Source organism: Anabrus simplex, chromosome 2, assembly GCF_040414725.1.
Source record: "Anabrus simplex isolate iqAnaSimp1 chromosome 2, ASM4041472v1, whole genome shotgun sequence".
In the NCBI taxonomy this organism is placed as follows: Eukaryota; Metazoa; Arthropoda; class Insecta; order Orthoptera; family Tettigoniidae; genus Anabrus; species Anabrus simplex.
Genome location: NC_090266.1, coordinates 804,098,928 through 804,243,106, shown reverse-complemented (window position 1 = coordinate 804,243,106; position 144,179 = coordinate 804,098,928). Strand labels below are relative to the sequence as shown.

The following is a 144,179-nucleotide window of genomic DNA, read 5'->3' as shown; positions in this document are numbered from 1 at the left end:
TGTCGGTGCGACGTAAAGCAACTAGCAAAAAAAAAAAAAAAAAAGAATAAATATGGAATTATGAAGAAGCATTTGTTTCCATTAGATTATCTCCGAAGTAAAAAAAATCGTTCGTTTTTTGCTAACAATTCATTGGTGTTGAAGAATAATGCATCCAATGAACGGGTGTTGTACTGTACACATTTAATTTTCTATGCATGTCTTTTTAATTAAATGTGTATTTTTTCTCTGGCCTATTGGTAACTGTAGCAAGCTCCAGGCTTGTTAACCTCTAAATCCGCCATTATTTTATAGCTGAGCTGAGTGTCTGGAATAGGATAAATTCAGCCTTGAGAAGCTATCTGATCCCAAGAAGGCAGTTACGCCGATCCGTTACGAGGGGAGGGCCGTCTCGCTGTTAATAAGTTATCTAGTCGTGTCGTAAGAAAAATACCCCTGCTTGGAATTCTAAATGTCTGTGAGGCTTAAACACCTAAGAAGTTTGAATGTATGAAATTAGATTTATATTTTACTGACCACTGAATCCGTCGTTAACAGATTAGGCTTTATACAATCGCAGCCGTATTTGTCATCTAGCGGCGATCAGTGGCAGTCGAAGAGAGAGCACCATTGAAGAGCTTACAGTGAGATCTCTTGACTCTACAAGTGCACGATTCTCGAATCTGCTGTTGAACGCTACAGCGAACATACGCAAGGAGTAAAGGTTTCATTTCATAACTGAACCTCTGTCAGTCTCCCATGCATTCTCATGCTTCAACAGCCTTCTCTTTACCCTTATTCTTCTTCCACCATTTTTTCACAAACACTGATGATATCGCGGGTGCGAATTATGTCGCACATGTTGATTTTGCCCTGTTTTAGGGCATTCTCTTATTCTTATTCCATTTTTTCCAAAACACTGATGATATCGCGGGTGCGAATTATGTCGCACATGTTGATTTTGCCCTGTTTTAGGGCAGAATGCTCATCTTGACGCTAACTATTCACAATTGTGTGTTTCCGTGGCGGTTGATAGTGTGGCGTGTTGTGGTGTATGAAGTGGAGTGTATTATAGTAGAAATACAATCATCCAGTCGCCGAGTCGAGGAATTAATGGGACGCAGTTAACGTCCTCAACTCAGTCGGGAACTAAAGCCGGAATCCTGACTATTCAGCAAAGGAGCCAGGCCCTCATGCTGCAATAATACAACGATGACATTCGTAGATCCTTCGTTTCGGCCCTTGTAGGTGCAGCGTCCTGGGGTGGCATAAAATGAGCAAATATCACCGGCCACCGTCACCTTGCCACGAGCGCCATGTCCTGCTGCGTGAAGAAATCCGTAGTTAGTGGGACGTAAAAACAATATTATTACTTATTTTTTCCAATAAGGGCTTTTAAGAATTCTCTGAGATTTCATGTGCAGATAAAATTCATAAATATAAGGCGTGATCAAAAGTTTCTGTTTGAGGGCGTTGCTGCAGCGGACATGCAACGTAGCGCAATCCTGGTGTGGGTATACAGCGTGATTCAACCGCCTCTTCCAATGTATTTTTATGCAACCCACAATATTCATTCCGTCATGAAAACGTCTGTCCTGCCTTTTTTTTTTTTTTTTGCTAGTTGCTTTACGTCGCACCGACACAGATAGGTCTTATGGCGACGATGGGACAGGAAAGGGCTAGGAGTGGGAAGGAAGCGGCCGTGGCCTTAATTAAGGTACAGCCCCAGCATTTGCCTGGTGTGAAAATGGGGAAACCACGGAAAAGCATTTTCAGGGCTGCCGACAGTGGGGTTCGAACCTACTATCTCCCGAATACTGGATACTGGCCGCACTTAAACGAGTGCAGCTATCGAGCTCGGTTGTCCTGCCGTTATGCTCAGACAGCACAGCCGGATATTTTGGTACTTACCGCCTCACCATGATAGGACGCTGTAATGTTATACTCGTATTTAACACTGGGAGACATGCATGTGCCTTCTAGGTCGTATGAACCTGACACGCCGGCAAAACACTAAATTGATATTGTGACCGCAATGAAACTAATACTTGCTATAAGCTTTCTTGTGCGCTGTACGGAACTGTAGTGTAGTAGGTAAAGGCGCGGTAGAGAGGGATCCCGTGTGAGTTGAGAGGTTCGAGTCCGGGGCGAAAGCTACATACTTTTGAAATATTAAATACGTACCGCACGTAATGTTAGTTCAATAGCCGCTTTCATGCAAATTGTGTGCGAATGAATGTGTTTTTGGCCCTAAGATGGTCCGATTAGTTAGTAGGCCGGACATATACAGACTGAAAATAATATGAACTCAACTGCCCTGACAATGTTTTATCGCAGCAAATGCTCGATGTGATGACCGTTTTGGTTTATGCACAATCGGGCCCGGTGTCCAATAGATCGTCTTACGCGCTGAAGCATTCCAGGTGTAATTGCTCGGCAGGCGTCCGTGATGAGTTGCCGTGGTCAGTCGGGGTTTTCCGGCGCTTGAGTGTAAACGACTTTCTTCAAATATCCCCACAAGAATAAGTCTAACGGCGTTAAATCCGGTGATCTGGCGGGCCTAGAAACAGGGCCTCCTCGTCCTCTCCATTTCCCTGGCAGTTCCTCGTTCAGATGGTTACGAAGGGCAAAGTCGAATGTGGTGGAGCTCCATCCTGTTGCAAACACATCGTCAAACGATCGTGAAAGGGCACATCCTCCAGCAGCAGTGGGAGTTCCTGTCGGAGAAAGTGTAGGTAGTGTAGGCCCGTCCAATGTCCCTCAAAGAAATAAGGTCCAGTCAGGTTATCCCCCAAGATTCCACACCAGACATTCACTCCCCATAGTACTTGATGGGCCGCCGGTCGCACCCATTGAGGATTGTCCGGACTCCAACAGTGCATGTTGTGACGATTGACGTCCCCATTATTGTGGAAACGCGATTCGTCCGAGAACAAGATATGCGATACGAATGCTGCATCATTGTCCAGCCTGCCTAATAGCCACCGACAGAACTCAATTCGAGCTTCGAAATCCCGCCCATGGAGCTCTTGGTGTAGCTCAAGATGGTATGGGTGAAATTTGTTTTCATGCAGTATTCGCCAGGCGGACGCCTGGCTGGTTTTCACCCGTCGTGCAATCGCCCTTGTAACTGATGTGTGTAATATTATACGAGCTGCCTCCAGAACGGCCTCTTTCGTTTCACCCGATGTAACGGGCCTATCGCGGACAGGTGGCTGGTTGAAAATCACGTCTGTTGTCTTTAGGCGTCTTTCAACACGGCGGAATATCGCAGCAGCCGGGTGTCACCTGTCGGGATACCGTTCCTGGTACAGACGTAGTGTCTCGGACGCGTTTTCTCTTGCTTCTCCATAAATGAGGATCATTTTAACGTATTCCTCTGTGGAAAATATAGCGAATGACAGCAGAGATTACAATACATTCAAGGCCCTAACCAGTGCAGTATGCTCAGGATACAAGATTAATAAGAGCGTCATTCTACCGTTTGAATGTGGCAAATTTGGGCCTTGTTTACGTATTCAAACATCATACTCATGCAAAAATACTTGAATAATGCAGCATTCGAACCGCCACTGGCACATTCCGTCGATTGTTAGGCGAACGTCTAACCACATCCGCTACGCTACACTGCTGCAAACATGCTCGTAAGTACGACGAGAGCAGAGTTCATACGCCATCCGGTTCGGTATTTAAGACACTAATTACTGCACTTTGGCTAGTTATACACATTGATTCCCCTCTTCGTTACACCCGGTCACGTCGCACGACACATTAATACAGTTACATGGTAAGAGGACGTTGCTACATGATTTCAAGGCGTCATGTTTTGCGAACGGATGATATAACATTTCGCTAGGGTTCAGAATCGTGTGCAAAATGTGCTCACTGAACATTGGTACCATACAGTACGCCTGCAGGGGAATAGCACCACTATAACCATGCGCACGTTTGTTGGGCTTCAGCAAACGGTACTGGAAGGGGCTGCTGAATCACACTGTATAGCACGGACATGCAGGCAAGGGGATTCACAATAAGGAATATTTAGCGTCAAGAAGTGCATTCGACCCTAAACAGGGCAAACTCAATATGTGCGACATAATTCGCACCCGCGACATCATCAGGATTTGGGAAAGAGCGGTGAGAGAAGAAGAAGAGTAAGAAGGAGGAGGAGGAGAAGAAGAAGACTGTTGCAGCATGAGAATACATGGGAGACTGACAGAGAGGTTCAGTTATGAAATGAAACGTTTACTCCTTGCGTATGTTCGCTGTAGCGTTCAACAGTAGAGGCGAGAATTGTGCGCTTGTAGTCATCAGATCTCACTGTAAGCTCTTCAATGGTGCTCTCTCTTCGAATCCCACTGATTTCCGCTAGATGGCAATTACGGCTGTAATTGTATAAATCCTAATCCGTTAACGACGGATTCAGTGGCTAGCAGAATATAAATCTAATTTAATTTGGTGTTGAAGAAAAATGTATCCAATTAACGGGTGTTTTACGGTACACTTTTTTTTCCTATGAATGCCTTTTTAATTAAATTTGTACTTTTTCTCTGGTTTACCGGTAACTGTAGCAAGCTCCAGGCTTGTAGGCCTCTAAATCCACCATTATTTTATAGCTGAGCTGAGTGTCTGGAATAGGATAAATTCAGCCTTGAGAAGCTATCTGGTCTCACGAAGGCAGTAACGGCGATCCGCTATGAGGGGAGAGCCGTCTCGCTGATCATAAGTTATCCAGTCGTGCCGTTAGAAAGATGCCCTTGCTTAGAATTCTAAATGTCTGTGCGGCCTAAACAACTAAGAAGAGCCACTCTGCTCGAGTAACAGACAGTACATTCATAAAATTTTATGCTAATTCTGTGACTCTACGAAGCCATTTCATCCCTGCCTTTTAAATATACCCCAGTAAACTCTGTTGCTATTCACTCAGCAGATTTAGAAGAGTTTCAAAATATACCTTTAATCTGCCCAGTATTTACCTAGGATCTACGAACAGTTTAACTAATTTACCCACAACACTGTTTCACTTCCCTCTCCAAGATTCTTCATTAGAGTCCACAAAGTTTTCCCTGCTAACTAACCTAACCTTTCCAAATTATTTTCAAAAACTCCAATGATTTCTTTTTGGAGATATTACTGAACCCATAATTCTACGATTAAAAATAATTCCAGATATTTACTTCAGCTACTAATAACTTTTTTGACAGTAGCCATGTTTTTATTTCAAGTGTCTCGCTATCTCGCGGGAACAGAACTTACCGTGCCAAGCGAGCCTCCGTCTCGTGAAATGCCGGGATACTCCGGTTGACATCGAGTACTGACTAATTTATCAATTTCGGAAAATCCTTCATAACGAGAGGTTTTGGCGACATGGTTAATCCAGGAATAAAGAATCTAAATTATTAATAAACATTACATGAAAGTAGAATCCCAAGGGTGAATTTAAATGAAATTAAGCCTGGAGGAAGGTTGTTGTCATACTTGCGGATTTGCTACACGTGTCGAGATCATTTCTGAAGAAAGACCGCGAAATTACATGTCAGAAATAAATTTATTACGCCCGTTGCAAGTATGGTAAAAATATAAAATTAACACCATAATGAATTTGTGGAATAAGTATCAAGAAAATTGGTCCAGTGGATGTGGAATTAGCAAATTGCACCACCAAGCTTCATGGTGTGGGTGGCGTCCTCTCAGGGGGTATAAAAGAAATCCCCTCCATCTACTTTTTTCTATCTGAAGGTCTGGATGGTGAAACCCGCGTCGCTCGTCTGCAAGAAAGTGCGGTGTTTAGTTCTCAAAATAGCTTGTTTTATATTCACGTCAATGGTTCAAGTAGAGTATTAAATGGAAGGTGATAGAAATAATCCTGTGCTTCCGCCGACGAAAACTGTGAAGGCAGAGATATCTCTTTGAAAACGTAGCTAATTTCTCTCCGTATTACAATTGTGTGTGTTTGATATTGTCAAAGGGAAGTCTGGAGGCTAGCCAATGAAGTCTGACTTTTGTTATCTATTGAAACACCTGGCCAGTTTTAGGGTGAACTAAAGCATGGTCCTGGGAAAACAGTGGCAGTCGCCAGTAGAGAAGGAAGTTCGTCCAGTGGCGGTGGGCTCTCAGGAGCACATGAGCATATGAACACCCAGTTGTAATACTTATTTACGCATTTATGGATAATTTAAAACTTTCCTTTCTTTCGACCTGATTTCGACAATCGATCGAAAGCATTCGACTTATATCGAAGCTCCGTTACACCGGCAGTTGTTCGTTTTGACTGACAGTACAGCGAGCACACTGGGTAATGCGCCATTGTGCTGAACACTATACGCATGCGCAAAGCAGATGACACCATGGATTATGCACTGATATTCTCGTTAGCGAGGAGCACGGTAAGGTACGTGCCTTGTCGTCTAGAGCTACCCTCAAACCAGTGGCAGTATTACAGTTGACCACAAAGGTCCGCCACCTCCCCCATTACAGTTAGCCCCAGCCTACCAGGAGCTACTATTTCATTACATTACCGGCAGATTTCGCTAGTAATTTTGAACGGGTATTTTCTAGCTCGTTGCGAACAGCTGTTCGTAATCGCGGGAAGAAGTTTGCTTTACCTTGTGATTGTAAAATCTTTTCAAGTAACATTCATTTGAGTGTTGTGTTTTGCTTCTCTGTTTGTATGGTTTGTAACCATGGTAAGTTATTCTTAGTGTAAGAGGAAATGAATTCAGTTCATTTTAACCAGCGAAATATTAATCGGAGGATAAGTTAGAAATTAAACGGTTTGGACCGGACAGACCAGATTTGATTATCGAAAAAGTTACAAAAACTGACAAACACGAGTATAGGCGTAAGTTTAAGAGAGAAGTGTATGAAACACCCAAGTGGCTCTGTGGATATACTGTAGATCAAGGAATACGCTTTTTTGTTTGCCCTGTTTAGGCCTGTTGTTCAACAAAGAAAGAAGGGTTTGGAATTGAGCTGGCTGCACAGACCTTGCTCGTTTGAGTGCAAAAATAAATAAACATGAAAATTCTCATGCACACAAAAACGCGAGTATTGAATTCCCTATGCTAGTGTTGTCTATAATTTCCAAGACGAGAACAATTAACATGTGATACAGTAGAACCCCGATTAACCGAGATAAAATGGGGACTATTGGGGTCAATTAGAAAACATTTATTTTAAAAATCTACCGGTAAATGCAGTACACATTATTTCCATGCTTCTCGTCATGACCAGGTGAACTTCGAGATATTCAAGAACCAAGAATAGTGCTCGCATCTTTCAATGTTCGCAGTGCAGTGAAGTTTTATGAATTTTACTTTTGTTCTACACTAACACAAACGGTCCCGTGATGTAGGAGTAGCGCGCCTGCTTCTTACCCGGATGCCCCAGGTTCGATTCCTGGCCAGGTAAGTGATTTTTATTTGGATTTGAGGGCTGGTTCGAGGTCCACGCAGCCTACGTGATTACAATTGAGGAGCTATCTGACGGTGAGATGGCCGGTCTAGAAAGCCAAGAATAATGGTCGAGAGGATTCGTCGTGCTGACCACACGACACGTCATAATCGGCAGGCCACCGGGCTGACCAGCGGTCGCTTGGTAGATCATGGGGTTTGGTTTTGTTCTACACTAACACCCAGGCGAACTTCGTGCTATTTCAAAACCAGGAATAGTACTCGCATCCTTTAATATTCGCAGTGTAGTAAAGGTATTATGAATTTTTCCTTTGTTCTACACTAACAGATTAGTCTAGTATAAAATGTATCCTCAGTTACAGGGGTTCTACCATATTATTTGTAAAAAAGGAACCGTACAAGGAACTTTTAGTGAAGTGATTTATATACCTACGTTACTTTTTTGCTGATTTGAGACACGAACAAAAATGTTGTTGTGAAACCCCTAAAAATGTTGTCACGAGCCGCCACTGAGTTCGTCGCATGTGAAACGCGAAGAAAGTACGTCATTTGCGGTGTTAATCGATAGTGAGTGTAAAATCTGCGTATTTTAAGTTATATATATAAGAAGATGATGTCTAATGTAGCCATGAACGGCTAAATAAGAGGGCAGCTGGCTAAATGTGGCCAGAATCTCCAGGATGACTACTGTTACAGGTCTGTGTCTAAATTTTGTATTAATGTTGTAGAATAGAATTTGTTTGTCCCAATCAAATTTTTCAGTGCGTGTATCGAATTAATAATTAATAGTGATCAGGCGAATGTGTTTTATTTCTGGTCGTCGTGTGAAACTCTTCAGGGCAGTAAAATTCACGTCAAGAAAATGTGAAATGCGAAGTTTAAATAATGTGTTAAAATTATTTGAGATATTGTTCAAACTGATTAAAGGTAGGAAGGTGATAACGATAATGTAGTCGTGGTGAATGCCTTAATTTCGAATATCCTATGAGTTCAGAAAGCTTTTGTCGAAATAATAATAATAATAATAATAATAATAATAATAATAATAATAATAATAATAATAATAATAATAATTATTATTACAGGATAAAAGTTTTCAATGTTAACAGATATGTTGAGTAAGATTTGCGTTCGACTCGACTCGAAATCCAGTGAAGTCTGATAAAGTCATATTCATTCGTGGGAAGGTAATTTTTGTGACATCGTGTTTGTCGGTGATATAGAAAATCACGGTGTGTTATTGTGTTCTTGAGATCCGAAAGTTGTAATAATTGAATGAAAGGAGTCCTTATAAAATTGTTCGTCACGGGAGTATTGAGGTTTGAAAGGCTTTGAAACAGGAAGAAATGGATTGTGCCGGAATGATACGTTAAGATAATAGTTGTGTAGATGTTGAAGGCATAGGAAGCATGTATTTCATGTGTAATGCCGCCGATGATAGGCGATGGTGATGAATTTATGAGACAGGCTATATTTGTCGATGGCAAAGAATTTTTGAGACAAGCTGTATATTAAAAGTGATATTTCTGAGGCAGGCTGTATTGAGATTCCGTTAGCAATCCGAAACAGCTGACCGGGTGAAGGTTGGTTCGAAGTGAGTGCTTTGTGACGCACATTATGATTTCAAGTTAAGATCTCCCAGTGAAAAACAATTTCTGTAGAAGTTTGTAGCTCTTGGCAGTTAAGTCCAAGGGACGATTTATGCAAAGTCAGCATAATGAATATTATAGTATGCGATCTCAAGGATAGAAGAGCATTCTGAGTACACGGTTGGTGTTATTTGACTGTTATAACAAATTTCCATTCAGTAAATTTCATATATTACGAGACGATAAATTATCATTAAATCGAAAACATTGTGGGATGAGATATTGGACGTTATTAAAGCGACAGTTTGGCCGTGTAGATTAATTGAATTTCGCTTCACTGGATAGTTTATGGATATGAAAGTTTGGAAGAGTGAGATGGTAGGCGATTTTGAGCCTCACACAAGAATTACAGTGTGGAATTTTGCGGTGGTGATGATTACTGATTTGGCGATATTCACGGAATCTCAGACGTGTGTTGAAATTCATTATTATTTTTCCAAACTTCATTGCGTATGTCGAGATCGTGTTTGAGTTATGGATTGTTTGCCACTCGTTATTTATTTTCATTTTCACTTTTTATTGACAAGATAGGGACTTAGTTGCATTTCCCGACTTGCGTTCGTTCTGTGGAAATATTCATTGTGTGCTATAGTTTCGACAAGGTTTCCACCAAATATCAAAGAGTGTGTTTGAAGTTACGATTTCGACTGTCATTCTAGAGGATGCATAGACATCCCAGTTTCCGCTCGACGATAGATTTAGGACGTTACGCATATCATAGGAGTATATGGAAGAGTAGACATCCCCATTTACGCACAACGATAGGTTTAGGAATGTGTGTGTGTGTACATAGATGTTTGTTGTTAGGGTGTGGAGACATTATGTAGGCCCAACGATAGGTTTGATTGATTGATGGATTGATTGATTGATTGATTGATTGATTGATTGATTGATTGATTGATTGATTGATTGATTGATTGATTGATTGATTGATTGATTGATTGATTGATTGATTGATTGATTGATTGATTGATTGATTGATTGATTGATTGATTGATTGATTGATTGATTGATTGATTGATTGATTGATTGATTGATTGATTGATTGATTGATTGATTGATTGATTGATTGATTGATTGATTGATTGATTGATTTATGTTTAAAGGGGCCTAACATCGATTTCATCGGCCCCTAATGGTACGAAATGGGACGAAATGGAATGACAAATGAAATGTCCAAAATTCTCCACTGACCAAAATTCACAACGTGAGGACGAAGAATGAATGGATGGACATCAATTTAAAGCAATCATTGGATGCGACCCGCAATGCCTTACATTCACAGAAACTGGCGTAAAACAATAGGATTACTGGCGAAGGGACTGCTGTTTTAGCATAACACTGAATCGATGATGTTTGCAGTCTAAAGGAGGTTCAAAATCCAAGTTATCGGCCGCTCATAACGGTACTTATCGCTAGGAAAGTAGAACCATGGTATTTGTCATGTTGCGGTTCTAATCAAAAGGGGCAGAGACTCGCGGTATTCCACACATTATGGTACAACTCACAGGTTACAGACCTATGGTTTTTCTCATTTTGCAGCGTCATTTACAGTCAACGCAAACCTATGGTGTTCAGCACATAAGAGTACTAACCACAGGGACCTGCACTATCCCGTGGTGTTCCTCATATGGTGGGTACTAATCATAGGCTAGGCAGAACCATGGTAGCTATCATCCCATGGTCCTGCTCATATGGTGGTACTAATCACAGGTACTGCAAAAGCCGACCGCACGCTGCTCCTGTATGCTACTAATCACAAACCTATTTGGTTCCAAATATAGTGGTACTACGCGCAAGTAAAAGTGATCCATGATGTTCTCGTCGTGGTGGTACTAATCACAAGTAGTTTCATGGTTCCAAGAAAATCATCCCTTGGTCGCCCCTTTTTGTCGCCTCTTATGACAGGCAGGGGATACCGTGGATATATTCTTCGTCTGCGTCCCCCACCCACAGAGGGCTGTGTGTTTGGTCCGCGAGAGGTATTTTATTTCCCTCAAGTCCGCCGGCAAGCCGGTTAGGACCCCGCTATCCGCCACCTGGGACGCGCCACGTGGGAGTATCAACTCTCCCCCTGCTAAGCCAGCGTAGTAGGTTCGTGGGACGATAGGTTTAAGGTGTCGTCTGTATGTATTCAAGTCTTAGGTTAGGTGTTTTTGCGAAGTGACTTGAACGATGGTAGTGTCTGCAGTAATGTATGCAATGCGAAGAATGTTAGACAAAGTAATATTGAGGCCATGTTTCGGCACAGCCCTTACCAGCTGGAAGGTGTTTACATAAGATTATGGAACCACTAGTGGCCTGAACGCGAGGGTTGTCCAATATTGGATACTTAGCTAATGGTGATTGAGTATTACTGCTGTTTACAACGCGCGTTTGAGTTTATAACTTTTTTTTTTTTTTTTTTTTTTTTTTGCATTTTGATAATTCAATAAAAGTTAGTAAGCACATATTTGCTCCTCATTTCAAGTAGTTAGGCTCTCTTCTGAACCCCATCGTTTGGTTAAGATCGTGACCGAAATATTCCCGCTACGACCCCAAGATTTAAGAGTTCGATATTGCTCTACTACAGCACCTGTGGCCGACCAACGATGGAATGGTAAGTTCAAGGGTTCACTACAAATATTTATTTGGCTCTATTTCTTTCCTCTACGCATAGTTCCCCATCTGCACCAGTCATTGTTTGGAGACATTTTGATACGCCTTCATTTTACGTTTACAATCTGACCTGATGTCATAATGTCCCATCTTTACATACAGTTGCTCTTGGACACGCCCTTGCTGTTTCTATTGCCGCATCCCTGTATACCATCCATTCATTTTCTTATCCTGAACCTGCTTGTTGTCTGTTCTTGGGAACATTTCATTAATCCTATCCACGCACAGCAGTCTAACTTCCTTGTCATGGAGATTCTTCGCCCTTACCCGTCTGGAGACGGGCTTCACTCTCTCCATATCCTGGGCCTAGTGATACTTATTTCACTGCGAATCAGATAGCGGTTTGTATAATCAAAACGTTCCTGAAACAATAATGCATCCCTAACCGATTTCCTGAATTCATGCTTAGTTGTAATATATTTTGCTGTATCAAGAAACTTAGTCCACTACCCTACCACTTATACCTTGTTAGTTAAGCTTGAAGAATTAATTCGCAATTGCTAATCCCATACCATTACATAAGACCAGCACACACACCCTGTTCCAATAAACTTCCACATCTTCTGTGCAAATACCCATTTCCTTCCCACACCCTGTAATTCTATTTCCAGTACTCGCATTGAAAACATCAATTAACACTATATTAACCTCGCCATTCACCCTAACTACGACAGTACATCACGCAGACCTACTTCATCATCTGCTCCTTCACGTGGTGAACCTTTAATCATGCAACAACAAACCTACCCATATCATTCTTTCATGTACATGCTTCACATGAAGGGTATGGGTACGTATAAGTTAAGAGGTATGTTTAGAAGGATTATATTAGTAATCAAGTAAGAATGTCATATAACTGTTAGTATTAAACTGTAGTAAAAGGAATAGTTGGAGAAAAATCGCATAATTCAACAGGAATTCGATCCGAAACGGGACTAATAACTGATGAACCAAGAGCAGGATTCAGTAGCACTTCAAACGACGAGAACAGAGCTCACCTTTTCTTTTTTGAGGAATTTTCGTTTTAGGACGAAATTACAGGTATCAGTGAAGAACTTATCAAACGTTCTTTCACAACATTACGGACCAGATCAAGTGGCTACCAAGCAAACTTAGTAACCTTCAACAAGTACCTCTGGAAACCGTAAAATTACATTTAGATATCGTACCAGGAAGGCATAGGCCCTGGCACATATGAGTTATAAATCTTTATTCATGAGCGAGCGGTTAAGCTACGATGCACGAACAACTGTGCGAGAGAATGTTCTCGTTCTCACTGGACTGCGTGAGGGAGACCGCATGAGTGGAGCAAGGTCAAGTGTCGTCAGCACTGCATGTAGCTTCCCTCGCCTCAGAATTCTCTCGAAACCATTTTTGAACTTTTTAACGCCTGGATCACTTGACACAAGACCAACATTAAATTGTAGCCCATATTCTAAAAACACAACCCTGCAAATTTGAGATTAATCCGTCCAGTGGTTTCCAAAATATAACAAGTTAAAATTTGGAAAGTATTGTCATCCCTTCATCACCTGATTCAGAGTGCTGCCCGCAGACGGGTGTAAATGGGTCAATGAACCGATGTTATAGCCAGTGTGTTCTGCGATTATGACAGAAGGACAGTATGTTCCATCGCGATCCGCGAAGACGTAGAAGTCACACTCGAACACTTTGAAATTGTGCGAAGACGTCGCAACTAAAGTTACTACCGCGTCGTGACGAAAGAAGTGTTATAAAAATTTTGTCCGACCAAATCGTCATTCTATAACATTTACGAGTGTGTTAACCGAGTGAAGTTACAATAGAAATTGTGAATTGAAGTGTAATTGGAGATTCAAGTATTTCATTTATCAGTAAACGATATTGTGGACTTTGTCATTTTCACGTATTTCTGAACTTTATCATCGACTGTGACAGTATTCTAAGACATTTCGTGTGATAAACAAAACAAATAAACAAAAGTGAGATGAAGTATCAAGCACAACATTGAATACTTGCATAGGTTCAGAAATAATCTTCTTCTTAATGTCCATTTTTCATGTTATATGACAACATATGTACGCATATACAGATAAGTATTTATTTCAGATGGAGTCAAACTTGAAAGTATCACATCGATACGGGTTTGTAATTTAATTTAGGGTCGTCGCAAGATTAAACGTTAAAGAAAAATTACAATATAAAGAAAGTTACGATGAAAAGAAAAACTAAGACGCAATGGGACATGATATGAATTATGGAAAATATACCTGCACCCAAGTGCAGGGATAGATAATGAACTAGTGGCAAATGAGAGAAAGCTAAATAGGTTTCAGACATTTATTACAACTACTGCTCTTCTCAAATTCTACAAATAATTTACAAAATCTAGGGATTTTCATATGACTTGTCTTCTTTTATGTCGTTACCAACATGGGCACTCCATCGATAAATGGAACAGCGAATGCCTGAGTCTGTAAATATAATATTTAGATTTTTAGTCGAAAATTAATTAAATGATTAATAATAATTAATTTGAGATTATCTCTTCCATTAATAATTAAATGACTTGAAATAAAATTTTCTTCCTCAATGGACTTAACTTAAATCGAGTTTGAAAATGATCATTTTCATTCCTTTCTGAAAATTAAATTAAAAAAATTCTCCCATGAAATTATGGTTGAATCGTCTTCCTTGACCTTTAAACTAGTTAATAAATTCCCTTTTATAATTATTCAGTAGTTGATCTTCACACAATAATTTGGAATTTGACATCATGTCAACCTACATTACCCATTGATTGAAAATAATTAGTTATGTCACTCATACAAACTTTTCTTTTGTGAGTTCAATCCACTGACATGGCCTATACTTATTTATATGTATTCGCTAGTTAAGACCCTATTCTTCCTTAAAAATGAATAAAATTCACTAAAGGTTTAAATTCTGTCAAATAGTGAACCACTAAAGTTGGCATAAAATTGGCCAAAAAATCCACGAAACAGCGAAGAGCATCATCACAAATATGGACTGTAAAATTACAATAAGCAAAATACAGACAAATCACACTCACTACACTCACACAAAGATACACGGAAATATTATATACATATTTACACGAATGCTAACCCTTGATTATTATTTTCATGTTTAGTCAAAGTCAGGGAAAATATTCTCATGATGACAATATCGTGGGGACTTCCTCTCATCAACTTGAGATGTGATAGAGCAATGATTATCACTTTATTGAAGAACTCAGTCATACGACGATGTTCAGGGAAAATTTACGAGCAAAAATCATCCGAAAATCATCGACAAAATTGCCTAAACACAGGTTAGAATTAACATTCCGCGCACGCGGTTCATGAGCTGCGATATTTATTTTTACCTTTCCACCATAATTGTGGCTCTCAATCAATCTGCGCTCACAACGAAGAAATTACGTCAGGTAACATATTTTCTTCTTAAATTGACTCAACAATGGATGCACAACTTATCTGCTAAATTCAATAATATCCATCTACCAGTCAACTAATTATAATAGCACAGCAAAAATATATATAAATGTATCGGTCAGATACTGCCATTTCCCAGGCCTAAATTAATATAAATGAGCGCACATCAACCTTATTCAATAATAATTAATATTATGCTCATGACCTTAGGTGTTCTTTTACGCGATAATTAGGTTAATTTATTTTTATTTTTATTATTATTATTACCCCTGGCCGCGCAAGATCATACATGCGGAAGCTACTGCACAACAATATCTCAGATGACTCTATTGCGCTCGGAATCCAACCATACGTCGTATAATCGAGGAATGAACTCTGATATAATGGAATCCACGAAATTACTGTCCCATCTGATCTCAATTCAAGTATAAAAATTATTCAAATAGTCCTAGTTTAACGTTGAGGTCGTATTACTTTTATCTCTCCTGCCACAATGAACTCGGGACAGTTGAAACATTTCTCGATGACATTCACTCAAAACAAGCTAATAGGTTCAAAATACACACACTCATTCCCAAACTACCTTCACCAAGAAAGAAGAGGCGGAAAAATCTAACTAATAGAAATTCTTCTAAGCAAATAAGTAGAGGCTATATCATTACATTTTACATTTACAAATAGGAAAAAAGAATAACAATGTTTAAATATTACTTGGTGGTGACTGTCGATCGTAGAACTCGGGCTGATGACCTAGTGCATTACCACGTTACGCACCATCGATCCTGGTCTCGCCCGTCTGAGCTGCTTTACATTCTACTCGTTCATTGAGGACATGCTGGCGCGCTGGAAACCATACCATTCATCTCGTAGGAAGACAGGCATCCTGACTTGCACTCGAACCAATGATCTCCTCTGTTGAAGTTCTTGCGAAAGCTGAAACTGAAAATTAAGTCTCTAGACAAGTCCAAAACACACACCGCTGTTTGACGAGATGGAAAAGCAACTTATCTTTTAATATCTTCAGTAAATTGTAAGTAGAATCCGTGAATGTCTGAACTGCTGTCTGCAACAAGTTGGAAGCTCTAAATAAGACGAAGTTCCCCAGTAAGCAAAGTGCGTCTTTTCACGTCCGTAGTTGAAGTCAGAGTAAATTCCCACTCGTCGCGTTCAGAGGTAGAAATTCAGAGTAGAGTGTCCTTAGGAAAATCCATAATTCACCGTCTTAAGACAGGGGTGCGTCTTTTCATTATACACGATTGGTAACTTCATTAACTTCACACCAAATTGATCACTTGATTGGCTGCCATAGTCAGACGTCATATACCTTTACTAATATCGATCGAACACTTGACACACATTTCGCCTGATCACGTGGTATTCACGGCTGATTTGAAGGTTACATGGCTAGCGGTATCTGCTCTCTCCCTCTTGCTCGCCCTTGGCTGGGATTTCCGTACACCTGGTGACTGGTTCTAGCCGACTCGACGTGCTAAAACTCCCTTCCTGGTTCACGAAATAATGTTCCAATTTACAGTAGAAATAAAATATTCTCCAGTAAATGATTTTTACCACTTTTGAAGGGGACAATATGTACGCATATACAGATAAGTATTTATTTCAGATGGAGTCAAACTTGAAAGTATCACATCGATACGGGTTTGTAATTTAATTTAGGGTCGTCGCAAGATTAAACGTTAAAGAAAAATTACAATATAAAGAAAGTTACGATGAAAAGAAAAACTAAGACGCAATGGGACATGATATGAATTATGGAAAATACTACTGGCATTTCCTACGTTATATTTACAATAAACAAAATAAGCAAAATAACATACCTATTTACATCGGATAAAGAGAAAAGTCATGCATACTACACAGATTCTACGTGAATTGCGGTTCACCACAAAGGATCTAGTGAGAACTAGACTGACCATCAATATAACTCAGCACTCGGGCTGTTCCCCATTAAAAAACAAGACAACATATTCAAACAACATGAAACATCATAAAACACCATCCTGTAAGGGAAAAGCATATAATTATCCATCAATATTCATGTGGAAAGCAATGGGCAACTTTGCCTTCTTCTGCTGCATTTGCGCACTCAACAGCGCGATCATCCGTCACGTATTTCCTGGTGTGCTGTGAGCTAAAAGGAAATGTTGGAACTCAACACTGTACTAAGGCTTGGATTCTGTCCGCCAAGATTGTGACACGGAAATACCATCTCATTCACGCCGTCTAAGAAAACACGGCCAATATATCAGCTTGCAATGAGATATCATCTTTCGTCGGCTACACTGAAACTCACGTACAGTCGTATACCTTCCTAGCATGCTTCGACAATTTAACACACATCAGACTCATTAGTCTGGAATCAATTCCGTCAATTCTGATAAGTAATATTCTCTCAGAAGACAATAGCAGGTACATATCCACTGCACATTATTCTTTCACTTATCAGGCATGCAATCGGCCTGCATAATCATTTTATAACTCCGCATGCATTATAACTTCTCATATATCTCACAAATCACATCAGCATTTTACATTATGAGACCCGGTTCGTTTCCTGTGCAAATCATTGGGCAAAAACAGATTCCATCCTAAATTCGAAGATCCTATTCTTTCAACGTTGTTACGCAGCTCCTTACGTACAGCTTCTGAAATACCATGCGTCATGCAATTAACTGTTACTGTCTCTCTCAATGACCAAAATAAAATAATGTAGCAAGTGTTTAACTTTGAAAATTGGATGAACTTGTCGGTCTAATCCTCCTAGCACTAATATACAAGGAAAAAGCGGAATAATACTAAACTAAATTATCATGCATGAATGAACAACAAAATAATCCTAACAAATTCCTCATTATCCCAACTGTCTAGTCATAAATCAAAATAAAAATAAAGAGAACATGCATTTCTCTTTTATCCGTATATACAACAATATAAAAGTGAAAAAAACACATGCCGTCAGGCTTACTTTACGTTAAATAAAATCCCTATTCTAAACTGCACTAGTATTTTAACATAACCCATATAACATTCCATAATTAACACATGCGCCTTATCTTGGACGACTCTCTGGATACATGGCAGCAGCTCTCATCTCTGCCTTGCTGGGTGTCTACTCCATGTTGATCACTGCTTCAACACGTAGAAATACACTTCCTTCTTCCATCGGCGAAGCCATCTTCTTGCTGAAAGTTATTGAACACTGCAACACAGAAGGCTTTGGATGAATATCTCTTCACCGCTTAATTCTGCACGTGCCGAACAACCCTTTTGTGGCTACAAAACTCAGCCAACACACTGACACATAAATACACTGTAAATTTTACACTTGAGGGTATATGTAGACAGTTTTTGAGAGCGGCACGCGGTACGAATCGAGAGTTCCTCGCGAAACGCGACTGACACGAAAATATGAGACAATGGAACGTCTCTCCTGCACATTCTACACTGCGGCTAATTATCACCGTCTATATATTGGTAGTGAACTTTGCGATAATATAATCTGCAATTAACTCTGCATCAGTTACTTTATTCCACTGCACGACTGAAACACTGTTTATTGGTCTTATTAACCATACTCTGTTAATGATATATTCACGTGGCAACTTTTAAGTGCAATTCTCGGAGCACGTCGAACAACGTCCACCTCACGCCAGTATCCACGATCAGAGTTACACTTCTACACTGTCCAAACTGCCCGATCAGAGTTGCACTTCTACACTCTCCAAACTACCCGATCGGAGTGACGCTCTCCAGAGCTTGGGGTGCTAAGGAAGCGTAGGTAGCGCCGTTGCAACTGTGGGATTCCCGCTTGTCTAGACAAACCACCAATCAGAATGCTTGCCATTTATAATGACACAATATCAATTAAAACATATCAATGAAACACAGTTCACATTATATCAAATCTCTTCCTATAATTTTATACCATATTCCTGATTATATTACACTTATAGACCTTTGGAAATCCGCCAAATAACAGAATTTATCTCAAGCAACTGTACACGTTGGTCAACCTGGGATTATGACTTCGCGCGATGTAGACTCCATATTTGCCATATCCTCACGACCTCATTGGCTGAATATTTCACTTGGTCAGCACTTTGTACACGTGCCGAGATGTGCCAACGCTTGGTGACGCTAAGCCATTTTCACGGTCCCGAGGAAGTATTGGGCAATATCCAGCGACTTGATGGCTCCATAAACTTCCGGTCTCAGCTATCCTGCGATTCATTACTTTACCATATATGACTGCCATTCAATATCAATAAAATTTATATATTATGTCAAATAATAATCCGAGTATCTCTTATGGGCCGGCAGGATACGGCTCAATAGTACCTATTAAACTGTATTTTGTGCTAAAGAATTCTGCCCCTCTAGAATTACACTCTAGCCCACTGTGCAACGCCATCATTTCCAGGTCTGTACACCCCAAAAACATCAACTTGCCTATTTTCTTTAGAGATAAGCCTTACACCTAGAATTTAATGTTCCCTATCCCTAACTTTTTGTAGCATACAAATTCTTGTTCTTCCAGTATGAATACTCCCCCTCCTAGCCTTCCTATCCTGTCTCTACGATAAACACTCCAGTTCCGTGAGGAAATTTCCGCATCCATAATATCACTTCTCAGCCACGATTCAACTACTATTACAATATCTGGAAAAATAAATATCTATAAAATTACTTAATTCTACTCCATTCTTTACAATATTTCTACAGATTAATTCTAATATTTTTATGTCACCCTTACTTGACTTCCAAATCCTTTACTTTTATCACCACTCGCTTGTCCATCCCCTTTCTCTGAATGCATCTACCTATGACCCTTCTAAAGGAAACCTCCTAAATTATACGGCTGCTGCGTTTTAAGTGAAGGCCATCTGAGCGCAGATCCTTATCTTCTACCCACCCATTAGTATGTATAAATATCACTTCCATTTTTCCCCATAACAACCGCACAGACTCATTTAAATCCCTGGTTACCTTCAGGTCAATATCCCTCCTACACTCTATTCCACTGATAACGATCTCCTCTACCTTAAACTTCTCCCAAGCTGCATTAACTAGATCCCACATACCACCAACTATGTTGTTACCTATACCTGTTTGCCTTACATTGTTGGTACTAACATGAAAAACCTCCTTCTACTTTCCTCAACATCTGCCTTAACCTAATTCCTGGACCCACTGTCGGCAGTCTTGAAGATGGTTTTCCGTGGTTTCCCATTTTCACACGAGGCAAATGCTGGGACTGTACCTTAAGAAAGGCCACGGCAGCTTCCTTCCCATTCCTAGGCTTTTCCTGTCCCATCGTCGCCATAAGACCTATCTCTGTCGGTGCGACGTAAAGCAAATAGCATAAAAAATCCTGATAACACTCTACCTTGGTTCCCTTTCCACCACACACTTTCCTCACATGCCTAACAATGTTTCCCCTATGACCTGAGCATCAACCCCACCCACCTCATTCGATTCTCCTCCCGTTCTGGTGTCCGCTATATTTGCCGACAGATGCAGAACCAACTTCCTCCTCCCTTTCCTCCCCCCCTCTATTACCCTGTTCCATCACCCTTTTCCTATCCTCTACTCTACATTTTCCTTTCCTACGTTTTCCTTCCCTCCTACGTCTCTCCTCCTCTGCAGAAATGTGCTGCTCCTCATTTTCCCTCTGCTCTTCTACCTGCAGTGACCTATCGACTTTTCGCCAATACCTGTCCTGAATTCTGACATTCAATAGATCCTTTGCCTTTTTCTTTCCCTTAAAGCATTAGCCCTGTGTCTTCTACAATTTCCCCCTTCACTTCCCATCCCTCTTGTACACCTACCGTATCCTGTACAATTTTCGAGGGTGACCTACCTTCCTTCCTGTCCTCCATGATGATCCTAATTATCTCCCTCAAGCTCTCCAACTCCTCCCTCATACTCCTCAATGCCCGCTCACACCCATAGTGTTCCGGGGTGTCCGTGGAAAGCAGAGGTGAAAGAAGGTGCTGGGGTGAATGGGTCTAAACTACGATGTCAATAATAGATTTAAAACTTTAAGAAAGGTTATATTTATTTTAGAACTTCAAACTTAACCATTTTTCATAACAATATTACAGGTACAAATAGCAATCATTAAACGAAATTGGGAAAATTCCACGATTCAGATGCTTAACACTTTGGGCTTTTTTTCAATTTTACAAGAGGAAGAGGTATTATTTAATGAGGGGCAGAAGTCCCCTAATTCAAGAGCACTTGCTCCCTATATCACAATATCTAGCCTCTTAGAGGCACACTTTACAGTTACAAAACTTGCGAAAGAGCTAAAAGGCTCTCCGTTTCTTTCAGCCTCCTCGAGGCAATCTCAAAAATCTTACACTCTCTGGCCTTCCGTGGCCCAACTTACAATTTGAAACAGGGGTATCTCGTACCCAGCCTATAGGGCCTTTGCAGAAAAGAACAGGTTAAGTAAACGGCCCGAAACACAAACAGAATGGAGGCGAACTGCGCTCCGAGATAATGAACATCCAAAAAACCCTCAAGGGCTCTAGGCCGATGAAACAGGGGCTATTCCCAAACTACTGAGGTGACTCGTATAAGGTTAAATTAATTCATTACGAAAAGGAAGAAAAACAGTTACAAAACGTAGTCACCTCAAATCAAGATGAAGGGGAGCTCGAGAGGGTAATTCACTCTCTATCCCCGATTTACAGTTAAAGATTTTATGAAGTTTTTATATTAGCTGGAAGAAGTTACATTTTAGAAAAGCTGGTTACATAACTAAGGAGTCGGACCTTTCCCTCGGGTTAAACTGCGGAGTTAGCAAGAAAGAAAGATGTTATATGGCCATTACCTTGTAGATGTACTATCTGCCGACGAAAGAGGCCTCCCGCCTCCTGCTAAATACACACACACTCAGATGGACGTTCATCAATTGGCCAAGAAACGTGAAAAGCCGCAGTTTATAAACTCTCAGGGAAGGTTCGAGATCATTCAAGACTACACCAGCCACACCCTCTCAATTTAATTGATCAATTCAAAAGGTAACACTCAAAATCGAACAAGAAACCTGTGATAGGTGGAAAATTAGTTACAGAAATTAGGGATTGGCTAGATTCAAAACTGGCGGAAATCAAAAGGAAATATTGCCAACCCAAAAATAAATGAACATCAATCAGTAAAAAAACCTAGAAATACAAAACTTCTTTAAATGATAATTTCTTCCACCTTGCACCAGGGTGCATGACCATAGTTTTTAGCAGTGCCATCTGTAGAAGAATGTCCAAACTTCTTGATGAATGGCAAACAAAACAAGGATAAAATCACTCAGTTTAGGCAACTGCACAATAGCAAAATTACATCATATTTCTGTGGTGACATCTTCTGAGTAAAGTTTTAAGTTGGTGTAGTTTCAGTTTCACTGGTTTACCACTAGAGGAGTTTATTTAGGCGCTAGTTTTGAATGCGCGGCGTTGAGGTGTACCTCCCGGTACACATAGTATTCCATAACCATTATTTACGGAAAAATCAACAAAAGTAAAATACGGTACGTATTCTGTGAATTAAGAGAAATCATTAGAAATAAATATTTTCTAGGATATTACATAAGGGATAAACGACATGAAGGAAGCAATATACTAACTTATAAAATTGCTACACTACAATGCTACGTAGACGTATTATTATTATTATTATTATTATTATTATTATTATTATTATTATTATTATTATTATTATTATTATTATTATTATTATTATTATTATTATTATTATTATTATTATTTCCTATGACGCGCTAACAAAAAGTAAATTGCCGTTAATTACTGAATATTGAAAGGAATACATAAAAATTACACAACAGTAATGAATGCAAGCAAGATACTACCATATATAATTCGTATCTACGCTACAATCCAAAACTCCACTTAAGAGGATCTTAATTTCAACAAGTCCACGGAAATAATAGAAATGTGTTTAAAACTAAATACAGATTGTTACAACTACAATTATTCTACTTTGGTGTGAAGTAATTTTTAAATAACTTGAATACCAGTTTAAGTGAAACTAAGAAAATGTAGTTACATCGAATACTGAAATACATTGACAAATTATATTACTAAGCGCAAACAGAAATGAAAATTGCCGTTAAATGTTGAATTATCGAACGGGCTGCACTAGGATTACATAACAAAACTAAATACGTAGACAGATTATCATTAGTTTATCCTACTTGCTCTAATAGAGAAGAAAACTGCCGTTCGGTTAATGCTGGAATATCGTAAAGATTACACACGGATAAATAAAACTGTGACCCAACAATTTTTCTCAAAACAGTGCTCGAGACTTGACCTACAAATAAATAAATTGTACGAATCAGCTCATTTACTGAACCGCATGTCAACAGAGGAATATTTGAATTCGACCAGCACCGATAATCACTAACAATGAAAGAACGTTTACTACCCTGTCAAAGAAATACTTTAACGTATATACTCTTGAAGTCTTTGTATTTTCCTTCGCTAAATTTACAATGTTACCGGTACTGTATCAATTGTTTAAAGAAATTGTTTCTTTCGAAATAGGTGCAACGGAAGTGCTATGCGAAGTGTCGTGCCTAGTACCTATACGAATGTAAATGTAGAAAGTATTGCAGGCACAAATCCGTATTATAAACTGTCAGCTGTGAAGGTAATCGAATAACAGGAAGCATGGCAAATAAATTATTCTCTGAAGATGGTTGTCCGTGGTTTCCCATTTTCACACCAGACAAATGCTGGGGATGTACCTTAATTAGGGCCACGGCCGCTTCCTTCCCATTCCTAGGCCTTTCCTATCCCATCGTCACCATAAGACCTATCTGTGTCGGTGCGAAGTAAAACAATATAGCAAAAAAAAATAATTCTGGGAAGGACAGCTGGATCAGAAAGCCATGGAACCAAATAGAGGGAAGAATATTCCGAACGTGGTGTTGGTAAAACTAAATTCGCTCTATAGAGAAACATTTTTTTTTTTTTTTTTACAAGTTGCTTTATGTCGCACCAATGCAGAAAAGTCTTATGGCAACTATAAGATAGGTAAGGACTAGGTGTAGGCAGGAAGTGTCCCTGGTCTTAATCAAGGTACAGCTCCAGCGTTTGCCTAGTGTGAACATGGGAAACCACGGAAAACCATTTTCAGGGCTACGACAGTGAAGTTCGCAACCACTACATCCAGAATGCAAGCTCACGGCTGCATGCTCCGAACCACTCGGCCAGCTCCCTCGGTTATAGAAAAACTGAAGTGATAGATACTATAAATAATCACGAAGCAGTTTTCATAACAATTAATCAGACGCAGTTGAAATCCACGACCCGGCTTGGAGTCGAAATCGAGAGCCTCTGAACCGAAGGCTTCAACTCTGACCATTCAGCCAAGGAGGTGACTAATACTAATGAAGTATTGGAATTTCCCTGTGACGATAAAGATATTTATAATAAGATACAAAAGTTGAATTAGAAAAGCAAATGGAATTGATAAGATTTCTCGGGATATACGAAAGGCTGGGATGTAGTACCACATCTGAAATAATTATTTGATTACTGATTGCATGAAGGACATAATAAATGACTGGAGAGTTGCTATAGTAACCCCTGTGTTCATGTAGATTGGGAAAGCATTCTTTCCGATTATATTAGACATGTTTACAAAATTACTAACTAGTTTGATAGAAGGCAGTTCGGGTTCAGGAAACGTTATACCACTGAGGCTCATCTTGAAGGATTCGAACAACATATAGCAGATATTTTAGTTTCAGGTGGTCAAATGGAGTGCATTGCTATTGACCTGTCTACGTCTTTTGATACGGTTAGATCATGGGAGACTACTGACAACAATGAGGCTAATCGGACTAGACAAAATAGTGACTGGGACTATGGGACTATGTGTAAATAGCGTGGCATCTCTGCTTCACAGAATTCAGCCAGCTCAGAACAGTTTCATCAAAACTCGGACATATGACAGTAACGGAGTCCCACTTCCATTTGACAGGGGAGGGGTTCCTTGGAAACAACTTGGCGAACGAAATGGAATTCGATGGGGATCTATAAATATTAATGGGGATTATCGGAAGAAAGAAAATAGAACTGGCTGTGTCAGCAAAAAGAATGCGTCTGGATGTGTTAGGAGTTAATGATATTCGGGTAAGGGGAGATAACGAGGAAGAGATACGAGATTATTCCTATCAGGAGTTAAAAATTGAAGAACAGAGTATGCGATACGTCTGTACATCAGGAATACTATTGCACGCAACGTGTGTATATATGTTGGGTATTCAGCCCGAATGCTGGTTTGATTCTCTATAGCTCAACCAACAGATGCCATGGATAGCCTAGGTGTCACTGAAGAGCCATACTAGGGAAATGAGTGAGGTAGTTTCCAGTTGCTTTCCTCACTGATCCAGAAATTGCTATTACATATCAGTCTGCCAAGGCCACTGAAATGCATGCACCAACCGACCCTACGAGCGATATTTTCACACCATTCATAACAGGGACTGGCTGCATAAGGAACGGTATTACTAAAATCGCTCATACCTCGGTCACTTTCATATTGTCAAAGCCGAGGATGAGACTGAGACAGGTCAATAAAAGTAACAAATTTATTCTAGCCCATACCAGAAGACATTGTCTACTGTAAACACTGCATTCGGCCAGCAAAGGCATAATAATAATTTCGTGTGGCTATTTCTAGCCGAGTGCAGCCCTTGTAAGGCAGTCCCTCCGATGAGAGTGGGAGGCATCTGCCATGTGTAGGTAACTGCGTCTTATTGTGGTGGAGGATAGTGTTATGGGTGGTGTGTGAGTTGCAGGGATTTTGGGGACAGCACAAATACCCAGCCCCCGGGCCATTGGAATTAACCAATGAAGGTTAAAATCCCCGACCCGGCCGGAAATCGAACCCGGGACTCTCTGAACCGAAGGCCAGTACGCTGACCATTCAGCCAACGAGTCGGACCAGCAAAGGCATGCATGCAACATATTTTCTATTATCCAGGTCCGCCTCATATTTCTTATTATCCAGGGAAACGAGGAAATGATATGGACAGAGTTAGCTGTTGGATAAATTAGAACGAGAATTGTCCCAGTCTACTTACCATGTGAGAGAGTCCGACTCGTCGGTTGCATGGTCAGCGTACTGGCCTTCAGTTCAGAGGGTCCCGGGTTCGATTCCCGGCCGGGTTGGGGATCTTAACCTTCGCTGCTTAATTCCAGTGGCTCGGCTGTCCCCAACATCCCTGCAACTCACACACCACACATAACACTATCCTCCACCATAATAACACGCAGTTACCTACGCATGGCAGATGCCGCCCTCTCACCATGTGAGGGTGCAGATGAGCATGAAGTTGGCAAGTTTTATGGAGCACTGAGTGGCATCGTAGTCAGAGTCGACAGCAAGGGTAGGAGAGCGCTAATGGACGATCTCAATGCGAGTGTGGGAAATATAACTGAAGGGCACGAGAAGGTGATTTATAAATGATTATAAATGATTTATAAAGCATATGGAAGCTAATAGAATTAGGAAGCATTTACTGGACTTCTGTGTTAGCATGGCATTAGCAGTTAAGAATGCATTCTTCAAGCATAAGGCTACTCACCGCTACACATGGGAGATTAGGGGCAGCAGATCTATAATAGAACATATTACCATAACCAAGTTTTAATACAGGAAATCTGTCAGGAATATGTGGGTATTCCGGGGATTCTTTTATAATACGGAGTACTATCTAATCTCTGGTGAACTAGATATCTGCCTGCAGACGAATAAGGGTTAAAAAATACCCCAGGACGACGAAATTAGACAGAAGTACGTTGATATGATTAGTGAAAAGATCCAAACAATAGTCAGTAATCAGGTTCAGAATATTGAGAAAGAATGGGTGACATACAGGGACGCTGTAGTAGAAAGAGCAAGGGAATGCGTTGGTAAAGATGGGTCAAAACGAAAATTTTGGTAGAATGATGAAGTGGAAACACCTTGTAAACTTCAATGAAGGCGTGTCAGAAATGGTCCCAAACAAACCCTGATGCAGACAGGGATTTGTAATGTAGACATGAAAGTAGCGAGAATGATCACTTGTACAAACAGGTGGGAACCATGGCAGGAGGGTGCTCGAAATGAGAAGCTAAAGACTAAGTTTGGAATGCACTCGAGTGATGAAGCTCTACGCATAAACTGGCTTCGGTGGTGGGTCATATAAGGCGAATGTAGAAAGGATAGGTTACCTAGGAAAATAATGGACTCAGTCATAGAGGTTAAGAGAAGTACAGGGAGACCAAAACGGCGGTGATTAGACTCAGTTTCTAACGAATTATATTTCTCCGTAGTTACCTAGACTGCCACTTTTTCTATCCGCCTGTCACAAGGCAGGATATACAGTAATATAATTGACCTACCATAGCCTTTGGTATTTACTTCGTTTGGCTCAATCAAAACGTTGGATACAAAAAATCTAGATTATTCTGCCATCTTGCTATATAAGAGATGAAAGGTTTGGCCTGGTAGTTTGATGTTGCCGCGGCGATTGTGTTTGCGTCTTGAAGGAGGATAGAGAAGAACTCCCTCAGGAGATGGGAGGCGGAGTCCGGCCTTAGGAAGACTCAACAAAACAAGGTATGGCAGAATATTTACTAAGGGAACCTTTCTGCATGTGAACTTCAGGGAAGATTTCAGCAGCTTTCGTTAGCACGTAAAAGTTAAGTAATTTTATGTAATGTAGGTTCATCCGGGCAGTCTTCCGACTTAAATAATATTCCCAAATGGGAACTAGTTTAAATGTAAGGGAGCTCGAGTGGTTACACTCGTAAAAATCCCCCTCCAAATAAAAAAACCGAAATTGAGTGACTGAGTTTTCTTATCCTAAATTTACCTCTCGTTTTTAGGCTTCAAATGTTCTCCTACTTAGTCACCAGGTAGCATGGGATATGGAATTAGCCTCTGTGTCATCGGGCAGTAAGCCCACTTAGGTGTTTTCCGTACCTTAAATTTTGGGAGTGCCTTATTTTCCGCCTTCATTCGATTTTAGATGGCGGCTTTTTGTAAGTGTGACCTTTTCTTTATTTTTCCCCTTTCATGGTCGAGTAACATGGGCCTTTTACCTCTGAAAATTATATTCTTTTGAGGGTATCATAGCTATTAACCAAACAATTTTATACGGCAGTGTAATCACTGTTTTGGTATTTTGTGTTACTAAGGTGACCGCGATGTAATTATCATATCCCATAATAGGGCAATTTTGTACAATTATATAATGTGGACTATGGGGTTGTGGTCCGTGTTTTGTAAAGCCTTCTATGAGACGAGGCTTCTTTAACTAATATGAAACTTCCGAAAATACTGAGGTTAGCCTCTCCTTGGTAAAAGACTTCAAACTCTGTAAAAACTATGTTGTTTTGAATGGGAGTTACCTCCCCCACTGATTGTATCATATATTAATGTACTTCAGGGCTTCTGAGCTTTTTTGTAACTTATTCGGAGCTGACGAGCTCCCTTGCGGTAAATGTTGTAAAGTAAGTTAACCAAATTTCTAGATTGCAAAGATTGCTGAACATTAATGTTCTTCTAGTTATTGTCTGAGCTTCCTGCTCTCCCTAAAAACTTGTTAACTTGCCGTTCTTGTGTTAAATCTGTTAATCCATGTCTTGTTGTCTTGTTAAAGTAATATATACCCTGATTTGTACCTTGTCCAGCTATTCGCCCCTCACGCCTCCTTCCCTCTGCGAACCATGGAATAATCCGTAATAATAATAATAATAATAATAATAATAATTATTATTATTATTATTATTATTATTATTATTATTATTATTATTATTATTATTATTATTATTATTATTATTAAATTCCTACCCCCTTAGTCCCGTTTCCTGATACGAGATTCGGCCAGATGCCCTTCCTGACGCCAGCCTCAGTTGAGGATCTAATGAAGATGATACGAATGATGGTGAATGAAAATTGGTAAAGTGGTGGAAGGATAGGTACTCTCCCAGCATTTCCTGGGAGTGAAAATGGTAAGCTACAGAAAACAATTGTCAGGACTGCCGACCGTGGGGTTCGAACCCACTTGTCTCCTAAATAACGAGCTTGGCTCCATAGCTGTAACACGTTAACACGCGCGGCCACTCCAATGGGTTATTATTATTATTATTATTATTATTATTATTATTATTATTATTATTATTATTATTATTATTATTATTATTATTATTATTATTATTATTTTGCTAGTGGTTTAACACGCGCCACGTTTATGATTATCTACGAATTATGTAAGAAGGGATATCTAGTTGATTGTCCTGAACGCTTTACAATTCCCAAGGAGTTGCAATTACTTTGCGATTACTGTGACGCGTCATTTTTCATTCACTACTCAAGGTTCCCTCTGAAAATGTTGTGAGCGTCTGTGACGTCCATTTTGTGAAGTGGACCATATACATTCCATAGAAGATTGTTCTCTGCACTTCCCGCACATTCATGTTCTGTCGTTCTCCTGCGCACATGGTGAGTCATTTGCAGCTAATTGTTTTGTTGTTATCATCATTAGTACCAGCGCTTGCGAATGGACCTAACTAGACATTGCGTTTGCGACCTCGTACTTGTTACTTTTAGTCTGGTTCACTTAATGGAGTAAATTTTGTCTCGAGTAACTGATTTGATTTGATTTGATTTGATTTGATTTGATTTGATTTGATTTGATTTGATTTGATTTGATTTGATTTGATTTGATTTGATTTGATTTGATTTGATTTGATTTTATTTTATTTGATTTGATTTGATTTGATTTGATTTGATTTGATTTGATTTGATTTGATTTGATTTGATTTGATTTGATTTGATTTGATTTGATTTGATTTGATTTGATTTGATTTGATTTGATTTGATTTGATTTGATTTGATTTGATTTGATTTGATTTGATTTGATTTTTGTAAAAAGTACATCCACAGAATGCTCCATGTTAGCATCCTTTAAACAACAACGTATTTATGTGAATGCACTCTATCCTTGACTTAGTCCGTGAAATCGTTACAAAGATACTGACTGACTGACTGACTGACTGACTGACTGACTGACTGACTGACTGAGTAGTGGCAATCTTCAGAAGTAATTAAAGATAATATTAACTTCTTTGAAAACTTCCTTTGGTGAGCTCGTTGCTTTACATAGTTGCCTGTAGTTCCTCGTTAATATTTTACAATTATATTCATTAATACTTAACCATTTCTTTAATCTCACGGTCTTGTTTTCTCTCTGCATATTTTTTACCTTTCATCACCGTCGTGGAATAATCCGTTATTATTAATCCAGACATATATCCTAAGAAGAGGCTAAACAAACCACTTCGTGATTTGTGGCTTTAACAACCATCACCTTTTGGCCCTCGTGAAGCCTATAACGGCGTTGGCCCAACTGGCTTGAATATATATCGGTGCCTAGATGTAACCTAATCCTACGAAGAATTCATAGCCTCACGCCAATTCTCTTTCCTATTCAAAATTAGTTGGTCTGACTAACAAACTATAAAAAGGAGTTTATTACGCGAATAAACTTCTTTCTTGCAGAATACAGCAGATTGCTGAGAGCTCACGCTTGTGATGTACTTCATGGAACTTAAAAGCTTTTCAGTCTGTCGAACACACAAGTTCAATATAGGCCTAAATAGGCCTATTACACTAGCATACCCGTAAAAAAGCACACTATTAAACAAAGAATGAAATGTTTCGTCCTTAAAAGAACATCATCAGATTTTATCAAGTCACGGTCAATATGTGGAAATATTTATGTTTATTTCCGTATAAACACCAAAGGCGAAGCCAAGGGGATCGGGGGTGGGCTTTACTGGGCGGTTAGACACCCCGTCCCATGGAAATTTTACAAAAATTAAATAAACAGAAACTGACAATATACAATAAACTCAATAAATACTGAGAGACATAATGGTAGAACCAATAGAACTGTCGAATAGATTTTCTAAGAATCCACGAAAGTAGGATTTTAGATTGTAAACTGATCATACTATTCGCTGTAAACTGTTGACCCTGGTCGTACTGCTCTTGTTCTGTATGTTAATGTAAGATTTTGCAGTGTACTGCAATCTGAGTATCAACATAATTTACGTGTATCAGTGGCCTTTTAATGATAAGTCTTGCATCCGTCACCACACACGCACAAGAGCCTTCATTGTGTTCTAACATCATTTTGTGACTATAACCACTCCACATCGGCCGATCCTGGCTACGCCACTGATAAACACCTAGGAATTTAAAATTTCGAACTTATCTTAATGAAGTCCTGCTTTGTTTACACTCCAGCATACAATACGCCTCGCACCATTTTCCCTGTTTCGGCCAGCTACTGATCCATACCATTCTGAAAATGAAAACCTACAACCTGTTTTCCAGTCATTGACGGGTCAAGGATGTAATGAATGAGACATATGTAGGCTGTTATTACAGTGGGCTTGCTGGAATGAAAGATGACAGGGAAAACCGGAGTACCCGGAGAAAAACCTGTCCCGCCTCCGCTTTGTCCAGCACAAATCTCACATGGAGTGACCGGGATTTGAACCACGGTATCCAGCGGTGAGAGGCCGACGCGCTGCCGTTTGAGCCACGGAGGCTTCCCCATACCATTCTACCTAATACAAATAGGGCTACAAACTGATGTAAAAACGTGTATCGATTTACGTATGTCAGGTCATACACATAACCATCAGGTATATAAAAATCACAACGTGACCAAGAACGCAACTTTCAACCACCCCGAGACGAGAAACAGTTACCTTACACAAGTGATAACTTTTGTTCTTGGAAATATAAAGTTCTGAAATTTATTAACAGGGTATCAAATATCCCGATGTATATTGTGTTAAAAAATGCATTCGATCGGATGGCGGTCTTTTGAGAAACAATGTCGTAAATTTGACGCATGGTTGGAACACGTTTAAAATAGGGTACTTTTTGCGTTCCACCTGCGATGAAAAGTATTAAAACATAAATTTAAAATTCCAACCTTACATGGCTAACATGATATGAGGTAAATGGTAAATGATGGTGTAATTGGATTTTCTGTAGACTTGTTGGTTATTTCATAAGCAACCTCCAAACACGCTAGTTGCTTTACGTCGCACCGACGCAGATAGGTCTTATGGCGACGATGGGACAGGGAAGGGCTAGGAGTGGGAAGGAAGCGGCCTTGGCCTTAATTAAGGTACAGCCCCAGCATTTGCCTGGTGTGAAAATGGGAAACCACGGAAAACCATTTTCAGGGCTGCGGACAGTGGGGTTCCGAACCTACTATCTCCCCAATACTGGATACTGGCCGCACTTAAGCGACAACAGCTATCGAGCTCGGTCCTCCAAACACGAGTACAGTAGTAAGCACTAGTCCCGACGTCGGGCAGCCATTCCAATATCGTACCTGAACATTATTAATATTATTCTTATTGGTTTTACGTAGCACTAACTACTTTTACAGTTTTCGAAAACACCGAAACTTTGTCCCATAGGAGTTATTTTATGTGATGATAAACCTACCGTCACGGGCTGGCGTGTTTGAGCACCTTCAAATACCACCGGACTGAGCCAGAATCATACCCACCAACTTAGGCTACGGTCCGAGCCACTCAATCCGGCCTGAGTTATTATTATTATTATTATTATTATTATTATTATTATTATTATTATTATTATTATTATTATTATTATTAATAAGCTATTGCTCTTTTCCCAATTTCTTCCCATCGGCATTTTGTATGGATTTAGCCCAGTTTTACGGCAGGTTGCCTTTCCTGACGTCAAACCTGCGTGAAGGGGTGTACTCATTATCGCGCGTTTCCGTGGTAGTTTGTAGTGTGATATATTGTATGTAAATGAATAAGTGTATTAAGGCAAACATGAATACACAGTCTCCGAGCTACTGGAAACAATCCAATTTAAAATCACTGGCTCACCTGGGAATCGAACTCGGGGGCCTCTGAACCGAAGACCAGAACGCTGACCATTCAGACATGGAGCTGGACTATTATTATTATTATTATTATTATTATTATTATTATTATTATTATTATTATTATTGTACCATGAGGTACACCTCTACGCCGCACGTTTAAATCTTGCGCCTTAAGGAACACCTCTACAGGAGAAACAGTGAACTTGAAACTGGACCAACTTATAAATTTTCTCTGAAGATGGCACCACTAAAATTTTGTTATGGTGAAGTTTCCAGTACTGTGTGGACTTCAACTCGTTTTTGTTTTCCATTTATCAAGAAGTTGGGACATTCTCTCATAGATGTCACTGTTAGAAAACTATGATCATGCACCCTGGTGCGAAGTGAAAGAATCTTTTAGAAGAAATTTTGTATTCATAAGCTATTTCTTACTAAATTTTGTTCATTCATCTTTAATTGGCAATATTTATCTTTTCTTTCCGATAGTTTTGAATTTGGCCAATCAAGAATTTCTGTAATTTATTTTCAACCAATCCAGTAGGAATCAAAATATCTAACAGCATTTGCCACGGATTGGAACTTGTTTGAGTACAAACGCGTGCCTTTCGGGCTCTGCACGGGAGCAGCTGTGCTAACGAGACTGCTAGATAGGGTCTTCTCCGACATCAAGTTTGAATACTTATACCATTATCTTGATGATGTCGTGGTATTTTCTGAGACCATTGAAGAACATCTTGATCATCTGAAAGAGGTCCTTAATCGCCTTCGTAAGGCAGGGTTAACAGTTAAGTCATCTAAGGTAGCTTTTGCTACACCTTCCATGTCATTTCTAGGGCATATAGTGACGCCCAATGGTGTTTCCATTGATCATTCCAGAACACAGGCCATCCATGATTTCAAACCTCCTAAGGACATCAAAGGTATTGCCAGATTCATAGGCATGGTGAATTTCTTCAGGAAATGTATTCCTAACTTAGCTAACAGAGCGGTGCCCTTAAACATTCTTCGTAGGAAAGGCGTCAAATTTGAGTGGGGGCCTTCTCAACAAGCCGCTTCCGAAGACCTTAAATTAGCTCTTTGTAATGCCCCTATTCTTGCTATACCTGATTTCTCGAAGAAATGCATCGTTCAAACCGACGCGTCGTCGTCGGCGGTGGCTGCTTTGCTTCTTCAAAAACTGAACTCGGAAGGCGACCCATCGCCTATGCTTCTAGAACACTATCGGCTCAAGAAGCCAAGTATTCCATCTATGAACTTGAGGGTTTGGCAGTCTTATTTGCACTAGAGAAGTTCCGCCTCTATCTGGAACATGTCAAGTTCGACTTGGAAACAGATTACCAAGCCTTAAGTTGGGTCTTAGCTAGGCCGCGTCGTACTGGTCGTATAGCCCGTTGGGCCATCAGGATTTCGGCCTTCCAATTTGATGTTAGGCATATTAGAGGATCTGAAAATGTTGTTGCGGATGGACTAAGCCGCATGTTTTCTCAAGATGTGGAGACCTCCGAATTGGAAGATAGTTCGTCTCTTCCCACGCCCATTCCTTCGGGCATTAATGCCATTCTAAGTGATTCCCCCATGTTGTTTAGGGACATCGAAAAATATCAACGTGAAGATTCAGTGCTGGCTCCTAATATGGAAACCCTTTCTTCTGGGGAACATGTCGTCCCTTATGTGTTGAGGAATGGGGTTTAGTGTAACCCGTCGATGCATGATCAAAAAATGAAAGTTGTGGTTCCAGCTGTTCTTGTACCTATGATCTTCAAGTACTACGATGAGACCCCATTGAGGGGGCATTTAGGCATCTTCAAAACTCGAGAAAAGATCCGCGAGATGTTCATCTGGAAAGGTATGGACGGTGAAATTCGAGAATTAGTAAAAGCTTGTAAATCATGTTTGCTCAGTAACTCCGCATTGTCCACTAAGGTAGGTCTTCTATCTTATCATCAAGCGTCGCGACCCATGGAACGCCTCTATATCGACTACGTAGGACCCTTCCCCCAATCAAAGGGGAATGCCAACAAATTCATTCTCGTATATGTAGATGGTTTCACTAGATTTTCCTGGTTATTTCCGATTAAGCTGGCTACCGCTCAGTCCACCATTGCTTGTTTAAATACCATCCTTGCTTCTTTTGGTCATTGTCAATATTTAGTTTCTGATAATGCTAGGGCATTTACCTCCAATCTCTTTCGTGAAATCTGTTTTGACCTGTCTATATCGCATGTAACTACATCGGCGTATTATCCTCAACCATCTCTGGCTGAGCGGGTCAATCGTAATCTGAGATCGGCGCTCATTGCATTTCATCATGATGATCATTCCAGGTGGGATACATCCCTGCATCGGTTGGCCTTCGCTTTGAATTCGGCGGTTCATGAATCTCATAAGTTCACTCCAGCTTCTTTGATGTTTACATTTGTGCCCAACACGCCGCTCTCTAACCTTTGGTCACTCAATGACATTCTAGCAGAGACAATAGATCCCGATAACATTAGAGATCTATGGAAGAAGGTTAAGGCCAATCTTAAAGCTTCTCATGACAAGGTTAGGGAAAGATAAGATCGTGGACGGAGGCCCACCAATTTAAAAGTAGGAGATCAAGTCATGGTTAAAAACTTTGTTCCCGCGGGCAAGCTTGCCCCCAGATTTTTTATGGGCCGTGCATAATTTTAGATTTCCTGCCTCCTGTTACATTTTTGGTGAGCAATCCAGCCACAGAGAGGATCTTTAGAGTCCACATCTCGCAAATAAAACCTGTGTAACGTCATTGTTAAATTAGCTATCAGCATTTTAGCAGGAGCTTGAAGGTTATATTTTTCTTTAAATCTAAGGCCTTCTGCCCTTTGGTTGTATTTTTGTGATCTATATGTATACTGGATGTACGATCTTCCCCTCTGGTTTTCCTGCTGTCAATTCCCTAGCGGCCATTACCAAGCCCCCGCCTCCTGCATATCCACACCTATGGCATGAAAAGTCTTCCACGCCGCCCGGTCCTCAGCAACACCAATTAAGATCGTACCCTCTAAATCTCAAGTCACCAACAACACTTTTCTGTCGCCGAGATCTTATTGTTTCAGTGTCCCCGCAGCCGTTCGTCACCGTACCACCACCGAGGTGGGGTAGGGGCCCACTCCACTCCCGTGATGTCTACCTGTGTACGGGGCGCCGGATTCTTTCTCCCGGCAAAGGCTGAAGTGCGGCGCCCCTACCGCCAACCCATCTGGGGACTATACATACTCCTTTGATCTGCGGCGTCCATCACCACGACTACCCCTCTCATAGTAGCGGGAGAGATGTACCTGAGGGTACTTGAGGGGTCTGGGCGACCTCAACTGGTTATCGGCAGCGGCGGCAGTACTTGCCGTCAAAAGTATCGACATGTATTCGACATTCTAAGGTAACAAAGACTCTCTAAAGCTGGAGTTAATCTACCTTCCACCTGTCTACTTCACAAAAAACTTAGAAATGTTTTCCTTTCTTCAGGTTAAATAATATGTTTTCGAAATTCTTCTGGGTCACCCTTGGAAGGACATTTGGGGGGGGAGGTCTGTACCGGGAGGTACACCTCTACGCCGCACATGTAAATCTCTGAAGATGGCACCACTAAAATTTTGTTATGGTGAAGTTTCCAGTACTGTGTGAATTTCAACTCGTTTTTGTTTTCCATTTATCAAGAAGTTGGGACATTCTCTCATAGATGTCACTGTTAGAAAACTATGATCATGCACCGTGGTGCGAAGTGAAAGAACATTTTTGAAGGAATTTTGTATTCACAAGTTTTTTTACTAAATTTTGTTCATTCATCTTTGGGTTGGCAATATTTTTATTTTATTTCCGCCAGTTTTGAATTTGGCCAATCAAGAATTTCTGTAATTTATTTTCAACCAATCCCGTATTTCTTCTTCGATATTGAGTGTAAACTTTTCATCCACCAATAAAATTGTGAGGGTGTGGCTGTTTTATTCGTGAAAGGTCTCGAACTTTCCTCGAGGGTTTATAAACTGCAGATTTTCCCGTCTCTTGGCCATTTTTCATCGTCATCTAACTAAGTGTGTGTGTCAAGCAGGGGGCGGGAGGCGCCTCTTTCATCAGGCAGCAATTCTTCAGGAAGGTAATGGCCAATTAACATCTTTATTTCTCTGCCCCGCAATTTAACCTGAGGGAAAGGTCCGAAACCTTAAATATGTAACTAACTTCTCTAAAATGTAATCTCCTGTCGGCTCACGTAAAATTTCATAAATCTTTAACTGTAAACCGGGGATAGAGAGTGATATACCCTCTCCAGTTCCCCTTCATCTTGGTTTGAGGTACCGCATTTGCTTCTGCAATGTATTGAAGTTATCTCCATTCGCGCTACCTCAGTAGTTTGGGATTAGCCACTGTTTCGTCGGCCAAGTGCCCTATAGGTTTTTAAATTTTTTGGTGGGGAGCTCAATCTTTGACTCCATTCCAGTTGTACTCGGGCCGTTTATCGAACTTATTGTTTTTCACTAAGGCCCCGTAGGTTGGGTACTAGATACCTCTGTGTAATAAGATGGCTATTTGTAAATAGTGCCTTGTAAGGCCAGTGATTATTACATTTTCATATTGTGTTGCCTGGAATAGGCTTGAGAACTAAGAGCGCGTGAGCTCTTTTTCAAGTGTTGTAAAATTGCCTCTGGGAGGCCTGATATTGCAGTTTTGGGAGCAAGTGCTCCAGGTATTAGGGGATTTCTGCCCTTTCGTTAAATGTATATTCTTTGTAAAATCGAGCTGAGAACCAAAAAATTGTAAAACTAGGGGCTTGTAGCCCAAGAATGTTCAAGTTTGGAAATCTAGAATCTTTCGAAGTGTTGTTTTTAATTTGCTATGTCATTTTTATTTCACTAATTGAAAAGTTGTTAAAGTTTTGTTATTTTTCGAAAAATATAACCTTTTGTTAAAATTTTAAATTAACTTTGACTTTGTAGTTAGACCCATTCATCCCAGCACCTTCTTTCACCTCTGCTGGTCCACGGTAAACCCGTAACAATTATTATTATTATTGCCGGTCCCGCGGTGTAGGGGTAGCGTGCCTGGCTCTTACCCGGACGCTCCGGGTTCGATTCATGGCTAGGTCGATGATTTTTACCTGCATCTGAGGGCTGATTCGAGGTCCACTCAGCCTACATGATTACAATTGAGGTGCTATCTGACGGTGAGATAGCTGCCCCGGTCAAGAAAGCCAAGAATAACGGCCGAGAGGATCCGTCGTGCTGACCACACGACACCTCGTAATCTGTAGGCCTTCGGCCTGAGCAGCGGTCGCTTGGCAGGCTATGGCATTTCGGGGCTTTTGGCACATGGGTTTTGGTTTGGTATTATTATTATTATTATTATTATTATTATTATTATTATTATTATTATTATTATTATTATTATTATTATTATTATTATTATTATTTGGAAGTAACGGACATGTAAGAAACGACAATGATTGCTGGTGCAATCAGAAGGAAATGATGGCAGATGGTTACTTGGAAATGAGGAGTGGGGTAGTTTCCCGTTGCTTTCATCAGTGAGCCAGAAGTTGCTCTTGTATATCAGTCTGCCAAGTCCACTGAAATGCACGAACCAACGAATCCTATGAGCAACATTTTCACACCATCCATAACAGGGACTGGCTGAATATTGCGTTACAAGCATCGCTCATACCTCGGTCATTTTCATGTTGTCAAAGCCAAGGATAAGACAGAAACATGTCATTTGAAGTAACAATTTGATCTAGCCCATACCAGAAGATATAGTGCACTGCAAACACTAGGTCTTGTAAAAAAAAAAAAGGCATAAGATATTCGGTACGGTATGTAAGTTATGTTATTAGTTGTTATTATCACTGATCCCACAATAGCACTGGTTATCAAATACACACAAGTATGGGAGATTAATGGAAAATAAACCTCTAATAAAGCTTCTAATATGAATAAATAACATCATAACCATAAATTTTTGAATGTACGTTGGCGCCACCAGAGAGGCACAGCTGCAGAGCCTTTTGCGGTTCAAGGTAATTTATTACAACCGTCGTTTAGTACTTTAAATACAGTACTTCAAGTTCAGTATTTCATGTACCGGTAATCATAATATGACACAGGTACTGTACAGATTTCTATGTTTCTGTCAATAATTTGACAGATGATATTAATAAGAAACACAGTAAGACCAAATGGTAAGGAAGTAAAAGAGAAGAACATGAGCTTTTCTGTTGATTCTTGTTTCTCAAAAAAGAATTCGAAGCTCTGTTAATTATCTTCCTATTCAAATAGCTGTGAATGTATTCATATCATTTAAGTGTTATACAGTTATATATACATGACCAGTAGATGCCCAATTAATTTTTTTATGAAAAACAGTTGGTATTTTGTTTTTATTTCAATGTACGGTACCGAAATCCTCTAAATTCGAATACACTTGCCTTTGGTTACGCTCGCTTAAAGACCCAATATGGTGGCTCCATAAGTAGCATTCGTGACTTGACCTCCCTAGACAGACCTTGTTGCGGTTCTGTGTGCCTCGCGACATCTCTCGTACACCTCACGTACTCCTTACTCCAAGAGCAATGTAGTATGGTGCCAACAGGCAGTAGTGATACCTAGCGGAAGTATTCGCAGAGTTCCCTTGGGACTCTCAGATACTCGCCCTCAAAAAAAAGCGCTAAGCGCAACTACAATAGCCTTCAGTCTGGAAGGTCACAGGAAGTAAATCGTTAGATAACTTATATATTTCACACACTGAGATTTCCTACCCCGGAGCCCATCGTACTTCGCGGTCGGAATAGTACAATGTTTATATCGTTAAAGGTGCCCGACAACATCTAGTTGGGATTACAAAGTTCTGAAATCTGAATGCTGACACATTACTTCCGTCAACGAACTCCGTGTACCAGCGTCGTCATTTATGTCACTTTATAGCTCCTGCATAGTTATCACGAGATTTCATTTTCCTTAACAATTCTCTGTTGCCATACAAACAGTCAAATATATATGTAGGTACAATGTCTCAAATGCAATTTCACGAAAGCGAGCCCAAGTCAGCGGTTTCGATCCCGGCTCAGTGTAGTGGTACTAGATGATGTTCTAATAAGTCAGTCTCGTCTCAGTACATTTATCGATACGTGAAAGAACTGCTAAGGGGCAAGATTATCGCAACTCGATGTCTCCGAAAACCGTAAAAGTAATTAGTGGGACGTAAAACCAAAAGGTTAGTAATAGTAGTAAGGAAGTTCACTCCTAAATCAAGAGCGAATCACTTCGGTTTGGTAAGCCATACGGGACGATCAGATGCGAACTATTTTTGAAGAACGCGTATTGTATGAGCACGTTGTCCAAATATGACGGAACGGCAATTAATGTTTTGTGTGTGTGTTTTTTTCTATTTACTTTACATAGCACCGACACAGATAGGTCTCATGGCGACGATGGGACAGGAAAGGCCTAGGAATGGGAAGGAAGCGGCCGTGGCCTTAATTAAGGTACAGCCCCAGCATTTGCCTGGTGTGAAAATGGGAAACCACGGAAAACCCTCTTCAGGGCTGCCGACAGTGGAGTTCGAACCCACTATCTCCCGGATGCGAGCAAACAGCTGCGTGCCCCTAACCTGTGATCAATATGTGCTCAACGATTACTCTGTTATAAAAGAAGTCCGGTTCCTTGTCTGAATGGTCAGCGCAGTCGCCTTCGGTTCGGAGGGCCCCGGGTTAGATTCGCGGCCGGGCCGGAGATCTTGACCTTAAATGGCTATTTCTCCTAGCTCGGGAACTGGGTATTTATACTGTCCCCAATATCCCTGCAACTTACACACAACACACCCTCCACTACAAAAACACGCAGCTTTTATACACGGCCACCTTCTATGGAGGGTTTGCCTTACAAGGACGGTACCAGGCTAGGAATAGCCACACGAAATTATTATTATTATTATTATTATTATTATTATTATTATTATTATTATTATTATTACTGTTATTATTACTGTTATTGTTATTATTATTATTATTATTATTATTATTATTATTATTATTATTATTATTATTATTATTATTATTATTATTATTATTATTATTTAAACTTTAAAAAATTATGCACCTAGCGCATTTCAGGTAAGCGGAGTAGAGAAAAGATTCTCAAGAGTTCTGACATCACAACGAAGAAAAGTTGTAGAGAGGATTTCTCAGAACAGCGCGGCCTGTTCGTAAATGGCACATTTCATCATTACCAACAGAGGAAGAGGAGGAGGAGCGAACAAAAAATACGGTAGATCAGAGTGAGTTCCAAGAGAACAAAGATTTCCTGAACGGAAATGCCTCCGTATTCACCCTAACGACTCCAGAATATCCACGCTTGGTTTTCTGTACTCTCATCACTCCTTTCATTGTTACAGAAATGACAGATGGAAGGCGAAACAGGAGAAAATCAGGTGTCTGGTTATTCTCTACGCCTGCCTAATCAAGATAAAGCAATAAGAAATAAAGGCCTCACTACTCTCTTATCAGGGCAGGGCAACCGAGTGGTAAAGGCGTCGGTTCGATTCACAGCCAGGAAATCGGAAAATTTAGAAACGATATTTTCACTTCTGGAAGGGCATAGAGACGTCAGGTTCACTCAGTCTAGGCTCCGGGAATTGAGTCGCTGTGTGACAGGGAACTTGGGTCCCTCGGTGACTTCATTCTTTTGAAAAAAGCTGTAGTAATATATCTGATATAGGAACGTTTCCTTTATTCCATGTATTCAACTGGCTCACTATTATATGTTTTATGAGGAGTCACTGATATGCGTTTCTTCTGTTTTTGTGTGTGTGATGAGTTCTTCATTCAAACTGTCCTGTATTTCATTCCATTCAGTTGTTTTGTTTAATAGCACCCACTTGAACTTCTCAGTGTGTCCTAAACTACTCTTCAACTTTTTAATAATAATGTTATTAATTTTACATCGCACTACTACTCTTACGGTTTTCGGAGACGCCAAGATACCGGAATTTTGTCCCGCAGGCGTTCTTTAACATGCAAGTAAATCTCGCGACACGAGACTGACGTATTTGAGCCCCTTCACATAATGTACCACCGGACTGAGCCAGGATCGAACCTGCCAAGTTGGCCTCAGAATTCCAGCGCTCTACCGTCCAAGCTGATGATGCTGCTGCTGATGATGATGATAATGATCCTTGTTTGTAAAGGGCTTAACATCTATGCCATCGGCCCCCACTTAATAATATATTCTATGCTGGTCTCATAGAAATTCTCAAATACCTCAAGGAATATGTCCTCATTCATTTCTTCTGGATTTATTAACACTTTCAGTTGTATTTGACATCAGTAGTTACAACAAACTTTTTTCTTGACTCTAAATTGTTGACATTTTCTCCAATATTCATTACTACTTCTGTAGCCGAAATATTATCGTTCTCAATCAGGATAACGTATGTTTTAATGTATGATCTCCAGCAAATGACAACCACAATTTCAAACAGGGAACTTCAAACAATTTTCATAACATTACAAGGCATTTTTCTTGCGAAAGAAGGTAAGATCGAAGATTATAAAAGGTGCTTCAAATTCTCTTAACGGATAGATCTAGGGACAAAAATCCTGTATTTCCATGCTCTAAAAATTGAGTATAATTGCTTCTTGCCAAGTCACAAAAGTTTTTCAGTTCTTCAACTCCGTATGAACAGTATATGAAAGTATGTATTTGTATGCCTTTACTGCAAAACATTCAATGTTTATTGGTAAATATGCAACAGATCATTGTAGAGGATTATCTACAGCCTAATATGTGCCCCACAACCAAAACTATTAATCTGTGTACTGTGTTCAGTTTCCAATTTACACGACATATTATTTTTGCCCAGTCTTCTTCATCCAGCAAAATTGGTGTTGGTATTATCCACGCACAAGGCGACAATTGTCTATTACTTCCTTAAGCATAGCACACTGTAGGTCAAATATTTCACCAGGCATCGCTATGAAGTCAATTATTCTGTCCTGAGCACTGTAATTAGGCAAAAAGTATCGCACAACGGTTGGGAAAAGCTTATAATTATGTAGGGATGGGTCGATACCAGTTTTTTTCGATACTTGATACTCGATACCGACACACTACATTTTCCACGATACCCGATACTTCGATACTCGATACCGTCATTTCTACTTCTAGTTTCAATACAAAATACAATGTTGGGAAAACTGTGTAATGCCAAGGAAATTAATTAGCTGCACATATTTAATGATACAAAATTTAAACCATCAGTGTACTTATTTTTAAACTCTACATTATACATTTAAAAGCAAAATGCGTTTTTCGAACAGTCCACTTTTATAAGTTTTTGTTCAAAATCCTAGCATTCTCACTCTTTCGGGGTCAAGTCTACTTTTTTCTGCCACATATGAGCCCTGTTGTGGTAAATGGCCTTTCAGAGAAAACTGTTGCAGGTGGAATACACAAATATTTAGCGGCTAATTTTTTTTAGTTTTGGAAATTTTGAATTTCTTTTCCATTAATCCAACGCACTAGAAAGAGGATGTGTCGAAACATCTTTGAGATATGCAGTGATTTCTTTCTTGGAACTGTTAACTGGCAGTGAATCTGACACACGATTGTTTTCTTGTATAATGTTACTGTACAGGTATCACATTCCTAGCAATTTCTCGGGCTTTGCAGTAGGTGACATCTAAAATAAAATAAGGAAAAGTTTGTGAACTGGTCGATTTTTACGAATATGTCAGTATTACACGACTATTCCTACATAGGTATCCGAAAATCTGAGGGGGGGGGGGAATGCCTGGTCATTTTTGGATGCAGGACATTCCTCTTGGTTAGCAAAGTCCACCAATCGGTCATTAGCACAACTGAGAGCACTGGGGCTGCGAAACACTCGTCCTCTTAAGCGAGGATTCAACAGCGTTGCAATGGAACATATTCCATTTTCTTCAATATATTTAAACCTCACGTTCATTTCACCCAGCAATAACTGTCGAACAGTCGCAATTCCTGATCTACTGTCTGACGGGTTTTCCAGTACACAAATAACACTGTTCACAATAGATATCACTTCGGACACTGACACTGACACTTACGGTGAGTATTGCTTGATCGAAAAGATTTAATGTGTCAATCAATATATTAACAACATCCCACTGCGATACTGTAAGATTCACTGCCAAGGAGAGATCAGAGGATGCAAAAACGATGGCCTTCTTTAGCTGCTGAAGTCTTCTTAGCATATGTAGAGTTGAATTCCATCGCGTAGGTTCATCCTGAATCAAGCAGTGTTGTGGTAAAGAAAACTGCTTCTGTGCCGCTTTGAGAATCTTAGTGGATTTTGAGGACTGTTTGAAACTCCCACCTAGTTTCCTGCATGACGAAATAAGACTTTCAATATTTATTTTTTGAAATGAAAAGTCCATGCTTCGAAACAAGTTGGAATGTTTGAGCAAAACACGACAGGTGGGTAAAGTTTCCTAACTTCATAGCATTTACAACATTGCGACCGTCATCATGAATCACGATCGTTAATTTATCAATTAAACCCCAAGTTTCCAAAGTTTTCTTTTAAAAATTGGCTATATTTTCACCAGTGTGGCTTACTTCTTCATATGGAATCATTTCAATGGATATATGTTTAAGATTATAGTCCAGGTCCACAAAATGAACGATAACACTTAATTAATAGTCGCAGGTTGTTGATGTCCACACATCCGTCGTAACAGCTACACTGTTCGTATTTTGGAGCTCTTTTTTTACTCTTCTTTCCACTTCTTATTAGATATTTGCTTACGAGAAGGCATAGCATATCTAGGTTCAAGATACTTAATCAGCTCCTTAAATCCTTCATCCTCACCAATGATGAATGGTTGGTTATCTACTAATATGGACAGGCAGTCATTTGCACGGGAACTTCGGCAGTGTCGCACAGGATGATAAGCAAATAGAGCTTCAATCGTTCGATTTTATCAAATTCACCATCACGCTTCACCATAAACAAGCTGATGTTTCTAGCTGAAGCCAGAGACTTCTCAGCATCCTCATGTTTCTGGCTATGAAGGTTGTGGTTTGATATAACGTCTGCCTCCATGAACAAGGAAAACTGGACGTTGTTAATGCTCACACACCACTTTTATTCCACACTGCTTTTCCAGTTTATTAAACAAATTATTTCTGGGAGATCGCCGTTAAAATTGCACTTTCGCCTTTAGATTGCAAAGAAGGAATTAGACAGTCTTAAAATACCGTTAAAAATATGAAATTTAGACTGCCAGCATGTACGAAGCCAACTGCTAACAAAGATCAACGCGGTAATGTTACTCACAGCAGAGCAATGGATAATACTCTATATTTTCCATGGACCAACATGAAAGTACCTATGGTCAGCCTAGTATTTGTTTTGCGCACACTCAAAGATTAGGACTTACTTCTGGAATTGGGGAATTGATATTCTTGTTTCACTGACTTTACAAATAAGCTTCGACGGAAAATATATCTCAAACGTGATTAACTTTATGAAGGATTGGTTTAATGGTTTTTCTCTTCTCTCAGCTTCAGTGGCGTGCGGTGAACACATTCGTTACCCCAGCTGCAAAAAAAATTGAAAACGTCGCTGTCTATCACCATCGTTAAGCCAGAAATTTACAGCCCTCCTCTTGTACTCCATACTGATGGTTCCTCCCACACTTGTTACGGAGCTAGGAGCATAACTAGAACTGGGCGATTTGCATGGTGACGGACTCGTAGCATCAATAGATTCCGAGAAGTCATATTCTAGATTTGAACTCGGACCCGGAGCTTCACTTGCGATCGGCAAAAGGTTTTGACAAACGGAATCACTTGAGTCACGTTCACTGTCAAACGTGGTACTCCTCAATGATTATTTTCCATCAAATGAATCAGATGTTGTCCCATTTACTTTTCTTTCGAGCTAATATTTCCGGAAAACTAAAACCCCTTTCCACGGAAATAACCCATTACAAACTCCGCTACGTTAATAGGATTCAAAACGTCACCCTCCGAGCAACTCATTTTCGCTGTCTTGCTTTCTTTAAAACAACCATCAAAACCGTTACGTTATGCTGGTTTCAGTGAAACACCCCACAGCTGACTAGCGCATGTGTCTCTGCTTATCACTGTCCGGCTCCATGGCTAAATGGTCAGCGTGCTGGCCTTTGGTCACAGGGGTCCCGGGTTCGATTCCCGGCAGGGTTGGGAATTTTAACCATCATTGGTTAATTTCCCTAGCACGGGGACTGGGTGTATGTGTTGTCTTCATCATCATTTAATCCTGATCACGACGCGCAGGTCGCCTACTGACATCAAATCAAGAGACCTGCATCTTGCGAGCAGTCCCGGCACTAAAAGCCATACGCCATTTCCATTTCATACTGGCCTTGCGTACCTGGGCCGTCACGGCTATCCGCTCCAACCAACATGTACATGTTCAATACTCGAGCCACATCCCATGTGAAGGAGATTCCATAAATTATAGAGCGAACAAATCACACAGCCATTTATTTACTTAAACAGAACAACAATATAACAGGCAATCTCAGCTAAAAGAAAAAGGCAACGAAATTATACCTAGAGTAAACAGAATGGTCTTTTTTTCCATACCTACCCTATCTATAACACCATTGATCTATATGAGAGATTCTCCACATGATTTCGGAGACTTTCAGTTACATCTGGATGTTGATTTTCTGTACGATATCCTCCTATAATGCAACGATTGTGTCAACAAGGTTTCATGATGGGTTTTGGCCTGTCTTAACTGTTACTTCCCTTGTAAGGAACATATATTTTAAAATTTATTCTTAATGTTTCCCGGAGAAGGAACTCGAAGACATCATTGAGGGATAAGAATGATCTAAACTGCTATATTCTTTCAGTTCTCTTTATCAGCTGAGTATATACAAGGGCTGTCAATAAAGTAGTGGCAACGTAGTCCAAACACTCGCAGGAGATCGGGCATGCGCAAATAGGACATGGGAGTGGTCAGGTGGCACTGTTGTCAATGTGTAATGTGCATTTGACTGGCATCCAACAGGGAGTGTTGTTGCTGTGTGGCGTTGAATTGAACAGTGTCGATTTCACCGCTCCAAAGCATGTTTTCAAAAGGTGATCAGTGTTCGTTGATTAAAACTGAGGTTGCCCGTGACAAAAATGCATCAGAATGTTATCGATGATTACGTGAAGCCTGCGGCGAGAATTCATTACCGTATAGAACTGTTGCACGATGGATCAAGGCGTTTCGTGCCGGTCGGAATGAGACTGCGGATTTACACCGCACAGGTCGGCTGTCCATTCCTCAACATCAGATTGACATCGTGAATGGTCTCGTTTCCGTAAACTATCGAGGGACTGTCCGGAAATTATCCGTAGAAATTGGTCTAAGTCATCAGATGGTGTGGCACATAGTGACGAAATGTCTTAACACGAGGAAAAAAGCGTCTTGGTGGGTTCCACATCAACGCACCGACGTACAGACGTGGTACCAGGGGCGAAGCGTCAGGGGAGACAGGGTAGACAGCGTGTACCCTTAACATTTTATGAAAGAAATATTGTCTAGTTAATTCAATTACTTTTTAGAACATTAGATATTTCCAGATTCGTGACGTTATTGTATTCCCCGCTTTACTTATTTTCTTCTCACTTCGGCTCGCGTTAGTTACACGAAGCACGTAGGCGAAAGTAGACGCTGTCCATTCTGTGTATTTTCCCTTTGATTTTCAAAGCTTTCAGGTAGAGCAACACTAACCCTATCTGTAGGTGCTGACTGTGGAACTATGACTTTCCTATAGCGAGATGTCTCCGCCCAGTAGACAGACTTGCCAGCATCTCTTCTTGCTCTCATTGGCTAGTATTTGGATCTCTCTTATAAAAGGGGCTCGTATTGGCTACCATCTTAGGCATGCTTTTAATGTTATTAATTTGAATTTACTTTATTATAAGACACGTCTAAAAATAAATTAATAATATTTAAATACGAAGTATAGTAAACTTACACCTAATCAATGAATGACAGCATCAAAACCCTTCAAGTACGTGCACTTTTTTGCCCGCCAATATTAGTTGCGGTATTATAACCCCAATAACTATTGGCTTCCAGTCTTAATAATGTACTCCAGAGTACACATACGGAAAAAATTGCTTAACTTGATGCTGAATATTCCGTTAAAGTCAGTTTCTAGTGAACGCGCTATGGGTGCATTCAAATGAATTAAAACGTATTTAAGGAATTGGATGACCAACCAGAGACTGTCTAACTTGGGAACTCTAGCTATAGAGAAGAAATTTCTGTGGAATCTTAGCAAGACGCCCGACTTCAAGACGAAAGTAATAGATATATTTACCGAAATGAAGGACAGGCGGATTAAACTCATTTACAAGAATATTGTTTAAGGTGACTTGTACGAACAACTATTTATTTCTTATTTCTCTTATTAAACCTACATAACAATAAAATATATTGCTATTTTTATTCTAAAAGTACGTTGTTATTTGACAACTCCCGCGGCCTATTTCGTCTATATTAAAAATAAAGTAAGTGCACGTAGGGTTATAGGTTGTTATAGGGTTTTTCTTATTTTCAGAGTCATTAATATACTACTGAATACAGATGTATGCATCGAAAACAAAATTCTATATAATAATATGATTAAAACAGTTAAAAAAATATAAATCTCTGTCTACCCCCTTACTTGGTTCACGCTTCGCCACTGCGTGGCACCGGTATACACTGGCTGGCATCCACCTGGACAGACACCGCTACGAAGGAGACGCATTTCTGCAGAGTATTGTCGCCATTGATGAGACGTGGGCACGAGCCTACGCGCATGAATTAAAGCGTAAATCGAATGAATGGCGTCATCCAGGTTCACCACGTCCACAGAAATGTCAACAAGAACCCAGTCGGTGAAGCTTATATTGATTGTGACATACGACTAGGAGGGTGTTATTCATACGCATGCTATGCCTGAGGGACAAACCGTCACCAGTGACTACAATTGACGATATATGGAGCGACACCTGCATCCAGCTATGTGGCGCAAACGTCCACGTTTATTACGAAATGTTCGCCCTGTCGCGTTGTAAGACAGCGCACGTTGTCATGTCACTAACATTGTTAAGCTCTTAATGCAACGGTGGCATTGGGAGGTCTCGCAACACCCTCCGTACTGATCAGACATCAGTCCTTGTGACTTCGACCTGTTTCCGAAGTTGAAGGAACCCCTCCGAGAACACCGATTTCCTCATGGTGCATCTGTACTCCGCGCAGTAAGGCGCTCCATCGCTGTCATCAACAGAAAACGTCTTGCCAACGGTGTTCAACGGCTTCCCGACATTGGCAAAAGGTAATACTGTAGATTTTGGGGCGATTACACTGAAGGAATATAATGTTCAATATATACTGCGTTCAGGTACTGCTGCTACTTTGTTTACAGCCCTCTTATTACCGTATTTTGACGATTTCTTGGACGAGTTTCGGATAAATAAGATTAGTTATCTCATATAAAGCACGTACCTCTACGAGGGGACGAGTTGCCGGGTATTAACGATACTGAGGTTGGAGTACTTGTAAATTAAACTGAACATCAACGCCTGTTCTTGAGACATTCGCTAATTGTTCTGTTATCCATTAATAGTTATTGTTGAGTTGCTTCATTGAAATGTCATACGGTCAATTGCATCTTAACTGATCTCTTAAAATTCACTTTTAAATATTTTATTCGATGAAGAAGACTGGGGGAGCAGTTGCACCTTAGATCTGCTGACGTAGGTGCCTAAACTCATTCGTATTTGAAAATCACTTCTACTAATTCTAGCTTCCTTGTCAGTCAGCACATGCATACATTTTCATTGCGGACGCGTTTACTTTTCAGCGTTCTCGGAGTAATTTCTCTGAAATTTTAAATGCAGATTCTGACAACTGCTTTTTAGATCTCCTTCTGCTTCTCTTTCTGTCCACGGCTTAGTCCATTATTCTCTTACTGTAGGTAACTTACTCTCCTCCATTCGCCTCACATAACCCCTCCACTGAAGCCGATTAATTTAAAAGGCATCTTCCATTGTGTTCAAAAAACTTATTATATCTCCCTTTATTACAATTGGGGGCATGATAAATGAGTGGCATCTTCACTGGCTTCCCACCAAGGTGGCCGTGGTTCTAATCCCTGCACAATACATGTGGAAATTTTGAAATGAGACGTCGTTCGGTTAGTAATTAAAGTTTAAGCTCGACATTATTTCGTCTGGTGGAAAAATGAGGAACCAAAGAAATCCATCACAGGGCCATCGAGGGTAGGCTCGAACTTACTCACCATCTCTTGAATATAAGCTTACAGCTGCACGACCCGTACCACGTAGCCAACTCTCACGGTGATAATAATAATAATAATAATAATAATAATAATAATAATAATAATAATAACATGAGTTGTGTGTAGAAAACTGCAGAGGAATATCGAAGTTGTGATGGACTGATTGGACCTCGAATGAAGGGATACTGTATCAAATCGGTGAGAAGTGAATGATTTAGGAAAATTTGAGAAAATTGGGAAAATTTGGAAGAACACACCGTGCGTTATCGATGGCTTACTAACTTAGTTTTGGAGTGGCGTGGTCCGAGCTCGATAGCTTCATTCGCTTAAGTGTATCCTGTATTCGGGAGGTAGTGGGTTCGAACCCCACTGTCGGCAGACCTGAAAATGGTTTTCCGTGGTTTCCAATATTTTGACACCAGGCAAATGCTAGGTCTGTACCTTAATTAAGGCCACGGCCGCTTCCTTCCCACTTCTAGCTCTTTCCTATCCCATCGTCGCGATAAGACCTATCTGTGTCGATGCAACGTAAATCAAATTGTAAAAAAAAAGGGAGAGGCGTGAGAGTAAGAACAGTAAGGAAAGATCAAGGTGTAACTATAACAAACGGTTTAGAGTAGATCTAGAGTGTAAAGGTGTAACAGATAAGAACAGTTAGCAATGGATAGAATGGCATGGAGAATTGCATCAAACCATTGTACGAAATGATAACCCCAACAACATATTATACCTTTTTCAGGCTCAATTTCCTGTTTCATTCTCCACATCATTTCCAGCGCATATAACTCCCAAACCTGGGATTTCCCTATCTAGACGAGAATACAGCGTCACTCTGAAATTGAACGTGGCAATCAGTCTCGTTTATCATTAACTTAGACCAATACTAACTCTATGATAAACGAGACTGATAGGTTAATACTATCACCTGGTCCATTGCCTCCGATTAAAATAGCTATGACTAGTAGTGGAGCTAAGTCACTGAAGTGCTCACGTCCTGTGCGCGAGATTACGGGATCGAAACCCCGCACAGTCACTTTTCATTTAAGCGTTTATACTTTATGCCCTGACAGTATTTTTCTCACACACCAATTCACACATACGCAAACGAAAACAAAAGCAAAACGATCTCTGAAGAGAAAAAGAAGTCCCCCCCCCCCTCGGCACTCAGTAGGATAAGCAGTTAACTCCACGTCTGGCCGCCCTTGCCCCCATCTGATAAATATTTCTGTTGTAGGCTTGACTTCTTGGCGAGTAATCTCTCCCACGTTGTTCTAGATGAATCGAGCTCACGTCTACAGCATCAGCCGGGCTGCCCCGCACGAAAATAAAGTAGCCTTAACTTAAAGGTAATAAATACACATTCAATGCATCACTTGTACCTCTTTTGCAGCATTATTGACTGTTAGTGCACATGCTAGACCTATGTGGAAGTTTTCGATTTCACTATGTGCTTGATTTGAATGAAGAAAGAAAACAGCGCATGCCACAAATGCTTTATTGAGGTTCCCAGCATGCCAAGATGACTGCTGCAAGGCAGATGGTATGAATATTTATTATTATTATATGGTTCATGTTTGTGGGTTACTGTAGTCACGTCCTAGTTCGTGAACCATGGGCAACGGCTGAGTGGCCTAGTAAGTGGTCCTGAGAGTCGGGATACCATTTGCTATGGAATGGGAGTGGGCATCTCGGACATATTCTGAGTCGTGGCCCTCCTTGTGCTCAGGGGGCTAGGACTATAAAATTCACCGGTGGTCCATAACCCGTTAGAGGAGAGATCCTCACTTGGACTATGTGCAAGTAGGGCAGCATCCTGCTTCATGAATTTACCGAGCTCAGAACACTTTAAGCAAGCCTCGGACCTATGGGAGTAATGGAGTCCCACACCCATCTGACAGGCGAGGGACTCCTTGGAAACAACTTGGCGAACGAAATGGAATTCGATGGGGAGCTATCAATATTAATGGGGCTTATGGAAGAAAGAAGGTAGAACTGGCTGAGTCAGCAAAGAGGATGCATCTGGATATGCTAGGAGTAAGTGATATTCGGGTAAGGGGAGATAATGAGGAAGAGAGAGGAGATTATAAAGTGTACTTGACGGGTGTTAGAAAGGGAAGGGCAGAGTCTGGGGTAGGACTCTTTATCAGGAATACCATTGCACGCAACATAGTTTCTGTTAGGCACGTAAATGAGCGAATGATGTGGGTAGATTTGTCAGTGGGAGGAATTAGGACTAGAATTGTGTCTGTGTATTCACCATGTGAGGGTGCAGATGAGGATGAAGTGGACAAGTTTTATGAATCATTGAGTGACATCGTGGTCAGGGTCAACAGCAAGGATAGAATAGTGCTAATGGGCGATTTCAATGCGAGAGTTGGGAATAGAACTGAAGGATACGAAAGGGTGATTGGTAAATGTGGGGAAGATATGGAAGCTAATGGGAATGGGAAGCGTTTGCTGGACTTCTGTGCTAGTATGGGTTTAGCTGTTACGAATACATTCTTCAAGCATAAAGCTATTCACCGCTACACATAGGAGGCTAGGGGTACCAGATCCATAATAGACTATATCTTAACAGACTTTGAATTCAGGAAATCTTTTAGGAATGTACGAGTTCTTCGGGGATTTTTCGATGATACAAACCACTATCTGATCTGTAGTGAACTAAGTATCTCTAGGCCTAGGGTAGAGAAAGTGAAAACCGTCTGCAAACGAATAAGGGTAGAAAATCTCCAGGACGAGTAAATTAGACAGAAGTATATGGATATGATTAGTGAGAAGTTTCGAACAGTAGACAGTAAGCAGGTTCAGGATATAGAAAGTGAATGGGTGGCATACAGAAATGCTGTAATAGAAACAGCAAGGGAATGCCTAGGAACAACTGTGTGTAAGGATGGGAAAAGGCGAACATCTTGGTGGAATGATGAAGTGAGAGCAGCCTGTAAACGTAAAAAGAAGGCTTATCAGAAATGGCTCCAAACAAGGGCCAAGGCAGACAGGGATTGTTAAGTAGATGAAAGAAACAGAGCGAAACAAATAGTTGTTGAATCCAAAAAGAAGTCATGGGAAGATTTTGGTAATAAACTGGAAAGGCTAGTTCAAGCAGCAGGGAAACCTTTCTGGACAGTAATAAAGAATCTTAGGAAGGGATGAAAAAAGGAAATGAACAGTGTTTTGAGTAATTCAGGTGAACTCATAACAGATCCCAGGGAATCACTGGAGCGGTGGAGGGAATATTTTGAACATCTTCTCAATGTAAAAGGAAATCATCATGGTGGTGTTGCAAACAGCCAAGATCATGGGGAGGAGGAAAAGGATGTTGGTGAAATTATGCTTGAGGAAGTGGAAACGATAGTAAATAAACTCCATTGTCATAAGGCAGCAGGAATAGATGAAATTAGACCTGAAATGGTGAAGTATAGTGGAAAGGCAGGGATGAAATGGCTTCATAGAGTAGTAAAATTAGCGTGGAGTGTTGGTAAGGTACCTTCAGATTGGACAAAAGCAGTAATTGCACCTATCTATAAGCAAGGGAACAGGAAGGATTGCAACAACTATCGAGCTATCTCATTGATTAGTATACCAGGCAAAGTATTCACTGGATTCCTGGAAGGGAGGGTGCGATCAGTCGTTGAGAGGAAGTTGGATGAAAACCAGTGTGGTTTCAGACTACAGAGAGGCTGTCAGGATCAGATTTTCAGTATGCGCCAGGTAATTGAAAAATGCTACGAGAGGAATAGGCAGTTGTGTTTATGTTTCGTAGATCTAGATAAAGCATATGACAGGGTACCGAGGAAAAAGATGTTCGCCATACTGGGGGACTATGGAATTAAAAGTAGATTATTAAAATCAATCAAAGGCATTTATGTTGACAATTGGGCTTCAGTGAGAATTGATGGTAGAATGAGTTCTTGGTTCAGGGTACTTACAGGAGTTAGACAAGGCTGTAATCTTTCACCTTTGCTGTTCGTAGTTTACATGGATCATCTGCTGAAAGGTATAAAATGGCAGGGAGGAATTCAGTTAGGTGGAAATGTAGTAAGCAGTTTGGCCTATGCTGACGACTTGGTCTTAATGGCAGACTGTGCCGAAAGCCTGCAGTCTAATATCTTATAACTTGAAAAGAGGTGCAATGAGTATGGTATGAAAATTAGCCTCTCGAAGACTAAATTGATGTCAGTAGGTAAGAAATTCAACAGAATTGAATGTCAGATTGGTGATACAAAGCTAGAACAGGTCGATAATTTCAAGTATTTAGGTTGTGTATTCTCCCAGGATGGTAATATAGTAAGTGAGATTGAATCAAGGTGTAGTAAAGCTAATGCAGTGAGCTCGCAGTTGCGATCAGCAGTATTCTGTAAGAAGGAAGCGAGCTCCCAGACGAAACTATCTTTACATCGGTCTGTTTTCAGACCAACTTTGATTTACGGGAGCGAAAGCTGGGTGGACTCAGGATATCTTATTCGTAAGTTAGAAGTAACAGACATGAAAGTAGCGAGAATGATTGCTGGTACAAACAGGTGGGAACAATGGCAGGAGGGTACTCGGAATGAGGAGATAAAGTCTAATTTAGGAATGAACTCGATGGATGAAGCTGTACGCATAAACCGGCTTTGGTGGTGGGGTCATGTGAGGCGAATGGAGGAGGATAGGTTACCTAGGAGAGTAATGGACTCTGTTATGGAGGGTAAGAGAAGTAGAGGGAGACCAAGACGACGATGGTTAGACTCGGTTTCTAACGATTTAACGATAAGAGGTATAGAACTAAATGAGGCCACAACACTAGTTGCAAATCGAGGATTGTGGCGACGTTTAGTAAATACTCAGAGGCTTGCACACTGAACGCTGAAAGGCATAACAGTCTATAATGATAATGTATGTGTTATTATTATTATTATTATTATTATTATTATTATTATTATTATTATTATTATTATTATTATTATTATTATTATTATTATTTTAGAAATTGCTTTACGTCGCACCGACACAGGTAGGTCTTATGGCGACAGTAGTGTAAGTGGACACTTCGGCCGCCACCACCGCCACCGGCCGTCCGCAGAGGGCTCCACCACCCGCGGGAAATTTGAATGTTGGCGGGAGATTTGAATACGTAAACAAAGCCACGTGCTTTTTGTCAGCTGTCATTCGCCATCTTTAAACAACAACACATCGCTAACCACAGTGCTGCCATCTTGACAGGCCTGAACCTCAGTGCTGCCATCTTTATGCCACTAAACATTACTAGCGCGAGAGTCGAATTTGTAAACAAAGCCACGTGTTTTTTGACAGCTGCCATCCACCATCTTGTATCGCTAACCTCAGTGCTGCCATCTTAACGGCACAAAACCTCAACAACAACGCATCGATAACCTCAGTGCTGCCCTCTTTACGACACTGCGGGCAATTTAAAATCCACATGCTTTTTTGACAGCCACGTGCCTTCTTGACAGCTGTCATCAGCCATCTTGCATCGCTTACCTTAGTGCTGCTCTCTTTACGGTACATACCTTTGAAATGTGATGGCGGGCAATTTCCACGTGTTTTTGACAGCTGTCATCCTTCATTTTGCATCGCAAATCTCAGTGCTGCCCTCTTTATGGTTAAACCTCATCGTGGTGGTGGTGGGTAATTTAAAATCCACGTGTTTTTTGACAGCTGTCATCCGCCATCTTGCGTCGCATACCTCAGTGCTGCTATTTTCACGTTACTGAACCTTATCGTGGTGTTGGTGGGAAATTTAAAATCCACGTGCTTTTGGCAGCTGTCATCCGCCATCTTGCATCGCTTACCTCAGTGCTGCTTTCTTTACGGCACTAAAACTTATCGTGGTGGTGATGGGAAATTGAAAATCTACATGCTTTTTACAGCTGTCATCCGCCATCTTTAATTAAGAGAGCACACTGCTGCTATCTTTACGGCACTGCAGGCAACTTGAAAAATACCGTCAGCTGTCATCCGCCATCCTTAATTAACAGAGCATCGTGCTGCTATCTTTATCGTAGTAGCGGGCAATTTTACGTGCAGCTGCAACCGTTTTTAATGAACAAAGCATCGTGCTGCTATCTTAAGCCGCATACATTAAACATGTGGTGGCGGCAATTTGAAATTCTATCCAGCTGCTATCTTTATTCAACAGAGCACCGTGCTGCTATCTTTAGCTACCACTTTTGAAATGTGGTGGCGGATAATTTGAAACATTCCGTTAGCTATCATCATTAAACAGTAAAACATTAATGCATTCGCGATCCTAACCTCTCATCTACCATCTTGAAGGAGACTATCCTTAGTGTACAACAAGATGCCCCTCCCGACTCTAATTAGCACTTAGAGGTTACTACACAAGATGGCGGCGGATGTTATAGCCTCCTCTACCTCCTCCCCATCTTCTGTCAAGGCATAGCTTTATCGATTATGCATTGCTAAGGCGTGAGTGTGCAACGATAACATCATTGTGCATGTTTAGACTTGCGGATTACAAAAGAAACATAACAAGACTAAAATCGAACACTGTACTCGATGTCGTTAACTTCAACATGTGATTAGAACATTGTTTGATGTGTTGAGAACAGTAAATGCGTGATCAAGAATAGAATCGAACACCGTACTCGATACAACATGTGTTTAGAACATGTCAGGGGATACCTTTGTTCTAAGAAGATTAGATTGAAAGATAACAAGAATAGAATCGAACACTGCACTCGATGTCGTTAGAAGATCAGATTGAAAACAAAACTAGAATCGAACATTGTACTCGTTGTCGTTAACTTCAACATGAGGTTATAACATTGCTTGATGTGCTCAGATCACTAAATAAGTAATCAAGACTAGAATCGAACACCGTACTCGATACAACATGTGTTAAAACATGCCAGGGGATACCTTTGCTGTAAGAAGATTAGATTGGAACATAACAAGATGAGAATCGAAAATTGCACTCGATGTCGTTAACCACAACATGTGATCAGAACATCGATTGATGTGTTCAGAACACTACATAAGTGATTAAGACTAGAATCGAAAACTTTAATCGATACAACATTGGTTAGAACATCTTAGGGGATACCTTTGTTCTAAGAAGATCAGATTGAAACATAACAGGACTAGAATCGAACATTGTACTCGATGTCGTTAACTTCAACATGTAATTAGAACATTGTTTGATGTGTTCAGAGCAAAAGTACAACTTCAATGATTTATCTAGTGTAAAAGTAAAAACTACGGAAACACACTGTACACATATCGCGTAGCTATCTCGCTCAGTAAACGATACAGCAAAGTACAATTTCAATGATTTGCCTAGTACGAAAATCAAAAACTATAGAAACACATTGTGAACATATCGCGAAGATAATTCGCTCAGTAAACGATATAGCGAAAGTACAATTTCAATGATTTGCCTTGTGCGAAAATAAAAAACTACAGAAGAAACCATACTGCGTAGCTAACTCGCTCAGTAAACGATATATCAAAAATACAACTTCAAATGATTTGCCTTGTTTTGTACGAAACTTTAAAAAATATACTGCGTAGCTAACACGCTCCGTCACACATACCGCACTGCTAAGACGCTCAGTGATTGCAAATACACGGGTCATCGACTAGAACACTGATATACGTCATGCGAAAATCATAAAAGCACACTGCGTAGCCAACTCGCTCGGTCACTCGCTTAGTAATTGCAAATACGGGTTATCGACCAGAACACTGATATACGCATACACGTTACTTTTTTCGAAACACACGGACAAGAATGTTGCGAGATACTAGACCTGACATACTTACATGTCAAAAAAAGGGAGGATGAAAAATAATAAATCATACATTTTTGTATGCATGTTGTCTCCTCCAAGTTGTAAGACCAAATGGGAGCAGAACTGTGAGTTTCTGCTACGGCTTGCTTAAACTTGAACGGAAGTGTATTGTTATCTCAGCAAAAAATACGCATGACCTTGTTCCTGCATACAAGCAAGTCAGACACTTACAGAAATAAAATGATGAATACCGCAATTCAAATCCTGGCAACTTATTACCTTTTGCCGTCAGGAAGGGCATCCGGCCAGATCCTTATGTTTCTTGTAATTACACGTTGTCAGGAAGAATTACGATCGCGCTGGAAAGGGCTAGGAGCGGCTAGCCACCCCCTAGCGTTTGCTATTTTAGGGCTGCTAACAGTAGGGGTTCGAACCCGCTATCTGTATATCTTATTCACAGACATGATAGAAGTAGCGAGAATGATTGCTCGTACAAGATGTTGATGGTGATTTATCTGTCGGACAGTGACGTTAAGCCTTGTGCAGGCTCCTTCGACAGGAGTAGCCTATGTGCCTTGCACCGGGTTTTACTAGGACATCCGGTTATAAAACCCGCTACGACTGATTTATCTTACTTCATATGGCGTATACTAAGATTTAAGATCCCGATCCTTTGGTGTTAGGAAGGGCGTCCGGGTGTAAAACAGATTCTTGCGGTTTAAAATCCCTTTCCTTTTGTGTTAGGGAGGTTATCCGGCTTTAAAATAACATGTTTTAACTATTCTTGTGCGGTAACATATTTTCTTAGACCTGAACTGTAAGTACTTTGCTAGTGCTTGTAAACGGAAGTAACTTAAGACACTAAATACAGCGATTTAAGATCCTAGTTTTTGCGTTAAGAAGGGCATCCGTTTGTAAAGAAGATTCTCGCTATTTAAAATCCCGGTTTTTGCATCAGGAAGGGCGTCTAGCCGTAAAGCAATTGTTCGTGATGTAAGATACTAGATACTGCGATTTAAAATCCTAATTCTTGCTTTAAGGAAAACATCAGACTGTAAAACAGATTCTTGCCATTTAAAATCTTAGTCATTGCGTCAATAATAATGTTATTTGTTTTACGTCCCACTAACTACACTTTTACGGTATTCGGAGACGCCGAGGTGCCGGAATTTAATCCCGCAGGAGTTCTTTTACGTGCCAGTAAATCTACCGACACGAGGCTGACGTATTTGAGCACCGTCAAATACCACCGGACTGAGCCAGGATCGAACCTGCCAAGTTGGGGTCAGAAGGCCAGCGCCTCATCCGTCTGAGCCACTCAGCCCGGCAGTCATTGCGTCAAGAAGGGCATCTAGCCGTAAAACAATTGTTCGTGATGTGAGACACTAGATACTCCAATTTAAAACTTTATTTTTGCGTCAAAAATGCACCCGGCTGTAAAACAGATTTATGCGATTCAAAATCTTAGTTCTCGCGTTAAGAAGGGCATCCGGCTGTAAAACAGATTCTTGCGGTTTAAAATCTTAGTCTTTGCGTCAAGAAGGGCATGCAGCCGTAAAACAATTGTGCGTTATGTGAGACACAGGATAATGCAATTTAAAATCTTAGTTTTTGCGTTAAGAAGAGCAACCAGCTGTAAAACTCCTATTCTCGCGTTAAGAAGGGCAGTCGGTTGTAAAACAGATTCTTGCGACTTAAAAGCCCAGTCCTTTGACGTTAGGAAGGGCAACCGTCCGTAAAACAATTGTTCATGATGTAAGACGCTAGATACTGCAATTTAAAATCCTAGTTCTCGAGTCAAGAAGGGCATCTGGCTGTAAAACAGACGTTTGCGATTTAAAATCTTAGTTTTGTGTTATCAAGGGCATCTGACTGTAAAACAGACTCTTGCGATTTAAAATCTTAGTCCTTGCTTCAAGAAGGGCATCCAGCCGTAAAACAATTGTTCACGATGTGAGACACAATATACTGCAATTTAAAATCCTGGTTTTTTCGTTAAGAAGGGCATCCGCCCGTAAAATAGATTATTACGATATAAAATCTTGCGTCAAGAAGGGCTTCCTGCTGTAAAACAGATTCGTGCGATTTAAAACCCCGGTCCTGTTACATCAGCAAGGGCATCCGGCTTTAAAACAGACTTTTGCGACCTAAAATACGGGTCCTGTTACGTCAGGAAGGGCATCCGGCTGTAAAACGTATTCTTAGTGCTAGGAAAAGGAAGCTGCTAGCCGCCTCCTAGCATTTACAGTGTAGTTCGGATGTTAAGCTTTAGGAGTTGGCTATGTGCTACCATTAGGTTTCGAATAAGCAGATCCTAGAGTTCCAGCACCGGGTTACGTCTCGTATTGTTAACATAACAAGTTCGTTCCCAGTTCAGTCCGGTAGCGCTCGGTAGATTTACTTTAGCATCTCCGAAAACCGCGTAAGTAGGACATAAGGATAATGATTCTGGCTCAGGAACTTGGGTTTGTTCAATAGTAATTACATTGTAGGGTTTGTTCAGGAAGGGCAACCGGGTGTATGGTCGAAGATATACAGCGTTAGTTTGTAAAAGCCCTTGTTCCGCATAACAGATAAAGCCGCTTAGGCGAGGTACTAGTTTGATTTTCCAACCGAAAGTATAACGCTTTAGAACACTGTCTTTGAGGTAGTATCTGTGTGTGTTACAGAGTCAGTTAGAGCAAAGTAAAGAATGCATGCATCGACAGAAACTGTACACTGCTCTTCCGGCTGTAGTAACCTTCGGCAAGCAGCGAGGACACTGTGTGTATGATAAGGCATACACATGTAAATCAAAGAGCGTTATATAGCATATTCTTGACCGTGTAGGCAATTCCCTTAGTATAACCTTCTAGCATTTAGGGCCTAGCTGGTGTAAGTTCCTGAGATAAAATATTATGATTGTACAGAGAGGGTAAAACCCAGTGCCAGCACATAGCCTACTCCTATCGAATAGCACTAAGAAGCCTGCACGGGGCCGGCACATAGGCTACTCCTGTCGAAGGATCCTGCACAAGGCTTAACGTCCCTATCCGACAAATAAATCACCATCAACAGCGTTATATGCCCTTACTCTTATAGAATTTAATGCAGGCTTTTAGCATACACTTTAGTTATTAGAAATTGTATACTACCACCTCCCCGAGGATGAGATATACGACAGGAGGGAGAGGGTAAAACCGGTGCCGGCACATAGGCTACTCCTGTCGAAGGAGCCTGCACAAGGCTTAACGTCAACATCCAACAGATAAATCACCATCAACATCTTGTACCAGCAATCACTCTCGCTACTTCTATCATGTCTGTGAATAAGATATACAGATAGCGGGTTCGAACCCCTACTGTTAGCAACCCTAAAATAGCTAACGCTAGGGGGTGGCTAGCCGCTCCTAGCCCTTTCCAGCGCGATCGTAATTCTTCCTGACAACGTGTAATTACAAGAAACATAAGGATATGGCCGGATGCCCTTCCTGACGGTAAAAGGTAATAAGTTGCCAGGATATGAATCGCGGTATCCATCACTTTATTTCTGTAAGTGTCTGACTTGCGTGTATGCAGGAACAAGGTCATGCGTATTTTTGCTGAGATAACATGTCACTTCCGTTCGCGTTTAAGCAAGCCGTAGCAGAAACTCACAGTACTACACCCATTTGGTCGTACAACTTGGAGGAGACAACATGCATACAAAAAATTTATGATTTATTATTTTTCATCCTCCCTTTCTTTAACATGTAAGTATGTCAGGTCCAGTATCTCGCAACATTCTTGTCCGTGTGTTTCGAAAAAAGAGTAACGTGTATGCGTATATCAGTGTTCTGGTCGATAACCCGTATTTGCAATTACTAAGCGAGTGACCGAGCGAGTTGGCTAGGCAGTGTGCTTTTATGATTTTCGCATGACGTATGTAAGTGTTCTAGTCGATAACCCGTGTATTTGCAATCACTGAACGTCTTAGCAGTGCGGTATGTGTAACGGAGCGAGTTACCTACGCAGTATGGTTTCTAATTTTCGCACAAGACAAGGCAAATCATTTTAAGTTGTATGTTCGATATATCGTTTACTGAGCGAGTTAGCTACGGAGTATGGCTTTTTCTGTAGTTTTTGATTTTCGCACTAGGCAAATCATTGAAGTTGTATTTACAATATATCGATTAAGTTTGAGTGGTGTCTTTAAAAGTAGGAATGATCACAATTTGAATATAACGTTGGAACTCAAGAGGACAAATCGGGGTAAATATTCGTTTATAGGAAGGGGAGTTATGGATTGGAATAACTTACCAAGGGAGATGTTCAATAATTTTGCAATTTCTTTGCAATCGTTTAAGAAAATGCTAGGAAAACAAAAGATAGGGAATCTGCCACCTGGGCGACGCCCTAAATGCAGATCAGGATTGATTGATTGATTGATTGATTGATTGATTGATTGATTGATTGATTGATTGATTGATTGATTGATTGATTGATTGATTGATTGATTGATTGATTGATTGATTGATTGATTGATTGATTGATTGATTGATTGATTGATTGATTGATTGATTGATTGATTGATTGATTGATTGATTGATTGATTGATTGATTGATTGATTGATTGATTGATTGATTGATTGATTTCATTTCACGTTCATTAGCTCCCAACTGAGGTTGGCCGCAGAAGGGGAATCCAGCTGTAAAACATGCCATATAATTTCATCTCGCTTCATTCCGGACATACATACATACTTGCTGTATTAAACTTCTCATTTTTCAAAAGGGTCATTTGGTTGTCAATGCTAACCATTCACCTGCCTTCACCATAGCATTACCACAGGCCGAGGCATATGCAAGTTCAGTACGTCATCTTCAACAAATTGTAATGAAATGAAATAGCGTATGGCTTTTAGTGCCGGGAGATCCCAGGACGGGTTCGGCTCGCCAGGTGCAGGTCTATTGATTTGACGTCCGTAGGCGACCTGCGCGTTGTGATGAGGATGAAATGATGATGAAGACAACACATACACCCAGCCCCAGTGCCCGCGAAATTAACCAATGATGGTTAAAATTCCAGACCCTGCCGAGAATCGAACCCGAGATTCCTGTGACCAAAGGCCAGCTCGCTAACCATTTAGCCGGACTTCAACAAACTTGTGATGATATCAACCAAAGCAGGCACAGTTAAATAGCCCAGCCACATATGCTACGGTATACTAGTGACGGGAATATCGAATGATAACTACCGAATTATTCGGTAGTCGCCAACTACCGTTACAACCGATTGTTTCCGTTTGCAGTCGGTTTTTCATTCGGATCGTAAATTCCAATTGTTTCCACTTGTGGGCACTGAAATCTGTCTCCTCTTTCCCCATGGAGTAAAGTCAGAGTTGATACTAGATTCTATACTCGTTGGCATGAACCCCTTGACTGGCGCTAATTGTGATGTAAACAAACTAATAAAGCTAATAATATGTTCGGTTTTATCCCCCACCCCCACCCTCGCAGAAGTGAACAAACTTGCAAGCTTGCGCAAATTTTGCGAAATGATATGAATAAAAATATGTGTAAGAAGCGGTTTTAACGTTTTGCCAATTATTATAAACTAGACGACCTTCAGTAAATATTGTATGTGAATAAGATATAAGATATAAGAATTTTCAGCTAAGTGTTTAATGTGTAAAAATGAGTTCAAGTGCAAAAACAACACTTCCAAATAAAGGGATAATTTGAAACGGAAGCATTTTACAACAAACTGTTTGTTGAAGTGTCAATACTGGAGTGACACAAGATAATGATGATCCTTCTGACAATCAACAGCCATCGACACCTGTATCCATTCTTCCAGCTGCATCTAGTTCCATGTCTCTAACCATCACGTCTCCCTCTCCGTCATCTTCTCCATCTGTGGCCTCAACTTCAAACTCAGGTAAACGATTTTATCATCTCACCCTATGAAACAGCTAAAAATTTGGTCAGCTACCTCAATAAAAAAGAAGGAAACTTGATACTCTTAGTAGCTGAAATGGTGGCAGAAGTCCTACAGCCTCTATCGCTCGTCGAGAATAGAGGATTTATGAACATCATAAAGGAGCTAGAACCAAGGTATACACTGCCTAGCCGTCGCCTACTCACCGACACTATATTACCTGGACTTTACCAGACAACGAAGGCAACACTACAAATGAACGTACATTCAATATCTCATGTAGCTATTACAACAAATATATGGTCTAATTCGAACACAACCTCATTTATTACGGTAACTGCACACTTTTTCAACTGTGAATTTGACCTAAAATCCAATGTACTTAATACCCTTGAGTTACATTCAAACCACACTGCAGCTTACCTGTCAGATGACCTAAGAAGAACCCTAGAAGAATGGCACATCAAGGAAAAGGTTGTGTCTGTTATAACTGATGGTGGAGTCAACATAAAAGCTGCTGTGCGGGCCCTTTCTATCAGTCACCTACCTTGCTTGGCCCACAAGTTGAACTTAGTTGTGCAGAGTGGGTTAAGTAATACCAATAATATTGATGAAATTCTTCTTATCTGCAGAACTCAGGTAACATACTTCAAGTCCAGCGTTGTTGCAACTGACAAGTTGCACAGTATCCAGGCACAGCTAAATACCGTTCAATATAAATTGAAGAAGGATGTGGTGACTCGGTGGAATTCCACTTACTACATGTTGAAGAGGTTACTACAAGTAAATGAAGCTCTGTCAGCAGCCTTGACATCACTACCGAACAATCCGTCACCACTTACTGCCGATCAGTGGACAACCATCGAAGACTGTGTGGCAGTGTTGAAACCAATAGAGCTTCTGACAACTGAATTATCTGCTGAGTTGTATCCAACAATCTCCATGGCAATTCTTCTCATTAGAGGAGTTCAGATAACACTCCAGAACAAGGTTTTAAAGACTGTGCTGGGAAACAGTCTATGAGAAAACATTATCCAAGAAATAGACAAAAGATTTTGACATGTGGAAAAAATGGACATTCCTGTATCAGCCACAATTCTGGACCCATGGTTCAAAAGAGCAGGCTTTGGGAGAGCTGAAAATGCATAAAATGCTCAAAAACTCCTTACTGTTGAGCTTGCAGAACTGTACCAAAAGCAGACTGCTGAAAAGGAAGTTCTTCTTCCCTCTACCAGTACCAGATCACCTACATCCACTAGTGACAATATTTGGGGGGTTTTAGAGGAGAAGGCGGCTCGTTACAAGTGTGCAGAAAACCATACAATTACTGTAATGCAAATATTGTTTTAAGGCAATATCTTGACCAGCCTTTCATAAAATTGAAAGAGAACCTAGCCAACTTTTGGATGAAGCATAAATCTAGTATAGAGCTGTTGTACAGTCTTTCACAAAAATATCTTTGTGTTCCTGCAACATCATATCCTGCGGAGAGAATATTTTCTAAAGCGGGACTAATCATGAATGACAGAAGGAATGGATTCAAACCAATAAAATGTTGATATTATGTTAATTTTCTTGAACACAAATATTAACAGAGTGTAGAATTGTACTACACCAGGCCTATGTACCACAATACCATTTATCAAAATTGTTTGACGTACGTTATGAAAATGTGCTAATAGCCTATTGTTTTCCAATTGTTTGTGACACAGTGCTGAGTGGGTGTATATATGTCTAAGTTTTAAAATAGGCCAACACATTTCTTGTATTTCTTCTGTTTATGGTATGGCGATTCACTTATCCTGATTATCAAATTACTTAAAACTTACCAATAAACTTAGCTAACTTAACCTGATATTAACAGGATGTAAAATAGTACCTCAGCAGGCCTATGTTACCACAATGCCATTTACAAAATTTGTTTAATGTATGAAAAATGTGCTAGTATAATTTTCCAATTGTTTGTACATTTCTAATGTAAATATGTTGTAATAAGGAATAATTGAAGCTAGTTATATCCTCTATTGAATTGGTTTACATTGCTATACTTTTGAAATATTACTCCATTTTATTGTCGTGCATAAGTAACGTGTAACTGGAACACTTGTCGGCAATAGTATGATAAACAGGGTTAAAAGTCAGGTTGTGAATTTCACCAATTTGTGACATTTGAAGCCATCTATTTTCAGTTTCGTCTCAGCTAATTTATAACCGTTAAGGCCTTTGTTTCTTTTGCTGGTGTAACAGTTAACATATGTTTCCTCTTTCAGGTAGTTTATAAATTTAATTTCTCAAAGTTAGTTTCGGCAGACTGTAGAATCTAACAGTTATAAAGTTTCACTAATAACAAAAGTTCTCTCAGTTTTCATTGCTGCATTGATGGGTGAAAGTTGTTTATGGGGTTCACTGTAAGTACCTAGGTGTTAATATAAGGAAATACCTCCATTGGAGTATTCACATAAACATGATTGTAAATAAAGGGTACAGATCTCTGCACAAGGTTATGAGGGTGTTTAGGGGTTATAGTAATGATGTAAAAGAGTTGGCATATAAGTCTCTGGTAAGACCCCAACCAGAGTATGATTTAGAGGTATGGGAGCCTCACCAGGATTACTTGATTCAGGAACTGAAAAACATCCAAAGAAAAGCAGCTCGATTTGCTCCGAGTGATTCCCGACAGAAGAGTAGTGTTACAAAAATGTTGCAAAGTTTGGGTTGGGAAGACTTGCTACTCGACTAAGTGGTATGTAATACGAATATAATTGGTCCGTTATTGGACATTATAAATTTTCCAGCTAACTCATTCCTGGCTGCCAGTGTTTCGCATTCCGATCTGTCAGTGGAGAGATGGTGTGGAATGGCATTAGTAGACTAATAAATTTAAGTGGTGTTTTTAAAAGTAGGAAAGTTCATAAAGTTAGAATTCAAGATGACAAATAGGTGATAATATTAGTTAATAAGAAGGGGAGTTAGGGATTGGAATAATTTACCAAGGGAGATGTTCAATAAATTTCCAAATTCTTTGCAATTATTTAAGAAAAACTAGGTTAACAAGAGATAGTGAACCTGCCACCTGGATGACTGCCCTAAATGCAGATCAGTGGTGATTGACTGATTGATTGATTGATTGATTGATTGATTGATTGATTGATTGATTGATTGATTGATTGATTGATTGATTGATTGATTGATTGATTGATTGATTGATTGATTGTGCTGAGTGGATGTATATATGTCAGTTTTAATATAGGCCTACATATTTCTCGTTTTTTCTGTTTATTGGATGGCATTTATTCACTTATCCTGATTACTGAACTGCTTAAAGCTAACCAATTAACTTAGCCCGACTTAACCTGATTACTGTACTTCATTATTTTAAATTGTTAGACAGCTATCAGACTGGAAGGTGTATAATGCACAATGGACTTGTATTTTTGTACACTTTACCAATCGATTATTTTGGATGCAGTTTATAACAGATTTCAAAGTGAAAGATTATTAGTGTGCATTATTTTTATGTAGTATTTTTATGTATCATCTAGCCATCCATTTTTTCATTGCATTACTTGTTTCTAATGTAAATGTGTTGTAATAAGGAATTATTTCTGCTGTTATTGTTTCTAATGTACAAAATGCGTTGTAATAAGGAATAATTTCTGTTAGTTATATCCTGTATGGAATAGGTTTAAATTTCTGTACTTTTGAAATATTACTCCATTTTATTACTGCACATAAGTAACATGTAGCTGAAACACTTGGTTCCTCAGGACCCACTGATGAATTTATTTGCTATTTACTCTGCAGCAGTTGACCACTCTGTTATGTAATCCCTACCACTCTCTTACGAACTACGACTCAGTGGTGGGTCAGATGCAACCATTGACGGTTCGCTATAATTATTTGTTTGGCTGCAATTATGTATACTTAAACCCGATATATGAATTTTCCACCACATGAACTCTTGCAGAAATTAATGTTTAACTTTAAAATTATAACTGTTATAAGGAGATTAAGTCATGTCTCGGTATTGGGGAGATAATTTGCCTAAAGAACACGGTCGAAATATGCAGATATTTATTTTTGAATCATTATTTAAATAGGCTTTTCATATTTTTTTCTTTCACTGTGCTGTTAACCTCTTATGACTGAAATTATCACAATATAAGGCTGTAGACTGTTCTGTATAGAATGGTATAGTTTAAATGTGATATTATCAGTAGAGGAGGTTAGAAGTTTCATATATGTGACAAAGAATATGTGTTCCAGTTAAGGATTAAAATGAATGTCTTAGAAAAAATAAATTTGCTTGAAAATAGTAGGCATATTTTTCCCATCAATAAATTGTTAGTTAAGTTGGCTCATTTATTATTTATTATAAATGAGTAGATATCTGAATCAAATTTGTATAATGATCAAAGAAATTGTATTATTGTGCACTTTATGAATATTCAAGTTATAGTTTGTTAAATGCTTTCTGTGTAGGCCTACCTCGAATTGTTGAATATTAACCTCAACTGAATGGAATTAAATGAATACATCCAGTATTATTTGGTCCTAGGAAAATTTATTTTCATTTAGTTTAGTTTCTTGTATTCTCATTACTTTAATATGGGATGTCATTACAACAAGGTGTAATCCTAACCTTCCTCTGAAATTACCTAACATTTTTTATTTTATGAACAGACGGTCTTACATTAATTAGCTGGAGGTTGGGGACAAAAAGATACCTTTTATTTAAAATTAAATATAACGACCACAATTACTTTAATCGGAAGTTTTCATCCTTTTGTGTAGACCAACTTATTTCACTTTCCAATCACTTCACTTGAACATTGTGTAACGTTTGTATCTCTATATTTCCGCTTATATCACGACCAACAAAACAAACATGCCTTAAAAATCGGTAGCATAATACAACAATCCACATTTCAACATTCGATCTTTGTAGTTACTAGTAAATGACTTCTTACTAGTAACTAGCAGTCGGGCACCGCAGTATAAAACATATGTTACTATTACTAGGTACTATTTTCTAACCAATTGCAAACCGAATGAAAACTATCGAATGTTTTCATTCGATAGTCAAGTCTGGCTCCATGGCTGCTGGCCTTTGTTCCAGAGGGTCCCGGGTTCGATTCTCGGCCGGGTCGGGGATTTTAACCTTCATTGGTTAATTCCAATGGCTCGGGGGCTGGGCATGTGTGCCGTCTTCAGCATTAGAATTCATCAAATGTAGGGCCCCATTCTCATAGACGCGCAGGTCGCCTATACGACGTCAACTCGAAAAACCTGCACTCGGCCTCTTCGGATGCCACACGCCATTAATTAAAATTATTCGACAGTCACGCTTCACAATCGGTATTCTAACGATAGTATAAAACATTCGATATTCCATGGCCAGACTACACTAAGGCTGTGACACTGAAACTTGGGAACACTGTACGGCTACTTCTTGGAGTCTTTCTTGTAACATATGGAAAGTTAACCTTCAATTATCAATCAATCAATACTGATCTGCATTTAGGGCAGTCGCCCAGGTGGCAGATTCCCTATCTGTTGCTTTCCTAGCCTTTTCCGAAATGATTTCAAAGAAATTGGAAATTTATTGAACATCTCCCTTGGTAAGTTATTCCAATCCCTAACTCCCCTTCTTATAAATGAATATTTGCCCCAGTTTGTCCTCTTGAATTCCAACTTTATCTTCATATCGTGACCTTTCCTACTTTTATAAACGCCATTCAAACCTATTCGTCTACTAATGTCATTCCACGCCATCTCTCCGCTGACAGCTCGGAACATACCACTTAGTCGAGCAGCTCTCCTTCTTTCTCTCAGTTCTTCCCAACCCAAACATTGCAACATTTTTGTAACGCTACTCTTTTGTCGGAAATCACCCAGAACAAATCGAGCTGCTTTTCTTTGGATTTTTTCCAGTTCTTGAATCAGGTAATCCTGGTGAGGGTCCCATACACTGGAACCATACTCTAGTTGGGGTCTTACCAGAGACTTATATGCACTCTCCTTTACATCCTCACTACAACCCCTAAACACCCTCATAACCATGTGTAGAGATCGGTACCCTTTATTTACAATCCCATTTATGTGATTACCCCTGTGAAGATCTTTCCTTATATTAACACCTAGATACTTACAATGATCCCCAAAAGGAACTTTCACCCCATCAACGCAGTAATTAAAACTGAGAGGACTTTTCCTATTTGTGAAACTCACAACCTGACTTTTAGCCCCGTTTATCAACATACCATTGCCTGCTGTCCATCTCACAACATTTTCGAGGTCACGTTGCAGTTGCCCACAATCTTGTAACTTATTTATCACTCTATAGAGAATAACATCATCCGCAAAAAGCCTTACCTCCGATTCCACTCCTTTACTCATATCATTTATATATATAAGAAAACATAAAGGTCCGATTATGTTTTCTCAAATAAAACGTTGATGGAAGAGCAGTTTTCATTGGATAGATATACACCAAGGCAAAAATTAAATACGTCAGTGCAAATATGAGAACAAACAAGCATATGGCTACAACTAGAAAAACATGCAATCCTATGTCCATCAAAATACAATTTTAGCATTGGGAATCAACTTACAACATAATCACTCCAGGGTCATCAGTTTTCTTTTCTTGCCAGAACTTTTAACCTTAGCATCAGCATCATGAACATGTTTTGAGTAGTTGTTGATTAAAGTATTTGCAAAATAGGGTAAAGATTGGCAGAGAAGTTCATATAGAGGTTTTCCAGAATATGAGCAGCACTCCCTTGTATCAATTACATTTTACCTTGTAAGCTGAATCAATACACACTTTGATTCTTACTCCGAACGAATGCTACTTTATATTCCTCAGAGATTAAAATCTGCATGATCTTACTATATATACACTTGTAGACACATTTAAGAGCAATTCTGATGGGGCCGAAAACCCACCTCTGTTTAAACTATTAAACATGTCATTTTCAAATGTTTCATTTTGATATGTTTGAGATACAGTATCTGCACTTAAGTTTACTGGCTAGCTTAATAGCTACATAACCTGAAATGTAAATGACAGGAAACATGTTATCGAAGTCTACTTCTATTTCATTTACTTTAAGACGCAGGAAAATTCACTGCATATATCGGGTTCGTCAGTTATGTTCAATGAATCGGAATCTAATTCAAACATGTCCTTGCTTAAAGATATTTCTTTATATTTTTCAGACCTTAATCCTAGCAAATACTGCACTCTTATCTTTTTCTCAGCTTCAAAAACTTGTAAAACAGCAATGCGTTGGCATCTGAAATTAAGCCTAACTTTAATTGTGAGTGTCATACTTGTGCAACGTAAAATGAAATAAAATAATTATGCTACAGTTTTAAACGAATGCAATTTGAAAAATACAAGCACATAATGGCTTTAAAAACTATGTGGATTGTCACTATTATACATACTGCAACAGGGGAAAGCTCGCCTTTGCCGTAAATTAATGTCTTCCAGGATACCAAATAGCGCGTTAGTTAATTTTTAAAACTATCAAACATAACATATCTTCAGTATACTCTGAATTTAAAACAATGGCAACAAGTTAATTCACGCACAACACAAAATATAATGATACAGCACGTTAGATTTCTTTACAAATTACGAACACAGACGTCACATGCTTGACTCCAAGCGACGTTGTCGGATCTCCATTGTCACGGCCTTATAGTCTAGTCCAGCCATGGATATTCCCATCACTACGGTATACTAATTGGCAACGTGGAACTCGAACCGACCGCCTCAAGGAGCTTTATGACAGACCGGGGGTAGGAAAAGGGAGAGCGCGTGTCTAGCTGGAATTGGCTTAAACGGGAGAAGTGTACTGGTTGCCATAGTAAATGCCACCTCTTACTACCCCGCTGGGAACTGTCATAACATGCACGTTGTTTTAATAGCACTATACACTAACATATTCCCTCATTAAGGACTTCACTAACTTCACACCGAAACAATTTTACAGTCATACTTTATTTCTTTTTTTTTTCGGAAATCTGTAGAATTATTTTGACGCACTTTGTTTTTCTGTAGTTATTTCAATAATAGATAGCGCAAATACTGCCTTTTCTTAAAATAACTGAAATTGTATTCACATTTGGCATTGTATTACTTCACAGCTGTCGATGCCGGGTTATTAGTGTGCAGCTCCAGCAACCAGAGTGAGTCACAGTCGCTGTCGCAAGTTTTCAGGCCTACTTTCCGCTATTATCCTTGTAACCTATTTGGTATAAACAAATAGGTTGGCATAATCGTAGTATTATTGCGGTTTAAATTGACAAAAAATAAAATTAAAGCTCTTATCTTTATTCTATCGATAGAATCGGATCGATAAGTATTTCCCGCATTTCTAAACACGCTCTGTCAGGAAGTTCGAGTGTCAAATGTTTTATTAATTGACCGAAGCAGTTGACGTCACTCATTCTCTTTGGTTTACGTGAAGGTCATTTCACCGCTCAATCTCCGGCTTGGTGGTCGAAGGTAGGTGTGTGCTTGTGTCACTATTCCGGGTTCTATATAGTACAATTTGTAATGCTATGGCATTTAAAGTGATTTATTCATTGTCTTATCGTTACTTGACACCTGGAAAATATTGTGCTCCTGTCATAAACAGGCAATTCAAGTAAGATCTTTCATGAAGGTGTTAGTAGCATTTAACCTTTAATGTCCTTCAGAGTAATTCTTCCATGAAGTATTTGTACTGTTTTGTATAGTGAAAGGACGTCCTTGGGATAATATTCAGCGTATTAATGGTAATATATACTGGTCAGAGCTTTATGTCATAATTCACTTTCTTTGTTGTCAAATTCAAGGTAGGATATGATATCATTCCAGGTCCATTTGGAATCGCATTCAAGGGAATTATTATTCGTCTACCAGCATCATGCCAATTCAGAAGATTGTAGCTCGTCAAATCTTTGATTCCCGTGGGAATCCCACTGTTGAGGTAAGATTATGACAATACTCTAGGTTATGCTGGTCAGTTCACCAATTGAAAATCTTGTTTGTTCTGCTCTTGTGTCTAATTCCTATGCATTACTTACACTCTTTTGAAGTGCATTTTGTGGTGTTGGTATGGAAGCTCTCATGCGCCTTGTGGTATCCGGAGGATTTTGTGACAGCAGCTGGGATGTGGTCCCCAATTGTTAACAGTTGGATGGAAATGATTTTAAGAATACCGTCATTTTTATATTCTGCTTAGGCTGGAGGATGGTTTCATCAAGAGTGAGACAGAAAAAGAAGGAAAGAAAATGTATGCTGATGTTAGTTATTGAAAATCTGTTACATTTGCTCCCAATTTTTTTTTTTTTTTTTTTACATGAGCTTGTAATAACATTACATACACCCTCATTGAGGTCTTTCCACAGAGTGAAATGGCTGTGCGGTTAGGGACGCGCAGCGGTAAGCTTGCATTCAGGAGATAGTGGGTTCAAACCCCACTGTTGGCAGCCCTGACGATCGTTTTCTGCGATTCCATGTCTTCACACCAGGGAAAACCTGGGTCTGTGCCCTAATTAAGGCCACGGTCGCTTCCTTCCCAATCCTAGCCATTTTCCGATCCCTAAGACCTATCTCTGTCGGTGCTGCGTAAAACCAACATACAAGAGATCTTTCTTTTGAATAGTTATTAGTACTACGATAGCTTACTATACCAAAAGTGCGTGTAAATAGCATACTGAGGATGCGCACGAATATGTTGGCAAAGTAGTAGCGGATTGTAGATTTTCAGCTCAGCTACAGGTTTGCCTTTTACCTCTGTATGAATAACTTCAGGAAACATAAGTAATTGGGTTCTAACCCCACTGTCTGCAGCCCTGAAGATGGTTTTCCATGGATTCCCATTTTCACACCAGGTTGTACCGTAATTAAGGCCTCGTGTCTTCCCACGCTTAGCCCTGTCCTATTCCATCGTCACCATAAGACCTGTATGTGTCAGTGCGACATAAAGCAGATTGTAAAAAAAGTAATTGTATTAAATGCAGGGTTAAAATACTAATCATAGTTCTTATTTAAGATTTTCTGTAAGTCGCAGCGACAGATCAGTCTTATACCGACGATGGAATACGAAAGGGCCAGGAGTGGAAAGTAAGTGGCTGTGGCCTTAATTAAGGTACAGCTCCAGCATTTCCCTGGTGAGAAAATGGGAAACACGGAAAACCCATCTTCAAGGCTGCCGACAGTGGGGTTCAAACCCACAATCTCCTGGATGCAACCTCACATCTGTGCACCCCTAACCACATGGCCAACTTGCCCAGTGTTTCAATTACTATGCAGTAGCATTACTCCTGAAGTTCCATAGCTGTGATAAGACTGGTGGTGCCAGTATTTACTTATCCCTCTTAAATTAGTGTTAGGAGGGCAGTGTGATGAATTGCGGCCATTCTTCTGCTGTCTGGGATGAGTAACATTTGCCCAACTCTCGAGGAAACTGGGTTGTAAGAGGCAGATTTCAATTAAACTTGGTAGGATGGTCAAATAACATATCCTAAATTTAATGGCAATAATAATTTTGCAACAAAATCAACACTAGTGTTATAATTAATTGCTGAAACATAGTTGCATGGCTCGGAGAGGCATGGTGCGTGGCAGTCGTTTAAGATGACATACTAACCTTGTTTGCCTTGGTCTATGGTAATGCTGTGTTGAAGTCAGGTGAATGAACAGCATTGAAAACCATAGGTGATCATCTAGGAAAGAAAAATGAGGATTATCAATTCAGTGTGTGCAGTACTGTATGCCGGCCCCGTGGTGTAGGGGTATCGTGCCAGCCTCTTACCTGGAGGCGCTGGGTTCGATTCCCGAACAGGTCATGCATTTCTACCTGGGCCTGAGGGCTTGTTCGAGGTCCACTCAACCTACGTGCTTAGAATTGAGGAGCTATCTGACGGTGGGATAGTGGCCCCGGTCTAGAAAGCCAAGAATAACGACCGAGGGGATTCGTCGCGCTGACCACAAGACGTCCCATAATCTGTAGGCCTTCGGGCTGAGCAGCGATCGCTTGGTAGGCCAGGCCCTTCAAGGGCTGAAGTGCCATAAGGTTAGTTAGTATGTACTGTATGTACGTCAGGGATGAAGTTAGATATTATATGGCATGTTTTTGTGGCCGGATACCCTTCCTGATGCCAACCTCAGTTGATGAAGTTAAATGAAATTGGATAAGGAGGTATAAGGAATTGGCTGTGGCTGGCAGAGCTTCGGTATTTACTGTGGCTGCTTAGAACAATGAGTCACAGTTTGCAGCGCCGACATCTAGACGTGATTTACCTGTCGTTGATTTCTCCCGTGAATGACATGATCGTGCGGTGCACAAGGCTGTCAACTTTTGAATTTATGAACTAGTGGTATATTCTTAAGTGCAGCAGCAATAAGGCCGAAGGCCAAATTGAGTGTGTGAAAAGATAGGTTACAGGTAATAAATTACTTTTCTTCATGCTGTGTGGGCGGTATGTGCCGCAGCCATAGAAAAAAGCCTTTTGAAAGGAGTGTTCTCATGACAGATTGGCCTGGATGTGGAAAGATATGTTACCGCTAAAATCACCTTTTTTCTTGCTGTACGGGCAGTATGCGCAGCAACCATAGAAAGAAGCCTTTCGAAGGGGCCACTGTTCTCATGACTTGAGATTGGCCTCCACGTATGAAGATAGGCCACAAAGCTCCTGTTAGTACAGGTTGTATTTGTGTTTTTATTGTGCGCGAGTTGGTAACCAAATGTATTTGTCGTTATTGCTGGGAATTACATCATATCAGATTATACCTCAGCCAGTGGAGATGATAGTGTGTGCCTGAGCAGTGGAGAATGGCGCATGCTATATTTCAAAGTAAATGTACTTCTGGGGGCTGGTGGGTGGGTCCTTGGCTCTCATATCTCCTAGGAGATATTCTATGTAAGATTTGCATAATTTCAACTCTATTAGAATTCTAGTACATACTGAATTTCTACCAATAATTTTGCAACAGAATCAGCAGTAATGTTCTAATTAAGCTACATAGCTAGGGGTGGCATGCTGCATGGCAGTTTGTTGATGATTTCCTGACCTTGCATATGCCTCGGCCTGTGGTAATGCTGTGGTGAAGGCAGGTGAATTGTCAGCATTGAAAACCAAGTGATCCTTTAGAAAGTTTAATACAGCAAGTATGTATGTATGTCTGGGACGAAGCAAGATTAAATTAAATGGCATGTTTGACAGCTGGATGCCCTTTCTGCTGCCAACCTCATTTGGGGAGCTAATGAATGTGAAATAAAAGATGGTGAATGAAATTGGATAGGGACATGGAAGGAATGTGCTGTGTCCTATGAATAGGAACAGCCCCAGTGTTTGCCTGGAAGTGAAATTGGGAAACCACAGAAAACCATTCTCGGGACAGCCAACTGTGGGGTTTGAACCCATTCATCTCCCGAATGCAGAGCATGGCTCCATAGGACGTTAACATGCACAGCCACTTTACTTGGTGAAAAGTATGAAGTCACTGGATGATTTTAATATATCAGAGACCTGAATTAGATGCAAGTATATGAGCATTGAGCGAGGTGAAGTTATAATAGAACAAAGGCAACTTACTTTCATTGAAACTTACAGATGTAGAGAGTTTTCACTGATGATGGTAATGACACTTTCTAGAGGATGATGGGAAAACTGATGTACCAGGAAAGTGTAGAAAACAGTTTCGACCCTTAAATAGAAAAGAAATACGGTAAACTTACCTAACTTTGCGATATTAAGGATCATAAATAAGATATGAAAATAAATACTCTAGAGAACCTATACTTGTTCTACAAAAAAAAAAGATAAAGTACATGCAAGAAATGTGAAACTGTTGGAGTTATAAAATGTAATGTGCGAAGTGGGCATACTGCCTAATTTCGTGATAGCATAACTAATTCCGTGACACTAAATACCGTATAAACCCGAATACCACCCGCACTTCTTTCCCCAAAATATTGGTTCTAAATCTTGGGTGTGGGTCGTATTCAAGCCGTTCATTCTCGTAAATATTTACGTTTACATAGTGTGTTGAAATAGATTTCAATACGGTTACCGTACTCAATATACCACATGTAAACGGGCATTCAGGTTTTATTGTGTTTGAGTTGTGTTCTAGAAAACAAGATCAATTTTTTTCTCAATACGGTTACAGTGGCGTGTAAACGCGAAATGTAAGGTAATGAAATACGGTAAATCAAAGAATATGGGTAAATATGAAAGCCGCTGCTGCGGATGCTCGATCGTCATTTGTTTCACAAGTGTTGCTGGGTGCGTGAATAGCTAATCTCGCGGGATATCGTACTTTGTGAGTCGTGACAGTTGGTTACGGAAGTCTACCTCGCTCACATTGCAGTTCCGTATCTGTCCTGTGATGGTTTCAAAACGGCATCTGCGGTCGTTTACTGTGCGTGAGAAACTTAGTTGTAAGCGAAGCTGAAATATACGGAAAGCACGATATTGATCAGTCGTGTATTCGTGATTGGCGAAAGAAGGAAAATCTTCTAAAAAGTAACGGCGATCGCAGGGCGTTTTGCAGGCGTTGAGCAGTGTTTCCGGAAATTGAAGAACGACTACACAAATTTATGATAGAAAAACATGAGTTAGGATATGGTGTTTCTACTGAAATGTGTCCATTGAAAGCACTAGAGTTCTCAAAACAGTGTTTTACTGCAAGCCGCGGATGGATAAGAAACTTTTATCGGAGAAAGGGATTGTTTATTCGGAAACGTACATATATTTCACAACGTATCTATGGGGCATATGAAGAAAAATTAACGGCCTTTCAGAGTCACATTCATTTGGGGAAGTGAGATTCTTATTTGCTGTCGCAGATTGGGAATGCTGACCAGACACCTGTCTATATTGAAATGCCGTTGGAAAATACAGTGGATACAAAGGGTTCTAAAAGTGTAGCCATCAGAACAAGTGGTAACGAAAAGCAACGATGCACGGTAATGTTGTGCGTATTAGCGGATGGAACCAAACTCCCTCTATATGTGTTTCTGAAAAGGAAATTCTTCCGAAAGTAAACTTGCCGTCCCGTGTTATTGTTAGAACATACGAGTCCGGCTGGATGGACAGTGCGTTAGTTGAGGACTGGGTGAAGTGCATTTGGCAACGTCACCCGGGAGCTTTGTTACAAAAACGAAACTTGTTGGACAGTTACTGAGGACATACAGCTGACGCCGTAAAAGATATGGTGAAGAAAGGAAAAACCGATCATGCGATAATTCCCGCGAGGACTCACTTCTATTCTACAGCCGTTGGATGTGTGCATGAACCGGCCTTTCAAAACTGCAATGAAACAGTTGTACACCGAATGGATGTCTGATCACGCATTAACACCAACCGGACGAGTGAAGAGGCCTGAAGTGGGACTAATATGCAACTGGATCAAGACCGCATGGGCGTGAAATGATCTTAGTATTGGACCGATTTTGTTTGAATTTATATTTGTGGTATATTTGAAGAAAATTAAATAGGTACCGGTATGTAAGTTATTTTAATTTTTTTCCCCGTATTTTGCCGTCTCAAATTTTGGGTGCGGGTCTTATTCGGTGACTGGTGGTATTCAGGATTATATGGTAGTGTATTTTGACTGACCTACACTCAAGCTCATGGTAAATTTGAATCAAATTTTCAATCACTTCCATTCAATTCTCACTTTTTCACTTCCATTATGCTCATCAAGAAACATTACATGTAGAACTTCTTTTGCTTCGTGCAATTCTGAGGCCTGGTAAAAATTCCAGCTTTTGCTTCAGATAGCTTGGGGAATACTTGACTGCTGAAGCTCTTACTATCCAAAGCTTTGATACTGGGCGAGTTGGCCGTGCGGTTAGGGGCGCACAGCTGCGAGCTTGCATCCGGCAGATAGTGGGTTCGCACTGGGCCTTTGCCAGGTCTACGAGTGTAGGTACCTTCATTTGACCACTGCTGCCGTACACGTTGTACCGTAGATGCCTGTCGGCCAACACATGCAGCGACAGTCCTTAGTGATAATCCAGCCTCGCACAGCCCAGTTATCCGAGCTCTCTCAAACAGCAACAGTTGTTGATAGCGTGCTCTTCTGTCGTCGAGGCATGTTTGACGGAGAACATTTTACTGCAAACTGCAAGTCTACTACGCTACACCAGAGTCCATATACTAGGGTTGATTCTTCTGCGACCAATCACGTGGGGAGACCTGTAGCAACAATCCAATGGGTCTGAAAATTTGATCGTTTACATACCTACATGGCATCGTTCCATATCTTGAAAATCAACACAAACGACCAATGCCTTCATGGTGTTGCAATTTTCATTTTCTTAAGTGTATCAAGAAAATAACAAAGGTATTTTATTGGTCCACCTACTCAGTACTATCCACTGTTATGTGGTTACATCTACATTCAGCTATAGAGTTTTACGGTACATGTTTCACCCCATCTAAAGGGCATCTTCAGCCTTTAGTCAGTCTTAAAATGTTTAACTTAAATGTTAAATAAAAATATGAAACAAGAAGCTAGAAACTTAGCATTGTAAAACATTGAGAACTTAAAACTAGTGTACAAAGTCATTTAAAAAATATGGACAACATTAATTTAAAAATGTGATAACATAGTAGATTAAAAACAATCTCAACGTCAGTCTAAAACAATGCATCTGAAACTAAAACTAGATCTTAATCTTTCTAGAATGTGTGGAAACATGTATAATCTTGAATATATAACATCAAGATTGTCATAAAAAGATCTTGCCCAGAGTTAAAGTTCATGTAATCCATTTGAATGAAGATGGTTATGTTTGTACAAGAATAATTTGCATGAGTTATGCAGTATGCAGTTGATACTGTTGTAAAAATATAAAATAACCATTTCTATTTCGGTCCAAAGAGAATCCTTTAGCTCTCAAAGGGGTTTTAAGTTTTTCCTTTCCATTTCATTCCAGAGAACTGACGGTCCATTCGACTATCAAGTATTCTCTACAGAGAGCATTACATCCAATGTGACTACGTTGCTCCCCAGTTCACCTTTGATATCTTCAGCAGTTCCAGCTAAATACTTTTTTCTTAATGGTCTCCATTGCATACTTTACATTCTTACCCATTATATTTTTACATCAGTATCAACTGCGTACTTCATAACTCATGCAAATTATTCTTGCACAAATGTAACAATCCTCATTCAAATGGATTACACAAAGTTTAACTCTGGGCAAGATTTTTTTGTGACAATCTTGATGTTGTATATTCGAGATTATACATGTTTCCACACATTCTGGAAAGATGAAAATCTAGTTTTAGTTTTGGATGCATGGTTTCAGACTGACGTTGAGATTGTTCTTAATCTACTGTTATCACATTTTTAAATTAATGTTGTCTATATTTTTTAAATGACTTTGTACACTACTTTTAAGTTCTCAGTGTTATACAATGCAAAGTGTCTAGCTTCTTGTTTAACATTTTTATTTAACATTTTAAGATTGGCTAAAGGCTGAAGATGCCCTTTAGAAGGGGCAAAACATGTACCGTAAAACTCTATAGCTGAATGTAGATGTAACCACTTAACAGTGGATAGTATTGAATAGGTTGGACCAATAAAATACCTTTGCTATTTTCTTGATATAGTTGTTTTACTCAAGCTATAATCTCATCTGGCACTTCTTTACATCTCAGACATTCCTGTATGTTGTGCTTACGTGGTACATGATCATAAGCCTTCTCAGTATCCAAGAATACAACTATAACCGTTTTGTTCTTATCCCAGTATTTTTTGAAGAGCATTCTTGTCGAAAAAATGAGGTCTAGCGCTGACCTCTTTGGTCTAAATCCATGTTCTTCCTCAAGTTTCAGTTCCACAGATTTTCAGATTTTTCTCTCCAGGAGGGTATCATATTTTTAGCCCATGAGATAGAAGGGTTATGCCTCTATAGTTGTTAACACTTCCTTCGGTCACCTTTCTTAACTAGTGGAATAATCGCTCCTTGCCTCCAGTCACTGGAGATTTCATTTTCTTCCAAAATTTTTTTTAGTACTTTGTACAACCATTCTATTCCAGGTTCTCAAAGTGCTTTGATCACGTCCACACTGAACTACAGTCCTGCAGACTTGTTGTTTTTCATTTTACATATTGCTGTTTCCACTTTCAGCCATGTCAAACTTTGTGCAGTTATAATTTATAGGGTTTAGAGGGTCATCTTGTGTGTCGTCAGTTGTATTACAGTTCAGTAAGTGCTTGAAATATCTACTGAACTCCTGTAATATTTCATTTTCAGTTCTAGTTACCTCTCTGTTTGGAATCTCTACTATGTTGATAGTACTGTTATCATTTCTTTTGCTTTTAACAATGCTATACAGGAGCTTCTTGTGTTTGTCTTGCCCTATTCTGTTGGCAAGATCTTCTTTGCATTTGTTTCTCAATGTCAACTATTCTCTTGACCTGTAATCTTTTTTCTCTGTAAAATGATAGTTTATCCTCGATTTCACTTGGATTTCCTCACACTCTGGCATGGTACAAAACTCTTCTTGCACCATTTCTAGTTTTGACAGCAGCTTTTACATCCTCATTCCACGATGCTGTTTCTTTTGATTTTCTTATTTGGCTCTTGCCTTCCACATACTCTCAGCTGTCTTCACCAGTTCTCTCCTCAGGTTATCCCATTCCTCATTTGCAGATCTTGGATCTTCTTTTGGTAACATCTTCCAAACATTTTCTCAAAACATTTCCTTCATCCTGGTTCAGAAAGTCTCCAATTTTTTATTTTTGGTGTCCTTTTGTTGTAGACTTGTTGTATCTGCAACCATCAGCCTGTGGTCTCCATCCAAATTTTCACTAGGAATTACTTTTGACATCATTTACAATCTTTCAAACTGCTTGGTCGGCGAGTATATAATCAATCACAATTCCATATTAATGTCCCAACTATATATTGTGATCTATGCGCGTCCCTTTTCTTGAAGCAAGTGTTACAACCATATCGTTCCTCCTACAAAGATCTAGCATATGTTCACCCTCTGTTGTCGTATTCCCCATTCCATTAGGACCCAGGGAGGATTCATAGCCCAGTCTGATCCAGTCTGAGCATTAAAATCTCCTATTACTACCAAATTTTCACAAACCATACGTTCTTCCAAGTTGGACAGCAAGGCTTCTTTTTCTTCATTTGAACATCCTGATTGTGGAGCATACACCTGGTTTACCCGTATACTATATTTGTCTCCATTCCACTTTACTGATCCTTTCATTATTCTACCACTGACAATATATTTATGAAGTATAAAGTCCACTCCATTTCTTGACTCAGTTATTTCCAGACCAGTATATAGTATAGACGGAGGTGTCTTATTCTTGTTGCCTTCCATTTGGTTTCACTCATCCCCATTATAAGAATTTTCCTCCTTTCCATCATATCAACTATTTCTTCAGTTTTGTTTGTCAGTGTTACAATATTCAAGATTCCAATCTGGCAACTGGGTCCTTGATTTAGGCTTCATAGCTGGTGAAGCTCCAGGCTGTAAGCAGTCATTCACACCTAGCTGTTGTTATCTTGAGTTCTTCGATCCGAGGCTCGTATTTATCTTGAAAGCAATTGCAGTTACTCTCCAACTGACTTGCTAGGCCTAAAATTGAAAGTTTTCTGTCAGGGTTATCTTCCTTAGGCTTTAGCAGTCCCCTGCCACATCTGCAAGGCAGCAGCTTCCTGTTGAATTTGTTATTTTGTACACAAAGGCTTCAACTAGCCCCCTAAGGTTAAAATCCTCTGCCCATAGCCATTCGTTCTCCCTTAGTTTGTCAGATTTGGTAACGACCGCCCAACCTTTGCCCAGACAGTCGCAGGTAGTACTGTGTATTGTTGCATACAGTAGCAAGATGTACCTGACATGACATACCTTTTCCATTTACTTAAACCCAAATGAACTGTATTTTATTTGGCTTGCAATGAGTAGCTGATAACCAAACAGGTTCAGCATCACAATTTTATAAATGTGCTCAATATATTGCCAACTTGGTTTAAAATTATTAGCAGGAACCTGGAAACTTTTTCTTTGAATGGAAACATGGGTCTTAACTGATCCTTTAGAAACGTGAACAGGTTGTGTATACTACTGACCCTCATCTCTAGTGCCATGGTGCTGGGGATTTACTTGCTCGGGGATTGAATAGTTGTGCCATAGATGGGAATTCCCTTAAGGCTTACCACAATGGACTGTTTCCGAGAAAAGCTTTGGAAGGCTGGACAAAGCAATTTGAGGATATAGAGCTTGACAGTAGCACATCCTGACACAGAGCTCGATAGCTGCAGTTGCTTAAGTGCGGCCAGTGTCCAGTATTCGGGAGATAGTGGGTTCGAACCCCACTGTTGGCAGCCCTGAAGATGGTTTTCTGTGGTTTCCCATTTTCACACCAGGCAAATGCTGGGGCTGTACCTTAAGGCCACGGCCGCTTCCTTCCCACTCCTAGCCCCTTTCTGTCCCATCGTTGCCATAAGACCTATCTGTGTCGGTGCGACGTAAACCAACTTGCAAAAAAAAAAGTGCACATCTTGACGTCTTTTAAATTTTTGTCCTGTGCGCACAAGTTTCTGTGATGAGTAAGCAATTTTATGTGTGAAAGAATAGGGAGAAGTGTGTGCTTATAAATAACACTACGACAAGGACGTTGCCCCCGGTGCGTTCATTGTCTCCTTCAAATTGTCAGTATTACCAGAAAAAGTCAAGGTAATAACATATCACAACTTATCTATATGGTCCGGGAAAAGAAAGAAAAATTCATCTACTACAGTGTTTTGAAAGCACGCTGTAAGTTCAATGCTATGAATGCCCCCGCTAAGACGTTAGACTACATGAAGATAGCACAGAGTCTTCCAGGTTCATAGTTAATACTGTCTAAACCTGTTGCGATCGCTGCACCCAGGGCCGCTGTTGCTCCTGCGAGCAAAGCCGCAAAGAGTTAAAGCTCGAAGGGGGGTGAAGTCCAAGCCTACCCCCCCCCCGTCAGATGTCGGCGAAAGGCGTTCCCATGCCGGTGGAGGCGGCATCTTCGACCAAGGCTGGGAAAATATCTCCAAGCTTGTCGAAACAAGAACGAAGGTGGAGAAGTGGAGCGCCCTTGCGAGGCCCTCCCACATTTCTCCCATGAAGGGGAAATCATACCCTCCAATGGAGGGTACGAATCAGCGCCAGCAGGTACTCCTGCTCCTAAACTTGCATGCTCCCCTCGTAGGATGAAATCCCGCCCCCAAAATACGTCAAAGTTCTGGGCGTCTGTCCCACCGTCTGTTGATAATGGGATGGATGTCGAACTGTCATCTACATCTACGGATGTGGATATTTATAGTGTTTAGATTTATGAGCATCTTGTTGCTCATAACCTAACACACTCTTTTAATCCACACTATGACACTGTTACAGTGGAATTGTAACGGTTATGGCAGACATCTTGCTGAGCTGCAGCAGCTAATTAGTGAGTAGTCGAGTACAGACTGCATTCAGGAAACTAATCTCAGACCAGACGGCCTTGAAAAACTTCAGACTATACTCGACAGAACAAATTATGCTCACCGGTGTTCTGGTGGCATAGGCATTTTTGTCCTTTCTGATACCTATCGCAAAGAGGTTCCACTAAGAACCCTGCTAGAGGCTGTAGCAGTTTGCGTTCCGCTGACTGTCATAGCAACAGTGTGTAATGTGTATTTCCCACCTCTTAATATAAATGATGTAACTGACATTATAGATCAGCTTCAACCTCCGTTCCTCCTATTGGGAAATTTTAATGCCCATCACCCCGTATGGGGCTCTGAAACGCCTTGCCCCAGGGGAAGGGAGTTAGAAACATTAGTAAGAGAGCTGATTTTATGTATTTTGAATACAGGTGAACCCACTCATTTCAGTGTACGTTACGGCACATACTCTCGCATAGACGTTAGTCTATCCAGCCGAACGCTGGTTCTCCTGTTTCGGTGGAATGCACGCGATGATCTGTGACAGTGACCATTTTCCCATTATACTTACTTGGTTGAAACAGAAATCTGTCAAGGCTCCTCCTCGATGGATTCTTAAACATGCTGATTGGCCAAAGTTCACATCACTAGCTGTCTTTGACGTGACCAGGCGGAGCATAGACGGCAAAATCAATTGCATAACACAAGTTATTCTTGCTGCTGCTGAGGAGTCCATTCCATCCTTTTCAGGAACTCCTCACCGAAAACTCGTTCCTTGGTGGAACAAAGAAATTGCAGCAGTTATCAAAGAATGCCGCCCCGCGCATAAACGCTATTGTAGACAGCCTACTGTGGCCGAATTGGTAATATTTAAGAAACTCCGTGCTAAGGCACGAGTTCTTATTCGACAGAGTAAGAAAGCTTCGTGGGAGGGAGTATGGTCATGGCTGACACAATATTCAGTCATCTCAAGTGTGGACTAAACTCCGGCGTGTTTTGGGTATCCAAGGATCATCATCTGTACTGAGAATTTCCATTGCAGGCAGTATAGTCACCGAACCACTCTTGATTGCTAACCATTTACCCAATCATTTTGCGGATGTGTCCGACTCTGGGAATTACCATCATGATTTCCTCGCTCTGAAGCAGGAGACAGAACGTCATCACGTTAGTTTTGCCACTCAAGCTTCAGAGGACTATTACGTGCCCTTTACGGAGTGGGGAATCCGCAGCGCCTTGGCGCTTTGCCAGGACACGTCTCCTGAGCCAGACAATGTCCATAACCAGATGCTGGAATACCTTAGTGAGGATAGTCTATTATATCTCCTTCGAGCGTTCAACCGAATATGGATAGCGAGTGAGTTTCCGTCTGTGGCGAGAGGGTGTAGTCATTCCTGTCCTCAAGCCTGACAAATATCGTAAGTATGCAGGTAGTTACAGACCTATTTGTCTTGCAAACTGCATGTGTAAGCTATTTGAGAGGATGGTAAATCGCCGACTTGTGTGGTGTCTGGAGAAACAGGACTTTTGCCAGAGTACCAGTGTGGTTTTTCGAGCTGCTCGCTCAACCAGTGACCACTTGGTACGCCTCGAGAGTTCTATCCAGGATGCATTTCTCTGCAAACAGCATTTGGTGGCTGTTTTCTTTGACTTAGAAAAGGCCTATGATACCACATGGTGATATGGTATAGTTTGTCCTGCATCAGTGGAGATTCCGAGGAAACTTGCCAGTATTTATTGCAAACTTTTTGTCCCTCCGTCTATTCCATGTCTGAGTAGGAAGGACATATTCGGAATACGAAGTTCAAGAAAATGTGAATCCCACAGGGGTCGGTTGTTAGTGTTACTCTGTGATTGCCATAAGCGGTATTGTCGCTGCTGCTGGTTCAGCACTAATACCGTCGCTATGTGTGGATGATTTTGCTCTGCATTATAGATCGAATAACATGGCAGTCGCAAAGAGATAGTTACAGCAAGCTATTAGGAGAGTGGAACAGTGGACTTTAGAACATGGCTTTTGGTTCTCAACCTCAAAGACCTCTGTTATGCACTTTTGCCGAAAGAGCACTCTTTACTCGCATCCTGAGCTTTATTTAGGAAATGACGCTCTTCCCGTAGTTAACACCTACCGATTCCTTGGGCTCCTTTTTTATAGCAAATTATCGTGGGAGCCACATGTGCGGCAGTTAAAAGTGCAATGCACTAAGAAGTTGAAGTTCCTTACCAGTACTAATTGGGGGAGTGACCGCACGGTGCTCCTACAATTTTACAGGGCACATATCTTATCCAGGTTAGACTACGGCAGTGAAGCATATGGATCAGCAAGGCAAAGCGTCCTTGCAAAACTGAATAGCATCCACCACAGTGGTGTTAGGTTGGCAGCGGGAGCTTTTCGTACAAGCCCCATTGCTAGCCTGTCACTGAATCTGGTGTGCCGCATTTACACCTGAGGCACCAGCAAATGCTTCTGTCCTATGCTGCAAATTTATGACAGGTGCAACTTCACCCAAGCTATCCTTGCGTATTCCACAATGGAAACTGTCGGCTGTACGCTGCTTAAACTCAAGCAACGCAGCCTCTTGGAATACACTTGGATAGCAGTCACAGATTGTTTGGCGTACCTCCTGTTCCCTGCCTTGTCAGACAACCAAGTTGGGTACCTCCGTGGATACTACGACGACCTGAAATAGTCCTGGATCTGCACACTGGCCCGAAGGAAAACGCGGACCGTTCGTTTTATCAGGGGCTCTTCCTGTCTGTTGTTCGCCAGTATCCAGGTTCAGTCATCATTTACACGGATGGTTCAAGGGCAGAAGCGAAAGTGGGCTATGCGTTCGTTATCGATAATGATAGGTTTCCTTTTGTTCTCCTGGAAACCTGTAGTGTGTATACAGCAGAGCTCTCTGCTGTCTGTGAGGCTCTGCGGTACGCAATGTCCGATGAGCGCTGATACTTTCTGGTGTGTACTAACTCCTTGAGCTCGCTACAGTCTATTGATACCTGTTTTCCTCGGCACCCTCTGGTGCAGCGGATCCATGACCTGCTGGCCGGGTGTTTGGATGCTGGCACCAGAATCATGTTTATGTGGCTCCGAAGCCACGTGGGTATAGAGGGAAACAAGTTAGCAGATAAGGCTTCCAAGGAGGCAGTTACGTTGCCCTCGTTGCCTTACAAGGTTCCAGCAAGTAATATTCTAGCCACTCCACTTCCAAATAAGCTGAGAGCGATAAAATGTACAACGAAGGTATTTAGGACTTCCCTTTGGGCTTCTCGGAGAGAACCAGTGGTATTGTGTAGTCTTCGGATCAGCCACTGTATAATAACAAACTCCTATTTGCTGAGAGGAGAACCCCTTCCGGTGTGTACTTGCGGCGATCATCTTACCGTGGTACACATCCTTACGGAATGCATGGACCTGGTCGATCTGCGCCGTAGTCTGAAGCTCCCAAATACCATCTTCCTCATCCTGCAAGATGGCGAGTAGTCAGCAGACCTCGTCATCTGTTTTCCGTGGGATAGTGGTATTTTTTGTCTGTAATACTGTCCTTTCTTTCTGTTAAACTGCACTTTTATCCCATTGACTCTATTTTAGTTCGTATTTGCATATTTTAATGTGTTATTTTAATTTCTATCTTGAATATATATATATATATATATATATATATATATATATATATATACACACATTACGTAGCATACAACAAACCAGTGGATTTCTGACTATTCACTCAGATTCAGTATACCAATTTGGATGATGGATTACACAAGATTCGATATATATCTGTACTTCCAGGCAATGCCATATTCCATTGTCACCTGTATTTTTCTATAATTTAATTAGAAAATAAGGCATTGCAAATTAGATCCACTGATTGTTTTAATCGCATAATCATTTTTCATCACCAATTATTTTAAACTCTAGTCAGTGGATACATTTTAAAATTTTAATTATCATCTCATGTCATCCATCTTATACCATTAGGGGCCAATGACCTTGGATGTTAGGCACCTTTAAACAACAAGCATCATCATCGTTATTTTTTTTATTAGGCATGGGTTTGGACTAATCTGCAAAATTGATATTTTTTCATTCAGTTTTCTGTGTAGATTTTCATGGGTAGAAAATATCCTATTCAGAGAAAAAGTGCTTTTGCTGATAAATCCAGGAGTGAAGTTACATTTATGATCTATGTTTCACTCCTGTCTTTCTGGCACCTGACCAATGGATTTCCATCTATTCAATGCTCCAATCCTTTTGCGCTGATGTTCTGAGGTAGTCTGAAACTTTGCAGTGAATGAGTATTAATTTCTTTTCCCCTTCAGCAAGTATAATTTGAAATTGCCCTGCTTATTTGAGATTTAAACGTAAGTATCCACTCCATCTGACAGTATTCCTCAAATCGCCATTTGTTTACAGAAACTTTTAAATACAGTCAGATGCATTACATGGCATACAACAAACCAGTGGATTTCTGACTTTATTCACTCAGATTCAGTATACCAATTTGGATGATGGATTACACAAGATTCAAAAGGCTTTTCTCTTAAGTATGATGATATTGTAATCAATTGTTTGATACAATGAACATGCTCTGTTGAGATGCTGAGTTAAATAGTAAATTTGCATTATTGTATGTAAATATCAATCAGTCATCAATAATGCATTTAGGGCTATTGCTCAGGTAGCAGATTCCCTATCAGTTGTTTACCGAGCTTTGTCTTGAACATTTTCAAAGAACTTGGAAATTTAGGCCTATCAAACATTTCCCTTGATAATATATTCCGGTATCTTACTCCTCATCCTTTAAGCAAATATTTGGCCCAATTTGTCCTTGAAATCCAATTTTACCGTCATATCTTTCCTACTTTTAAATGCTCCACTCAAGCTTATTTGTCTACTAATGTCGTCCCACGCCATTTAATATATTGAATAGGTAAATGAACAATAAACAGTTAAGTATAATAACTTTCAGTACGGATCTACAATGATAATAATCACTTGCAACATACCACATAGTCGAGCATGTCGTTTTTTAACTCCCAACTCTTCCCAGCCTAAAGTTTGCACATTTTTGTAACATTACCTCTTTGTCAGAAATTACCCATAACAAATTGTGCTGCTTTCCTTCGAATTTTTTTCATTATCATAAAGTAGCAATAACAGATGAAATTATAACTGAACTGGTGAAATATAGTGGGAAGGCAGAGATGAAATGGCTTCGTAGAATAAAAGATAGCAGGGAATGTTAGCAAGGTACCATCCTTTCCACTTTCTCAAGCATAATTTAAATTACAAGTGTTTTACATGTTTATTATTTTTTAGACAAAAAGTCACAACTTTATTTCACTTTTACTGTAGGTACTGATTCTCCTGCTCACAAGATTTTAAGTGATTTAAAACTGAATACTTGCTATAAAACTATTTTTAAATTCCTTTACAGGTTGACTTGGTGACTGACTTAGGCCTTTTTCGAGCTGCTGTGCCATCTGGTGCTAGCACTGGAATATATGAAGCATTGGAACTTCGTGACAATGATAAAAAGAACTACCATGGAAAGGGTGTTCAGAAAGCCATTGATAACATTAATAATATCATCGTTCCTGAACTGCTAAAACAGGTAAAATGAGTTGTGTGGTGTGTAGTTATTAGTATTTTGATAGCTCTCCATGGGTTTACTCTAAACTTTGCTTTTAGCATTTATTTTTTTTTTTTTTTTTTTCTGTGAAACAAATGGTGTGTTTCTTCACTTTAAACTATTTTACAGAACTTTGAGGCAACGCAGCAGGTGGAAATTGATAACTTCATGCTCAAGTTGGATGGAACACCAAACAAGTCCAAACTTGGAGCAAATGCTATTCTTGGTGTCTCTTTGGCTGTCTGCAAAGCTGGTGCAGCTAAGAAAGGCGTTCCTCTCTACAGGTATCGTTAATTTGGCTAGTACCGAATGAGTTGACCATGTGGTTAGGGTGATGTAGCTATAAGCTTGCACTTGGGAGATGGTGGGTTCGAATCCCGCTGTCGGCAAGCCTGAAGAGGGTTTTTAGTGGTTTCCCACTTTCACACCAGGCAAATAAAAGGGCTGTGCCTTAAGGCCATGGCCACTACCTTCCCAATCCTGGGCCTTTCCCATCCTTGCATTGCTGAAAAACTTCAATGTGTTCATGCAGTGTTAAACCACTAGCAAGAAAAATTATGGCTAGTTAATATGAGTGTTTGATAATTTTATTGCTGTTGTGTTTCTTGTTACTTCAAGAGTATCTGTAGCATAGCAGTGATGTATGTTACCTAGTTATTTTTTGATAGACTTATGTGTTTCATTTCCAACATACCAGGTGAGTTGGCCATGGGGTTAGTGGCGCGCTGCTGTGAGCTTGCATCCGGGAGATAGTGGGTTCAAACCCCACTATCGGCAGCCCTGAAGATGGTTTTCCATGGTTTCCTATTTTTACACCAGGCAAATGCTGGGGCTGTACCTTAATTAAAGCCATGGCCGCTTCCTTCCCACACCTAGCCCTTTCCTATCCCTTCGTCACCGTAAGACCTCTCTCTGTCGGTGCGATGTAAAGCAGATTTAAAAAAAAAAAATCCATTTCCTACATGAGCTTCTGTAATGAAGGTAGAAGAAGAGCCAAAGAAAGAGCAAATTACCTTGCCAAGGACAATATGGTAATGATATATTGTTGCCTTTCTTTAACTGCAATTAACTGGAGAACTAAAAACTTTCGTTTCCATGAAATGTAAAAATTTACAACTAAATTTATATGACAAACAGAAAAGAATTTGATTACAGATTGAGTCGGCCATGTGGTTAGTGGCGCATCTTTGAGCTTGCGTTCAGGAGATAGTGGGTTGGAATCCCACTGTTGGCAGCTTGGAAGATGGTTTATCGTGGTTTCCCTTTTTCACGCAAGGCAAAAGCTGGGGCTGTACCTTAAGACCACGGCCATTTCCACCCTTATCCCATCGTTTCCAATTGTTTAAAAAAAATAATTTTTAATCCCTCACGAAACGTTTCTACTTCAGAAAGCCTCTTAAGTTCTACAAAATGTCTGGAAATTTTGATTAAGAAGCTCTTTAAGTCGGTGTTTTTTATCATTATATATATATATATATATAAAATAACTTGTCCTGACTGACCGATTCATCATCGCTGAGCCGAAACTACTGGACATAGAGAAATGAAATTTTGGGAGGATTTTTTGATATTCAGTCACTAAGTGGGTGAACAGGGGGGGTGAATTTTTAAAACGAGGATATTTATATCTCAAAAACGGAAAGGTTTAGTCATAAGAATTGGTATTTAGAATCTCTTTCAAAAATAAACACTTTTTTTCCGGATAATCCCACGAAGGTGGGGGGAAAAGGGGTTGAACACCTTTTATGAGGAGACTTATATCTCAAAAACTGCAGATGTTAGTCATAAAAATTTAAATTTGGAACCTCTTTTAAAAATAAAGAAATACTTCTTTTTGGAAAATCCAAATTAAGGGGGGTGAATTTTTAAAATGAGTGTATCTATATCTCAAAACCTTAAAAGTTTATAGATGTAAAAATTGGTACTTAGAATCTTCCTTAAAAATAAAGGAACATGTATTTTTTGTTTTTGGAAAATCCCAATAGGAGGGGTGAAAAGGGTTGAATGCCTTTAGTAAGGATATTTATATATCAGAAACTGAAGATGTTACAGACCTGAAAATCGCTATTTGGGATCTCCTTTAAAAAGACACATTTTATTTTTGTGTTTTCAGAAAATCTAATTATAGGGGCTTAAACAGGAGTGACAAATTGGGGTGAATTTTTAGAAAGACAATATCTACATTATATCTTAGAAACGTAAAATGTTACAGGCGTGTAACTGGTATTTGGAATTTCCTGTTAAAGTATAGAAACAGGTATTCTCGGAAAATCCAATGAAGGGAGGGGGGAGGTGAAAAAATTGAAAAATTAATTGAATTAATTGTATGAGGATATTTATATTTAATAAAAACTAAAGTTGTTACAGACGTGAAAATTGGTATTTAGATCTTCTTTAAAAATAAAACGCTTTTTGGGGGGAGTAATCTTCTTTGGGGCGGGTGTGAAAAGGAGTTGAATTAGTTTCATGAGGACACACATCTCAAAAACTGAAGATAATCTGTATTTAGAAGATCCTTTACTCTTAAAGAAACGAATATGTTTTGCCGGAAAATTCAGTTAGTGGGGGGGGGGGGTGAGAGTGTGAAAGGAAGTGAAAAAATGATTAATTTTTATGGGAATACTTATATCTCAAAACTGAAGGTAACACATGTGAACATTGGTATTTGGAATAGCCTTCCTCCTGTTTTGGGGGGGAGGGTGGGTAAATCAACTTAACTGCGGTGGGGTGAAAAAGAGGCGAGACCAATTGATTTTAATGTTCATAATGTACTTATAAGGAGCCTCCGTGGCTCAGGCGGCAGTGCACCGGCCTCTCACAGCCGGGTTCCGTGGTTCAAATCCCAGTCACTCCATGTGAGATTCGTGCTGGACAAAGCGGAGGCGGGACAGGTTTTTCTCCGGGTACTCCGGTTTTCCCCGTCATCGTTCATTCCAGCAACACTCTCCACTTTCATTTCATTTGTCATTCATTAATCACTGCCCCAGAGGAGTGCAACAGGCTTCAGCAGCCGGCACAATTCCTATCCTCACCGCTAGCTGGGGCTTATTCATTCCATTCCTGACCCGGTTGAATGACAGGAAACAGGCTGTGGATTTTCAGTGTACTTATTCTGATCATAAACGATCATCTTTGATCTTTCCTGGGATAGTTTTCAAGAGCCATCTTTTCCTTTGGAGAACCTTCTTAGATTACAGTAGATTCTCCTGGCATGTAAATAAAAATTTAAACACATATGAAATAAACGATAGGAATGAGATTGACCGTTCAATTGTTCACCTCTATAATAAGGTCAATAATGCACGGAAGTATGTCATTCGCATCACCAGAAATCCTGTGCCCTTGCCTATGGGCGACAATGGTGCTGGTCATATTGTCATCATTGACAATGGCAGCAGGTATAATTTACCGCCAAGTAGCGGTCTTGCATCTTGCTGTGGGGTCCAGAAAATCAGTAATAATAATAAAAATAATAACCTAAATTCAACTAATTTCACCCACCCTTATAAAAATAATAATATTCTGGACCGTCGTCAAAATGTGCGGACTGCGCTCGAAAGTGGTCCTGGACGGGTAATGAATACGAATGCAGTCCGGCCGCGGGTTCACTACCGCCAAGGCACCCAAGACGACACCACCCCGGATCTTCTCAATGATTTGATCCACATTAAAAATGCTTATAGGAAATGATGGCAAAGGTTTAGGGACCCAACTGACCGAGTGGAACACCTGGACCTAGCCCGGGAAGTACGAAATCGATTGCTGGAAAAGGATTGAAAAATGGAAGGAACTTTGCCATAATCTCTCAGAAGAAGTCAGATCGTGAATTTTGGCGGAATCTCTCGGAAAACGAGTTAGATCGCGAATATCGGCGGATTATATGTAAAACGTTAAGCATTCAATTATAAATTTCAGTATAATACCGTAGTGAATCATGGGTATCTTTCTAGTATATATAAAATAACTTGTCCTGACTGACTGATTCATAATCGCCGAGCCAAAACTACTGGGCATAATGAAATGAAATATTGGGGATATATTTATATTAAATGTAAGTGCTCGCTAAGAGAGGGTTTTTGGATATTCCGTCCCTAAGGGGGTGAAAAGGGGGGTGGAATTTTAAAATGAGTGTATCTATATCTCAAAACTTTCGAAGTTTACAGATGTAAAAAGTGGTAATTAGAATCTCCTTTAAAAATAAAGGAACACTTTTTTTTCTTGTAAATCCCAATAGGAGGGTTGTAGAAGGGTCAATAATTGGTTGAATGCCTTTAATGATGATACATATATCTCAGAAACTGAAGATATTACAGAACTGAAAATTTGTATATGGGATCTACTTTAAAAATAAACTTTTTTTTTTTTTTGAAAATATTAATGGCGGTTACACAGGAGTGACAAATCGGGGTGAATTTTTTGAGACTATATCTACAGAATATCTGAGAAACGTAAAATGTTACAGGCGTAAAAATGTGGGTATTTGGAATCCCCTGTAAGTGTAAAGAAACATAGGTGATTTGTTTTTGGAAACTCCACTTAAGGGGAACTAAAAAGGGGTGAAATTTTAAAATGAGAATTTCTACACTATATCTCAAAAAACTTAACATGTTACAGAAGTGAAAAATGGAATTTTTTATCTCTATTAAAAATAAAGAAACGTGTATTTTTAATTTTCGGAAATACCATTTGGGTGGGGGGGGGGGGTAAAAGTGACTGAAAAAGGAGTTGAATTCTTTTAATTAGGCTACTGATATCTCAAAAATGAAGATATTACAGACGTGAAATTTGATATTTGGAATCTGCTTTAAAAGTAAAGAAACACGTATTCTCGGAAAATCCAATGAAGGTGAAAGAATTGAAAAATTGACTTAATTGTATGAGAATACATACATCTAATAAATCTAAAGTTGTTACAGGCATGAAAGTTGGTATTTGGATTTGCTTTAAAACTAAGAAAAACTCATTTTGGGGGGGAAACCATCTTGGGGGGCGGGAGTGAAAAGGAGTTGAATTCCTTTCATGACACACAAATCAAAAACTGAAGAAGTTAGAGTCGTGATAATTGGTATTTAGAAGATCCTTTACTATTAAAGAAACAAGTATTTTTTACAGGAAAATTCACTTAGTGGCGGGGGGGGAGGAGTGTGAAAGGAAGTGAAAAAGAGTGAATTATTTTTATGGGGATATTTATATCTCCAAACTGAAGGTAATAGACGTGAGCATTGGTGTTTGGAATCTCCTTTAAACATGAAGAAACACTTTCTTTTAATTTTTTTGGGGTGGGGGTAAATAAACTTAATGGCGGTGGGATGTAAAAGGAGGTGAGACCAATTGATTTTACTGGTCATAATGTACTTATAAAGAACCTTGCTTGCTCAGGCGGCAGCACGCCGGCTCCTCACAGCTGGGTTCCGTGGTTCAAATCCCGGTCACTCCATGTGAAATTTGTGCTGGACAGAACAGAGGCGGGACAGGTTTTTCTCCGGATACTCCGGTTTTCCCTGTCATCATTCATTCCAGCAACACTGTCCAACTTCATTTCATTTGTCATTCATTAATCATTGCCCCAGGGGAGTGCGACAGGCTTTAGCAGCCGGCACAATTCCTATTGTCGCCGCTAGGTGGGGCTTTATTCATTCCGTTCCTGATCCTGTCGAATGACTGGAAACAGGCTGTAGATTTTCGATGTACTTATTCTGATCATAAACCGATCATTTTTAATTTTTCATGGGTTCGTTTTCAAGAGCCATCTTTTCCTTCGGAGAACGTTAGAATTTATATCAGGGTTTTTAAAGAAAGGTGACAATAAGTGGTATTCTGCTCTGTGATATGTGCGGAATGTGTCCATGCCTATTTAAATCACGCTTCCTATTTTTCCTTTCTTAACTTTACTATGTAGCTTGCACTCTTCTCTAATTTGGCAGTAATTTCACTCTTTTTCTTCAGTCTTATTTTCCTTGGACTTGAGAAGTTTACTAATGTTCACCTTGTACAACATTGTTATTCCTATTTCTTTGTAAGTTTTAAACATTTGTTATAATATAATATTGGTGGATTACACTTTCTCTTTTAAAGAAATGTCTGAAATTGTCTTGTGGTTAACATATTGCACTTTGGGAAGAAGAGGGCCGCAAGTGTAAAATGATACTTCTGAGACAAAAAAAGGCCTAGTAAATTCCATTTTTAATATATATTATATTTTTTATATATTTTAAATATGTTTTGCATTCATACATTGTAATTGTCTCAAAAGTATAAATTTTGCACTTGTGGCTCTCGTCTTACCAAGGTGCATGCTTATTTGCAGTTCTTTTGTCTTATTTTCTTTCTGTTTACAGGCATATTGCTGATTTAGCAGGAAGCCCAAAAGTCATTTTACCTGTTCCTGCATTCAATGTAATTAATGGTGGTTCCCATGCTGGCAATAATTTAGCTATGCAAGAATTCATGATTTTGCCAACAGGTAAAATAATTTTGTAAAAGTATAAATTTACTGAACACAGATACATTCCAGAAAATTTTTATTAGAGAAGGATTGAAGTTTCAGATGGAGATGTGAAGTAAAAAGTAAATCAATAATATTTTAAAACACTGTATTGGTTTCGAGTTATTTAGGATCAAGGAAGTTGAAACAGACTTTATGCTCTCTATCAGAAACTTACATTCTTGATATAGTCTCCTAGTACTTGTACCTTATACGGGGAGAGTGATGGCAAATTTTAAGGCTTTGAGTCTTATCCTGTTTGAAGCTCCCACTTGCCTTATATATTCTACTAATATGCACACCCCGATTTTGCAGACTGAACAAAAGAAAAGAATTAAAATCTCAGATATTTTGCACACATTATTTTATTAGGTAAATATAAGTTGTTATTGCGTGTACTAAAATTCTTCCGTACTTGTGGGACACTCTGTAGAATTGAAATGTACATTAGAACTGGGCCGCCTTGTGCGGCGTGAGTTACCGGTGTACTAATTAATAAGTTGATTTTTTCACTTAAACACCGAAATAATTTTTTTCATTTGAATGGCAAAATATGTTAATGTCATTGATAATTATGTACCTTATCATTCATTTCCTTTTATGTCATTGTCATAACTGCCGTAGTCATCCCCCATTCTTCTCGTTCCATGGGATGCTGTCCTTGGTACCATAGAATACACTTGATATATTGCACTTCTTTAAATTCTTAATTACAAGTTCTGGAGTCATCTCCTGCATGGTCTATATTCACTTACATATCAGATCCAAATTGGATTTCCTGACTTTTCCGATTGACATGTGTGTTCGTGTGGTTGCTACCTGCCATCCATTTGGTGTTTATCAGTTTCAAGTTTGCTTTGAAATACATTTTTAATGCATTCATCAAGGTGTTGGAAGTACAGAGAGTCCTCCAGGTATGCTGTCTTGGTCTTTGTTCTCTCATTGCAGGGAAGCTTTCACTTCATCTTTCGTGTGCCCATGAGAACTGTCAATCACAATCATGCTGTTGAAGTTTAACGGTGCACGCAGTCTATTTTTTCCATACACGTTTTACTCAGTCAAGGACAAGGATTATATCCACCTAGCACTTTTCTTGAGTCTTGACTGTTATCTGTTAAGATTACACTTTCTTGCATTTATTTCTCTTGTCAGTTGTGCACAACATGGCAGTGCAGTGTAACTTCTCATTGCTCTCTTTCTTACAGGAACTTGTTTCTCTCTTGTTAACCCGTGTTAGGTTTGAATCGAACCACCGGCAGCCCTGAAGATCGTTTTCCATGGTTTCCCATTTTCAAACGTGCACATTTTAAAATCTGTCGCTTCATTGGCTACGTTTCATAATATCATTGCTTAAAACTAGGCAGTTTATTATTATGTCATAAAATTATACCAATTTTTACTTTGGTTTTTCAGTTTCTGAAAATTTTCTGGGTTTGCGCTTCCTCTGCTGTATCTAAACTTTACGTTATTCCTGGCTACAGAGTACAGCTTTCTCTGTAAAGCCTATATATTTGAGTTGTTATACTGTATTTACTCATATAATTTTCCCCCTTTATTAGCAATTTTTAACCTAAAAAAAGGGGGGAGGGAAAATTATGCTAATATGATCCTTTGGCAGTCTCTGGCACACACACATCTTCCTCTGAAGAAAAAAGGTTGTTCCTGTTAAAGAATCTACACAGCCACCCTCTACTTGCTTTAAACTGTGAGATTCCTATATTGTTTTCCCTGTGATCTCCAGCACCTTTAACCTTTCGTGTGAAACCGAATAGCCATAATTCTATAGTCCAGATACATATTTCAACATTTCGTTTGCAGTTTCTGAATACTGGCCTGATTTTGGTCCCTAGAACGATTAAGCTGTCTTCTTGGCACACTGCAGCTGCTCTTTTTTGTTTACGCCAGTAGCCTACGACGTGATGGTTTTACAGGAAACTCGTATGCTGAAGCACGATTGCATTATTTTCTGCAAATGTGATCACTGTTAATTTTAACTGTGCTTTGTAACTCCCATTTTCTCACCCATCACTAACCACTATTATGTATGGAAAAATTATTAGCACACGGGCCGGTATATGTTACAGACCAATTGCTTGTCTCCCACGTGATTACAAGTGTACTGGCGATGCTTGTGTAGGGAAAAACTCTGGGCAGCTTGCTGCCAAGCGGGCTCGTTGCTGCAGTTGTTAATTGGGGCTGCTGTGCAGCTAGACATGCATTGTTAACATAATTTTTAGATAAATTAACACTATGTTTTATTAAATTCTCACAGAGCTTGGTAGCTGCAGTCGCTTAATTGCGGCCAGTATCCAGTATTCGGGAGATAGTAGGTTCGAACCCCACTGTCGGCAGCCCTGAAATGGTTTTCCGTGGTTTCCCATTTTCACACCTTAAGGCCACGGCTGCTTCCTTCCCACTCCTAGGCCTTTCCCGTCCCATCGCCGCCAAAAGACCTATCTGTGTTGGTGCAGCGTAAAGCAACTAGCAAAAAAAATTTTAATTTTCGCCGGTTAGACCAGATGTTAAATAACAAACGGTTATCTGTACGTTAAATGAGATGATGTGGAATGCACTTGCTGCACAATAAATTTTTAATGCTGTTACCTTTGTTGAGTGACCTCTGTCTAAACTGCTGTACATTTTCAAAGAAATTTAGTGTTTTGAAGATTCAAGACAGAATTAGGCGTATTAACAGTGACTGTTTCATTATTGCTTTATGTTATGGACAAAAAGTTTCCACCTTTTCAATACAAATTTATTTATATAAAAATTCAATCTACAGTACCGGTTTCAACCTTTTTACATACGGTCATCCTCAGCTGTACACTATTACCTTCACATAAGTCAAGTTTTATTGATTTGCCTTGTCCATTATAAGTCATGATATAGAGTATGTCTTATGTTCTAATTGGGCATACCTAAAGTTAAAATTGACTATATATACAATCTAAAATAACTGTGGGTGAATCTCTTTAGGCCTAAAAATCATGTAGGTGAATTATTATTAAATATACAGGTACATTATTTTAAAATATGTGGTACATGTTGAAAGGCATGTTAAAATATACAGTTCATGTTAAAATCTGTTACAATAAATAGGAACACTTTGTTAAATTGAGTTTGGCGTCTTGCATTCATCGAATGTTCTTGTTTTTCCAGTATGAATGTATAATGTCCATATTTCATTCTTGAGCGGTGTTCTTATTTTAGTCCTACTATAAATTATGCTTATTCATTAGTTTGATTGGTGGACTTCTTCAATTGTTAATAACAAGTTTGATGTATGGCCAGAGGTAGTTTGGTGCAGCTGTGGTCAAATATTGCCAGAAGTATTGGATCTAGTATATTTTTCGGTAAGTGTCAAATGCAGATGGTGGGTCTTTTCTGGTCTATAGTTGCTGATGTGTGTGTAAGAAACGAAAGGTAGAATTAAGAATTTATGATCTGAAGAATGCTTGTTTGTGCATGTTTCCAGTAGAATACTTACTATTGCTGCTGTGGTGGGATGTGCTAGCTTTGGCTGCCTGGCGTGCACTGTATCTTGTTCTTTTGGTGCTAGTGTCCGCTGCTACAAGGGGAATGGAGGGGTGGGTGGGGAGAGTTGTTGTTGTTGTAGGAGTAGGGGTGGAGTTGGGCGTTTCAATAAGAACACCGCTCACGAATGAAATATGGACATTCTCCATTCATACTGGAAAAACAAGAACATTCGACGAATGCAAGACGCCAAACTCAATTTAATAAAGTGTTCCTATTTACTGTAACAGATTTTAACATGATCTGTATATTTTAACATGCCTTTCAACATGTACCACATATTTTAAAATGATAATGTACCTGTATATTTAATAATAATTCACCTACATGATTTTTAGGCCTAAAAAGATTCACCCACAGTTATTTTAGATTGTATATATAGTCAATTTTAACTTTAAGTATGCCCAATTTATAATGGACAAGGCAAATCAATAAAACTTGACTTATGTGAAGGTAATAGTGTACAGCTGAAGATGACCCTATGTAAAAAGGTCGAAGCCGGTACTGTAGATTGAATTTTTATATAAATAAATTTGTATTGAAAAGGTGGAAACTTTGTCTATTACATACGATAACTGTCAATACGGAAAATGAAATTGATAAATCAAGATCATTATTGCTTGTCGGACAACGATGTGAACAGATATGAGAAAATGGTGAATACATCGTATAATTGGTGGTCAAACCGGTTGCTCCTCCAGTATGTTACTTAATGTGTGTGTAGCCGCTAAAAGTTTTGTCTTTTGCCAGAAGTTTGACTCCGATCAACTCTTGTGTGTTTTGACCTTCAGGACGGTTTTCTACGTTGATATTACGCAATGACTTCTGTAGCATCTAGCCTCGTCATATTGTACACAACTGTGCATAGTGCAATGGACAAATGTTTCATTTAAATACTACACCCCTCTAGCCATAGCCTTAATGTTTTCACAACCATCTCCTAGACCAGTGTGAGAATGTGAAAAAAAACTTGCCACTTACTAAAATAAATTTATAATTCCAAAAGAAGTTGTAAGGTCTGAAGTAAGACATCTAGACTGTTTTTACACTTGGTTTTGTGTTCATTGACATTTGTTTTTAAATTGTAGGAGCCAAAAACTTCACTGAAGCGATGAAGATTGGAACTGAAGTGTACCATCATTTGAAAAAGGGAATCAAGGATAGGTTTGGCTTGGATGCGACTTCTGTTGGTGATGAAGGTGGTTTTGCCCCTAATGTTCCGGATGGTAAAGATGCCCTGAAGCTCATTTCTGAAGCTATTGAGACTGCTGGATACACTGGGAAAGTTGAAATTGGCATGGATTGTGCTGCGTCCGAGTTCTTTCGGTAAGTTGGCTGTATGGAATTTGTTATCCAACGTACAGTAGAACATTGTTAATTTGAAGTTGTTAGGATGCAAAAATCGGACTTGAATTAGGTGATTTTGAATTAACCCCCACCTACTCATCATTCAGGAGTACCAACCCTTGCCACGTTACAAAATATTCTAAGAGCCATTAATGCATGCAGTCACCTTGATTCATAATTTAAACCTTTCAAATGCCATGGAAAAACTATTTCCAACATGTATCTAACAACGTGCATGTATTCTAATAATGCACTTGGATTCATTGGCAAACATAACCTCATGCCGGAAAAAAAAATTCAAAAGAAATCTATACACTATGCAGTACAAGAACAATAATCCAATGAATAAAGCATTTGCACAGGGGAACCAGCAACACTGTTCTATTGGAAACACATGATGTAACAAAACAAACAAGAACAATTTCAAAACCCAGATACAGTCGAAACAGGTTAAGACTTCCCTCTCTAATGTGTTTCCATGGTTATTATTTCATTATTCCGAAGTCCCAGGATGTGTCCTATTAAATACATGCTAAAGAAACCTGGATAGCACATTTACATCACTCCTTAGTACATTCGTAACTCCCACCATAGGAAATTTAAATTAGCATTCCCAGCCACGTCGGTATGGATTTAGTAGAAAACTTAATTTCAAGGGCCCAGAGCGCAGTTGCATGTTGGCCAAACAGCTGGAGGGGATCATCAGTCCCAAGCCAGTCTTATTCTCAACATGAAACTAGAAGAATATGGAATGAGAATTAATAAGTAGAAGACCAAAAGTATGATAATTGGAGGAAAAGGTAGAAGTTGTCATATTAGTATAGGAGGAGAAGAAATAGAGCAAGTCAGTAACTTCAAGTATTTGGGAAGTATGATCAGAGATGATATGTATTGCACAACAGAAATTAAGAAAAGAATTGCCATAGCAAGAGAAGGCTTTAGGAAAAAATCAAAATTATTTTGTGGACCACTAAACAAGGATTTGAGGAAAAGACTTGCTAAGTGTTACATTTGGAGCATAGCGCTGTATGGCGCAGAGACTTGGACATTGAGAAAGAAAGATGAGAGAAGATTGGAGGCACTAGAGATGTGGGTATGGAAGAGAATAGAACGAGTGAAATGGGAAGACCGGGTAAGGAATGAGGAGGTATTATGAAGAGTTGGAGAAGAACGAAGTATGTTACAAACCATTAGAAGGAGAAAAACGAACTGGATTGGACATTGTTTGAGGAGGGACTGTTTACTGAAAGAAGGAGTAGAAGGAATGGTGAAAGGCAAACAAGGAAGAGGAAGGAAAAAATATCAAATGTTGGACAATATCCAAGGAAATAAATATTCGGACATGAAAAACTTGGCGCAGGACAGGCAACAGTGGAAGAGGTTCATCCCATGACAAGACCTGCCATAAGGCAGAATACCTAGATAGATAGATAGGCCTCTTACAAACGGCATGGGTTCGTCCCACTTCCACGCTTAACTGCCTAGGCCTAAACTAATAACTGATTGTTCAAATAGAATCTTTCAGATCACATGGAGGCAAAGAGTACCGTATTTTCTCACATATTTAACACACTTTTTTGAGAAAAATAAAGGTGAAAACTTGCAGATACGTAAATTATTCAACGAATTTAGATACAGTGCAACCTCGATTCTCCATTTTTGGAGGGACCCTGGGGAAAAAACTCAAAACTCGGGAAAACGGTAAATCCAGGAACTAATGAACCATCAACAATTTGGCTAAACATCACAAAAATTAGATGTGTACTTATAATCATACAAATGCCCCTAAACCAAATCAAACTACAGCCCCAATGGGCCTTCCGCCTAACCAAGCGACTGCCATCGGTCCGAAGGCCTGCACATTACGAGGTGACGCATGGTCACTGTGACGAATCCTCTCGGCCGTTATTCCTGGCTCTCTAGACCGGGGTCGCTGTATCCCCATTAAATAGCTCCTCAATGAAAGGTAATCTTAGAACAACTGGACCTAGAACCAGCCCTCATATCCAGGTAAAAATGCCTGCCTGGCCAGTAATCGAACCCTGGCCTTCCGGGTGAGAGGCAGGCAATTTAGACTGCAGGGCTGGCTTCAAACGTTAATTACCGGTACGCGACTTAAAAATCTCGAAACTTTACCTTCAGTTTTACTGGGGAAACTTCGTCAGTTTCCTCTGAAAACTTCGTCATATTCCTTTGAAAACTTCTTTCAGTTCAGCAGCTTTGATCAGCCAAACTCTTTGAAAAATCTAATACCCACAATGCCAAGCCAAACAACAATCGACCACAAGTACTTTTTCATTCTCTAATCTAATAAACTAAAGCACATTAGATACAAAAGCGTCCAACATGATGGCAAAATCTTTTTTTCATTGTAATTTGGTCACCGGTATACTGTTCCTAGTCAGTTCATGGAAATCTTGTACCGCGTAAATTAGACTACATCGACAAAGGTTATTTTGAACTCTAATATGGTTTCAAAAGTATCAATCCTCAAACATTAACCCTGGACATAATGTAGACGTTTTGCAAGTAGGCCTACGTACATCTGACAAAACTCATTCTGTCTACAAATAGAGCTGTCGAAATTCGCTCTGTCTCCTTCCAATTGTCGTGGGCACTCTCTGCTTTATGATTTCCGAGGATTCTGTAAACATTACTACCCGAATGCGATGCTAAGATGATCCCTTATGCAAGTTCACCGCCGATCGCTTTTCCAGTATAGTACTTTTTCAAATCACTATGACTGGAATTCAACACCAAGATCCGTAAGTATGCTGTAGCTGCCCTTTCGTAAGATACAGTTTCTTGAAAAACATGTGATCGGGGATTTAGCGTTGATGGGACTGAAATTTCTGGACGGTTGATCCGGAAAATAGTTTCTTCGAGGAACGGATAATGCAGGATTTTTACAACATGATTTAATTAGGATGCTCGTGGGCCCAAGTAATTTGAACGAATGATACAGGAAAACGTAGTGTCCTGGAACGTATAATCAAGGTTCTACTGTATTTAAAAATTATTTAAAATTTATTTACATGTAAAAGATTCATCGAATATAAATACAATTGGTTTAACTTATTTGCGGTAATCGTCATTTTGCATAAAATTCCGGCTTGAGATTTTTCTGAAAAGTCAAATAGGGTACATCAGATAGGTTGGAGACCTGGGTTTGAAGTACTGACAACACAACTTGAAGTGAAGTAAACATGAACTAATAAAAGTACAATTCATGTAATTTCATAACAATGACACACCGGCAAAAGAGGAAAACTGTCCGGCCGGGCATCGAAGGAGGGATCCTGCTAGATTTCCCCAAACAGTTCTTATCCTATCTTGCACGAGTGACGTGTCCACCCACCATTCTTCTTGGATACGAACGTGGATCCCTCGCGGAAATTTTACTTTCGGCATTGTTTTTCGTTTTGGAACAACATAGAAGCGTAATATAGGGTAAATATTTTTGTTCCACGGTGCAGAAGGCGGGACTGGCAGGCAAGGACTTTTTAAAATGGCTGGGCTGGAGGTTTAAATGCCGTGGGTAGTTTCTGGTAGTCAGTGTTAAGTGAGGTTGTGAATAGTGATAAAGCTATTTGTTTTATCTGTGAATGAAGATTATATTCTCTTTGCTAAATTAGAGGACAGGGTGTCAACTGATATACTGTCACTTACAGTACGTATTTACTTTGTTAACAATTAGCGTGTTAAAATGTTTTATACAAAAATGCATATGGCACCAGAGAACTTCAAATCTATTCTCCTATTATCTTAAGTGAAACAGATGTTATAGATGGTCTTGACTCGAGAATATGATTTTGAATGTAAGTATTGATCCTCAAGTTCTCAAATGCATTATACTCTATTCTGCCCTTCACTAATCACAATCATATTGGAAAGAGAAAAGAATATCATTAACACTTCCGAAATTACGGTTGTCCGCGACCTTGAGCTCGCCTGGAAAGTATGCTCGCTGTAGAAGTCGGTACGACTTCGAAATGATACAAAGTTTCTAAATGTAACCGGGGCAAATAAAACGACTCCATTTTTTATATCATTTTTAACACAAAAACTTGAAATTCCCATTCTTATATTAGGCCCAAAACAGTAAAAAGCAATTCCAAAACCTCCCATCACTTTATGTATGTAAGGTGCAACCTCTGTTCTGGTCTCGATAACATAATCGTATTGCAAGAGACTATCCTCATTTTTCCGTATTGAATGTCTGTTAAATGAGAACAATAAAACTTTGATTTCCACCTATTCAATACATTAGTGCCAAGAACCTGTTCGGCGATACACTCGAAAAAGTAAAAAGAAAATAAACATGTAACCCTGGACAAAATGTAGACTTTTATAAATCAAAGGTAAACCTGTAATGGTCACTAGATACTGAGGGTGTCTTGTTGCATAGACTCTTGATCCTTCAGCCTGTGCTAAGTGTTCGTCCTTTTCTTTTTGGAGCCCACTTCCCTTTTGTACATCGTGCTCTGTTGCAATCTTCAACTGTAGTTCATCGCACGTTTTACAAGTATCTTTGAATAGAGGCTTGAAGTGTAAATTAAATTTTGAATTGAAAACATGATAGTAATATTTTTCTTTCACTGGTACTTTGCCAGTCTTATAACACCATTCATTATACAGTTCAAACATTTATCTCACTGTGAGGTTTTGGCTGAGGTATTGTCGATCATGGTAGTGTTATTAATGGGAACATTTTCTTCACTATCTTGTGGATATTCCGAACAACACTCGATAATATCACGACAAGAACCCTCGCATTCCATCTTCTCCTAATGCGCGTGGACATACGTACTTGTGCTCTCAACAAAAGCATAAAACATTTGAAGCACTAACACATTGCATCACTCTATGCATAGATGATGGAACTTCGTAGATACTACTTATAGCTCTGAACTGTACATGTCTCTCTGTTAACAAATATATAACTCGTTTTCAACGAAAATAGGAGTTACGCCGCTTGTGCTCGGAACCCCTCATATGCGGTAAAAATGGTACATGCAGCTCCCCTCCTAGAGGCTGCACTGCCTCATGATGAGGAAGCAAGTTTACCAGTACTTTATTCAAGAAATATTCACCTTTGTTGCTATTAATATAGCAGGTGAGATCATTAACAAAGTGGTCGTTTAATATCTCGTAACTCAGGCCAATACAGCCTATGTATTTTTGGAGAGAAGTAGGTTTAAAACGCAATAAAAACAATCAAATCATAATGATTGTTTTACTCACCAACGTACCTAAATAATAATAATATTGATTTTACGTCCCCACTTAACTACTTTTACAATTTTCGGAGACTCCAGACAGAACATACTATGTGTTAATAAAAACAATATGGAGCCAACAAACGTGCGAAATTAAATATTATGAAAATAAAATGCATAACCCCCACACTTGTAGATATGCATAAATGTAACAAGCTTTCCTGTTTATTTTTATTCTTTCCGTCGTAGAACTTCGACTTTATCCAGACTTTTAGTAGCATACCTAACCTAAACAATGCAGTCTCTTATCTCAATTACAGCTGTTTAGGTAAAACCTGAAGTGATAAATGTAGAGAACAAGCATGAAATATGCTTAAAAATAAAGGTCTGGCTTTCAATAGCCGCAGTTTTACAAAGAATGCTTTCAATCACTATATATTACATTCAGAAGTACAACTCGTAAACGCTAGTTATCAGGTGGTGGGTTGGCACGCTTTTTACAGTACGGCTTTATTCAGAAGGGGTAGCTTCTGATACACATACACCAACTGGAAATAAGAGACCATCTCCAGAAACCATTTGTGAATTGATTCTCACTGTTTAGGCTCTACAGTCGAGAACAAAACTATTCCTTAAGTTTCAAAAAGATGGGATCTCGAATACTCTTGATTGCTTGAAGATGACGTCATTTGGAATGACGACACCCCGGTACAGGGAAGTTGGTGGCACAAGACTACAATAATTCAAATGAAAGCCGTGTTCAGATTTACTGTGTAGTAGGCATACTGCTTAACTTACAGACACAAATAACTGCCATTACATTCTTTTGTATTAATATTGCATAACATGATACCATTATTCCTTTTCTCTAAGAGGTCAGTTATGAAGTGAGACACCTTCGTAGCGAGTTTTACGACCGGATGCCCTTCCTAATGTCAACCTCATCAGAGGAGTTATGAGATGAAACGAATGACGTGATATAAAAGTACCTAACTAAAACTGACTATATTTACTTTATATGTAGGCCTAAGTCATGTGTTTACCATTTATTCTTTTTAAATTTAGAAAACTGCTTCCAGCAAAAATAGTCGGTAAAACACAGACTACATTTCATAAGTTTGTTAAGGAATAGTATCAAATGTTTACATGTGCAATTTATAGCTCTTTATAGCCTAGAAGTTGTGTGTTCACTGCACAAAATTTATCGCATATTGGACCACCCCCCCTACTTTTTTGGCTGTAAATGTGGGGGGAAAGGGGTCTAATATGCAAGTAAATACAGTATCCAGCTGAGTGGTGTAGTTAAATGACCAGCTGTTGTAAGCAGGCTGGTAGGTTGAAATCACAGCACGGCTAGTTAACATTTAATGGTGCTTAAATACAAGAGATACGATGGTGAAATACTCAATTTCAAAGGAAGTAAAATTTAAACCACACCGGACAAGTTGGCCATGCAGTTAGGGGCGCGCAGCTGTGAGCTTGCATCCGGGAGATAGTGGGTTCGAATCCCACTGTCAGCAGCCCTGAAGATTACTTTGTGGTTTCCCAATTTCACAGCATAATAATTATTAAAATAATGTTGTAATGGTCCACTTTTCAATACTATAATATGCAATATTTTGAATTACATTAACTAGGGACTAGTTTCGGCCTGCGCTGGGCATCCTCAGCCTTAATGTAAAACATCTAATAACTAAACAAATTTACAAACACGCAATTGACATAAAACAAATGAACAAATATACAATAGACATTTAAAAACTGGGATGAAATAATGAAAAATAAGTTTAGCTCTAAATTCTTAGCATCTCGAGTATGCTCGCCATTCAGACTCTTTCATGTACTCATATTCATAGAACTGTTAGTTCCATCACTGCTAATCATTACAATTAAAATTGTAAACGGGAACTGGTAAATGTTGATTCTGTAGTCAATCACCAAATATACTTGAGTATGCAAGTCGCTGGACGCCGCTGTAAATAACCACCAGCTGATACAGAACCAACAAACTTAGTCATAATTCAGTTTTTCATAATATTCACAGCACCTTTCCTCTGCGGCCATCCCTTTTCCCTACATCCTCCAGCCACGCCTTCATTTTCCCTCCCCCTTCCCCTCCACCCCCCCCTCTCCCCCCGCTCTCCCTTCACGACGTCTCTGCTTGTCCCAGCCATCTCCCCTGCCCTGCCTTCCCTCCTTGCCCGCCCCTTCCTTTTCCTTTGATTCTCACGACCGTTAGTATGAGGCACACACAATAGGCCACATGCCAGAATAAGTGGTAAGTCTCGTATAACCTATGCCATCTAACTCTCCTTCAGTTCATTAATTTAATTTTATCTATCATTTATTCAGGTTAACTTCATAGACACCGCAATGAATTGCAAATTTATACCAGCCACAATGTATCTGTTTTAACACTATATGACCGCCGGTAGTAATGTTACTACCATGCGGCGTGCGCCTGAGTGCTGCTGTTAGTAATACTACTACCACCACGATCTTTGAAATTCAGCCACTCTAAATCTATTCACGTTATCGAATTAGTTTTTGCTTTGACATGTTGTCGATTTCCTTTACTATCGTTAGGTGATGGTGTTGGTCGATAGTGATTGGTGGTGCAACTTAGGGACGATATTTTGTAGCCATGTGCGCTCAGATCTTACGTAATTGCTGACATACGCACTCCTCGCGCGCTCCGGTTAGATAGGCTCAAATTTATGTGCGTGTGTTCAAATGATAGATTATATGACTTAACAGATTTAGAATGAAAGTGTAGTGAGGCAACAGTCTGCAATCATCTCTCAAGTAGTCGATTTATACTGTATAATTATTGAGATATGGATCCCGGACATTGTGCAAGTAAAGGAAATCCTATGCGTGCATACAGCCCACGGATAAGTGAACGGATTATTACGGAACTTTGAACGATTCAGATTCTGATCTGTATGAAAGTGATCGTGAAGAAGATCATGAAAATATACAAGTCCCTCAGAATGCTGAATCACCAGATTCATCACCAGAAGAACTAGTCGCAAAAAGACAAAGGGAGGTGAGAAGCACGGGAACACAATGGAAACAAGATATTACTCCTGTGAACAGGCTCGTTTTTTCTGGCTCACCAGGACTGAATGCTAATAACCTTGGTATTTCTGCAGAATCTTCACCTCTAGATTTATTTAGTTTATTTTTTGACAGTAATGTACTGAATGTTATCCGAGTGGAAAGTAACAGATATGCCCTACAGCAAATACATCTAAAGATGCAAGAAGGCCCTTGAAACCTAAATCGGTGCATGCGCAGTGGAAACCAGTGACTCTGAATGAACTACACGTTATTTCTTGCAGTAGTGATTCACATGTTTGATTCGTAAACTTTTTCTCTGGGACTACTGGAGCACAATACCAATTCTAAAAACTGACTACGCAAAGTCCATTGGAATGTCGAGAAACAGATTTCGTGCTATTCTGACAATGTTGCATCTGAACGACAATGATAAGCAAAAACAAAGGGGCAATCCAGGCTACAATCCTCTGTTCAAAATCCGACCAAGCTAGACTGCCTGAAAACATGTTTTCAGAATTGTTACTCTCCTGATTAAGCATTGACAATCGTTGAAGCAATATGTCCATTTTGGGAACGTATATTTTTTCGTGTGTTCATGAGAGGAAAGCCACAGAAGTATGGAATCAAGATCTTTCAACTCGTGAAGTGAGGAGTGGTTACATGTGCAACATGGAAGCGTATTCTGGGGCCCATGTTACAGTGGAGGATTACAATTCTTCCTTCAATGTTGTTGACAGACTGTGCGAACCAGTAAAAAATAGGGGGCCACACAGTGTATATGGACAGATGGTTTTAAAGCCCCACCATTTATGACCATCTGTGGGACTGTCAGACTAAAGCAGCTGGCACCGTGATGCCAAATCGGAAAGGAATGCCAAAATCAGAGTTTGCGAAAAAACTGAAAAAGGGTAAAAAAATGTCATTGCAGAAAGAACATCTTCTAGCAATAAAGTGGCGAGATGTTTGAGAAGTGTTTATGCTGAGCACTTTGCACGTGATGATGACATGATTGAAGTACCCACAGCAAGAGGGAGCCACTAGAAATCCAATCCATCAGCAGTAGTAGACTATAACTAATTCAAAATTGGTGTTAAGTCCGACCAATTGTTGGCATTTTATGGATTCACAAGGAAGTCGATCAAGTGGTGGAAAAAATTTATCCTCCATGTGTTTGATCTTGCCATAGTGAATGCCTGCATACTGTACCGTAAGGCTTCGTCACAAAAACTTCCCCTTTCGAAATTTTGTGAACGTTTAGCGGATGATTTGGTGAGTAGTGTTGGGGCCGAAATTACTGAAGAATCACGAGCATCAACTGCAGGAAGGCTAGTAGGTAGAGATCATTTTCCACACAGAATACCTGCAGTAGGCACGAAGAAGGAAGGACACGTGCAGCGTATGTGCAAGGTTTGCTACGGCAAGTCCAAACATAACACCGGTCGTGCTGTGAAGAAAATGTCAACCGTATATTGTCGTAAATGTGACGTAGGTCTTTGCATAGGAGAATGTTTTGAGTGTTACCATACCAAAGCTAAGTATTGGCAATAACAATGTGTAATTCTGTTATCCAGTGACTAAAAACTATCGCACTTTTCTAGTGAATTAGAAATTCAAGTGCGTGAACAAGGATATCAGAATGGACCAATATTGCAGCCTAGGTTTCTTTTCAATGCTGAAGGTAAGCATTTTTTATTTGATTTCGTGGAATAGCCCACTCTTTGTACAATATGTATCTAAATTTGTTAATTTATAATGCGAAAACTGACAGAACTGTGATTTTTTTTCTGAGAGTCTAAATTACGCTGGCACAGGGTGGGGACGCCATCTTGAAACGTCCGGGCTCATAGTGTTAACTATATCTTCATGAGCTGCCCTGACAGTGTCCAACATCATTTTAGCATGATTTTAACAAGCACTACAAGAGCATTTCATTTTATTACGCCGGGCTGAGTGGCTCAGATGGTTAAGGCGCTGGCCTTCTAACCCCAACTTGGCAGGTTCGATCCTGGCTCAGTCCGGTGGTATTTGAATGTGCTCAAATAAGACAGCCCCATGTCGGTAGATTTACTGGCACGTTAAAGAACTACTGCGGGACTAAATTCCGGTACCTCGGCGTCTCAGAGTTTAAAAACTAGTTAGTGGGACGTAAAGCAAACAACATTATTACCGTATTCATTTTATTACGTTGATTGATGTTGAAACATCTAGCAGTTCTGCATCAGCTGGTGATTATTTACAGCGGCGTCCAGTGACTTGCATACGGCTAACACCACTCAAGTAGATTTGGTGATTGACTACAGATTCAACATGTACCATTTCTCGTTTACAATTGTAATAATTAGCAGTGACGGAACTAATATTTCTATGAATATTAGTACGTGAAAGAGTCTGGATGACGAGCATACTCAAGATGCTAAGAATTTAGAGCCAAATTTATTTTTCATAATTTCATCCCAGTTTTTTAATGTCTATTGTATATTTTTTCATTTGTTTTATGTCAATTGTATGTTTGTACATTAATTTAATTACTAGATGTTTTACATTAAGGCTGAAGATGCCCAGCCCAAGCCGAAACTAGTCCCTAGTTAATGTAATTCAAAATATTGCATATTACGATATTACTTTAATAATAATTATTATTGTGATTTCAATACGGATCAGAACCATGAAGTTTATATCCCATTCTCCATCGTTGCCATAAGACCTGTATGTCTGTGCGATGTAAAGTAGAAAAAAAAAAAACTACAAGCCCTGTGGGGTATTTCAGTATATATTCCACTAAAGAAAATATTAAATATAAGCGAAGAATTATATATAACACTAGATCAATATGCAAATCCTAATTATAACATAAATGAGTTATCTGAAAAAACTATTTTGTAAAAGAAAATTGTTCCTGTCTTAAATAACGACTACATCAAAATAGTCAACAGACGACGTCATACACAAGCTACGGCGCAGACAGCGAACCTCAGCGACTCCGCCCATACACACGTAACAACCTCCCCTACTTATCCCTCCGCCCCTCTCACTACAGACAACGCTAGAACCATCAGTACGAGGTACATTACTCATCAAACGGCCAAGAAACTCTCATTTCAAACATCCAGCAGTAAGTAAATTAATTCAGGCTTTACAAATTCACACAATATTACACTTCTATTGAAATCTAACTCACTTCATTTCGGCTTACAGACTTTACCAGCCTCAAAAGGGAAAGGAACCACCACATTCTTACGGCATTTGATGGGAGAAAACTCCAGAACTGAATCACACATATAGTGCATAATTTAACACGTATCAAGCTTATATTGATCCATTTCACAATTATAGGAAAGTGCTGTTATTTACAAATGGAACCTATAAAGACCAACATTCGACATTAAAAAAAAAAAAAAGGCAAATTATGGAAATATAACACAAGAATCAAGGCCAACACGTTTCAATGTCACTAATACATTGACTATATTACTAGAGATGTTCAAGTGTTTTTAAAAAACTTCTGTAGTAAATGATAAGCATTCTATTTAATAGACATTTATGTTTTTTTTATACAATACATAATCAACACAATATGAAACTTGTAATTTTATGCAAGAAGGAACTGACATTTAATCATTAGACTTAAAAGCCAACCATACACGGCATATTTAAATATTATCAATACCTGATGGTATATAAAGACAAATTGTTACAATATTTTACCACATAACAACGCAAGATCCAAAGCAATAAGTATTTTAGACTTTAAAGTCCAATGATTAGACTTTAAAATATATTAGTGTGTTTATGTAAAAATATTTTATAGAGGTTAACACGCATTTATATTCTACCTAAAATAATATCACTCCAGCAATATGGTGTAAAGATGTAACATCATATTTTATTGTAATTATCACGCAAGTTTTATTTATCAAATTTTACTGATAGTCTATTCACGATTGTACATAAGTATAAAAAGGGAGTCTATTCAACAGAATAAGCAACAATACCTAAGATATATGCTTAATCAACCCAAGGACGCATTCTGTCAGCCAAAGTGCATGTATATAATAGACAAAGTGTTGTAATTTTAATTTTTAATTTTAACACAACGCTTTTAAATTTGTAAGTTTTTAAGATAAGTTTTCACTGAAAATTATGAAACAAATATATCATGAAGGTCTTTCAGAGGTATAAGATAGAAATGCAAATGTGATTCTGATATAGCTGAGGATGACCTGTGAAGGGTCGAAACCGGTCCTAGATTGTAATACTTTACAAGAAAATAAATGTATTGATTAGGTGGAATTTTTCTTTCCTTTTATGACGAACATAGCACGTTACAATGAAGCTCTCTTTCATTAGTCGTTTCCGGTCATTGACAATCAAGAAATTGCTCTGCATCAATGGATGAACAGGGAACTCAAAACGACTTTAAAACAGAATTTGCAAACTTCAGGTGCATTAATTTTAATGCTAGCAGTGACTGAATTATTTCAACTTGTTGACCGGGATTTTCTTCAATTTGTTTTCGCAGAATATCTTCAAAAGCAAGGTACCCAACAATAATATCAGACTGCTTCATCATTTTAAAGCCAGACAATTTTTTTACTTTTTCACATAGTGACAAAACATTTGTATAGTTTGATTGAATTACATTAGTTGGATGAAACAAATCATTCAAAAGTCCAAATAAAATGTTAAGATCACTTGGGCACATGTGCTTTTCAATTTTCTTTACAACTAAGACACTAACATTTTGGAAGAGAAGAGTCGCTTCACTTTTTAACAATTCACTAAACCCTTCAATAATCTTACTAGTTCACCAACATGGCCAGAAGCAATTTTATTCGTTCTATCTTTCTGTTCTTTTCGAAACAAGCAAGTGAGAATATGGATAATTAGACCCTTCTAATTCCAAAACGTCTGCAATAAACTTGCAATTTTCAAAAACAAATGCTGCTTGGGATTTTACCAGGTTGCAAAATCTGGCATCTTCCATTTCTGCCAACCAGTTTACCACTGGTACAGGTATCAGTGACAACTGTTTGAAAAATGAGTGGAGGATATCTACATTTGCATGTATGTAAGAGGCAGCTTTAAACAAACTTCCCCATTTACTCAACACAGGCTCGGAATACAATGAAATTGACATGTGAGAAGTTTTTGTCTAGGTATGAACGAAACGTGTTTGATTTTCCTTGACATATGAAAACAGTTCTTTGTTTTTGACACAATGGCATTAAGTTCTTTCAAATTCTTTTGCAGGACATCACCGAACAAACTGAATTTATGAGCCCAGCAAGTGATGTGAATCAAATGTTCTCCCATAATTCCCTTAAGCAGTTCACAACATTTTAACATATACGGGGCAGAATCAGTTATCACATACTTTACATTCTCATGGTTAATTTCAAAATTATGCAAAACATGGAGGATTGCTTGAGAACACGTTCTGCTGTTCGTAGCATCTAGAAACGCACACTCTAACAAAAATATTTCCTGTTCAGATACTGGATCTTGAGTTTTAATCAAAATTGCGAACACGCAGCGGCCTGAAGAGTTGATAGTTTCGTCACAGATAACCGTCAGTTTTCCCTTCCAAAGTTTGTTTGATGCTTGCTAGTACTTAGTTTGAGCAACGGGGGATGTATTGTTTCCGTAGTTGGTTGGCTGTGCTCCAGATACTAACCTATAGAAAAAAGAAAAATCTTTATCAGAAAGAGGTCTTAGTCTTACTATCACTGATCGTTGATTGTGGAGGTTTAATTGATAGACTGTACATACCTGGTACATACTTTTGAAGCCATTTCCCGACTGCAGGGTTGTCTACCTTCTCCAGTGGGATGTTGGCTTTGAGTAGCATCGCTGTTGTTTCATGAATAAATTCTATTTTTTCACTCTTAGCTTTCTTTTGCATATCTAATGAGTTTTTTGTTGCCTGCCGTGTCACTGTTGGAGTGCTAAATTTACGTTCTGAATGTTCCTTATTTTTAAAACAATGTTTTGAGACAGTATCTTTTTTCTCCCGCTCGTTATGAACATTACAAAATTTACACATTAAAATATTGTTTTCCGAAACGTTTAAACCTTCACTCGCAAATTGTTTAGCTCTGCTGTGCACCGTAACACTTGTCGAGCAACTCATCTTCGCTACTGTCTGTGATCACTTTCTTAATTTTACCTGACCACGAAGCCGAAATACACCAGTCAATTGTGCTGCTTGTAGACGTCATTAGGGATTCCAGGATTGCACAATGTCGTGAGGAGACTGGCTGGGGTGGGATTACCAGCCACCACAAGTACAACATTCCAAACATTTTTTTGGCAAGAAGCCTGGAGCCAACCCCTTTTCTTTGATGCCATGTCTTAGAGATTTTCTAGAATATTAATGATAACGTATTTCTTTCCTATTGATGAATTTTTGTTCGCTCTTCCTTTTCTTTTCATACATAATCTTGAAACAGAATGTCAAGTTCGTTATTCACCACAGATTTCGCTGTAATATCGCGCTTATCGCGAAATAATTGAATTTCGCTTTAAAATAGCCTTATCGCTTTAATTCGCAAACATAATATCCATATTTTCTTAACCAGAAACATATGATTCGTAAATATATCTCAAAATCGCCTAAAACTATTTTTGTCGCGTTTATCGTTAATGCGAAAAAAATATAACAGAAGTAAAGAGACTAAGAAGGCGGTGCAGGTTGGAATGAAATAGTTAGAAATGGTTATGGAAGTAAGGAGAAATTGAAGGGACTTACTAGGAAATTGAATCTAGCTAAGGATAACATGAAGGCAAGCATAATTGGTGGTCATACAAATTTTAGTGCAAATTAGGGTATGTATAGGTACTTTAAGGCAGAAAAAGGTTCAGAGGAGGACATTCCAGGAATCATTAATGAACGAGGGGAGTGTGTGTGCGAGGATCTTCAAAAGGCAGAAGTATTCAGTCAGCAGTATGTAAAGATTGTTGGTTACAAGGATAATGTCCAGATAGGGGATGTAATACTAAAGAAGTATTAAAATTTACCTATAACAATGACATTTACAGTAAGATACAAAAGTTGAAAACTAGAAAAGCAGCTGGAATTGATAAGATTTCTGGGAATATACTAAAGGCAATGGGTTAGGATATAGTACCATATCTCAAATACTTATTTGTTTATTGTTTGGTTGAAGGAGCTATACCAAATGAATGGAGAGTTCATATAGTAGGTCCTGTGTATAAAGGGGGATAGACATAAAGCTGAAAATTACAAGCCAGTCACTTTGACATGCATTGCATGTAAGCTTTGGGAAAGCATTCTTTCTGATTATATTAGACATGTTTGCAAAATTAATAACTGGTTTGACAGAAGACAGTTTTTGGTGTAGGAAAGGTTATTTCACTGAAGCTCAGCTTGTAGGATTTCAGCAAGGTATAGCAGATATCCTGGATTCAGGAGGCCAAATGGACTGTATTGCGATTGACCTATCTAAGGCATTTCATAAGGTAGATCATGGAAGACTACTGGCAAAAATGAGTGCTATTGGACTAGAAAAAAAGAGTGACTGAATGGGTGCCTATATTTCTAGAAAACAGAACTCAGAAAATTAGAGTAGGCAAAGCTTTGTCTGACCCTGTAATAAGAGGGGAATTCCTCAAGGCAGTATTATTGGACCTTTGTTTTCTTATGTCAATGATATGTCTAAAGAAATGGAATCAGAGATAAGGCTGTTTGCAGATGATGTTATATTGTACAGAGTAATAAATAATTTACAAGATTGTGAGCGGCTGCATAGTGACCTTGATAGTGTTCTGAGATGGACGGTGGGCAATGGTATGATGATAAATGGGGTTAAAAGTCAGGTTATGAGTTTCACAAATAGGAAAAGTCCTCTCAATTTTAATTACTGTGTTGATGGGGTGAAAGTTCCTTTTAGGGATCATTGTAAGTACCTAGTTGTTAATATAAGAAAAGACCTTCATTGGGGTAATCACATAAATATGATTGTTAATAAAGGGTACAGATCTTTGCACATGCTTATGAGGGTATTTAGGGGTTGTAGCAAGGATGTAAAGGAGAGTGCATATAAGTCTCTGGTAAGACCCCAACTAGAGCATGGTTCCAGTGTATGGGACCCTCACCAGGATTACTTGATTCAAGAACTGGAAAAAATCCAAAGAAAAGCAGCTCGATTTGTTCTGGGTGATTTCCGACAAAAGAGTAGCGTTACAAAAATGTTGCTAAGTTTGGGCTGGGAAGACTTGGGAGAAAAGAGACGAGCTATTCGATTAAGTGGTATGTGATTTAAATAATAACAGTAAGTTATTACATGTAAGTGGTATGTTCCGAGTTGTCGGTGGAGAAATGGCCTGGGAGGACATCAGTAGACAAATAAGTTTGAGTAGTGTCTTTAAAATTAGGAAAGATCACAATATGAAGATAAAGTTGGAATTCAAGAGGACAAATTGGGGCATATATTAGTTTATAGGAAGGGGAGTTAGAGATTGGAATAACATTACCAAGGGAAATGTTCAATAATTTTCGTATTTCTTTGCGATCATTTAAGAAAGGCCTAGGAAAACAATAGATAGGGAATCTGCCACCTGGGCGACTGCCCTAAATGCAGATCAGCGGTGATTGATAGCCTTTGATAGTGATTGATCCTGCCTCTATCACTAAGCAACAACCAGGGAATTAACACAAAGGTTATTCTATGACATTGGAAGAACATATTGACATCAGATTTACAGAAAATTGCTTGTTCTGGCTGCTTATAGGGCCATATTCTCATCTAGTGGCTAAAATTGGACCCAATTATTTGTTCTACATAATTAGCAAGTGCATTGCTTAATTAGCATATTTGTGAAGTTTTAGGGTCTATGATCACCGTAGCCCGCACTGTACTACTCAGAATGCAGTCGCTTTAATCAAAACTACCCGGTATTATACATTTACTTTTTTTAACATTTTTCATTCTACTTTTTATTTTTATAATTTTATTTTTAGTTATTGTGCATGCAGTCTGTTCAGCGTGTAATTTGTTGAGTAATTTTGTAGGGAAGGCAAATATGATCTGGACTTCAAGAACCCCAAGTCTGACCCTAGCAAGTGGATTACTGTTGAACAGCTGACAGGACTCTACTTGGAGTATATTAAAGATTTTCCAGTGGTCTCAATTGAAGATCCATTTGACCAGGATGATTGGGATGCTTGGACAAATCTCACTAAACAGACTAGTATTCAGGTAAAGTACATTTTTGTTCTATGTTCTGTACAATTAATTGGCGAGAACCATTTTGGTAGTTTCTCCCCAAGGAAGGAAATTGGTGGTAGTTATTGTTTGAAGACGAACATGAGACTGGCATACATAAAATGAACTGGTATCAATCAACAGTAGATAGTTGGACAAGAATTGAAGTAATTTTTGTTATGGAATTACATGTCAGGCAAGAATTTCATAGCTGCACAGTAACAGACTTTGGATTAGATATTCCTTGTATAATGGTTGTATTTTGACATGTATTCTAACTGTCGTATCTACTGGCGTGGGGGCAGGACTGTTTGATATCGGCTGAAATTAATCCTTAAGTTAGGCTATATAGCATATTTAACAAACAAGGATATTTGTTTGTCAAAAGCTTCCGTGGCTCAGATGGCAGCACACCGGCCTCTCACTGTTGGGTTCCGTGGTTCAAATCCCGGTCAATCTGTAACATTTGTGCTGGACAAAACGGAGGCGGACAGGGATTTTTCTGGGTACTCTAGTTTTTCCGGTCATCTTTCCTTCTAAGAACACTAGTCAATATAATTTCATTTCGTGTGTCAGTCATTAATCGTTGCCTCGGAGGACTGCGACAGGCTTCGGCAGCTGGTGCACTTCCTATCCTCACCGCTAGATTGGGGCTTCATTCATTCCATTCTTGATGCGGTTAAATGACTGGAAACAGGCTGAGGTTTTTCATTTGAATGTCAAATTGGTTTTGTGTATCATGTGTATCCAACAGCAAAAGTCTCATTTCAAAATATATAGGTAATAGACGGATTTTTTGTTGTTTTGGGTATTATTATAATACGCATAAATGTGTTTTTTCTCTCCCAGATTGTTGGTGATGACCTCACTGTTACTAATCCTAAGAGGATTCAGACCGCTGTGGAAAAAAAAGCTTGCAACTGCTTGTTGTTGAAAGTGAACCAAATTGGTTCTGTGACTGAGGCAATTGAGGCTCATAAGCTTGCAAAGAAAAGTGGTTGGGGTACTATGGTGTCTCATCGATCTGGTGAAACTGAGGATACATTCATTGCAGATTTGGTGGTGGGACTTGCTACAGGTCAGGTAAGTGATAACTGAAGCGTATCTAATTTCTTGAAGAATTGTCACCTTATGTGGTGGCAGGTGGTCAAGCTGCAACTCATGATTATGAACCGAGCTCAGTTTTGTGGCATTAAATGTGGATTTCTATGCTGTACAGCATTCTCCTCCCACATTTTTCATTTTGTATCATAAATATATTTACTCGCTCCTATTTTGCCATCACATGTGTTACATATACTAATTTTTGTTATGGAATTACGTGAGAAGAATAATCCCCACATTGCCCTATATCTTGCATAGATTTGTTTTCAGGTGTCAATATGTGTGACAAGAATATCACCGGTGGCATGCATTCTCATGTGAATTTCTAAGTCTAGTGGTCTCCCCTTGTTTGGCTGATAAGCAGAAACTTACTTATGGTGTTAATGGTGCATGATGTTGGTGTATTCCTTGGCCTAATGAACTAGATGGAATATCATACTGTTGGATGTTTGCAGTTTCATTATAACATACCTACAGTAAAACCTTGATTACCCATTCTAATGCCCAGGAAGGGGTGAATGCTTAATCAAAAAAACAGAAAATCAGATAATCCATATTACCAATTTCAATGGATTTCAAACTATGTACATAAATACATATAATTTAAGTCTGTTGAACACAAAATTTCAATATAAATATTACACTATAATATAGCTGTAAAATAACACTTTAAAACAAGGAATAAAAATATACACTAGCAGTCTCACCTTCTTTGACTGAAAAGCAATAAAGCACTTGCACAGGGGAGCCGACGACATTCAATTGGAAACACATGGTGTAACAAAACAAACAAGAACTTTCAAAACCCAGATATGTTATCAACACAAATGGCAAAAGTAATAAACTTTGTACAGTACCTAGGACACGCAAATGTTTAATGAAATACCGTATCTCACCGCATTGTCACCACCGCGTAATCGTCGCATCCTTAATTTTCAATTTTAAAAACCTGATTTTAATATTTCATTGCTATGTAAGTCGCATATGAATGTCAGTTTAAATGCGTGAATGGCTTACGGGCAATTTTACAACACAGTCAAGTTTGTGAGATGTCTGACAACGTATAAATACATAATACCTGTATATGTTAGATGCATGACTTACTGGCAGTTTGACAACGTGGTCGCGAGACAGTGTACAGTGTACCATATTTACTCGTGTATTAGTCTTGCATGCATGACCCCTGAACGTAATTCGTCGGGGAAGAACAATGATTCTGCTTCGAAGCAGGTACAAGCCTTACTGCAGCTCCGGTAACACCACACAAATTTGTGATTAATTTCGTCCGTACGACCCGCGCAATGGAAATGTGTCAAGGTCATGTGGTACATCTGTGTTCCTTAGTTGCGAAATGTCGCCTCCGTAGCGTCGGCCTACTGCAGCTCTGATGACTTCGTACAAATAGGTGAATAGTTTTGTGTCTGACCTGCGCAATTAAAGCACGCATTAGTCATGCCATACGTCTGTTTTTTGTAGTTAAGAATGTTCGCCACCATAATGGTTGGCACAATTAGCTGCCGTTCTCGGGCACCTGAGTTCGATTCCTGGTACCATACTGTCTAAGAATGGCAGGAAAGTTGGTATGCAGTAAAAATGGTACATTCAGCTTCCCTCCATTGAGGCTGCACTGCCTCGGGATGAGGAAACGAGTTCACTTTGGTTAAGAAATATTCACGGTTGTTGCTATTAATATAGCAGGCGAGATCATTAACAAAGTAATCGTTTAATATCTCATAACTTGGTGTAATATATCCTACGTAATCTTTGGAGAGAAGTAGGATTAAAACACTATAAAAATAATCCAGTCATAACGATTCTTTTACTTGCAAACGTACCTAAATAATAATATTGATTTTATGTCCCCACTAACTACTTTTACGATTTTTGGAGACTCCAAACAGAACAAACTATGCGTCAATAAAAAATACGGAGGCAATAAATGTGCGAAATTAAACATTAACATTATTATTGTTGTTGTTATAGAACGTATTACCGCCACACCTGTAGATATCCATATATGCGACAAGCTTTCCTGTTATTTATTTTTATTCTTTCAGTCGTGGAACTTCAACACTATCCGGACACTTAATAACATACCTGTTCTAAATGAGGTCTTATCTCATTTATGGCTGTTTATTTAAATCCTAATGTGATAAATGAAGAGAACAAGCATTGAAATATACTTGAAAATGGAGGTCTAGCTTTCACTAGCCGCAGTTATCCATAGAATGCTTCCAGCCACTATGTATTTCATTCGGAAGTACAACTCGTAACATACGCTACTTATCAGCTGGTGGGTTGGCATGCTTTTTACGGCACGGCTTTATTCAGAAGGGGTGGCTGCTGCTGCATACACCAACTAAATAACAGAGATCATCTCCAGAAACCATTTACGAATAGATTCTCACTGTCTGTACTCTATAGTCAGGAATTTTTAAGTTTCAAAAAGACTATCTCAAATACTCACGATTGCCGTAAAGATGACGTCATTTGGAATGACGACACGCCGGTAGCAGGGAAGGGAGCTAACTTTGAATTTGATTTAAAAAAGATTGCCTTATCAACTTTAAGACAGTTAGGTTTAATAATAAGAATTTTAGCTATAGGTTTTCCTAAATTAGCTTTCTTTCATCTTTTAACACGCATTATTTAAGGCCCTTTTATTTATATGTGCTGGTTCATTGGGCACAAGACGACAATAATTCAAAATAAAGCAGTGATCAGGTTTACTGTGTGGTAGGCCTACTGTTTAACTGACAGACACAAATAACTGCCATTATATTCTTTTGCATTAATATTGCATAATACGATACCCTTATTTCTCTACGGGGTAGAGTATGGAGTGAGATAAATCTTCGTAGCAAGTTTTTACGACCCGATGCCCTTGCTGATGTTAACCTCATCAGAGGAGTTAATGAGATGAAACGAATGACGTGATATAAGAGTAACAAAAACTGATTATATTTACTTGATACGTAGGCCTGAAAGTCATGTGTTCACCATATATTCTTTTCAAGTTTAGAAATACTGCCTTCCAACAAAAATAGCCAGTAAAACTCAGAATACATTCATACATTTGTTAAAGGATAATGTCTAATGTTTTACATGTACAATTTGTAGCTCTATAGCCCAGAAGTCATGTGTTCATTGCAAAAAATTTAAGGATATCACATATTGGACCCCCCTCCCTGTAAATGTGGGGAAAACAGAGGTCTAATACGCGATTAAATACGGTAAATGAGTTCTCTTTTGAAATACATAAGGCTGTAAGTAATCTTTTATCGGCTGCAGTACGGGGAGATACCGGCACTGTATACACTTGTTTTATAGTATGCTTTCAAAGCCTTGCAACCAGGATGCACTGGTATTGAAACATGCTCACAAATGGCGACAAAATGAGTCTGAGAATCCAATTCACGAAAATGAAAGTTAATATTTGCTCTTATCAACAGTGAACATCAGAATGAAAGCATTCTTTTTTCACAACATGGTCAGGTTCTTGTGGTCTGCTGTAATATACAATTGAATGTTCTGGTACTGGAAAATGTATGAGTTAGTACACCCTTGCTTGTAACCCTTGTACTTACCTCAAGAGGGCCTCTAGGGTTTCTCCCATTTCATGTTTATTTGGTACTCTCGCAGAAGTATTGACTGCTCTGGAATGTACAGATGCATTTGTTTGTGATGTGATGTGTGTGTGTGTGTGTGTGTGTGTGTGTGTGTGAATTTAAATTTGTTTTGGGAATGTTTGTAGAAATATTGTTTTCGAATACAATAATACTTAACAGTTATGGGCAGAATTTACATAGCAACACACAAACATATGTAGCATACATTTGTACTTATGGGTGATTATAGAAACTATTCTGCAGCCTTCAAGCTTCGCTGAACAGCATGGTAATAGAGCAGTGGAAAGAAAATTTTCAGTGAATGTAAACTTTTTGCTTGATTGGTAGAAATTAAGACAAACTAAAAGAATACTATTCTAGGCACGCGTTTAGATGTCCGGAAACAGGGAAGTGTCCGAAAATTGATGAAGAAATGTTTGTGTACATCAGTGAAATACGAACAGTGATTGCAGGGTATCATATGAAATGTTAAAAATGAAAGCACTTGAGGTAGTATGCGAACACAACATTCCCATTACTCAGTTTAAGGTGAATTTTGAGCAAGTTATGAGGTTCATGCAATGACACATCACACCAGGCTGTACCTTAATTAAGGCCACGGCCGCTTCCTTCCCACTCCTAGCCTTCCTTGTCCCATTGTCGCCATAAGACCTATCTGTGTCGGTGCGACGTAAAGCAAATAGCAATGACACAATCTGCTGGTGCGGAAGAGAACACTGTGTCAAAGGTTGCCTGCTGATGACACAGACAATGTTGTAAATTTTCACTGATTTGTCTCACGTTTGCGCCAGGAACCTTTATTTCCCTTCTCAAATCTGTAATGCTGATCAGGTTCCAGTCTCTTTTGATGTGCCTTGCAACAGCACTATTGCACTAAAAGGATTGTGGATTAAATATTTTGTGAAAATCACAAGTAGTGAAAAATTATGATGCATGGCAATGCTTGCCATTACAGCTGACGGAAGAAAGTTGCTGCTTTACTTAATTTTCAAGTGGAAAACAAAGCCTAAGCAAATTCAGTTTTCCCACGGAATTCATGTACGAGTGCAACAGACAGTTTGGATGGTCATAGAACTCGTGCTAGACTGGTTTAAAACTGTGGGATAAGACCCAGTGCACTACTGCAACAGCTGGCTCTGCTTGCTTTAGATAAATTCTGAGGTAACCTCATGAAGTGAAGCAACTTCCTAATGAAAATAAAGCACAACGGGTAGTCATTCCAGGTGGCCTAACATCTACTTTGCAACCACTGGACATATGTATTTTAAAAAACATTTAAAGACCACTTACACGTTGATTTTACAAGAGGATGATGAGTGGCGATCAGCAATTGATGCCCGCTAGGAATATTAGGCATCCATCCTTCGATTTACTATGCTTGTGGACTTTGAAGAGTTGGGACCTTATACCACCCGAAGTAAGTCTCCAAGAGCTTCGAAAAGACTTTGATTTTGAACGAACTGGACGGATCCGAGGACGACTGTGTGGCAGAGTGACGGAAGTATCTGATGCTGGTATGAGAGTGGTGAGGTCGGTGCATCATATACCGAAACCAGTAATAGCGACACAAGATTTTGAATAAATTGTTTACTGGGAAGACCATATTTCACAATAATGTAATAACTTTTTTGCTAGTGTAATATTTTAACTGTAATGCTCCGATTAATGACAACTTTGCAGGATACTATCCTCATTTTTCCGTACTGAAAGTCAGTTAAAGTAAAACAATAAAAGTTTGATTTCCACCTATTCAATACTTTAAAAGCAATTATAAAATTAGGATCTCATCCTTAGGCCTATTTTATTGCTAAATTATTAAAAACGTAGGCCATGTTTTGTTCAGTTATTGAACATCTTCAGCTACATATATTTTTAACAAGGTTAAAATCGGTAACATTATTCTAATAACTTGCAACTTATTGTTTACTGCTAACAAAATCACAATAACTATTAAAATTCTTTTGAATATTGTACCAGGAAAGCCTAGGCCCTGGCACATATGGATTAAAAACCTTATTTCAGCATACAATTCCCTTCCGATATGTGAACAGCTGAGCGAAGGAACATTCCGGTAACTACCAGACTCCACGAGCAAGCCAGGCAAGGTTAAGTGACGTCACCTGCCGCTTGTAACTTGCCTCCCCTAGAGACGTTTCTCGAAGTTTTTTTTTCTTTCATGAACTTTTTAACGCCTTAACCGATTGCAACAGGACCAACGCTAAATTGTAGCTGACGTTATAAAAGTAAAACCCAGCAAATTTCAAGTTAATCTGTCAAGTAGAAGAAGAATGTGCACTCTGTCACATGATTCATAGCGCCACCCGTCCTGGCGGAGATATGTATGCCACTATGTCAAGGCCGGCAAGCAGTGTGTATGTGTGTGTGTGTGTGTGTGTGAGACAGAGGGAGAGAGAGCAGTCTGACCCTCGTACAGTCTGTCAGTGCAGTCTTGTTCGCGGAGGAAGTACACTCTGTCGCGTTTCGTGAGTCGGTAATTATGGCCATAATCGATTGCCGGTGAACTTGTGAAAGACGTTGCACCGTACTTATTCTATCGTGCCGCAACTACGATAAAATTCAGGACATTTCGGAAGATCACACTTGTGAACTTATTGAAGTGAGAACTCAAGTATTTGATATTCAGACTAGCGCATGACATGTGAACTTTAATTTCGCATAATAGTGAACTACTACGATATCTCAAACTGTCGTGTGTGATAAACAGAAACCATCAGTTACGATAACCGTAATTATTCTAGGACTCATTTCTTTTAAAACAGTACATCCTTGAACTGTCTCTCTTTATTTACTCAGTGTTCGTGCCATATCAGGACACGACTTTCTCCAGTAATAAACTTGGTGAATATTAAGAACTTTTTATTAGGCAATTCATGCTAATATAATATAATCACGATCAGAAAATCAGCTTTATCTGTTTACGATATTGGTTCAGAGACAGTGATAAAAATTATTACACGTTACATTTTCAAGTGCTTGAACTGTGTATTTATAGACGTTATCAGTGACGATTTTAAATAGTGTCTTATGCAGCAAGGACTGTAATTATTCACTTATCATAAAATTAGAATACGAGCTAAACTGTGTTTTACGACAGTGAATGATAATATCTGTGATTACTAATCGCGCCAATTGAACTTTCCGTGTTCAAATATCACCTCCCAGAGCAGCGGAAGTCTTGGTGAAATACTTCAAGATCCAGTTACATCAGACATCATTTCATCTATGGTACCCATCGAGGGACGTCAACATGGTCTCTTCGTGGAATATCGCCGAGTTCGAGTCTCCGTCCGCACTCCGCGGAATGTTCCAGACTCCCATTCAACATTTGTAAGCAAAATCTTCTCTTCTAAGTGAGTAGTCATAAACTGACTGACTTTCTTTTCATTAATCCTGAGCAGTGATATTCTCAGTGCTACGTGTGAACAATATTTCATAGCTTTTCATCCTTATCAAGAAGTTCATACTTAATGATAGATTTATTTTTCAAATTTAATAACTAATTCATGTTCACATTACGTAGAAGAACTTTAGAGTTTTCAAGTGTTTTATGATCCTTAATTTCAGTGCTAACGAACTGAGAAACATTCATCAAGAAGTTAAATTTTTATTTCAATTTTTCAATAAGTGTGTGTTCATTTTTTTGGATTTAATACTTAGACTCTAGGTTCAAGACAAATATTTAGTGTTTTCATAAAAGTTAAAAAGACTATAGGATCAGTGATATTCACTTATTTTTTTCTCAAACTGACTTCAAGAAAATCTCTGTTTAAACCTTTGATTTTGATGAAAGATTTGAGTCCTATATTAATATTGCAAGGCGATGAATCTTTGAACATTATAAATAAATTGTTAACAAAAGTATAACCATCTATTATTCGCCCTGCGGTTCTATCCTGCTCTGTATCGGCTCCAAAATCACCTTCGACTACCTGAGGTCCTTCTCATGCCCCATACCCACAAACTTTTCCTTGTACAATATAAAACCTTATATATTGCGTTGTCTTATTAAAACAACATTACTATTTGTAGTGTTTGAAACTTTAAAATCTTGTTCTAAATTTGAATACAATGTCACAAGTTAGTCAGATATAAATAGTGTACTTCATTTTGTTAATTTATGGACGAAAAGATTGTTGGTCACGCCCAAACTCAACTGTTTTGAGAGTGCACTAAGATTTTATATTCATAAAGTACAAAGTGTGGTAAAGCTCACGCCAATAGTAGCAAAAAGATTTTACTATGTATCCAACAAATAATTTTAAGATATTCAACAACTTCAACAGATAATAAATGTATTTATATCTGACTAACTTGTGACATTGTATTCAAATTTAGAACAAGATTTTAAAGTTTCAAACACTACAAATAGTAATATTGTTTTAATAAGACGACGCAATATATAATGTTTTATATTCAAAAGAATTTTAATAGTTATTATGATTAAGTCTGTTAGCAGTAAACAATAAGTTGCAAGTTATTAGAATAATGTTACCGATTTTAACCTTGTTAAAAATATATGTAGCTGATGATCTTCAATAATTGAACGAAACATGTCCTATGTTTTTAATAATTTAGCAATAAAATAGGCCTAAGGATGAGATCATAATTTTATAATTGCTTTTAAAGTACTGAATAGGTGGAAATCAAACTTTTATTGTTTTACTTCAATGACAACTTTATAAATTCATTTTATTCAGATTGAGGGAACTGTAGCGAATAAATTATGAATTTTGATTTGGATTATTTTAATGTGTGTATACATATATATATTCAAACCTGGACATGCTTTGTATTTTAACTGGTTATAGACAGTTTTAATTATGAGGGTCAGTTTTATGTGTTTTAACTTTAATGTGTATCTTTGTATAATGACCCTATTTGGCTGATGATGACATCCATGGATGTTGAAACCGGTACCATAAATAAATAAATGAGGTTGTAATTATAATCAACAACATAATATCTTGTATTGAGAAGGTGGATCTTGTACAATTTAACTTACCGTTTTGTAATCTTTATTCAATACGGACCAAACATGAAATTCTTGACTTTAAATATACGTGAGTATAACGTGCACCTTAAACTTGTATAAAATCAAATTTAGTTATAAAATCATTTTTTCAGTAATACAAATACTGGTATTAAAATATTTTTCGCGTAATGGTTGCACCCAACTAATATTTTGAAGATTTCGGTATTAAAAAATGTGACTATTATGCGGTGAAATAATATATATACTGATTCCCATAGGGAACCTGCAATATTTGTCCTGAATGAGTAAATTGATAATTCCAGTATAAATGGTCCGTTATTGGAAATTAGAAATTTTCCAGATAACTCCCCCTTCGTTGCCAGAGTTTCGCCCCAGTGTGCCAATTTGGGTTCATCTGTTAGTAACTAGCACACCTAAAGACGCATGGCTAGTGCATATTGTGGAGGTTGCTGGGAGCCACAGTCGGTGGCTATGCAGTTCGAGAGACTTGAAATCTTGAACCCTTGGAACAAACTTATTATAGAACCAAACTCTGGAAATATCACATGCCATCCACGCAGATTTGTTGTAATAATTCACTAAAATACATTTCATCACTGCTCCTTTGAAGGAACTTGGATATTTTGCTTTACCAATGACTGCTAGTTTTAATTCATGGTCACTAGTAGCATTTGCACAGTGATGTGCTCTTATTAGATTTGTGACAAGGAGCAGACTTCTCCTCAGCAACTGCCATTGCTTTACTGGGTAAGCATTTCCAATAGTCTGGTTTCATTGGCATTATGCACTTGACTTGGAACAACATTGTACCTCTCAATTATGTGCTTAAACTTGATAATACCAATGAGCAATTCAGTGAGTGCCAGTTACAATACTCTTCAGCAAAAAAAATGTTTATAAATATTGTGGTGGGTGTAAATTGAATATGCTAATAACATGATAGTATAAAGGAACACTAGGCAATTACAATGATATATAAAATATGGCTTAAAAATTATACTAAGTACTTGGTTCCAAAGTTTCCGTGACTGACATAAATCTCAACTCTCTATTCGCGTGAACATGTTTCCTTATATACAGTATAATCCTGAATACCACCCGCCATGGAATAAGACTCGCACCATAAATTTTTGACCGCAAAATATGGAAGAAAATAAAAAATAAAGTAACTTGCATACCTATTTAATTTTTTTCAAATATACCACAAATATAAATTCAAACGGCTTACAATTAATAAAATAATCCCAAAAATCCTAAATAAATATCGGTCCAATACTCGGATCATTCACAATTTACAGTTGTCATATGAAGTATCACCATAGGAACTTTCGTCGCTGTCATCTTTCCACAAATATTTGTCCTCACTACCGTCCACTGAATTTGAAATTCCACATTTCTTAAAGTTTTTGGACGCTAGATTGTTGGGAATGTGCGCCCATGCGGTCTTGATCCAGCTGCACATTAGTCCCACTTCAGGCCTCTTCACTCGTCCAGATGGTGTTAATGCGTGATCACCATCAGACATCCATTCAGTGTACAACTGTTTCATTGCAGTTTTGAAAGGCTGGTTCACGCACACATCCAACGGCTGTAGAATAGAAATGAGTCCTCTGGGAATTATCGCAAGATTGGTTTTTCCTTTCCTCATCATATCTTTTATAGCGTCAGTTGTATGTCCTCGATAACTGTCCAACACAAGCATGTTTAGTTTTTGTAACAAAGCTCCCGGGCTACGTTGCCAAACGCACTTCACCCAGTCCTCAACTAACGCACTGTCCATCCAGCCGCAGTCTTGTGTTCTAACAGTAACACCAGACAGCAAGTTTCCTTCCAGAAGTTTTTTTTTTTGTTTTCAGAACCACATATGGAGGGAGTTTGGTTCCATCCGCTAATACGCACAACATTACCATGCATCGTTGCTTTTCGTTACCACCTGTTCTGATGGTTACACTTTTAGAACCTTTCATATCCACTGTATTTTCCAATGGCATTTCAAAATAGACAGGTGTCTGACCAGCATTCCCAATTTACGACAGCAAATAAGAATTTTGCTTCCTCAAATGAATGTGACTCTGAAAGGCCGTTAATTTTTTCATATTCCCCAGGGAGACATTGTGAAATAGACTACGTCTCCGAATGCACAATCCCTTTCTCTGATAAGATTCGGATCCATCCGCGGCTTGCAGTAGAACCCTGTGTTTTGAGTGCTTTTGAGATCTCTAGTGCTTTCAATTGACACATTTCACTAGAAACATATCCTAACTCACGTTTTTCTGTCACAAATTTGTGGAGTCATTCTTCAATTTCCGGAAACACTGCACTCCGCCCGCGAAACGCGCTGGGATCACAGTTACTTTTTATTCCTTCTTCCACCAATCATGAATACACAATTCATCAATATCGTACTTTCTGCCAATGGCACGATTTCCGTATATTTCAGCTTCACTTACAACTTAGTTTCTCACGCACAGTAAATGACTGCAGACGCCGTTTTGAATCCTTAGCTTACTATTGAAACGGCACTTTCATGGGACAAATACGGAACTCGAATGTGAGCGAGGTAGACTTCCATAACCAACAGTCTTGACTCTCACAAAGTACAATATCCCGCGAGATCAGCTATTCGCGTACCCAGCATGCCAGCAACACTTGTGAAACAAATGACGATCGAGCATCTGCAGCAGCGGCTTGCATATTTACTGCATATTTACCCATATTCTTTGATTTACCTTATTTCATTACCTTACATTTTGTGTTTATATTCCACTGTAACCGTATTGAGGAAAACTCGATCCTGTTTTCTAGAACGCAACTAAAACACAGTAAGACCTGAATGCCTGTTTACATGTGGTATATTGAATACGGTAACCATATTCAAATCTCTTTCAATACTAGATGTAAAAGTAGTAAATATTTACGAGAATGAGCGGCTTGAATACGACCCACACCCAAGATTTAGAACCAATATTTTGGGGGAAATTTGCGGTTGGTACTCAGGATTATGCAGAATTTCTCTGAAAGTTTATTTTGAACACTGTTTTCCAGACTATTGTTTGGAGAGGAAGGTTTAAGGTGCTCCTTCATAAAAGTAACTTATCTGAATCGCAATTTATAAGGACATTATGTGACTGACCAACATCTCTGAAAGCATACATTTCATACAGAGTTACTTTACTGATAACTCTGTAATCACATTATTTTACTCTGATACTGTTTTGCAGGCATCTGTTTATTGCAAAAAAAATTTAACAAAACATATAATGTAAATGGAATTTTCTCACTTTAAATAGTAAAACCTAAAACATCATGAATGACTACCACAAAATATTTTTAATGTCAACATATAATGTAGCTGACTAGTGGTAGGCTGACATTGACAGTCAGACAAGCATAATGCTGTGTTTTACTTGTAGTTTGTAATTTATGTCATAACTATCTGTGCATGTAGGTGGAACACACAATGCAACATTCGAGCACATGTGACTGACACTGCTGCGAGAAATGCTGCCTAGTACAATATTTAAACATCACTTCATTGTCAGACAGATTTTAATTGCAAAAATTGTGAAAAGACCACCTCCATGAACCATGTGACCTTGCCATGGTGGGGAGGCTTGCGTGTCCCAATGATGCAGATAGCCGAGCCGCAGGTGCAACCATATCGGATGCGAATCTGTTGAGAGACCAGACTAACGAATGGTTCATTGAAAGGGGGGGTAGCAGCCTTTCGGTAGTTGTAAGGGCGGCAGTCTAGATGATTGACTGATATGGCCTTGTAATAATACTCAACATGGCTTAGCTGTGTTGATACTGCTACACGGCTGAAAGCAACGGGAAACTACAGCCATAACTAACTCCCGAGGACATGCAGCTCTCTCTGTATGAATGATGTACTGATGATGGTTTCCTCCCAGGTAAAATATTCCGGAGGTAAACTAGTCCCCCGTTCGGATCTGCGGGTAGGGACTACACGAGAGGGGGCGATCATCAGGAAGATGGATACTGACATTCTGCGAGTTGGAGTGTGGAATGTTAGAAGTTTGAATCGTTGTAGTAGGTTGGAGAATCTGAAAAGGGAGATGGATAGACTAAAGTTAGATGTAGTTGGTATAAGTGAAGTACGTTGGCAGGAAGAACAGGATTTTTGGTCAGGTGATTACCGAATTATCAACACAAAATCAAACAAGGGAAATGCAGGAGTTGGTTTAATAATAAGAAAATAGGGCAGCGGGTAAGCTACTGCGACCAGCATAGTGAAAGAATTATTGTTGTCAAGATAGACACCAAACGAGTGTCCACCGCAATAGTGCAGGTCTATATGCCTACTAGTTCAGCGGATGACGAGGAAATCGAAAGAATATATGAAGAGATAGAAGATTTAATGCAGTATGTAAAAGGTGACGAGAATCTTATTGTGATGGGAGACTGGAATGCAGTGGTAGGCCAAGGAGGAGAAGGTAATGCAGTAGGAGAATTCGGATTGGGACAAAGGAACGAAAGAGGAACTCGGCTGGTTGAATTCTGCACTGATCATAATTTAGTCCTTGCCAATACTTGGTTCAAACACCACAAACGGCGGTTGTATACGTAGACGAGACCTGGAGACACTGGAAGATATCAAATAGACTTCATTATGATTAGGCAGAGATTCAGAAACCAGGTGTTGGATTGCTAAACTTTCCCAGGAGCAGACGTGGACTCTGACCACAACTTGTTGGTCATGAAATGCCATCTGAAGTGGAAGAAATTGGAGAGGAAAGAATGCAAAAAGATGGGATCTTAAGACAAGTTGAAAGAAAAGAGTGTGAGGGATTGTTTCAAGGAACATGTTGCACAAGGGCTAAATGAAAAGGCTGAAGGAAACACAATAGAGGAAGAGTGCATAGTCATGAAAAATGAAGTCAGTAAGGGCTGCTGAAGAGATGTTAGGAAGGAAGAAAAGATCAACTAAGAATCAGTGGATAACTCAGGAGATACTAGAACTGATTGATGAACGACGAAAATACAAGAATGCTAGAAATGAAGAGGGCAGAAAGGAATACAGTCGATTAAAGAATCAAGTGGATAGAAAGTGCAAGGTAGCTAAAGAAGAATGGCTGAAGGAGAAGTGCAAGGATGGCGAAGATTGTATGGTCCTGGGAAAGGTAGATGCTGCATACAGGAAAAGAGAGGAAACCTTTGGAGAAAGGAAATCTAGGTGTATGAATATTAAGAGCTCAGATGGAAAGCCACTTCTAGGGAAAGAAGACAAAGCAGAAAGATGGCAAGAACATATCCAACAGTTGTATCAAGCTAAAGATGTAGATAATTTGGTTCTGGAACAAGAAGAGGCTGTTGATGCTGATGAAATGGGAGACCCAATTTTGAGGTCAGAGTTTGACAGAGCTGTGAGAGACCTAACTAGGAACAAGGCACCTGGAATTGATGACATTCCTTCTGAATTACTGACTGCCTTAGGAGAATGCAGCATGGCAAGGTTATTCCTTTTAGTGTGTAAGATGTATGAGACAGGAGACGTCCCATCCGATTTTCGGCAGAATGTTGTTATACCTGTTCCCAAGAAAGCCGGTGCTGACAGGTGTAAAAACTACCGCACCATTAGTTTAGTATCTCATGCCTGCAAAATTTTAACACGTATTATTTACAGAAGAATGGAAAAACAAGTTGAAGCTGAGTTGGGAGAAGATCAATTTGGCTTTAGAAGAAATGTAGGAACACATGAAGCAATCCTGACTTTACGTCTGATCTTAGAGGATCAAATCAAGAAGGGCAAGTCCACGTACATGGCATTCGTAGATCTAGAAAAGGCATTCAATAATGTTGATTGGACCAAGCTATTTACGATTCTGAAGGTGATTGTGATCAGATACCGAGAACGAAGAATTATCTACAATCTGTATAAAAATCGGTCTGCAGTGATAAGAATCGAGGGCTTCGAAAAAGAAGCGGCAATGCTGCAGTTTGTCCCCCTCCTCTTCAATGTTTACATAGAACAGGCAGTAAAGGAAATCAAAGAGGAATTTGGAAAGGGAATCACAATCCAAGGAGAGGAAATCAAAACCTTGAGATTTGCCGATGATATTATTTTATCTGAGACTGCAGATCATCTCGAAGCTGCTGAATGGTATGGACGAAGTCTTGGGTAAGGAGTACAAGATGAAAATAAATAAGTCGAAAACAAAAGTAATGGAATGCAATCGAACAAACGCAGGTGATGCAGGAAATATTAGATTAGGAAATGATGTCTTAAAGGAAGTAGATGAATATTGTTACTTGGGTAGTAAAGTAACAAACGATGGCAGAAGTAAGGAGGACATAAAATGCAGACTAGCACAAGCAAGGAAGAGCTTTCTTAAAAGAAATTTGCTCACTTCAAACATTGATGTAGGAATTAGAAAAATGTTTTTGAAGACTTTCGTGTGGAGCGTGGCATTGTATGGATGTGAAACATGGGCGATAACTAGCTCAGAAAGAAAGAGTATGGAAGCTTTTGAAATGTGGTGTTACAGAAGAATGTTGAAGGTGAGATGGATAGATCGAATCACGAATGAAGAGATGCTGAATCGAATTGGTGAGAGGAGATCGATTTGGCTACATTTGACAATAAGAAGAGATAGAATGATAGGACACATCTTAAGACACCCAGGACTTGTGCAGTTGGTTTTTGAAGGAAGTGTAGGCGGTAAGAACAGTAGAGGTAGACCAAGGTTTGAATATGACAAACATATTAGAGCAGATGTAGGATGCAGTAGTTAACGTATAAATGAAAAAGTTAGCACATGATAGGGTGGCATGGAGGGCTGCATCAAACCAGTCTATGGACTGATGACTCAGACACATTCTATAACAATTCACCCATCAGGATAATAAACTTTGTGTTGCCTGAATAGCTGAAATACGTTGAAATCTTTTTCCACTATAATGTATCTTCTGAAAAGTAATTTGCTTTTTCTTATAGTTCAAAACTTTAACAAATCTTCAGCACTCTGCACATTTCTTCCAGATTTTCTATTGGCATATGTGAGGTGCCTGAATGTCATTTGCTCCTTGCATGTGTAATTTTCAGAGAAGTCAATTTGGATGACTGCTTCGTTTAATTCACCTTTTGTCTTGAGCACACTTAAAGGCCTCTGATTGCTGTCATTTGATATAAATATGGTTTAGGAAATGTGGCACGCAGGTACTCGGTGCATCCATGCAATCAATTAGTGACCCTTCTTTTCCTTCAATTTCAGCTCGTCTGTATTGACCATTGACTCCACTCACACTGTATTACGAAGTTCATCTGCGATATCAATTGCACAGAGCAGTGGACATTTTTCACGCCTTGGCTCCATGCATTCACCTGAGTTCTGATCACAAACCACCTTAGATATAAACTCTTAAGTTCTGTCTCTATAGGTACTTGTTTCCTATGCCAAAAGAAATTTCACATTTTCATGGTAAATGCACTTCCATGCATTATGCAGGATGTCATGCTGATGATACACATGAGGATGCAATTCAGGAAACTTTGGGAAACTTACTGGCATATTTTCATAGTCTTGTAAATAAAGCGTGGGCTTCCTTTAATGTTACCAATAAATATCTGATCGGTACTTCTTTGATCTCGCCACTGACATGGATCTTCATAAAATTGTCTCGTCCTGGAGCCTGATATGAGAAGGCGATCACCATAAAAATGACTGCTGCTTTAACATTATCTGATAGCTGCTTTCACACATTTTCTTGTCTTGCAAATCCTTAAACCCTCTTTTTCTGCTAAATACTCTTTTTCTTTTTCACGGTGAAGAGGACAATCCTTCCTCTACACATTTTCTGCAATTACCACAATGCTGCCTACTTCTGAGTGCTGTGTCAGGCATCGCAATATCAGCACAATTATCAGCTTCCTGCACTCTTGCCAATTTGTCCCTTTCCTGTTGGGCTTCTTTATATATTCTATTTTGTAATTTTCGTCCCTTTATTCCTGGTTTAGTCATTCTTCCTTTAAACCATTCTTTTCTGTTTTGCTATCTTTCTTGGCATTCTTTATATCAACCTTTCCCCTTCAGACTCTATTTGTATCCTTGTCTTTCTGTTAGTGATGTCTCCAAACTATTATTCAACTATCATAGTTCACTTCTAACGTTACCAGGGTCTCCAAAACAACTGACTGGACTGTGAGGAGATGTGCGTGGCATTGCACGCGCTCTGTCAGTCACTTACGGTGACGTAGCGGGAAACTGATTCACTGTAGAAGAAAATGTTTTAATATGTTTTTGTTGATGTTCAGGTAATGTAGGATCCCGAAGGAAATCTTATTCCATCGATTGTGCTGTGTACATGACTTTCCCTATGTTAATGAATGACCACAATCTGCCGTAAACAAATAAAGCATCCTTTCAAACTACTTAGAGAATTAGGAAAATTGTACTTTATAACAATGTACATACAGGAAAGATCATATATTGACTTATAAAAAGGAGAGCTTAAAACTAAATTACTTGTCAATATCAAGGTGTTGAAAATGGACATTATTTCATGTATTTCTCATTATGCTCAATCTCACAAGATTTGAAGTAAGATATGGGCTAATGCAAAATGGTTTTCCAATGCATCCTTCTGTAATAAGGGATTTTAAACTATATATAAGCATAATTGTGGAACATAAGAATGTTATTTTCTTTGTGTCCCATTAACTACTTTTACAGTTTTTGGAGACTCCGAGGTGCGGAAATTTAGTCTCGCAGGAGTTCTTTTACATGTCAGTAAGTCTATAGACACAAGGCTGACGTATTTGTGCACCTTCAAATACCACTGGTCTGAGCCAGGATCGAACCTGCCAAGTTGGGCTCAGAAGGCCAGCGCCTCAACAGTCTGAGCCACTCGCCCCGGCAATTCTGGAAGAAAAAAATTGTGTAACATCAATTTGGCAATTTATGCTGCAGTATGACATTTTCATGGAATGATTCCTATATTTAAGAAGGGGGACAAGAAGATAGTGGTAGTTATCGAGGAATCACACTCGTATCTCAGGTAGCAAAAATATTTGAAAGAGTACTAGAAAAGAGAATGAGAAGAAAAGTGGAAGGACAGATAGAAAAAGAGCAATATTGGTTTCAAAATGGAAGATACACTAAACCCCATCTTTAGTATGAGGTAGTTAATGAAACAAACATTGGCAATATGGAAGAGAGATGGTATCGACATTCCTTGATTTAGAAAAGGCTTGTGATAGTGTACGAAATGACAGTGCTGGTACCTCTACTGACAGCTGCAAGGATTACCATGACTCGGACTTCGACTTCAACGAATCCGGTTCAGAGACGTGTGTTCTTATAAACCACACTGCAGGACTAAACCTACAAGTGAACTTGATCCATTTTAGTTATTCGTGACTGGCAGGTTTTTGATGGAATTTGTGTGCAAAACTAACCGATATGCCAATGTAAACATTCAGAAAGTTACGCAAGTAAACGGTCGTTCACACTTCATATATTGTCATCCACGGAGGAGAAGCAAAGAGTGCAGATTTCAGTGTCTGAGAAGTGGAAGGATGACAACGTGAGACTGTGTTTTTCTATAATGCATGTACAAGAAGGCCTGGATTACATCCTGGCAAATGTTTTAAGAAGTTGCACATAATTACCTATGAAAATGTGGCAGAGATAATTTCCGGGTTAAAAATGCTGAGTATTATATACTTCTATTCAGTTTGTATTTGAATTTTATAAATACGCTGCCCATATGTTTGTGCAGTCGCCTATCCCTATGCAAGCATATTTTTAAAAGGAGCTGGAGAAGCGTGTTTGGATAGAAATGGAAGGCTAAGGGTTTAAAGTCTTCGTATATGACATTCCCCTCATTTTTTGAAGGAATTCTTTAAAAGAAGCCATGGATGGTACGGCTGCGGATACGATAATTGAGTGAGTTCAGATGTACGATTACAAACAAATTGACATTATCTTCCCACCGTAATGTAAGCAGTTATTTCGCACATTTAAAACCCAAGAGAATTGTTCTTGATGGATAAATGTAACTTTGGATATGTATATATTTCATACATTTGCATTAAGGCATCAGAGACAGGGCCTTAAGGATAAACGCAGGCCAGTGTTAGCTCGTCTTCCCACTCTGCCATCCCCATAGAGGAGAGAACAGTTACATTCTAGAGAAATCTTCATTGATGGTGGACTGACTGAATTCTTAGAACTCTTTTTAGACCTATTGAAGGCCTTTACTTAGAATCTGTTTTTATATACTGTATGCTTCATTAAATTTCTCTATTTGCTTGGTTATTAATAAACCTTTTTAGACCTACAGGGATGAGTTTTCACCATGCTTTTGTTTTTGAGATATTTTACTGTAGCCTTTTCTTTTTAACAGATAAAGACTGGTGCACCGTGCCGCTCTGAGCGTTTGGCAAAATACAACCAAATTTTGCGCATTGAAGAGGAACTCGGCGCTGATGCAGCATATGCCGGGAAGGACTTCCGCAATCCCGTCTAGTCAGTTTGATTAGAGTACTTGCCTTCTAATGAACATTACAAAGTGGTACAATAATTAGAATTGAAACGGAAGTTATTTTACTGGCTCCATAAACATTGGTGCCATAAACATAGTACTACTATCATTGTAAGCTTGAAAAGTTCCTGTTCCTTGAATTCAAAGTTCTCTGAACTCAGAAGAAAGTTGAATACAATTTGAGACCCTAATTTTATTTTTTTCCTAAGAAGCCTGTTTGTCAGCAGTGCAAAGTGGTAACCATTCAGTTTGCTGCATTGACACTAATGATTAACATGACTATTTAATAGAACGTTGTGTTCTGAGGACTTTCTACTGAGCTCAAACTTCTATCAGTTGTGTAACATCATGAGGGAGGGGATTAACAGGCATTAAAAATAGTACTGCTGTTTTGTAAGAATGTGAAATGTTTGTGTAAAATCAGTTTTGAACTCGCGTGAAGTTCGGTGTCTTTATTGGCTCAAGTATGTACAATATTGGAGCCAATGTTAAAATTTCCAGTAATTCAACGGAGTCTTGAAAAATTTAAAGAAGATAAGTAATTTTTATTACTTTGGGTAAATTAGTGATTGTACGTTATTCTTCTGAGGATGTAAAATATTGATCACATATAATGTTGATCATATGATGGGATGATTACATAATGCCCACTAGTCACAAGAAGTTTTATTTTATGGCTATAAACATATGGCAAAGTCCATGGGATTCGTGCCCTCTTTAGGTATGGGTAACATAAATGTTGCATCTCCCCCACCTCTCCCAGATTATACTGCCAGTATTGTGTAAGTGTATAGATTATAAGGACAACATTGTTTAATGTTTACTTTTGAAGGTGTCTAGTGTTCTATCTGGATGTCTGTAGCGACGTGAATGTGGAAGATACCAGTGATATGGTTGTATTAAGTTTCAAATATTTAATCTAATAAAAATGCAGTACTGAATCCTTCATTTTTCTGATATATATACACATTATTTAAAATTCCAGTGCACACATATGTAAGTTGAAAAGCTCCAGCTTGGCCGCCTTTTTGTTATTTACCTGCCTTATCTTCCCTCTTCTCTCTCTCTCTCGCTTTTTTTTGTCTTCCTTACCCAGATAACTCTTCCTTCACTTTAATTTGTTCTTTTTTGGTAAAATTCCAGCCCTAATGACTTTTTAATGTTATAAGTGGAAATTAATGAAAACTTACAGTAGAGTCTCGATTATCCGACCTAAACGGGACCTGGAGTACGTCGGATCACCGAAAATGTCGGATAATACAGAATAACTTTGAAATTGAACGGAAACAAACAGGAAGGCTATACTCTAGTACTAAAACAATGACGTGTTTTACGGTACTTTGTTTATTGAATTATCATTGTACAGTACATGCAGTATTGAACGAAAACATTCCAGATGTCTTACGAAAATAAACTTTTCTCCACAGATATTAAACTGCCTAATGCAGTACCGTTTCTTCCACCGATCAAGCCACCCAGCACTGGCAGGAAAATTAGGGTCCCCTTCATTAAACTCCTTCTGGAAATACACAGCCTTTTCCTGGAGAATGGGGCCAGATAATGGCAGGTCCTTCTCCCGGTGTTGAGATAACCAAAGAAACAGTGCTTCACTTACTTTTTCGTACTCACATTTTTCATTTTTTCTCTGCTCTGGTAGAGCACCCCTTTTAAATTTCTTCCCTCTGTTTTTTCCAGTCTCCCACTGTAACACATCCAACATCCATAATCTGAAGGCACATTTCCCCTTTGTCCAGTCTCTTTAATGCACTCAACTTGTCTTCCATAGAAATAATCACTTTCTTCCATTTACTCGCTATACTCACAGAGGATATGAAAACTACAACATCCGCACCCAACCAATACTACAATGAACAATGACTGAAGACTCACTGCACCTGTCCTTGAGAAAAAAAAACCTGTCCTACCGCCAGCGGTCAGGCCAGTGCTTGTCCCATGGTCGCACCCTCCACAGCGGGTGTGCCTGAATTTAGTCTCCACCAAAAGTTCAAATTAAGTCTACCAGTGTCGGATAACACGGAATGTCGGATAAGCGAAGGTCGGATGAGCGAGACTCTACTGTACTTGGAAAGCATCTCAGAGGAGAGATGTATTCATTGCGATGTCTAGGAACCCATCATCCCGCCCCATGAAGTACATTTAATTTTATAACCTAATGACGAGTATTACCATTTTCATTCCTGAAGTAGGTACTTGCATTTGTATTAGCCAACATAAAGTCAATAATGTTAATCATAATCAGTTACCAACCCCAGCACAATAAAAGTACAAGGAAATGAAAAACATATTAAGGAAACAATGCCGAATCCCAAACTGAGAACCACTCCAGACCAGTGGTCATGTCCAGGTCCTATCCTAACCGTCCGCACGACAAGAACCAGTCCAGACCAATCTTATTTCCACACTAAACTAGCATCCTATGGCCGCTTCGCGGCTTCTAACTTGAAAACTTACACCCCCAGACCCCCTTTGCTTCTCCCAATATAAAAGGTCTTGTCCAGATCCTGTCCTAACCATCTTCACGGCAAGAACCACTCCAGACCAATGGTCTTGTCCAGCTCCTGTCCTAACGTCCACACGGTAAGAACCACTCCAGACCAATCGTGTAATTATAATTACCACCCCCAGCTATCGAAGCACCACTCACTCATTAGTTCCTAATTACAGAGGTTGGCAGCACTGAGCACCGCTTGACAACATCCTTCCCAAGAAGGCCGCGAGCGTGCAAACGACAGTCATTCCGCGGGTGTGAAAGTCTTGTCACTAGGGCTGGACATCAAATTCTTTTTTTCTTTATATATATTCAATTGTCAAATCCAAGAAGAACAATGGAAGAGGATTTTGTAAATGATTTGTTTATATTTTGGAATTACTTCAAATCACAAAAGTATTTTATTAATAATGTAGTTAATAGTAAGTTTGCAAAATAAGGGAGGTACAGCAGACCCTCAATTCTTTTTTTTTTTTTTTTTGGGGTACCACAGGGAATAAACATACAATTCGGGAAAACTGAATACCCAGGAATGAATTAAAACCATCAACAATTTGGCTAAACATCACAATAATTATATTATATAATCTTACAAACGCTCCTAAAACAAAAAAGAACTAGAGCCCTAATGGGCCTTGGCCTACCAAGCAACTGCTGCTCAGTCCAAAGATCTGCAGATTATGAAGTGATGCATGGTCAGTGTGACGAATCCTCTCGGCTGTTATTCCTGGTTCTCTAGACCTTGATATAGCTTCTCAGTTAACGGAGTGGACCTAAAACCAGCCCTCATGTCCAGGAAAAAATGCCTGATGTGGCTGGGAATCAAACGCAAGGCCTCTGGGTGAGAGGCAGGCAAGCTAGAACACACGGCTGGGTTCAAACATTAATCACACGGGTTTAAATCTCGATACTTAACATTTAGTTTTACCGGGGAAACTTTGTCTGTTTCCCGTGAAAACTTTCTTTGTGTCAGTAACTTTGATCAGCCAAGCTCACTGAAAAATAATGCCAAGCCAAACAAAAATAGACGGCGGGTAGTTTTTAATTCTCTAATCTCATAAATACAGCACATCAGATATAAAAGCACCCAACATGATGATGAAATCCCTTCTATTTTTTAATCTCATTGTAATTTGGTCGCCGGTATAAGGTTCGTAGCAAGTATCTGGAAATCTTGTATCGCATAAATTAGGCCTTCATCAACTTTTTGAGGTTATATTGAACTCAAAAATGTCAGATGTAAGTGTCAATTCTCAAAAGTGGCTGTGAGCTTGCATCCGGGAGGTAGTAGGTTCGAATCCCACTATCGGCAGCCCTGAAGATGGTTTTCCGTGGTTTCCCATTTTCACACCAGGCAAATGCTGGGGCCGTACCTTAATTACCTGCCCATTCTTTGGCTTTTCTGCCCATCACTAATCGCAAGCAGATTGGAAAGAGAAAAATCATCACAACTCCAGAAATTTCAGTTTATTCATGACCTAGAGCTGAGCTGGAAAACGTGCTTGTTGCACAAACCAGTGGGAAATGATACAAACTTTTAAAATGGTATGCTGTGCAAATAAAACTACTGCTGTTGTTATAAGGACATTTTAACATAAAAACGAAAACGTAAAAATTCCAATATTAGGCCTAAAACAGTAATGGCTTCCTATATGTAAGGTGCAACTTCTCTTCTGGGCTCGAGAACATGATCGTATCCAATTATAAAAATACTAGATTTGGGTTAGGAAGGAGCATTTCAATTCCTGTCTGAAAGCCCAGTGACTAGGCCTAAATATAGTGCCCTGTAGGAAGTGCTGAAAATCTGTTTGGCAATAAAATCCAAAAGGGTCAGAAATAAACTTCTAACCCTGGACATAATGTAGATGTTTTAAAAGTACGAACATTTGACAAAACTAGTTCTATCTTGAAGTAGAGCTGTCAAAATGCGCTTTTTCTCCTTCCAGTTGTAGCGGCCACTCCCTGCTTTACGATTTCAGAGGAATCCGTAAATAATACCAACTGAATGCGATGCTAAGATGATCCCTTGCGCAAGCTCACTGCCGATCGCTTTTCCAGAAAAGTACTCGCTCTAATTATCGCAGGGACTGGACGTTAGCATCAAGATCCATAGGTATTTCGTACCAGTCCTTTTGCGGGATACTTTTTCTTGAAAAACGCTTGATCGAGGATTTAGCGTTGATGGGACTTAAATATCTGGCCGGTTGATCCGGAAAATAATTTTCTCAAGGAACAGATAATGCTGGATTTTTACATGGTTTTATTAGTATATTCGCGCGACCGTATAATTCGAACGAATAATCTAGGAAGAGGTAGTTTCTGGGAATTGATAATCAGAGGTTCCAGTGTATATGAAGAATTTGGGGTAA

The 144,179-nt window shown here is 39.3% G+C and overlaps 1 protein-coding gene across 2 annotated transcripts; it reads left to right on the top strand.

Annotated features, from left to right (window-relative positions):
• Window positions 1-72,519: 72,519 nt before the first annotated feature.
• On the top strand, window positions 72,520-140,242 carry LOC136864468 (enolase). Of its 2 annotated transcripts, none has more exons than XM_067141487.2 (9): window positions 72,520-72,618; window positions 72,973-73,084; window positions 89,983-90,159; window positions 90,307-90,461; window positions 96,516-96,640; window positions 101,284-101,521; window positions 118,856-119,042; window positions 119,898-120,131; window positions 139,164-140,242. In XM_067141487.2, exons 2-9 carry the CDS (start codon window positions 73,022-73,024, stop codon window positions 139,284-139,286), a joined length of 1,302 nt encoding a protein of 433 aa, XP_066997588.1. In that variant the 5' UTR covers window positions 72,520-72,618; window positions 72,973-73,021; the 3' UTR covers window positions 139,287-140,242. The 2 variants fall into 2 exon arrangements, with proteins under 2 accessions (XP_066997588.1, XP_066997587.1); XM_067141486.2 differs by lacking the exon at window positions 72,520-72,618 and adding an exon at window positions 72,660-72,760.
• Window positions 140,243-144,179: the final 3,937 nt, after the last annotated feature.

Coding starts and splice junctions, on each gene's coding strand:
- LOC136864468 (XM_067141486.2), top strand. CDS start 72,675: ATGGCATTTAAAGTGATTTATTCATTGTCTTATCGTTACTTGACACCT. Junction 73,085..89,982: donor GTGGGAATCCCACTGTTGAG/GTAAGATTATGA, acceptor ATTCCTTTACAG/GTTGACTTGGTGACTGACTT. Junction 120,132..139,163: donor TGGGACTTGCTACAGGTCAG/GTAAGTGATAAC, acceptor TCTTTTTAACAG/ATAAAGACTGGTGCACCGTG.